Raw genomic sequence first — 141595 nt, 5'->3', positions numbered from 1 at the left:
TCTTTGTCTAATTGGCAGTTGTATCCTAGTGTGAATCACATAATTATATGAATCACATAATGATATGAATCATATAATTATATATATATATTATATGAATCATATAATTAATATATATAAAGGTAATTAAGAAGAAAAAACATCCCTATTAATATGATATGCTATTTAGTATTTTTATGTTTCATGTTACACAGCCTTGCCTGTTAAAATAAGATGCAAAAAATACTGTCACAGTACTGATATACAAATTGATTAGTAAAATGTATATGTTAAGTTGATTCCAAAAGACTGTACCAACCAGTCGCTTAATTATTTAATGGATCTTCATCAGGGTTAATTAAATAATTAAGGACCTGGCTGCAATGTGAGGTGAGTTTAAGTCTGATCCAAAAGGTTGTTTAAACAGTGTTTTAACAAAGGTACTTCCTTATTTCAGCAAATAAACCAAATTACTGTGCTCCAAAACCTGCACAAAGCTGTCTGAAGACTGACCATGTGTTAAACCCAACACCTCCAAAACGACAATGAGAAATAGGAAGACAAGCTGTGAAAACCATTTCAAAAGTGTGGAATGAGACTCTGTGTTGACATGAGTAATGCTGTATTGCCTGGGGTGAATGTAAAAGATTGGAGTCAGTGCAGCTTGTGTATGGCATGTGGATGCTTTACTGGCAATCAACGAGGGCAGTTCAGTAATGGGGTTTATCATGTGACATTGAACGACAGACACTGTCCGGCAAATTTATTAGGAAGTGTGGGCAGCGCTGCACCTCGTCGCAGCCTAGCACGTTGTCCTCAGCTGGCTTTGAAACACATTTGAGTATAAAATAGGTTATAATTTAACCAAGTGCACATGCCTAGGACCCGCAGAGCTATAAGCACTGATCTGAAACAACCTTTTATCTCTCGCTGCCTTGATAAGGATAATTAATTAGACTATGGAATGCTGTGCTTCAGTTAATTAATTAGTGATATGCAAAACAATGTTTTGTCTTGGAACCTTGTTATATGATTATAACCTGTAAGTCTTGGAAAAAGATAATCCTGTATTAAATATGTTTGCTAAAAGAATGTGGTGGACCCTAGGTATAGTTGCAATATTATTAGTGGGTAATTTTGTATCATTTAGATTTGTACTTATTTTCAAATAAAATACATACCAGTAGAAAGACTGACAGTTTAGTTATGAACTATGAGTTACAAGAGCCATAGTTTGTTATTGAAGATATCAAATTGACAGTATTTCATCCCCACCTCACCTTCTTCCCTTATAAAAATGTACCCCAAAGCTAATACTACTTAGTTCTGATATTATTTAGATGAAGACGGTAGCCAAATAGCTTGTACAGTATATTCAACTTCCTTACATTAACTTTGAAGAGTTTAAGTAATCCATTAGTGCTTGATACTGAAAACCACATCAAGCTGCACTTTCATTTTCTTTATCATTTCTGAACAGCAGCTGTACAGAATAAAGTTAGTGGCAGTTCACCACACTGCAGGAAGTGGCTTTTATTGCCTCTGGTACGGGTCTAGGGTGCAGGCGAGTAAGAAGCCACTACTTCCTCATACGCACAATGTGGTTCATGTTGAAGGAAGACCCCATATCTTGGTATAACAGGCTACTAATTAAGTGCATGTATTAAAATTCAGCCCTAGTTTGTAATTAAGTCATAAATGCACAGTACAGCTTGTCAAAAATGAAACCATGTTATTAGTCACTGAGCACCATAAAGACAGTTATAGTAAAATTAGCTTGATCTAATTAGATACTGTTAATTGTGAAATCAGTATTCCTTTCAAAACAAATGTTAGGGCTCAAATGAATACTCCATAAAGGGCATATTTCTAAAAATAAAAGGCATTGTTCACGATGTGCAGTAGGGTCCTTTCCAGGACTGGTTTTGTTTTGTGCTGAAAGGGTGGCTTTTATTCGTAGGTGGAGGATTAATGAGATTTAAATAGTAGTCCCTGAGGTAATTTATGAATACAACTTTAATAATATACAAAACGTATTTGCCCATCACAGATGCTTCAACTTCTTTTGTCCACCCCCTGCTGATTTTATATATTGAAAATAAATACCAGTTAAAAAAATAACAGGCAGAGCTGCACCTTGTGAAAGGGTCAAATAAGCTAGACCTGTCAACAGTTTTCTGTGGATTCACAGCACAAACTGTGAATTTGTTAATCAATATATCTGCCCCGCACTCCTCATCAAAGCCATACAGCCACTTTTAGTTAGAAGACCTGTAGAATTAATCAATTACAATATCAAAGGGTGACATCACAGAATTGTTTTAATCATGGGAAAAGCACGGATAACTGCAAAATCTCCGTGCAAGTTAATGGTGGTCAAGGGGCATGACCAACTGGACATTTAGAAACATCTGCAACTGATGTGAGGCGTCCCCTGAGGCTTCTTACCAGCAGCTCACAGTGAAACTCGGGTTGCCTGCAAAATCCTGCAAGCTTTATGACTCACTTCAGAGTGAGCCGTTGTTTTGTGACGCATTATGTTGCCAAGGTGATTTTCACTGTGAGTGGATGAATTCAGAAAGCTCAGCTACAGTAACATATCTAATAACAAATAGGATTGAACCAATAAGCCACAGCCACCACAGTTAGGCAGTCTGCATTTAAGTATTGTAATGATTCCGGGTCCTTTGGATCCATTGTAATGCCAAAGCTTTCTATAACTAGTTTTGTTGCAGAGGGGGCAAACCAGCACTTCCACCACGCCAATAAATAAATAAATAAATAAATAAATAAATAAATAAGAAGCTTCCCTTGGGAAGAGCTACCAGTGCAGCTTTGCAAATGACTTTTTCAGTCTAATGACAACAAATGAGTGTGTAGAATCTGCAGCAGCAAATGATACAGCACACACATAATACCATAGTAAACATAAAATGACATATCATGTACTTCTACAAAAGCAAAAACAATCCCTCTAAAACATATGATTCTCAGTAATTGTGGATCACATTTTACATTATCCCCTCAAAGGGGAACAGTGCACTGTATTGTGTTGTCTGTTAAAGGTAATGCTTTAAATGCCATTTCAATGTCTTTTTTATTCTATATTTGGTTGTTCTGTTTGCCTTCTCTTTTTTTATCCGAGTACTGTTACTTTAGCTTTCTGTCTCTCATCCTTTTAGTTATAACTGGCTTTGACATTGTTGGAGAATCATTTTTGCTAGGCTATTATCTGTGCTTCCTAATTAAAAAAAAAAAAAAAAAAATGACACTGTGAATCCACCCGTACTATGATGTAGTATACAGTGCCTTGCGTAAGTATTCACCCACCTTGGACTTTTCCACATTTTGTAGTGTTACAACCTGGAATTAAAATGGATTTAATTGGGATTTTTACCATTTGATTTACACAACATACTTAACACTTTGAAGGTGCAAAATATTTTTTGTTGTGAAACAAAAGTTAATTAAACAAAAAAAAAAGACATTTGTTGGTTGCATAAGTATTCACCCCCCTAAGTCAATACTTGGTAGAAGCACCTTTGGCAGAAATTACAGCTGTGAGTCTTTTTGGGTAAGTCTCTACCAGCTTTGCACATCTGGATCCTGCAATTTTTGCCCATTCTTCTTGGCAAAATTGCTCAAGCTCTGTCAAGTTGGATGGGGACCGTTGGTGAACAGCAATTTTCAAGTCTTGCCACAGATTCTCAATCGGATTGAGGTCTGGGCTTTGACTGAGCCATTCTAAGACATTCAGGTTCTTGTTTTTAAACCACTCCAGTGTAGCTTTGGCTGTGTGTTTAGGGTCATTGTCCTGCTGGAAGGTGAACCTCCGCCCCAGTCACAGGTCTCTTGCAGATTGAAACTGGTTTTCCTCTATAATATCCCTGTATTTGGCTCTATTTAGGTACGGGGATTGCATAATCACTTCACGTGCAGATAAAGTATGTCAAATAGTATGTGAGCACGGGATTGCATAAATTAGTTCACGTGCTGGGATTCAAGTGAATAATTAATTAGTAACTGAATCCCGGTACAACAGTATATATAGATGCACGTTTTACTCACTCAGGGTTGGGTGTTCAGGGGGCAAAAGAATGGGAGAGAGTGAGGAGGTAAAAACAATAATAATAATAATAATAAGCAACAATTGCTACATCAAGCTGGAGGTCCAGCACAGTACTTGTTATTATTATTTGTTTATTTAGCAGACACCTTTATCCAAGGCGACTTACAGAGACTAGGGTGTGTGAACTATGCATCAGCTGCAGAGTCACTTACAATTACATCTCACCCGAAAGATGGAGCACAAGGAGGTTAAGTGACTTGCTCAGGGTCACACAATGAGTCAGTGGATGAGGTGGGATTTGAACCAGGGACCTCCTGGTTATAAGCCTTTTTATTTAACCACTGGACCACACAGCCTCCATCACTTGTTTGTTTAGTGTTCGTCCGTGTTGGTTAGTGTCTGTTCGTTTTGTTTGTCTGTTGGCCAATGCGCCATTTTCTTTTACAATGTTTTTGTCTGTTTAAACTTTTTATTTCCAATAAACCGGCGCAAGCAAGCGCCTTCACCATTTCACTCGCAGTGCTGTGTGTGTTTCTTCTGGGTCTGAAGTCACCACTCAGGCCTGCTTGCCACAATATCCATTTACATTACCTTGAATCTGCAATGAAATTACACTCCTGAATGCTGTTAGCTGCCATTCAAATAATATTACTACAGCTTGACAGAGTATGTATAACTTCATTATGACATAATATGCATTGAGTATAGGTGATAGTATTAAGTTGCTTTTGCTTATCTAGATCTGGATGTTGCCCAGTTGTCTGTGATTACTGAACATGACAAGATCTGTTTTTTCTAGGTTGACTGATTTAAAAGAAAAAAACAAGATGAGACAATGTGTATATCTGCAATCTTCTTTCTGTATGGTTGGATTTAAATAGCTGTACATGCTTCAAGCTCATGGATACAGAGCTTGTGATTGGGGCACCACAGCTCTTGATTTCATCCAATCAGAGCAGGTTACCATGGTTGTTTCCACCAATGACTGGGCAAATACGTTTGCTGTAATTTCATTGTCACTAAGGGAGGGAAATACATACAGCCACAACAGCTGGCTCCTACATATTGCAATATGCTTGTTTTAAAGCCACAGCATGGTTTTGTGTCTGTCTGAGTACTTCTGCTTCAATAAAAACATAGTCAGAATGCAGCCTGTTAATCAGCAAGTGTATTCCTATTTAGTTCAATAGGATAACAAAAATGCTTCAGCTGTTCCATCCAACCTTGTCCACACACACCAGGTTAATCCGATTCAGACAGCATCATGCTTCAGGGTGGTGCCTCTCCCTAGCAACCACCACTTTGTCAACATTGACTTGACATTAGCCATCAGATTTAAAGAGTGCAGCTGGCATCTGGGTTATGGAGAATCTTTTAAAAAGCAGCGCACAGACAGATCTGTTATAGACCAAGCATTTCAATTATTTAAACCAAAATGAGGGGCTGCAAAGCAAGAGAAATAGGTTTCCTCCATAGAAGTCATATTTAATTGAGATATATATATATATATATATATATATATATATATATATATATATATATATATATGAGCGTAGCAGTTGCTTTCCTAAGCTAGTAGATATAATACTGTGCTGTATATCCCTTGGCCTCGGGTTAGACGTAGTTGTAAGTGACTCTGCAGCTGATGCATAGTTAACACACCCTAGTCTCTGTAAGTTGCCTTGGATAAAGGTGTCTGCTAAATAAACTAATAATACCCATTTATCATGGTATAATAATATAACTCATAATAAAAGTAATTTGCAAAACATAAGCAGTAGATGAATAAAAGTAAACCTTTTTTGTAGCTATCAACTCTTGCCAAATGGTTTTCAACATCAACACTTTGCAATGACTATGCAATTGTTCTGTACTAAGGGATAAGGACAGCACAAGGGCATCTACAGTGATATGAGCCAGGTTGAATGAGACCACAGTGAAAACAGAAATAGATGTAGCATGCAATGATTATAAAGCTACTATTCCTGAAAAAATTCCCTTGACCCTGTCCTTTTTTATTTTGACATGGGTTTCCAACAAACTTCTAAGTGCTGAGGCAGTGGGTGTCATGTAATGGTTTCAAGATTCAAGAATGATATTACAGGATGGTGAAATTATTTGTTAAATGTTTCCCTTAAGATTCCCTTATATCATACAATAGATTTGTTAATGTGCCATGCTAAAGTTGTGCCAATAGGGTACCGCTACTACTAATTCCATTGATGTTTATTTTTTAACTACATACTATTAATGTGTTTTGTTTTATGATTTCCACTCCTCACTCCGCAATAATAATATGTTAGCTTGTAATATGAACTTACAAAAAAAAAAACTAAATGTGTCTGGTAAATCATTTAAGATTCTTAACTCCAAATCAATTCAATATTCAAAAGGCTATAACTACTATAATTATTATAAGAGAAGTACTTTTGTATTAAAATAGTTTCCGACTGTAGGATTCGATGCTGTGATCTTAGAAACCGCAAGAAAAAGCTTTATTGATTGAGCTATACAAAGAGTTTGGCTTGCTGCTGAGATTTTTGTAGTAAATATCATTGACAGTCTGCAGGGCATGTACAGTTTGACTATATAACATATATGCCATTTTTATTTATAAATAAATTTACAAACAGATTAAAATGTTTTGAGATTACTCAGGGTAGTCTCTTGTGAAAAGACCAGATGACCAGGATGTGTCTCAGTACGAAGATAATTCTTAAATTTGTCCTTGGTATTTCATGCATTTTGACCCATTAAATGATGTTAATAGAGAAAGACTGGCACTGGCCTACCCCCTCCAGCCATTTCTCGCTCTTGTTCCAAAACTATAGTATCATACTATAGTTTTGGAACATAACTATAGTATGATGGCGATATGATTGCAACATAAATCTAGAAAAACTTCATGTCAGCATATGCTGGCAGCACCCATGTGTTACTGTACCAGGACCAATGAACAACATTTCTAATTCCATTGTGTTGCCAGGGGTTGCTTAGCTGCTGTGGTCTTCTAATGGTTTTTGCTAAGGTTACTCCAAGGTAATAATAGTATTATAATGACATCCCAATTATATTTTATCAAAATGATCTATAAGGGATGAATGAGTCAGAAAAGTGCTCATTTCAATTATTTTAAAACAAATCCAGTCAATAATGTATTTTATAGTTTGTTTGGCAAAATACCAGTGTTAAAAATAAATATTAGCCAAGCATTAGTCTCCAGTATGTATTGTTAGAGAGAGAATAGTAGAGAGAGTCTCTTAAGAGTAATATCTTTCTCAATGACGTGGATAAAAAGTAATAAAATTTAGATTGTGTTACCTGTAGTACTGAGCTGAGTAAAATAAAGATGCATCTGTCCTCTCCACAAACAGAGATGGCTCTTTCAGCACTAACAGTCTGAACATAGAGACGGGGGCTCAATTCTTTTGTTCTTTTGAAGATGCTTTTGTACTTTCCCACAAGTTTCTTACACATATTATCTATGGTGCCATTCCATCCATAATAAAACCACTGTCAGCTAAGTTAAAAAAAGAATGCATGTACAACACGATGAAGGCTAAACTATGATACTGGGTCTTTAAATTACCTATACAATGAGATGAATCACAATCTAATGGATTTGCACATTGCAAATAGTACCAAAATTCAGTGCTCTAAACCTGCTAGATATGCTACAGCATGTGTTGATTCTGACCCACAGGTTACAACAATGTATATACAGTACGTAATGCTGGTGTAACTTGCTTCCTCACACAGAATTTGCAAGGGTAAGTGGTGTACCCAGGGGAATGACCAGATGGCAATGGAAATGTTATGGCTAAAGGTAAGGTGAGCAGTCAGCAAACAACAAGCAAGGGCTTGAATAAATGCTCCTGTGAACGCTAATTAATAGTAATGTTTTACACTGCTCTGACAATATGACCAATAATTACCTAATATGCTGCAGAGGTTTTCCAACATTATGTCATCTGCCAACATATGGTTACACTAAATAACACAAACTACATAACTATATTGGCAGATTTTACAGACCCACCGATTAGCACTAAAAATGTACTAACTTACTTAAGGTAACATTAGGTAGGTCAAAGTTAGTGCTAATTGGGGCCTGTGAAAACAGATGTACTACAAAACCATGAAAATAACCTATTCCTTCAAGCAAAGTCAGTCAAGTTGGGACTTGCAAGTCACACACGTCTACACGTACGAGCCATTCCCGGTCATCACAAGGCCAGTTTTGGAAATACAGTACATCAATATCTCTTCCTGAATGTGAGATAATGAAGTGCTGAACATCTGGTGTAAATGCACTCATACTACAGTTCAGTAAGTAACTGTACAATGCAAAACTCATCATATGAATTGCATTTTTAAATGGTATCCCACACTGTTTTAAAAATAGTTTAACAGTAAGACCAAATAAAAAAAATATGTGTGGTTCGGGTTACCCAACTAACCCTATTTTTTCCACCCGATCCTAAATATTTTTTGCTGATAACAGCCTAAACTTTTTGCTATCAATCAGAAAAACTGACCACTGTACGCAGTCACGTTTTCACTCATGCGATTTTCCGGAAGCCGCGTAGCAAACAAGATCTTCAGTCCATATGAAATGTTAGGGTCTGAGCAGCACGGCTGCAGCATATCGCCAACCATTGTTTGTACTATTGTTTGAAAAAACATACCAGAAAAAATAATTATAACCAGTTAGACTCGGGGGTGAAACACTGTTTTTCACAGTCCATCTTCGTTGTTATTCATCTTGAATAGTAGCTTATTTTATTTCTCACCAATACTTCATCGTTTGATATTTCTGTTGCATTTTTTCCTTGTACTGTGTCTCTGGCTAAACAGTAGCTTACTGAAATTGACGTGGCAACTGCTTTTTAAAGGGCGATTGCATTTTAGTTTTTTAAAAGACTAATCACATAACATGCGTTGATTCAGTTATGACATCTCTAAAATAAATGTAAAAATTAATGTCACAAGTGACCAAGGTTAGTCTGGGCAGCAAAATGCTTTTTTTTTCTTTTGTAAGACAAATCTGTAATGCACTCTTCTTCTTCTTCTTCTTCTTCTTCTTCTTCTTCTTCTTCTTCTTCATATTACTGAAATGTTGTACACAATTGGTTTATTAAATTCTTTGCTTACCACTTGCCTTTTTCCCCCTTGTGTGTTTGTCATTTTCACCTGGATGTAAAGGGTTACCATGGACACCACCGGCATACCACTCAGCTGAATTCCATCAGGTTATTAACTTCATTATTCCTCCTATAAAAACCATGGCTCCATGGTACGGCGAGGCAGGCATACCATGGAAAGGAGTCTGGGAGACCGGTGAACTGGCACGGTGATCCAGGATGCTGTGGGACTTGCAGAACTGATCAACCCAGGCTGGAGAGTTTGGAAAGACGCTCGGCAAATCGCAGAAAGAAGCACCTACAAAAGAGGGGACCGGAGAAACTCTCATTACATGGGAAGTACTTGTTTCTTTTGAAAGTCGATAATAGCAACTACTGCTTGAAGAGCTACTGTTTGTATTAAAATTATGCTTGATTTATACAAACGGCCATTGTACTGGGAATTGCAAACTAAAATGTACCTTATTAATTGACTGCTTTACAAGGGGATTTCTGGTATTTGCACATAGTCGAGTATATAGTAACATAAAACCCTTTTTTCTATCAGAAAGGGGAGAATAGAGTTAAAAACGTGCTAAGATAGTGCTGGTCATTTCGATCAGTTTAGCCAGTTGATTAGTAATAGATTGTGACAATTTTCTGGCGCAGTTGGCAGGATTCTGTGTTTGTTACACTGATCTTATAGTGATGGACAACCAGGGCACATTTGCTGTTGGACAGCCAGGCCAGCAACCTTTGGGTGGCGGTGCGGGAGTGGCCCCAGGAGAAGTAGATTTGCTTCCGGGGAATGCACCAGCACCCCCAGCTATATTAGCAGCTGCTCCAGTGGAAGGGGCTGCATTGATTCCCACAACTGTGGTAGCCATGACATTTCCTTTGATGTTGGGGGCCCTGTGGGTTCCCAAGTTCGCTGGTCCAGGTGGGGCAGTGAGCTATCGGGGTTGGAAAGCACAGTTGAAGGCTATTATTAGGTCCCAGACCCTGACTGAGCTCCAGCAGATAGACATATTATTAAATGCACTGGGAGGGGTAGCAAAGCAGAATATTTTAATTGTCCCCGCTGTAGAACGTGCCACACCCATCAGGTTTTTGCAGCATTAGAAGAACTTTATGGGGATCATCTCCCATTGGCACAGTTGCGGACAAGGTTTTATAATTGCAGCCAGGCAGTTGGGGAGACAGTGGGGGCTTTTTCACTTTGTCTCCAAGAATTGTCTTTCAGGTTACAGTGGAGGGACCCAGCCAGTGATGTCATTCAAGATGTGATCCTTCGCGATCAGTGGATCACTGACCTTCTCCCTAGAGCCATCCGACAAGACCTACAGAGACAAGTGAGGAGTTTGCTGAGGTTCAGAAGGAGGTAAGGCTACTCAAGGAAGACAGTCAGGGACCTCTTATTGAAGTAACTAGCCAGGCTGTGATGTGTGCTCCCAGTCCCCCTAAGGATCCCCCATATTTGACATTGTGGAAGGTAGAGTTAAGGGCTGAACTGTTGGCTGAGGTCCACGGCCAAATGGTCAGTTTGTCCCGCTCGATCGCTAGCGATGTGCGGGCCCAATTACAGCAGTTCCAGTTATAGTGGATTTCATCATTGGTCCAAAGTGTTTGCTCAACAACCTCAGACTGCTGCACACATAAGAACATAAGAACATAAGAAAGTTTATAAACGAGAGGAGGCCATTCAGCCCATCTTCCTCGTTTGGTTGTTAGTAGCTTATTGATCCCAGAATCTCATCAAGCAGCTTCTTAAAGGATCCCAGGGTGTCAGCTTCAACAACATTACTGGGGAGTTGGTTCCAGACCCTCAGAATTCTCTGTGTAAAAAAGTGCCTCCTATTTTCTGTTCTGAATGCCCCTTTATCTAATCTCCACTTATGACCCCTGGTCCTTGTTTCTTTTTTCAGGTCAAAAAAGTCCCCTGGGTCGACATTGTCTATACCTTTTAGGATTTTGAATGTTTGAATCAGATCGCCGCATAGTCTTCTTTTTTCAAGACTGAATAGATTCAATTCTTTTAGCCTGTCTGCATATGACATGCCTTTTAAACCCGGGATAATTCTGGTCGCTCTTCTTTGCACTCTTTCTAGAGCAGCAATATCCTTTTTGTAACGAGGTGAACAGAACTGAACACAATATTCTAGGTGAAGTCTTACTAATGCATTGTAAAGTTTTAACATTACTTCCCTTGATTTAAATTCAACACTTCTCACAATATATCTGAGCATCTTGTTGGCCTTTTTTTATAGCTTCCCCACATTGTCTAGATGAAGACATTTCTGAGTCAACATAAACTCCTAGGTCTTTTTCATAGTTCCCTTCTTCAATTTCAATATCTCCCGTATGATATTTATAATGCACATTTTTATTGCCTGCATGCAATACTTTACACTTTTCTCTATTAAATTTCATTTGCCATGTGTCTGCCCCATTCTGAATGCTGTCTAGATCATTTTGAATGACCTTTGCTGCTCTTATTCTTGTGTTGTCTGCAAATTTAACAAGTTTGCTTACTATACCAGAATTTAAATCATTAATGTAGATTAGGAATAGCAGAGGACCTAATACTGATCCCTGTGGTACACCACTGGTTACCTCGCTCCATTTTGAGGTTTCTCCTCTAATCAGTACTTTCTGTTTTCTACATGTTAACCACTCCCTAATCCATGTGCATGCATTTCCTTGAATCCCTACTGCATTCAGTTTGAGAATTAATCTTTTATGCGGGACTTTGTCAAAAGTTTTCTGGAAATCTAAATAAACCATGTCATATGTTTTGCAATTATCCATTGTCAATGTTGCGTCCTCAAAAATGTCAAGCAGGTTAGTTAGACACGATCTCCCTTTCCTAAAACTATGCTGACTGTCTCCCAGGATATTGTTACCATATAGGTAATTTTCCATTTTAGATTTTATTATAGTTTCTATAAGTTACATGTAATAGAAGTCAGGCTTATTGGTCTGTAGTTACCTGGTTCGGTTTTGTCTCCCTTTTTGTGGATCGGTATTACGTTTGCTATTTTCCAGTCTGTCGGTACAACCCCTGTGTCAAGAGACTGTTGCATAATCTTGGTTAGCGGTTTGTAAATAACTTCTTTCATTTATTTGATTACTATTGGGAGGATCTCATCCGGCCCAGGGGATTTGTTTATTTTAAGAGCTCCTCGTCCCTTTAACACTTCTGCCTCTGTTATGCTAAAGTTATTTAAAATTGGATAGGAACAGGTTGACATGTGTGGCATGTTGTCCGTGTCCTCCTTTGTAAAAACCTGTGAAAAGTAATCATTTAATATATTTGCTATTTTTTTTCTTCATCTATGATTTTGCCATTTGTGTCTCTTAGACATTTAACCTCCTCTTTGAATGTTCTCTTGCTGTTTTCTGTGGATGTTTTCTCTATTTTACTCCAATCTACTTCTGTTAGTCTCTGTTTCATACCTTCATAGTTTGCTTTTCTAACATTGTAAACCTTAGCTTTAGTCATTACTTTTGGGGTTTTAAAAAATACTTCAAATGAGACCATGTTGTGGTCTGAGTTTGCCAAAGGCTCTCTGACCTCTGTTTTAGTTATTCTGTCTTCATTATTTGAAAAGACTAAATCAAGGCATGCCTCCCCTCTAGTCGGTGCCTTGACAAATTGCGTTAGGAAGCAGTCATTTGTCATTTCCACCATTTCAATTTCGTCCGTCGTGCTCCCCACCGGGTTCTCCCATTTTATACGGGAGAAGTTGAAGTCCCCCATTAGTATGGCTTCTCCTTTTCTACATGCATTTCGAATGTCATTGTATAACAGATTATTTTGCTCAGCGTCTGAATTTGGCGGTCTATAGCATGCTCCTATTATTATGCCCTTTGAATTTTTGTCCATTATTCTGACCCATATTGATTCTGCATTGTTTTCTTTGTCCTGATTTAACACCTGGGCTTCAAGACTATTTCTTATGTATAGCTCTAGCCCTCTGCCTCTTCTGTCCTGCCTGTCTTTCCTATACAGTGTGTACCCACTAATATTATATTCGTCTCCATCACTCTCAGACAACCAAGTTTCTGTAACACATCGTAGTTACTTGTTAGTGCAGTAGCTTCAAGTTCTAACATTTTGTTTCTGAGACTTCTAGCATTAAGATAAATACATTTAATAGTTGTCTTACCTGAGTTGTTGCCCTTGTTGATGTGGTCTCCCTTCTGTTTTTTGGTTTTCTCCCCCCTTCCTTTCTAGTTTAAATGCTTCTGGACCTCCTCAAGGATCCCTTCTCCGAGTAGATTGGTTCCCTTTCTGTTTAAGTGCAGTCCGTCCCACCTATATAGATAGTCCTTGTTGTAGAATGTGCTGCAATGTTCAAGAAAGGTGAAGCCTTCCTGTGTGCACCATGATTTCAGCCATGCATTTTGATTTTGTATTTCCAGCTGTCCATATGGCCCTTTGCAAGGGGCCAGGAGTATCCCAGAAAATACCACAGTTTTGGTCTTGTCTTTTAATTTCCTTCCTAGCTCTCTGAATTTGTTTTGCAGGGATCTTGGTCTGTCTCTTCCAATGTTGTTTGTACCGATGTGGATGACTACTACCGGGTCATCCCCTGTTCGTTCTAGGAGCCTGTCCACGTTCTCAGTGATGTGCTTGACAGAAGCTCCTGGAAGGCAGCACACTGTTGTAGTAAGGGGGTCCAAACTGCGAACTGAGCTTGCTGTGTTTCTCAATATTGAGTCCCCAACAATCATGACCTCCTTTCTTTCTGCTGCCTGGCCAGCACTGTTTATAGGGTCCTGGATGTTGTTCCCTTCATTCTCTTGATGTTGGTTTTGGTCATCAAAATGTTGAAGTGGCTCAAATTTGTTGGATGTTTGGATTTCTGGTGGTTGTGTTTGACAAAGTTTCTTTTTTTCCCTGCTTCTGCCTATCTGAACCCAGCTGTTTCGACTCTCTTCCATCTCCCTGGTGGCTTTCAGTCTGCTAGGGGTGCAGACTTCCATGAATTGTGAGTGTGTCAGCTCCTCAAGCTCCTGTTGCTGTCTCATTTCCTTCAGCTCCGTTTCTAACAGACTTACTAGTTTAAGGAAGTCCTGGATCGTGCGGCACTTTACACACACTTGGTTGAGCACTGTTGGGTGTTCTCGGATTTCCCACATCATGCAGTTGTCACAGATTACTGGCTTGAAGACCATGTTTTATTTATTTATTTATTTGGAAGTTCAGGTTAGCTTCTGTAGCTGTCAACCTGCTTTCAAACTGCTTCTAACTGCGCTGTACTTGTCCACTCGTACTTCTCCCACGCTGTCCCACACCTTCTCTTTCCAATTAGTGGCTAAGTTTAATTAAGTTTCAACCATATATATTTTCTCAATTAAACTTTAATACAGTGGTTTTACTCACTGTAATCCAGGCTTTTTATTTAATCTACGCTAAATTTTGAGTTCTTGCAACCTCCCTACTTCTCCAACTTGACAGCATTGTAAATCATGTTTAAAAATATGTCCAGAATGACTGAAGAAATGGTACTAGTGTATTCAAGAATAGTAACTTTGACTATATTAAGGCATTTTGTGCAAATGTTTTATTCTTGAATATGTTTTCTTAAACCGCTAGAGCCGTATTTTAATATGATTGGTGATTGTTTCCATTAATTATGTAAGGAGTGCTATCTGTCACAGTTGCAAACCAAGACTTTTTTAAGGATTAGGGACATGTTGGGATGCCGGGACAGTTGATAGGAAACGGCAACAGTCCAGGTGAAACTGGGACATCTGGTCACCCTACACAATCCAGCACTGAGCACCCAGTTACTTCAATGTAGTTATTTTTGCATACTATGCAGAGCTGAGCAGGGTCATGGTCAGGTGAGCCAATATTTGGCACGCTCTGGGCGTTGGTTTGATTAATAATCACACAGTTCCAAATGCACCTGTCAGGCTGTCATTTGAGCGCATTGCACTGAGGAGTTACATAACACTGAGCAAATTATTCAGAAGCTGGCTTAGTGACAGTCTTTTCAATGCTTTCTCTTTTGAAACAGCAGTGCTTTGAAAACCTTTTGTCAATTGAGCATTACGTCTTCTGCACACATTCGAGTGGTTATTGTTCAACAAAATTATCTTTGCCAGCACTGACGGAATCATAGACGTCTGCAGCTGTTTGTGTGTGTCAGTTTGTGTGTGTGTGCATGCCTGAATGTCTGTGTATTTGTATCTGTGTCTCTGTGTGGGTCTGTATGGGTATGTTGTTTATCTTGTCCATTTTAAACAGATCACTTAGAAGCAGTTAGATTTTGTCACATGGTTCAGACCCATGGTATCATGACGAAATTATTAGACCCCATTCACACTTGTGATTTAAGGTGGCCCAAGGCAGCCTTAGGGCCGCCTTTTCTCATAGGTGAATGCTCCAAAAAAGAAAAGGCAGCCCAGGGCCGGCCTAGATTCAGGCCACCGTTTCGATGTGGCCCAGGGTCTGCAATCCGGGACCAGGGCCGGCCTTTACATATATATGAACGCAAAGCAGACTTAGGGCTGGCTTTTCATATCACATTATCAACTTGATCATGTAGCTCAGTAGCAGGGATCCTAGGGATCTATTTGCTGTGGAATAACAAGGAAAACTGATTCTCTATGATAATACATAAATGTGATGTCAGATTTTATTGTTTTACATTTGGGGGAGGAGCAAAAAACATGCAAGGTTTTTTTGTTTGTTTAATAATAATAATAATAATAATAATAATAATAATAATAATAATAATAATAATAATAATAATAATAACCAAATCAGGCAACTTTGCTTTAAATTTATGTAAACATACCTGTCTAATAAAACTGCTTCTGGTGTTCAAGTTCAGTTTACTTCAGTATTCAGAGCTATTCAAAGATGCCGAAAACAATAAAAATCACCCCTAAAGATCGGATCAACAAGTTTGTCAAGGACGAATTTCACATCGATGGTAATGTGCTGTTTTGTATCTCATGCAGCAAGGCTGTAGATTACACTCGTAGAAAGACCACTGTAGAACACACGGGAAGCGCTAAACATAAATTGAATGAAAGGAAACGTAAGCAGCAGCAAATTTGGGATTCTTTTCTGAGCTCAATGCCAGCGTTTTACGCCAATCTGGCTGGAGAATACTGCAGCTCTATTTTACAATAGCCATCCAGATAACTAACTCTGTAAGTAAGCTTGTTTGTTTTATTGATTAGTGGCACTGGTGAGCTTGTAACTTGCTTAGCATTTGAAAGTGTAACAATTTGTACTTTCACTGTAATATTCCATTGCCTATTATTGTGATTATTATTGTTAATGTTATTCTACTGGTGATGGAGCAGTATACCACGTTTCCATGAGCCACATGCCCCCCCACACCTCCGTTTCCATGTTTTTAAATGACTCGAGTTAGCGCCCAATTCGGGCGGGAGCCCCAATTATCTGGTCCGATTTCACTCCTCGTGCTGGCCTGAATTCTAAACTCTGAATTCGGATTGGGAGGTAATTGCATCACTAAATGTCAATAAAAATGGTTAATTTCGGCAGATTTGCTACCTTGGGGGATTTTGCCGGTTTTTGAATGGACATTTTTCAATTGGCATGTTCATAAAGAAAAATGCAATACAGTTTTGCATTTATACTTTTAATTCCAAAAACTTTAAAATAAATGCTTACTTAATGAAATCTGTCTGCTAAAACAGTATCTAATGTAAAGTAACTCACTATAGCATCTACAATGTCCTTGGAGAAAAACAAAGGCGGCCTTCTAGTCAGTTACAGTATTTATCGTTCTTATATGGACCTTAATTTTAAGGTACTTTTATGATAAGCATTTTATATCTTTCAGTTTTAAAACTTAACTATGGTTCACAACATAACACAGTGGAATGATCAGTATGATGTGTGAAAACGTTACAATAAAGCCGAAATGAAAATGCTATAATTCAAATCATTTCAAACTGGTTAATAGACTAGCAAGCACTGGTAAAATCAGCTCAGTTTTATACGTTGCAGAACTCATTTATTAAAAATTTTTGTTTTGTTTTGTTTTGTTTATGGACTTTGCGATACCTGCACACGATGGGTACTGTCTTCAGTAACAGTCATTGTACAACGTATCGACAATAACAATCAAATATTTTGTTACAGACTTTCTAACAAGTCTAGCATAAACAGTTTTGGTTCGTTCTTAATTAAACCCTTGTAAAAAAATAAATAAAAAAAAGAAACACAAAAATGCTTAACATAAAAAAAGAACAGTCCTGTCAGTAGCAGGTACAGTTTACACTGCCTCTGGGTTTCTGATTGCATCATATCAATTCCAGATTTTAAATCCTTTGATGGAAAAGTACGGTCTAATTTTAGTGTTTTCAAGCAAATTGGCTCCATCACTGCCATTCTCATATCCACTTTCCCATGTCCAGCATTTCTTTCCCTGTTCTGCATAGTGTGCCATAAGTACAGGTAGTGGACAAAAAAATGGAAACACCAATGTAAAGTCACTTAATAGGGCGTTGGGCCACCATGGTATCCCGCTCTGTGGAGTTCTCAGTGGACCGTTTTTGATGAAACTGGCTGCTCGCGCCCCAGGTTGAAATTTGCAGTCACTCGCCTGTTTTGCCTTGCACTTCGAATTAATGCACTGATATCACGATCCTGGAGTATGCGCTTCTGCCCACTGTTTCCCTTTGATAATGATGTCTTTCCCTCGGAGTTCCATGCCGACATCACCTTAGACACTGTTGCTCGTGAAACATCAGCAAGTTGAGCTGTCTTGGTCACTGAAGCTCCTGTCAAACGCGCCCCAACAATTACCCCTCTTTCAAAGTCACTGAGGTCTCCTCTAGCAGCCATGCTAGGCAACCAGGCCTGTCCAGCATTTTTATACATGACCCTAGCATGCTGGGATGTTATTTGCTTAATTAATGCATGAGCCACACCTGTGTAGAAGCCCTGGCTTTCAATATAATTGGTGTCCCTCATTTACCCAGTTTACATTTTTTTTTTCCATTACCTGTATATGTATTGCATGAAACAAATGCAAAAGAATATCTAGATGGATTTATCTTTTAAATCGCTGACAATCTGACTGTAATACCGTATGCAGCGAGTTCATGTCTTGACCTTTAACTGGCAAGCATTTCTGGGGGAAATAGGTAGTATTTCCTGCCCAACTGGCATGATAACTCTGAAAAGCATGGAAACGTCACCTTTTTCACCAACTCAAGTTGTCCATCAACTCGAGTTCTGGGGGAATTCAGGCCAATTCGAGCGCACTCCAGTCGACTCCAGTTGGCTGTCCATAGAAACGAGGTTGTTTGTTTATTATGTATCGTTTCCTTAATGAGGTTGCCGTAGCTATACATGTGGGACAAGGGTTTTGTTATAGCCATATGTTCCAAGAGAAAGGGTAATGCTAATGTTCAGTCTTTACTGGTAGTGGTTAGGGACTATAGAATAATAATGACAGCGATAATAATAACGAGTAAACAATAGAATAGTTTAACGATCATGTTTGTAAAAGATGGTATTCATGCAGGTTAAACAAATACGTATAACTGTGAAGAAATATGTGTAATGTAAAATACATGAATGTTTATTGTAAATTGAATGAATGTTAAATAATAGAGTTTATTTTTATATAAAATGATTCCAGGTGTAACTGGTTATTGAATGATTAATTAATTTAATGCCGTATCTTTCCATGGGAGGGAGCAGTGGTATTAGGTGGTCAGTCGTGGTGAATGTCAGTCATTGTATGTACAACCTGTTAGTCACTTGCAATCGCAGTGAAGTATCCGTTATGAAAATAAATATCTATACCTGTGAACACTAGCAAGTTGCTGTTTCCTGCATTCTAAATACCTCTGTGTTCTTGAGCGAATAATGTGACTGTGTGTGGGGGGTAAGCTCAGGCTGTCACCCTGTTACACAACATAACAGTAAATCAAAATGTATATGTGTTTTTTTAATTTTTAACATATACCATAAAATTGCTACTGTGTTGCATTGAAAAATATATATATTAATAAGAAACATCTGCTACAAATCAAAGATTACTTTATATCCCGGTAGCTCTTCCATTCTGAGTGCAGGCTATTGTTCCATAAAAATAAAAAAAAACAAGCAATTTAGGGCGGATATACAGTAGTTTTAGTGTTTTTGTCATTACTTTCCTCCACAACTTTCAACATTCACGTTTAACAAAAACCTTTTGCAATAGATTATTTAAAAAATGTAGTAGAGTATTATTTGCACTGTAATGTTTATTTTGGCAACGCTTATTTTTTTGTTCTTCTAAACACAATTTAAATGAGCATTAAAAAATGGTTTATCTGTCGTAAAATGTACAGTATGGTGTGTACTAGGGTTTTTCGTCCAGTAAACATGACCTTAGAAATTGGAGAAACAGAACAACATTCAAAATGACTGAAAACATATAACAACAATTATAATAAATACAAATGTGCACTGTATACTCTTTGAAGGACAAGGAAAAGTGGCCTTTGGCAGCTCCTCCCCTTGACCTTACGGTGTCCAGAGGGAATAGCAACGTTTGCTCTCCACTTCCTGTTTACTATCTGAAGCACAAAGCCCAGATTGAAAGCGTTCAGTCCTATGGCTGATGACAGATTCCTGCCTTATGCAGAGATAGAATCCTTAAGACCTTCCAAAGAATATCCTGAGGTTAAGTGTGGCATACCTCACAAGCACTTGACTCATCCGTCACTTTCCCCTCTAACTTTCAAAGGGCATCTGATTTACCATTATAACGACTGGAGAAGGGAAGAAATGACAGCTACATAAATCACTCCAAGAAGCCCATGGCCATTCAATAAAGTGTAAGATTTATGGCATGGCCAAAAATTCCTAATGAAGTTTCATATTTCACTCAAGTGGAACCCCCCAAAAACTGTGCAATGTCGATCTTTGTAGAAACCAAGTTATAGTTCTGTATACAATTACTCAAGTATTGTGCTTTGTTTTGTTTTGCTTTTTGATATTTTCTATATTTTCAGCTTTAACCCAAGTTCAGAAGCTGCTCTTCAGTTCTCATTGCTTGCCATAGACACACAGGCGTAACATACTTGTAGGCTAGATCCATACTTGCCAACATTTGGAAACCATTCAGCGGGACGCTTGTCTCCTGGGGGGGTCATACGCAAAATAGACATAATGGAGCGTTGTTCCCTTTGTATAATTTAGTGATCAGCAGATGTGTCAGCCGCACAAAGAGCACAGCGTGTGGTTTTCACTAACTCTACTGTGCAGAATAATTTTTTTTTTTTCTATGGGTAAATATCGGGCTTTCTTCCTATGCATCGGGACGCGGGACATTAGCTAGGAAATCGGGACTGTCCCGAACATATAGGGACTGTTGACATGTATGAAGGTCCGGAAAAGTATTTTTTTAAATGCCAAACCAGTACACACCTGTGTATTGCCAGCAATGCAAATGGAACTAGTTGAGCACTAGATGTCGCTAGTTCTTACATCTATAAATACATTACGTTACCTACGAGTCATGACTATAGCAGGTTATTATAAGAACTAATATGCAGACCAGCTCTTGAACTTGGGTAAAAAGCACCTTAACATCAACAATTTAAAAAAACAAGTGACGAAAAAAAACACCACAGTATTTGAGAAATTTCAATAAGAACCTCACAGCATTATTGGGGCAGCAGTGTGGAGTAGTGGTTAGGGCTCTGGACTCCTGACCGGAGGATCGTGGGTTCAATCCCAGGTGGGGGATACTGCTGCTGTACCCTTGAGCAAGGTACTTTACCTAGATTGCTCCAGTAAAAACCCAACTGTATAAATGGGTAATTGTATGTAAAAAATAATGTAATTGTATGTAAAAATAATGTGATATCTTGTAACAATTGTAAGTCGCCTTGGCTAGGGGCATCTGCTAAGAAATAAATAATTATTGCCTTTAGAACAAACATGGTCTGTAAAGGATTATCTCCCTAATGCTTTGTCAACTGCCATGTTTGCCATCAATGTAGAGCAAAGGAAACTGAAGGTGTTTAGCATGATGGTGGGTGATTTATCCTGTACTGGAAGCAATTGCAGCATGACCTTTGAAAGTACAGGATTTAAAAACTCTGTTAACTATCTATTAACAGAGGTCATGGAGCTGTGGATAGAATCAGTCTTGCATATTGAAACAGAATTGAAGGAAGAGAGTGACTAGACCAATTTAGACCAATTTTAAAAGAGAGACACAGGTTATACCTTATCCTTGATTCTGTTGGATAATTGATGGTTTTGTAAGTTGGTAAAGTCCGTTTTTTTCTTACAAATTGTGGCAGATCATTCCACAACTTTGGGGCTCTGAAGCTTAACTCTGCCACCTGCCTTTTTTTCTGTATCCGTGGAATACTAAGTAAACCTTCGTCCTGTGGCCGAAGAGAGCGACTCGGGACACAGGGCCAGCAAATCTTTTAGATATGGGGGAGCAAGGTCATTTAAAACTTTAAGTTAGAAGCAGGACCTTAATCTGTCATAAACCGTATAGGAAGCCAATGTAAGGCTGCTAACACAGGGGTCATGTGTTTGTGCATCTTTGTTCTTGTTAAAACTGGCAGCAGCATTTTGCACAATCTGCAATCGAGATAAAACACAACTTGGTTAACATTATAGAATAGCTTAGAGAACCTAAAGAGTATTGTAGGCCTACATTTTGAATACATTGAATACAATGGCATTAAAAAGGCTATATTGTAAAGTATTGAGACCTTTTCACCAGGAGTGTTGCGTTTCAGACAGGTGTCTGTCCTTTTAAGTACACACGGTACACTGGAAGGACTTTAAATGCCTTAGCGTATTTTATTAGCAAAATCTTTACTAGCAAAACACAAAACAAACAAAACAACCAGAATTTCCAACCAGTGATTCATTATATATATATATATATATATATATATATATATATATATATATATATATATACACACACACACAGTGCCTTGCAAAAGTATTCAGACCCCTGACCAGTTCTCTCATATTACTTAATTACAAATGAACTTACGCTTGTCAAGTGACCCCAGAGATTGGTTTTGCCTCCATGATATGAGTTGCTTGCACAGTTTTTTTTGGTCGTCTGGGTATTTAACAAAAAAATCCCCAACAGCAGAGGGGTTTCAAGACATGTCTTTCAATACAGCTTACGCTATACAATGCTTTGCTGTCGAGATAGCGAATGAAGAAATTAAAGTTATGCTTCTGGATAACACGAACTGAAGGGAGGAGGGGCGGACGGTGCTCAGTTTTCGAAATTAAAATTTAGTGTTAGCGTATATTTTGTATGTTTCAAACATATTCTACTATAATACTTCTCTTACAAAATGTCTCGTACACTGATACAGTACGTATTTTACTGAAGCACTACAACCGCTATAGGCACCCACCCCACGAGTGCTTTGGCATAATATACTCTGTTCCATACACAGCAGCGGTGCTACAGAGTTGCTACGTATAATGATTTGCTAGTGGATTAATACAACTTTTTGTTTTAGTAATATGCATTATACAAATCAAAAGATCTAATTTTGCATGCGAGTGACATTTGATGTGTGATTTATAGTATTCACACATTATCAAACTTCAAAAACATTCTGTTATTTATTTATGTTAATTATGTATTTACTTATGCTGTATCAGCTATATTTAAACAAAATATATGTCAATATTTATTTACGCATTTACAGTATATAAAGTCATATTTACTATCCAACCTTGCCTTGCTTATTATTTTGACTGACTCGTATTAAATATGTACTGCAGACCGAGCTAATAGTGGAAAATTTAATGCCCCTTGGGAAGACTATTGTTGCCTCAAGGCAATTGATATTTTGCAGCATTCATTGATCCTTCATCAATACAGCGGTCACCAGTGTCTGAGTAAGAAAAGCAAGCCCATGCCATCACACTACCTCCACCATGTTTAACTCTGGGCTCGATGAACTTTGATGAACTCTTCCTCCAAACATATTGAAAAAAGTTATGTTTTGGATTCGTCTGATCACTTTATATTTTGCAATTTTCTAAAAATCAGTTTTGCAATACTGTACATATTTTCAATTTTTCAATTTTACTACAAAGAAATTCACGGTAACTTCATAATGTGACTGAATTGTTGTTACACTGTGTAATGTTGTGTATATATAATATATTGTATTTTAATGTTTGAAAAACACTACGTCACCTTGGATAAAGGCATCTGCCAAATAACAACCTAAATATATATATATATATATATATATATATATATATATATATATATATATATATATATATATATTACACATATACACACAGTTTTGGCCAAAAGTTTTGCATCCCTCCATAGAATTAACTAATTTTGCTTCATTAAGTCGTATGAAACCTGCTGAATAATGTTATGTTAACATATTAAATTACATACAGCTATGACAACTGAAATATGACATTTGAAATGTGAAATAAAATACTGTACTACTATTATGGCTTCCGGTAGACTTTTGCTATACTATTTTGTAGTTTCTTTGCTTATATGATTTAAAAAAAAAAAATAATAATAATTTCAATTATGTTCATAAAACTTTTTTTTTTTTTTTTTTTTTTTAATTATGTCTCAATCCTAAAATGCTAGGTAATGAATTTTTTTTTATATATATATATATATATATATATATATATATATATATATATATATATATATATATATATATAGGCAGAAACTGTTTTACTCACAATTCACCAAAACACAATGCTCACAGGTCTCACTCCTCAAACTCCCAAACCTGAATGAGGCTAGAGACTGCCTTATATATTCACACAGATAACAAGCTGCAGGTGCTAAGCATTATCCGATTGAGCAGCACCTGTCCTGCAGACCAAAGAATCTTGGGAAATGTAATTTTATTAATGTTCACCATTAAAACCATGTAGACTACATTTCCTTGTAACCTATAACCACATACATATTTCATAAAGGATAGGGGCTTCGCAGAATTTGTGCTCTGATGTACTGCCCATCCAAGACTTTACCCCACACCTTATCATAATATATATATATATATATATATATATATATATATATATATATATATATATATATATATATATATGCATTGCCACATAAAATCTATATCTATTCATTAATCAGATTAACTAGTAACACAGACAGCCAAATGGTTGATTGATTGTCTGAAACCTCAGTCTGTCAATACTTATGGAAGCCGCTGCATGTGGTCAATTGTTACCTTGTCACATATCATTGGATGTAATTGAAGGTTATTAGTGAAGTCTTGCTATGGAGTAGATACTGTACGGATAAGCCTATGTTTCTAGTATGGACTAGTGGGGCTCCCATAGTGACGTAACTGTAATAATAAAGGGAAGCCTCGCATGTTGCTCAAAGCTTAATTGTTACTACGGACTGACTTATTAAACGCAGTGCACATCATATACACACATAGACGTATAGAATCGTTACAGATACTGGATAGGTTGACTGTGCCTAGCCTGACCGGTCTTTCTGTAGCGTATGTAATAGGGCAGAGGCTGGGCATGAACTGGTGACCCTGCACACAACAAGCACGTGTTTTAACCACAACGCAAGAGAGGCGGCCATGGTTTTAGAGTTTTAACCTCGCCTCATCTCACCGACGGGACAGAATCAGAAACGCCAGTCCATCAAACAACACTGGTCCGTTACACATACTGTACCTCACTGAGATATAAACCTTGGGGCACCACAATCTCACGTGTATCAACCAGAATAAACATGAGCAGATGATCTTTGAATACAAGATTTTTGTTGAGAATATGTTCCAAAAAGTAACAAAAGATTAGACCATGACATCAATACAACCCCCACTTCCTTACCTGTTGTGCTTACTGGTTCTGTGTTAACAAGAGGTAGTGAGCTATTTCTATTGTAATCATCATTGTCAATAAAAATGCAATTGCAGTAGACCACCATTAAATATATACACACACACACACACACATATATATATATATATATATATATATATATATATATATATATATACAGTGTCCACCACTTACACCGTACAGGGTTATTTCAGGCATCCGTTTATATCGGACAAATAGCGTTTGCTGTTTGCCATTCTCATTGATTTCAATAACAAAGGCATCGCTTATACTGTGTTAAGCACACCGTATATTTTGGCAAACTCAGCTGTTTGCACCTCGTTGCTGAGCAATTACCCCTGTACTGTACCTTGGCTATTTAATCCCTGTATGCAGTGTCAGGTTTTTACAGTTTGAAAAAACAGCACTGACTGCAACAGCAAGCATGGCTGGAAAGGGGAAAGTGATGCACATCAACACGGAAATTCAGTGTAAATAAAATGTCTCTGTTAAATGCTGTGCGCTTGCTAAAGCATGCTTGGAACTCTGTCAGTCAGCAAACAATGCCACGTTGCTTCAAAAAGCTGGGGACAATGTGGGAATGGGCCTGATTATGGACTGGGGAAGGAGATGTGAGTACTCTGTAAATAATGTGTGTTTTTAAAGAGTGTTATTCTTGTTCAGATCTGTTAGCGTTCTCTGAGCATGTGTGGCTTAAGAGCTGAAAGACTGCCTGTGTGTGAGTGCGTCACTGAGGGGGCGGAAGCAGGTCTGACACGACCAATCAGATTGGGAGTGTTGGACCAATGAGTGAGGAAGGGGGAGGGACTTAGGTGTGTGTGGAGATGACAGTTTAAAAGAGAGAAGCAGGATATGGGAGAATTGCAAGAGAGAGGTTGAGTTTGCGAGTGAGAGGAGAGAAATGAGAGCCATTGTTCACTAAAAGCTAAAAAAAAAAAAAAAAAAATTCCAGCGGTTTCCTACTGCTTTGAACTGCAACTGTTCTATCTCATTATATCCCGGAAACCATGCAGCTCAGTGCTACAATACGTACATAAATCCTGTTCGCATGCGGAGCGTATCAACTCCAACCTCCGTCTTGATCTCCTGCCTGTCACTCAGTAGCAAATGCACGCACCCACGCGGCAGACGGCTACTCTGTCACAAGCATTAATACCCTGAACAAGGGATTTAGGGGAGCTCTCTAATAAAAGATGAATCTCAACACAGTAATTGTTACAGCTGTGTATAATGGTATTTAAAACATGAGAAATTTATCCGTCTTTTTACATATCCACCCTAACTCTGGTCCCATCGCAGTCAGATACATGGCGGATTACTGTACTTTTTATTACATTCATAGGTTTTAATACATCTTTTCTATTAGTGTATAAAAATCTGCATACACGCTTGTTTGTTTTGTTTACTGTACTAGTGATGGGGGACATTTTGAATGTCAGGTTATTGTGTGGGAGCTTATACTGTCCATCGCTCACTGAGGGTGACTGTATTTGATAATGCTATTTTTAAAGAAAAAATAGTAAAATTCCAAGAACCTAGAAATATGTATGCTAAGAATAATCCAATGTTTGTGTAGCACACCATTCATGTTTTGGCAACAATTACATATTATGAACTTCCTCAATGTATTCATTGACCTATGACTCCCAGGTACTCAACCATGAATATTCTTAACCAGATGACAATATTAATTTGCTGTTGTTTAATGTGCTATTGATTTTTATCAGTTACTGTGGATATAACCCATGAAGGTTCCCACAAGCACTTAATGTAACTGTGCTTAGGAATACTTATTAGCTGCATTTGTAGTTCACTTATTTTTCAGATGAGTGGTCTTCAAACTCCCACATAATGCTTTCAAACTACAATATAGTAGACATTCAACTAAGTGGGACCACTTCATAAGGGAGAGTAATGCTCTGTGACAGGGCAGCATCACGGCCCAGATGTTATCGGCACGGAAGAGAGACTCAACGCCACAGAAAGCTGCAGTGAAGCGCTATTGCACACGTCTAATAATAAACACAAACACTAAACAAAACACATTCAATAAAAAGGCACAAGGGCCATAACAAAAGGTCTATACAAAAACACACGCACTATACAAACAGGACACCAACACAGCAACACGAACATGAAACACAGAAAACAGCCCTCCACCTTTAACACAGCAACACCAACACATAACACAGCCCTCCACCTCCAACAAAGCAACACCAACACAGCAACACGAACATGAAACACGGAACACAGCCCTCCACCTCTAACACCAACACCAACACAGCAACACCAACATGAAACACGGAACACAGCCCTCCACCTCTAACACCAACACCAACACAGCAACACCAGCATGAAACATGGAACACAGCCCTCCACCTCTAACACCAACACCAACACAGCAACACCAGCATGAAACATGGAACACAGCCCTCCACCTCTAACACCAACACCAACACAGCAACACCAACATGAAACACGGAACACTGCCCTCCACCTCCAACACCAACACCAACACAGCAACACCAACATGAAACACGGAACACAGCCCTCCACCTCTAACACCAACACCAACACAGCAACACCAACATGAAACACGGAACACAGCCCTCCACCTCTAACACCAACACCAACACAGCAAAACCAACATGAAACACGGAACACAGCCCTCCACCTCCAACACAGCAACACGAACATGAAACACGGAACACAGCCCTCCACCTCCAACACAGCAACACAAACATGAAACACAGAACACAGCCCTCCACCTCCAACACAGCAACACCAACACAGCAACATGAACATGAAACACAGAACACAGCCCTCCACCTCTAACACCAACACAGCAACATGAACATGAAACACAGAACACAGCCCTCCACCTCTAACACCAACACCAACACAGCAACACAAACATGAAACACGGAACACAGCTCTCCACCTCTAACACCAACACCAACACAGCAACACAAACATGAAACACAGAACACAGCCCTCCACCTCCAACACCAACACAGCAACATGAACATGAAACACAGAACACAGCCCTCCAGCTCTAACACCAACACAAACATGAAACATGGAACACAGCCCTCCACCTCTAACACCAACACAGCAACACAAACATGAAACATGGAACACAGCCCTCCACCTCTAACACCAACACCAACACAGCAACACCAACATGAAACACGGAACACAGCGCTCCACCTCTAACACCAACACAGCAACACGAACATGAAACACGGAACACAGCCCTCCAGCTCTAACACAGCAACACAAACATGAAACACGGAACACAGCCCTCCACCTCCAACACCAACACCAACACAGCAACACCAACATGAAACACGGAACACAGCCCTCCACCTCTAACACCAACACCAACACAGCAACACCAACATGAAACACAGAACACAGCCCTCCACCTCTAACACCAACACCAACATAGCAACACCAACATGAAACACAGAACACAGCCCTCCACCTCCAACACCAACACAGCAACATGAACATGAAACACAGAACACAGCCCTCCACCTCTAACACCAACACCAACACAGCAACACCAACATGAAACACAGAACACAGCCCTCCACCTCCAACACCAACACAGCAACATGAACATGAAACACAGAACACAGCCCTCCACCTCCAACACCAACACAGCAACATGAACATGAAACACAGAACACAGCCCTCCACCTCCAACACCAACACAGCAACATGAACATGAAACACGGAACACAGCCCTCCACCTCCAACACCAACACAGCAACATGAACATGAAACACAGAACACAGCCCTCCACCTCTAACACCAACACAGCAACACGAACATGAAACACGGAACACAGCCCTCCACCTCCAACACCAACACCAACACAGCAACACAAACATGAAACACAGAACACAGCCCTCCACCTCCAACACCAACACAGCAACATGAACATGAAACACAGAACACAGCCCTCCAGCTCTAACACAGCAACACAAACATGAAACATGGAACACAGCCCTCCACCTCCAACACCAACACAGCAACACGAACATGAAACACGGAACACAGCCCTCCACCTCCAACACCAACACCAACACAGCAACACGAACATGAAACACAGAACACAGCCCTCCACCTCCAACACAGCAACACAAACATGAAACATGGAACACAGCCCTCCACCTCTAACACCAACACAGCAACACGAACATGAAACACAGCACTCCAACACCAACACCAACACCAACACCAACACCAACACCAATCCTTTCTTACCTGACTCCCGTGATCACCCTATTTATACACCTGTGGCTGGAGCCTTAATTATTTAATCAGTTATTCAATTCATGGCTCCAGCCACATTCCTACATATTTTGACAGGGAGAAATTTAACCCCCTCCCTGCCACCCCAATATTCCCCACACCCACACATACATACGTGCACTGGCAGGGTTTTCACCCTGCCACCCTGCCACCCTGCCACCCTGCCACACTGCCCCCCTACCACACTGCCACACTGCCACCCTGATACCATTCTTAAATCGAATAAAAAATAACTGAGTGTTTGGGTGATGCGTAATTTTATTGGATGCAGAGCTCCAGAAATAAGATGGGGGGAGGATACTAATACTATACAGGGCTTAGTGGTGATTGAAGTTATGTGCTGGTGATGATCGAAAGGAATAGAAAAAAGAAACATGCATGATAAAAATAGCCAAAAATAACTAAACCACCAAAGGCAACATTAACCCGAGATGCTTTCAAAACAAGCCAAATTTGGCTGGAAAAACACCAATCTGTTACCTCAAGTTCAATGTACAAATAAAACAGAAGTTTGTATAATTTGTTTTAGAAAAATCTATATTTTAATTGGCGTTCCAGTACTTTAAGATTTAGGACTACACCACTGGTACTGATTGGTAATGCCCTCATCACATTGTCCCTTTCAAACTCCCAGAAAGCTTTACTTCTATCACTTTACAAACTAACAGCTTCCTGTTCAAGGTCTTTTATACAACACAGTCAATTATTATTTTTTTATTATTTAACAGACGCCCTTATCCAGGGCGACTTACAATTGTTACAAGATATCACATTATTTTTACATACAATTACATTATTTTTTACATATTATTTTTACATACAATTACCCATTTATACAGTTGGGTTTTTACTGGAGCAATCTAGGTAAAGTACTTTGCTCAAGGGTACAGCAGCAGTGTCCCACACCTGGGATTGAACCCACGACCCTCCGGTCAAGAGTCCAGAGCCCTAACCACTACTCCACACTGCTGCCCTGAGCCACATTACTGAGTATTACTGTGGATTCAGAGAGCGGTGTCATCGGAAATGCTATACATTACTGAGGATTACTGTGGATTCAGAGAGCGATGTCATCAGAAATGCTATACATTAATAACTATTTTATTTTCTAAAGCCTATGCTTGGCAGTTTATTTTCAATCATTAAAAAACTGTTCTATTTATGCCGGCTTGCTGAATAACTGGTAGCGAACATGGTTTGAATCTCACCTGGCATTGTTGACAATACTTTTCTTCAGGATGCACACAGGCCTCTACTGTCTCAAGGAGGCAGTGACAGAAAGTGGTGAGAATGCTGGGCTGCGGTATAAGTAAAGGAATGTCCTCTAACCTGCAGCGCAAAGAGACTGTAATTGGCATGCAGCTGCCTGCTGTAACCATAAACATTCAATGCAAAGGTTAATTATTAACAGATCTTGTGACTAACATTATCTGACAAGGGCAACATACGGTCCCTGTATGCATTACACTTTTGTTTGCTTTTCATATTCGTTTAATCTCAAGCACATTCTGTGATGTATTTTAACTCCTGTCATATAAATGTAATATCTAGGGCGGCAGCTAAACCTAGTATACAGTAAATCAGGTTATAGATTTTGTTTTATAGGTGTAATTCACTATTATGCCAAAGTATGGAAATGCAACCTACTTGATTAATCCTTCAGCTAGTTAGTAATATATTCACTATTGATAACAAACTGAAATAAATGTCATACGTTTTTTCTACATGTTGCTATGAATTCTCAACATGAAAATGTTGTTGTGCCAAGTAGCTTAAGCAGAGTTTGGTTGACGTGAGGAATGAAGATTTGATATTTCAAATAGTGCCCAGATCCCAGATAACTGTATCTAAAATATAAAAACTTTCACAGGCTTGGCTGGTGGTTATTTGAAGAAACTTTGCCCCTGTATTTTCAATATCAAACAAATCTTCAAAGGCACATCATTTCCTGCTGCAGTACTTGTGACAGATGCACGATGGAACTTATGCCAGAACATGTTTCTCCAGAGATATGGCTGCAGTGCTGTACACAGAAGCTTTTTTTTTTTTGACTGATTCACAATGGCTCATTGTCTGCCAAACTTTTGATTACAACAAACACAATGGGTGTGACAGTTCGGCCATGTAGAGCATTGAAACCGAAAGGCAATTTCATCACAAGGGTTTAGTGCTGCAAACAATAACTCCTGTATTGTTCCATTGTACAGTAAATATTTTATATTTATTTTCACCATGATCTGTGTCGATAAGGCACTTAGGGAATGCTATAGTCAGTGCACATATCATGTTCTGTTAGAGCTACAACAGAATCCTTCAATGAACTGGCCATGAAAAAGGGAGATCGTCAAATTGACTGAGAGAGAAACCTCTTCATGGAGTTTATTAGTCCTGAGCTCTAGCGGCAGAACAGCGGGAGGCAGGAGGGGCTTGCACCCCCCCGACTGAAAAATGAAATCGCTGGGGGGGGGGGGGGGGGGGGGGGGGGGGCGGAAAATATGTTTTCACTTTGGGGAGGGGATATGTCTCTAAGGCATGTAAGAAGTATGTCTGTATATTAAAAAATGGACCAGAGATTCCCTTTAACCTGAAAAGTACATAAATACACTATTCTTTTATGTACAGTAATCCGTCGCAAATCCGCCCGTCACATATCCGCCCAAACCATATATCTGCCCAAACCGTTTATCCTCCATGATCAACCTCTTCAGCAACGTTAGTTTATTATTGAACAGAGAAGATTAGTTCAGAGATTGTAGATCCTACCAAAGTTTTCGTAACATTGCTGGTAGTGTCACATGAGCTGTTCAGTGTGTTGATATGTAAATAGATCCTGTTAGCCTGCAGGCCTTATCAACTTCAACCTCCATCTTGATCTCCTGCCTGTCACTCAGCAGCGAATGCATGCACCCACACGGCAGACGGCTACTCTGTCACAAGAATTGATACCCTGTACCTTTCTAAACAAGGGATTTAGGGGAGTTCCCTAATAAAAGCTGAATCTCAAAACAGTAATTGTGTGAATATAGCAATTGTTACATCTGTGGTATTTAAAACAGGATTCATTTATCCGCCATTTTACATATCCACCCTTACTCTGGTCCCACCGCAGTTGGATATGCAACGGAATACTGTATTTGACTTTTTTCTACGTGATGAAAGAAAATCTCTGTTCTAGTAATTCCTGCCCCCGGACAGGTGTGTGCTTTTGTTTTAGTAATAGTTAGCAAAACCAATTAAATTCCTTTAGCGACAGTTCACGCAATTCATACTCACATGTTCAGTAAAATCAATTAATTTGCAGTTAGAGAGGTGAGTTGAAAAACCTGACCTGTCTTAAAGTGTCCCGGAATTATGGAGCCAGTTGACAACCCTACCTCTGTTGTCTGTCGATGTCAGCGGCATTACAATATGCCCAATAGGAAGAGCAGCTAGTCTCCGGTTTGAATGACAAGTTGTAGAAATCAAACAACTGGATTCAGACATTACTTGAATAAACTGTGAACAAGTTACTCAACAAACAACATATATCAGCACTTACACATGTAGTCTACTAGATATTTGTAATTACTTTCGCTAATAGATTTGAGCACCTATTGGTAATTTAAATACTTATACAAATGCACAAACGTTTACAAACTCCTAATTAAAAAATAGTTACCAGTATTTTACGTTTGTTTTTGTTTTTTTGTTTGTTTTTTTGCAAGCGATTTACTGTAAAACATTTCAAAAGCTTTTCTGCACAGATAACGTTGTGTGCTAATAGAGGTAAGAACATTTATTTCTTTTAAGTTTTTTTTTTTTTTGCTGTGTGACTCATTCATTGCTGGGTATATGGCAGCTCACACTCATGGTATTTCTGTTATTTAAAGCTACAGTTATTGTATGGTGTACCATAGTAAATAAGGAATGTGCTGAAAGAAAATGGAAAACCAAAAAACAATACATTTGCTCTGTTAAAAATGTATTTTAAAAGCCCTTTTTCAGCCAGTCTAATTGTGGAAGATCATTATTTTTAATGATCAGGCTCCATTACCACGGAATGTCTGCCATCTATTTGATTAAACAAGTTGAAACAACAATTATACATTTATCCAAAAAGAAATTGATCTATTCATCACTTATCCAAATATTCTGTCAGTCCCATTTATTAAATGGAAATGAAGTTTAGATCCTAATACCATCAAGAATTACGTGACACATCTCGTTATCACTTGTAATTGTGAATGTATTACAATGTCGTAGGCAATAACTAAAATACCAGCGAACATTTTTTCAAGGTTATTATTAATTTGTTTACTACCAGAGCAATCTTTGTTTTATATATATAATATATAATTATATTATAATTGTATAATAATATCATTCAGTTATATAATAATATAATTCAGTCAGATTAGGTTAATAGATTAAAACTGATCAATTGATTAAACTCCTAATTTAAGCATTTAGCCTGCAGTGTTGGGTTATTATTGATTGCTGGCAGGGTTGTGCTAATATTCCCTTCAAAAAAGTAATAATATAAGGGGGTCCCGAGTGGCGCATCCAGTAAAAGCACTCGCGTAGAGTGCAGGATGCGCCCTATAGTCTGTTCCTTTGTTGACCAAGGACGGGAGCTCCCAGGGGGCGGCACACAATTGGCCGAGCACCGCCGGGGGGAGGGAGGGTTAGGTCGGCCAGGGTGTCCTCGGCTACTGCGCACCAGCAACCCCTGTGGTCTGGCCAGGCGCGTGCGGGCTTGTCTGTAAGCTGCCCAGAGCTCTGTTGTTCTCCGACACTGTAGCTCTGGGTGGCTGCATGGTGAGTCTGCAGTGTGTAAAAAAGCAGGTGGCTAACAGCACACGCCTCGGAGGACAGTGTGTGTTCGTCTTTGCCTCTCCCAAGTCAGCGCAGGGGTGGTGGTGGTGAGCTGAGCTAAACAAAATAATTGGGCACTACTAAATTGGGGAGAAAACAACAAAAAATGAATTGGCGACTACTAAATTAAAAAAAAAAAAGTAATAATATATTCATTTTCTGTTATACAATGATAGGTTACCCCATAGAGTTACATAACCTGCATTACTTACCATTGCTGTGACCTGCAACATCTTAAATGTTGCTCTGATATTTTATTCACATATCCTATGAAGACAGAGCTTGGGAAAAAAGCTGAACACATTGTAGCAGCCATTTTCACACTACAAAACATCAACTGAAGCGCACTACTAAAACAGAAAGCTCAAGTGCATGATCCTGACTGAACAGGTACTACTTTAGATACCATATCTGGTGATTTTCCCGCAGTACTGCATGTGAATTCAAATATTCACATAGTATTCACTCTCCACAGGTTACAGCAGTCCTCACAAGTCATGTGCACTGTTGTTTATGTATAAAAATAAAAACTGTTAACAGACACCTTAGCCAGATTCCGTACATGAACCTTCTGAGCTACTAATTTGAGGTTCCTTTCACAAAAAATGGTGCAAATTGTATTTTGACCACCAGGGCTTTGTTTCTTTGTAAGTGTGACAATTAACAGGTTTCTATTCCAGTCAACTCAAAACAACTTTAAGTGTTATGAAAATTCTCTCCGGTAGTTGAGTGAGTTGAGTCAACTGGCGCCTTGCTTTTCATAGCAGATGGCACATTAGTCTGGACCTGCAGAGCGGGTTTGATCTACAGACTAACTTTGTGAACACATACGGTAATCTAAGCATATGTTCAAGCTTTGCATGTCATTGTCCCGCCTTCCTGCTTTTGCCTTTGTGTTTTATTGTTTTGTTGAATTACTATAGTTTGGGCTTTTCTGTTCCAGCTTTTGTGCTCGCCTTGTCTTTTCCCTTCCTCGTTTCTCCCACTCTACTCCCCTGCTCCGCTCCCTCCACTGACTCCCTATCACCACTTGCATCCAATTCAAATCTCTTCTACTTGCCTATCGCTGTCTCAACCTTTCTGCTTCTTCCTATCTCCAGACTATTATTTCTCCCTACACCCCCTCTCATCCTCTCTGCTCCTCTGCCACCGGCAAATTAGCTGTACCTCCCTTCCACTCCCCCGCTTCCAGAGCCTGCTCCTTCTCCTCCCCTTACCACCTCCCTGACCACCTTCCGGCGCCTCCTCAAGACACACCTGTTCAGACAGCATCTGTAAACCTCACAACTCTCGACTATACTGGACTATATGGCAACCAGTTGTATCAGTATTTGCACTTAACTGCTCTACACTTTGCTGTATTCTACTACCTGCTCTCAATTATTATTATATTTTCTGTATGCTGTACTTGATTTTACTCCTAAAGGAAACCATATTCACGTTTTTTGTATTTGCTCTTGTTTGAAATCGTTCTTACCCATTTATTGTACTGACTACTTGCTCTTAATGGAATTTACTCTTATAAGCAAATATTGTTACTATAAGTTTAACTGCTCTTAGTCAAAATCGCTTTCAAACGTAATTCTGTACTGTATTTATATTCTCTTATTTGATTTTACTATTATTTACTACTGACTTTATTGTATTTTGTAACTGCTCTTATCTGTAATGTGATATTTTGTAATGTGATATTTTGTAACAACTGTAAGTCGCCCTGGATAAGGGTGTCTGCTAAGAAATAAATAATAATAATAATAATAATAATAATAATAATAATAATAATAATAATAATAATAATAATAATGGTTTACCATGGTTAACCAGGCCTTATATGGCACCCTAACACAACAATGTTCTGCTTATTCTCCCGACTGTACAGACACAGAGTCACTTTCACAGGGATTAAAATAGATTCCTAAAGATAGACAGAAACACAGAAAAAAAAACATATAGGTACATCAGTAGGAATTATTTTCTCATCTGTTTCCAGCGGAACAGAAAACAGTTGCATTTCTGAAGATCCCTTTTCTAATTTTTTTTTTCCAGTGGGTATTTTCACACTTCATCTTTTGTTTTAGGAAACTAATGCGGCACCAATTCCTAAACCAAGTCTGTTTTTACTCGTCTAAGAATATGCGCATTTCATGGTGCATGTTCCAATTAGGGCAAAATGTCCGAAATGTCCAAAAAGGAAACAAAAAGGAGCAAATGGGCAAATCCCAAAAGCAACACCCTTTTGCTTGGTGCTCCGGTGACAAGAAACCAGGACATTTCTCACATTTCTATTATATATATATATATATATATACAAAAATCTCACCCTTTCTATTTCAGGAGTGTATGCGTAAATCTCATTAACAAAGTGTTAGGCAGGCTGGAATGCCAAGGGTGGGAGGAATGGTGTTTCAGGGTGCGTCACTGCTTGAACCAATTAGAATTAAATGAGAGTTCAGCAGCACTTTCAACTCATGCTCTATTTCAGTCAAAGATAAATGCCATAAATGCACACACCTTGAAACAACATTTTAGAAAAAAAATGGTGCACAGGCTATTTTCTTGCTAGTTATCTTTTGGCTTATAAGCCTGTAAATTACATTGCTTCATTGAGGATATTAGAACAAATTTAATCAAATAATGTGTTTTACCAAGAGCACAAGTCAAATTGTCTCAGGATCTCAACATATTTCAAATTGTTATGAAAATTAAAATGTATATATAACAATTGGCATATTATATTAGTGACTTAATAAACAAAAATCGTGACCATTAAAAGCATTCCTGTATTTTGTTAAGTAACAATAGGATTATAGCTTCTTGAGCAGTATAATCTGGCTCTTGATATTTGTGAGGTAATTACTGCCAAGAAACCTGAGTTTTATGCCAAGAATGATGACTGAATTACATAATACACGATTCGAAGCAGAACGATATTTTAAACACAGTGTTTAAGTTCAGTTTTGTTCCAATGTATTTATACAGGATTGTTGTTAATTCCTTTGCACTATTCCTCTGCTTTTTCAAACCTACAGTGATGTCTCGATACAGTGTTAGCGGTCGAATCAGTGTGATTGAAATGCAAACAATGAACTAGGGCCATACAGTAGATCCGGCTAGATTTGACTGTGATGGCAAAGCAATTGCATATAAGCTAAGATCTTTAACAGCACAAAGGATCTGACATCAACTTGTGTGCTAGAAAGAAAGCTTATTACACAACTTCCCAGTGGAATAAATATATATATATTGTTTATACGTTAACATTAATACATTAACCATAATTTTATATTTTATTAATATATTTTACACATTATCCTGCCAGACTTAGAGAGCAGCCTTGAAACGGAAAGAGGGTAGACTTACAGAGACTTGGGGGTGAACTATGCATCAACAACTGCTGCTTCAGAGTCACTTACAATAGGACCTCGGTTTTATGTCTTATCCTAATTTATATGCCTTAATTCCCTGTGCATGTTCTTCTTAGCTGATAGATTAAAATATATGCCAGTTAATAAATGCCTTGCATGCCTTTTTTCGTGACTGTTCTACCCATCGCCCCTGCATGTCTTGGATGGTATCAACAAAGGTGTTTATTTTTATAGTTTATTTATTTGACTTATTACTGAAAAATAACTGCATTTTACAAATGCAATGTGCTTCGAGTGTATTGAACCGAATATTGGTTTGTTTTTTATCATAAGAATGCAGTACAGTATACTGTAGTTGTGCAAACATTTTAATATTCTGTATATTTTTCCTTTTTTGTAACGCATTTCATGCATCAATATTAGCACTATACTCTTGAACAATTACAGTATTTCTAACAACTGGTACTGTCTTTGGCTTTATGGTTTTTATTATGAATGAGTGCAATGGAAATATTGTTGTATATTTGTTTTGGTATTTTGCACTGACGGGCTGTCAACATGTTGATTAGGCTTCATACAATGAAGGAGGATCCTGAAAAGGTCAACAAGGAGGGTAATTTGATTTGGTGTCAAATTTTGCTAGGCAATATACCCACAAGACTTCCCTGATTAAAAAACGAATGGCATTTTGTCACACTAAATGACACTCTTATACCATTAGAGCCAGGGTCAACTGTACATGTTAACGTTGCTTATGTTTACATGCTAACATTCCTATGTAGAGTGAAGAGGTATGCTACAAACACTAGTTTATCTCCACACTTTATTATCTAGCTATAACCAACATGACATATCCATTGCTGAGTCCTTGGTATACACACAGGCAGCATGCATCTACACCTCATTTAATACAATTATTATATATTCTATTTATCTGTTTAAATGAGGGAACACAATCACATGTAAAAATATTAAAATAATGTAGATTCCCAAGCTTAAATCTGCACATTGTTTTAACGCAATGTTAAGGTCTGTAGTAACTTATGAACACAACTAATGGTTCTGAAATGTATATATTTAAAGCAAGCATACATCAATAGCCAATTCAATACTTTCTTGCTTCACATAGTACTGTAGACTATGCCACTATCAGTGTACATATTGAAAAACGAAAAATAACTGGTACATAAGCTGGTACATGCATTAAAAGACTTGAAATACAAACGTACCACTTTTTGACAGCGTGCTGTTTCCTGATCTTGCACTACCACATTCTAACGATGTACCACTTTCTGGCCCTACACTGGTAGGGTTTTGCAGATTGGTTAACTTCTGTTATCAGGAAAGTCCAGATAATTCTCTATCTTTAGTTTGTCTGGGATCACTTTTATAAAACAAGACCTCCCAAAACTGCAAGATGTTGAATAGGGATATTTGTTAAGCCAATACCATTTGATTACATTTTTTCTTCTATAGTGTCTATAAAATAGCTTTGAGGATAAATACGCACTGCAACGTCTTACAAAATACAGGAGAACCCAACCTGCGGAACTTCTGAGCAGGGAATCGGGAGGTCAACGTTCATAAAATAACGTGGATGAGGACGATGTTGAGGCCCTGGCCTGGATCTGAGCATCTGTTTACAAAGCAAGTGCATGTTTGTGTGTAGGCATGTTCAGAGTGTGGGCTGTCTAGAAGCTCCAGAGAAGAGCTCCAGTACATCCCAAAAGCATTCAAATCTAATCTGCTGTAATGGTGGGTTACCATGGAGGCCAGAGCAGAAAAGCTGGATTGTGAAGGCTGATTGGTTTTCAGGGCTGCATTGTTTGCAACAGATGTATTTATTGAATGCCTCATTGGTTCTCTTATTACCCATGTGTGCTTTCCAACCAGGCCCCATGTAATATTTGTGCTTTTCAGAGATAATTTGGGGTTCAGCACCCCATGAAAAAGAAACTCATTGAGAGTGCTTATGAGAGCTTGTATTACTTAGTTGTTTGGTACTAGTTTTTGTGAAAATTAACAAATGTTTTACCTGTTTCATAAAATAGTGGGTCAATTAGAGAATGTAATACATGCTTTGTAAATAAAATGCAATACTTCAAAAATAATAATCTCATTTAAGTCACAGATAATTGTATCTGCATAGCTAGTGTAGCTATGCTTTTATTTACAGTGTCAATAAACAGAGACTTGATATACGAAAATGGGATGAGTTGTCTGTACTTATTTATGACATGTCCGTATATGTGTCACTTCAATTACTGCACACAGAAAGGTAGAAAATAACAAATGGTACTGTACATGAACATAGTTCTGTAATTCAAAACCGTATCTGGGGACCTTACAATGCTGCTGGAAAACACTGTTCCAGGGTTACAAGCACTGCAGGACCTTAGTCAACACCTTAACTGCCCAATACACAGTGGGCACTCCTCACATCGAGCACGTTGAAATATTGTTGTTGTTTCTTCCAAAGTGACTTTGAAATCGTCCTGTGTCTCACCTGTTAACTTACCAATTGGATTCAACAGGTAATTGAAAGCCCTCAAGCACAAGATTTACCACAAGCAAGATATGAAATAAATGAGACTTACAAGGAGGAGGTGTAGAGCTTCACAGAGCTTTATTTACATGTGCACCATTTCTTATGCAAACTAGAATACAAAATGGAATACACAGGGAGATACCCACACACAAAGTAGAGACACAGTTACTACTGAAGTTCACAGGGGAAAAGGTTAGGAATCAAGTTTGTCTTGGTATCTGTTATTAAGGTAGTATATTATTCTCCTTTCCGGGAGCCTGTTTTGAAATAGACAGCTCTTGTCAGTTTTTTTTTTTTTTTTTTTTTAATAAACTTGATAATTAAGAGCACTGCTCTTAACACTTGCGTGAACATGAATCACAGAGCCCTGACGAAGCCTATAGTGCATTCATTTGAATAGCTTACGCACTGCATTAGTCCCTGATCCTGTAATGAGAATATGGAGAAAGGGGAGCGCTTGTATTACGTAATTTTTTTTTTCTTTTTTTACATATTTGTGGAAATAAGTCCTTTTCAATATAAAAAAGATGGCAACGTGTTTGGTACTCATGAGCCAGGCTGGGAACTCCCTCCTTCCCTTTCCTAATCTTGACTTTTACTTGGCCTTTATACTACCTTAATAACTGCAGAGAATGAAACTGATTAAAAAACAGAATGTCACAGTCGCATTAATTGTTGATCTGCTAGTATTCTACCCACACGTTAGCACAGAAAGTACACGTTCAGTGAAAGGCTTGATGAAAGTGATGAAACGCAGGAGGCTTGTATATATAAAAAGGAACAAGTATAAAAGGTTACAAGATTTCATAAGGAAAAGCCATCATGTCTTGAAGTGTTACTTCAATGCTAATTCTCTTGGGGTTTGTGACAGAGGTACAGAGGAGTGGGGGGGCAGGGAGAGGAGGGGAGGGGAGGGGAAGGGAGGGGGGGGGGGTGTTCAATATCACCTGGGTTCATCAGTGCAGAGGGTAGTCATGCATTACAATTTGGGATGCACTGCTAATGCATTTACCTACCAGTCATGCATAATGATCGGCCTCTGATTCATATTAAAATATAATACGCATTACATTGTCTTATAAAACAAGAAACCTCCACAATCTACTCCACAGAAGTACGCTCAAAACGATTGGAATTCTGCGCTGCACTATAACCCAAGCTTTGTTTGCGTTACTGGCAGCCATCGTTTTTTATCTATGTCTTTATCTGTCTCTTATCAGACACCAGAGTCTACTCTGAGCAATAAGCGAATGGCAGTTCTGGAAATATTCCTGGTAGATATATTAATGCAACACGAAAGGACAGAATAATGTCAAACAAACAATGGGAAATTTCGAAGATGATAAAGAGAAATGTCTGGCATTTCGATTTATGTTTAATTCTGTTTATTTTTGTAATACAGGAAGGCAGTTTTATTCCGTAAAACACGGGACGATTATGATTTTTGACTATCATTTCCTATTGTATTCTTATTCAGCTTTAAGGGAATTAAAAAAGAAAAAAGCTAAAAGCCTTAAAAGAAGGCTGACTGCTGCTGATGTTTACAGGTGAAACTCCTTGGGTGGTGGGAGTTGTTGCATATATGAAAGTCCCTCATTCACACACACACTAGTAAACTGTTTTTTTTTATAGGTTTTTTTTTTTTTTTTGGCTGCCAGCATCTCCTACATGTTCAAGTAATTTGGCAATATATAACATAGCTTATCATTATCTTAATAAAAACGGCTTCTAGATGGAAAACTATAATCTAACGCTATCATGTGACCTCTCTGATTTATTTTTAGTTAATCAGAATATCTACCTGGTCAGCTAGGACAGAACAGGCCTGAGACAGACTGGACGCTGCTTAGCACCTTCCAAGTGAAGCATCATATTCAATGCTGGATCAGGTTTTGGCTACATATTATATTGTACTGAGTCAGCAAAGCCTTATTACAGACAGTCCCCCCTTCCTAAGCACTGTATTAGACCAGACAGAATCTTGACAATACTGCTACAGTAACATACACACACATTTATAATGTGTCCTGAATCGTTGCTTTGCGAAAGATGTACCATTAGGGGATAAAATCAAAAAAAGAAAGAGAGAAAAAATATAAAACAGGGGTGCACCATTTTTGAAAAAAAAAAAAAATAGTCCTCAGTCAAAACCATTCTTGGGTCTTGCATCACTTCATTATAATAATCAAGGCGCCAGCTCTTGAAGGCTTGCAAGACATGTCAGTCCAATCAACTATATTGATTTCTCCTTTCTTCTGTCTATTTGTTTATTTATTTATTTTTATTACCAATGCACTCTTCTCTTAGTTGAGCAGAGTCCAAAGGTAATTGTTAAAATGTGGCTAATAAAAACATTACACATTAAACACACTAAAAAAAAGAATATGGGGAAAGTAACAACTAAAACACCCCAAAAACCACTGTATAAGATAATACCACTGTATAAGATAATACCACAGGACAGTTTTTTTTTTTTTTTTTAATTTTTTTTACAGAAATTACTGTACTATAAAAGGCTACATTATACTTGAAAGCATCTTTTTTTTAACAATATATCGCTCTACTGTAGGTGCACGTTTTTGTTTCCGGTTGTCTCAAAGATTGCATACGTTTGAAATAAATTGCTTTATGTATTTTTTGCTGGGAACTTCATTTAGGCTGAATTCAAGATCTTCTGTTGGCCGTGTCTCTTCGTTATGTAGGGACAATGATTTGATTCTCAGAAATGGTGTTCTGTAAACAGATTACTATCCACGTCGTGCTGACAGCTGATTTGGCAAAGGGTATTGTGGTGGGTCTTGCATCACATTACAGATCTATGAAAAAGAAAAAAAAAGAATTGCATTAAAATACTTCGTAATTAGAAGTCGAAGTTTATGACCACCACATGCCATTTTTCAAGGAGCAACTGTATAATCATACCCAAGTCCTGCTTTTACAAAACAAAAGAACGATGTATAATAAAATATGTGAAGTCGACCACTTCTGTGTTATAAGCACTTCTGTGTTATAAGCACTTCTGTGTTATAAGCACTTCTGTGCCTCAAGATTTGTGACAAAATGTCCCGAAGTGCTAACGAGAAGACATGGTCAGCTTGTAATGAACCTCAATTTATACTAAAGGGATCATTTATATCTTTTGGCCCGTCAAGCGTCAGCTGTCCTTCATTACAAAAGCTGAAATTGCTGATACACAAGACTATAAGGTCACCACTATTTACAGGGTATTTGCTTTCCCTAACTAGCGTTTTTTTTTTTTTTTTTTTTGGCAGCCTAATACAGGAACAAGTCAGCTGATTGGCCAAGCTTTAATTCTGATTAGCTATCATTTTGGCATGCGTCACAACTCCCCGCCCATTTGCTTAGTTTTAGTGCCTCATTGGTTCAGCAATGAGAGAAGGCTTTGTGCAATATGAAAACAGTGGTAGTAATATTATTTTCTTTAGTGCAGTGAAACTATGAATATTCTTACAAACACTGCTGCACATTAATTCGAAGCCAAAAATCCACATCTTTGTCTAAAATGGCAAGTGATGTGTAGGATTAACATAAAAAAAACTACAACAACAAAGTGATGCTTCAGATTTGGCAAGCGTGTCAGAATCAGTGGATACAGCTGCAGGTAATGCTTCACACTTTCCAGACACTGGCCAAACTAGCAAGGTAAATGTTTCGTATAGTGATGAATGTTTTGTTTTGTTGTGACCCTATTTTCTGACCCTATGTTTTTTTGTTTTTTTCTTTGTACAACGCCCTCTTTTCCACATATATTTTTTGAAGAGTTTATTTAAATGAAATTTATAATTAAAGTTCGGGAGGAGGGTCAGACACCAATCTCCGCGTCACCAAATTGAATCATTCAATTTACACATTGGCTAATTTAAATTGTTAGCACTATAAATACCCGCTTCACTTATCTCTCAGTTGTGTTTTGATTTAATCGTAACCCACCACCTCCCCATCTCCTCCTTTCTTAATAACAGTTTTTATGTTTTATCAAATGGGGGTCTCAGCCTCGTCCAGTTGGCCAGGCAGCGAACCCTCAAACCAAGTTAGGTTTGATGCCAAATGAATGTGTATATGCAGCATACTTTTCTGTTAAATCGCATACTCCGCATTCTCTACAATAAATATTTGTACTAAAACATTTTGTGATTGGTGTTTGTCCCGAACTACTGAAGTTAAATTGGACAGTTTTCACTTGCATGCACAGCTTAAAAAAATAAAGTAAACCCCAGTAATGCTATTACTTTAGGAAAATGTGTCATTTGCACTGTTTATTGTGAAGAAACTACAATGGCAGGGAAAAAAAAGAAATGAAAAAGAAAAAAGCGATGTCTACTTATGTACTGTTTCTTCCTGAAAAGTGTATAATTTTAAATTTGACATCCCCTGCTTTAGAGTTAATTCAGTGGAACAAAGTAAAGTCTTCACAACCTATTCTGGAATATTACAGTTTTACATATTTTAAGATAAATAGTATTGGAAATTGCTTTAATTTTGTAAGACTTAGCTGGGAATTGTGCAGCATGTGATTGGAACAGGAAAGTGAAAGTACTTTAGCTTAGGTATTGTATTAAGTTATATGATTGATTAACCTATTACGTTTGATCTGTTGTCAGAACAATAACATTTTTTTTTTTTTTTAATCTTCCAAAACACCAGATGTTTGTCTCCAGTTTATTGTAGAAAGTCCTGGGAAGTTGAGAGGGGCTGCTGTATGTTTTAAAATGAGAAACAGTTTTATTATAAAAAATACATGAAAAAACTTAAGTGCATATGCCTATTTCCTTTATTTTTCATATGATAAACTAAGTATTGTTAGGAAAATTAGCAATGCGGCCACCAGTAAGTGTTCAGTCACAGGAAATTGGCCGAAGAAACCAAGTCTATGAAAGATCTTTTATTTGGGCTTAAAAAAACTTGCTTGGCAACAGTAAGAAATGCACCTGCGGCACGCCTCTCAAAGATGGCACGTTGGATAGGCACTGAAGTTTATTTCCCCCTCTGTTTGCTGTCATACCTTGTATTTAATTGAGAAACTTTTCATTTACATTGAAACACATTGCAGCTAGAACATGCATATTTAGACCCCGTGCTACACTTTGAATCAGGCGCTTAATAAGATGCTTCTACAACATAAGTGCTTTCGTTAGTTAACTTGAATGCTTGCTGCGCAGTAATTGTCAGAAGATTTTCTAGTTTTAGTAAAATTAAAATGAATAACAAGCTGTTTTAATAGCATTACAGTGAGATTTGTATAGTTATTTGTTTGCAAGATGTCGTTTGAATATTGGTCAGGAAATTATATTTTCTTTCTATTTATTATTAATGGCGATCAAACATTGTATCATATTAAGTAGATATTTCTGAGCTGTATTAGCTGATTGGTGCAAGTGCGGTGTTGAAACGTTTTGTTACTGTATGTAAAGTGTGATTGAATAGTCAGATTTTCATGACCATTTAAAACAATCCCCCACCACTACGCACATCTTGAGGTTTGGACATTGCCTTATCTGGCCCACCTGAGAATGTAATTGAGTACCACTGATTTATATCATCAACATGTTCCTAATAATTCATTTCTGTCATGTATAATATCCTATTATGTGTGTTCTGTATGAGTCTGGCGAGATCATTATTCCCTTGCTTACTATTTCAACAAACATTGCTTCTGAAAAGACTGATTTGCAGGGAAAGGAGTTGGGAAGCATCACAATCTGGTATCCTTACAGTGGTATCTGGTACAGTGCGACATGCAGCATTTTCAGCTTGAGGAGCCTTTGCAGTACATGGTATAAAGTATCCCTTTTCATAACTACTGCATGTTATGCCAAGTATCTAGTTGCCTTTAGCAACCTGGAAGACAATATAAAGGAGACGTCAACAAAGCAAGAGTTTTGCATCTACAGCCCTGAACGACAGAGGCATTACTTGACCTTTGCCCTCAAAGAGGCCTCGCTCTCTATCGTATTGAACATACGAAACTGGCCTTTCTAGGATTAAACCCTCCAGACAGTTTGACACAAATCAATAAATTCAGCATCACTGTCAATCCCTAGCCTGTTGTTGTACGGGTTACTTAGTGCTCTCAATCTGTGCATTCTGAGACCACAAAGAGAATACGGACAGTATCGCTATGTATTTCTTAAGGGCATCTTGCAGAACAGCTGCTGAAATCAGTCTCCTCTATTTGCTTCCATTTCATGTAAGGAAAGAAGACACACATGAAATGCAACTGACGGATGCTGTCCACGCAGGCACAGTCGTGTGAAAATTACATTTTGTTTGGTGCGCTGGTTATGTATGTACTCCCTGACTGCTCTCTGGGACTATGTGTGCTGAACAAGCAAGTGCTGTAGATTACATCAGCAAGAGATGGATTTATCAGCAAAGTCCCTTGGAAATATTGTACTGCTCTGCAGTGGTGTGCATGTGTGGATGATGTGTGGTAAAGAAGACCACCTTTAAACGGCTCCACATTCACTGCACAACCAAATCCTTTTTTGGATAGAAGTTATTATGCCAAGAAAATTAATTCAATGGCTTGTATGCAAAAGTTGTATTTATATATTTTTTTCCACAGCAACTCCTATTACATTATCCAGATATTTACTGCTGATCCCCTTGGTTCTTTATTATTACACGTGGTATTTTGACTCATATTAAGAGCTGGGCCCCTTCTCTTCAATATCTACATGCTTCCCTTGGGTCACATTATCCACCAACACAGCCTCATGTTTCACTTCCTGCTGACGACACCCAGCTCTACTTAAAACTCGACCCTGGAAGTCCCTCTGCCATGGTCCAGCTCTCGGCTTGCATTCAAGAAATCGAGGCTTGGATGTCTGCACATTTTCTGCAGCTGAACACTAGCAAATCTGAACTCCTTCTAGTAGGATCGAAAACTCAATTTAAGAATCTAAATATAGCTGCCCTGAACCTCGGAAACTGTCTGCTGCTGCCTTCATCTTGATGCCACATCTCCTCCATGGTCAAATCTTCCTTCTACCATCTTCGAAACATCTCCAAAGTCTGTCCCTACCTTTCCCTCCCGGATACGGAGATACTTTGTCATGCATTTGTCTCCTCTCGACTCGACTACTGCAACTCTCTATATGGTGGTCTCCCAGCAGGTACCATAAACCGATTGCAGCTAGTTCAGAATGCCGCTGCCAGGAGTCTTACCAGATGTAAAAAAAGTGATCACATCACCCTCCGTCTTGCCCAGCTGCACTGGCTATCTGTAAAGTTCAGGATTCATTTCAAAACTCTCCTGCTCACCTACAATGCCCTTCATCACACAGGTCCCGAGTACTTCCTCAACTTGCTGACCCGCTATGTCCCTGCCCGCAAGCTGAGGTCCTCCGACTCTGGCCTGCTTGTTATCCCCAAGCAAAAAGTGCACCACACTTGGAAAACACTCGTTTAGCTTCATGGCTCCGACTCTTTGGAACTCTCTCCCAGTTTTGAACCTGGTCCAAATAGATGTGCTGTAATCAGGGTTCGCACAGGTCCTTAAAATCCTGGAATGTGCTTGAATTTCACCTAATGAAATTCAAGTACTGGAAAACCTGGAAAATCAACAGTTTACTGAGAAAAGTCCTTGAAAGTCCTTGAATTTTATTTACCATGTACTGCATGAACCTTGTGTAATCCAAATCGTTTCCAATGTGCTGTGCTGTGCAAGTACAGGACATGCAATCTTACAAGTGTACGGAAATGGTAATCACACAGGTCTTTCATGTGTCAAGAAATCAAAACTATCCAAACAGCATGTATAATATCTAGTATGATCCTTAACCTTGTAACTGCTGTACAGTGCACTGATGGCTTTATTTAAATATATACTTCTTTCACATCTACAGCTAGGGCCAAAAGTATAGCATCACCTAAAATTTTAGTATTGAGACATAATAAAAAAATAAAATAAATTAACATCATGTAATAAAAGAAACTACAAAATGATACCGCAAAAGTCTACTCGAAGCCATAATAGTAGTACAGTATTTCATGTTAGATTTAATGTTAAATTGTCAGTTTTTCGTTAAGTATATGGAAAACTACAAAGCGATATGCAATTCAATATGTTAACGCAACATTGTTCAGCAGGTTTCATTCGAGATTTGTTGATTCTATAGGGGGATGCAAACCGTGCCTTTGGCCTTGCACACGTTCATAATATCTACATTGTCATAATCATGAAGCATTTACCAGTGTGCTAAGTTAACATCTTTTTTTTTTTAAGAAATAAAATGTTGATTTTACAAAGCTTCAGATGAGCAACCGGGGAGTTCCATGTGTATCCAAATACAATACAGTATAACCATCTACAATGAACATTCATAAAGCTGTCATATGCTAACAGATAACAGTATCCTGGAGCTGTAAAAAGGAAAATCAGAAGCCATAATTGGCATAACTGCATAAAGGTTTATCATGGAAGATTTGCACAGTAATTGACCCCATGCTTTTCCTGTGTTTATAATATGCATTTAACTGTACCATGCTTTCACTGTGCTTTATTACACTTTGCTATGCTTTTTTAAAAGTTTGGGGAAACTTTTAAAAAAGTAGTACAGTACGCCAAGCCTCTGTGGAGATTCGATCCTAAGGTTTCTATTAAGAACCTGAATGCCTGTAAATATCACACCAAGAGTGCTCCTTCTCAACACAGTAAATGAAATTCATTTTCTCTTGGCACTCGTGATCACATGCCCACGTGACTGTTTCTTAGCTATGAAGTTCTGACAGAACTGTGTGAACTACTATTGCTCTTCCGAGATAATGCCTGTTGCAAATAACCAGTGAAATAAGGGGAATGGTGTTCAGGGTCCCAAGAAAAAAGTGTCCCATGGAACCAGGTGCACAAGCATTTTCCCCAAGTCTTCTCCTAACTTTTATCACAGACTCATAGCCTTCTACAAACCTTTCGGTTTCCATTAAGTTACAAGACAATCCTTCCTTGTGGTCCTGGGTTTTATTGCTTCAATACTGACATTATTGTTCTCAGATCTCTCTTTAGCTGGCCTTGTGCTTACCTGATAACCTGCTGCCCTGAACATACTTCCTCATTCAAATACAAAACATGTGGCCATGAGACCTTTTAATGATGCTGGCCCTACCTACTGACAGTTCAGTAACTCAATATGGGAGATTAACCTGGCAAGTCTAAAAATATAGATTTTTTTTTTTGGTAGCCAGTTCAGTGATGAGTGTTGAATTGTACTGAGATGCTTAACATTTAAGAGACTATTGGTCAGTTGTTGAATTAATAAATAACGTTAAACAAGTTTGTAGACTTTTATTTGCATTTTATCAACATACAGCACCAAAACGATCACATTGTTGAGAATTTTAAATACCGTTTTTTTCCCCAAACATCACTGACTTGATTTTTTTCCCCACCAATTTTCAATTAAGAATAAACACCTAAAAATGATCTGGAAAATCTGAAGAAAATCAAAACAAAAAACAGAGAACCCTATGTAGGCTATGGGAGTAGTTGAGAAGTACATCGGTAAAGGGAGCTATAAACACAGTATAAATAAAGACCAGCGATGCAGCTGAATGGATTCTTACATATATTTAGAGGATAAACAGTATGGTAATAAAAAGGTTCATTTCTGCTGAATACTTCTGGAATGGAACTCTATTGAAAGTATCATAAAATACAGCAGCATGAAGTCAATACCTCAAAGTGTAGGTCTTTATCATCTGCAAAGCAAAAAGTCACATGACCCTAATATGGCAGCCATCTTAGTGTTTGAGATATTAGAAGTTGTAGAAGCGTGGGCGGTGACTGATTTGCTCAAAGAATTGCAGTACAATGTAGTATTTCAGGCACTGCAGCATTAGTAGGGGCAGGTGCTAGCCAGATCTTTTGTAGGTTGAGTAATAAATAATAAATGTGTTCCAGTTGAACTGTATTGGGTTATGGGAGAAAGGGGTTAAAAGAACAAAGTGAAACAGAGCAAGATCAGAAAACTGATCTGCGATTGCTGAGATAACCAAAACAGTGACGCCACTGAGACAAGATAAGCAAATCTAAAAACAGAAAGGGTCACCTTTACATACACATTCTGTGCAAGGCTTTCTTCTTGTGGTATCAGTTATGTAAGAGGAACAAGAGAAAGAAATGACTAATCACTGTGATCGAGTTTGGTTATTACAGTATTTGACTAGTGCATGTATGCACAGACCCTCAGCCTGATATAGAGATAACACTGTTGGCAACAAACCAAGGACTGTCATCTCATTCCATGCTAGTAAAAAAAGCAACACTCCCAAATGCAATGTTGAGGATTTACACGTGGCTTGAAGGAAACAAGACATTAAACATTATTCGGACAGTTTAGATCTAAAGGACACATTGCTAAACTAATTAGTGTCAATAAATTGGTCAAGTTATTTAAGCTTCAGGGATAATTTTAAACTATAAGTTATTTTCTGAATACGTGTTGGTGCCACTGTACATACACTATAAAGAGAGAGCTCTGTATATGGTAGGAGTAAAATGTCTTTAGAAAGTCATGCAAATATAATCCTAAAAACAAAACATTCGTCATTCGGTCCAAATAAACTTGACCTTTAAATACCTGAAATCACCACAGCAGCCTTTAACCTTATATTTACCAAAAAAATGTGAATTGTGTTTTTTAATGTTTCTTTCCATTGGTATTGTATAACCCAAACAGTAGTTTCTGTCTCCACCACCACTATACCTTAAACTTATGGGGCATACTGTAAAGTCAAATAAAAACAAACACACATGGAATGTTGCCTGAATGTAACTTGAGGGAATATAGGGTTAAATGGAGCTCTACGAAATCTGCAGCTTGGTCTCTGCACTGTGGAAACTCTACATAAAATGCTGGTAATAAATGAGTAACAAGCAGTAACCATATTGTGCAAGCGATGGTATGAAACGATCTGCAATCTTTAAAAAAAAACAAAAAAAAAACGTATGCAGACAATGCAAAGTTTCTTTAGATGCAGACATGTTGTGACATGTCAGTACTTTCGTCTTGAGTGTGAACAAGCTGAGATATTCTTCAGTATGCTGGGCATCTGGCAGCATGCCTGCAAGACAGGGGCCTTTTAAATTGAAACTTTCTTCCAAGAGATAACCAGAGGTAATTATTATTGTTGAGCTGGATGAGAGGAAAAAAATTATGGTTTGCAAAATAAAGACCTTTAGGACTAGGATGGAGACTTGTGGTAGTAGGTATTGAAAATACTAATATGTAATGTTTGTTCAGAGGGGCTTTGGATAGCAGTGAATTGAGTTTTGGTGGTCTCAGTCACAAACACAATCTCAAAAAAGGTGGTAAAATGATCAATTGATACCTGAGCCATGGTTTCAGATGTGCACAGTGGAGGTTTTGTCTTTGAAGAACTGATGACACTTGCCAGCTTAGCCTGAATTAAGTTTGGATCAGTATCTAGACAACTGCCCAAAAAATCTTATGACATTTTAAGTATTTTAGCCAATTAGAAGTGAAGCAGGAATCATGCAACACCAAAGAGTCAGAACGTTAAAGCATGGTTACCATTTAAGAAATCCTATAATGTAAACACCTACACATTTCACAAGACACAAACCTTAACAAATATCTTGTAAGTAACAAATGGTTTATATTGGTGGTTCTAAACAATGAGATTGTGGACCACTGCCCTCTTCATTCTATTAGCCTTTACATGTTGCTCAGAAAATGAAAGCTCACCTGATTTGCCCATCTCCACTCTTTAAAGAGAGAGATGTGTTTCAACTGGGAACCCAGCTCTGGGATGAAGCCTGTTTAGCACCAACGAAGTTCCCCACGTTAAGGTTGGCATTCTGAGCAGAGATGAGCGAGTCAAAGTTGAAGTCCAAGCCGTCAGCGTCCATGAGCTCGCTGCGGATGATTGAGTCCATGTCACACTCCAGGCTGCCGTTGAACATGTCCAGGTCCAGGTCGGTGGGGAACTTGTCCTGGTTTATCTTAGGAAGGTTGATGCCACTGCCACTAATGCTGGAGTACAAGGAAGAGTCAGAGAGGCCGATTTGCATAGATTGGTTACCACCGCTGGGAGACTGAAGCTGGTATTTGATGGAAACCAGATTGTTGGTCTCGTTAGTTAGGCCAATGCCCCCGTTGACCGCTTGGGACAAGTTAGCCTGACTGCCCCCTAGCGACAAGCTTGGAGATTGGGGCTGGTGGAGTAGCAGGCTGCCAAGATTGACTGGGCTTCCCTGGTTGGATTGGGAAGCGGTGAAGGACATCATTGGGTCGCTGCGCAGCATAATGTTCCGGCGGGAGTTCTGGGACGTGACAGCAGAGCTGGCCTGAGACATGAGCGGGTCCGACTGGGTCATCATGACGTCGCTGTGGCTGAGTGAGTCGGAGCTGAGAAGGTCCTGCAGGGTCTGGTTGCCAAAATGGGAGATGCAGGAGAAGGTAGCCTGCTTGTTCTCCTGAATGGTCTGCATGGGTGCCTGGCGTAGTGCAGTGAGTGATGGAGGGCTGAAAATGGAGTTGCTGTAGCTGCCAGAAGGAGAGCCCAGAGCCGTGCCTTTGGTGCCGTAGGTGAAGCTGGAGCTCCTCTGCATGGCCCCATTGCTGCTGCTGCTGCTACTGCCACCCCCTGGGGAGGGCTGCTGGGTAGGAGTCAGGCTGATGTTGTCCAGAAGATCGTCCATGAGGTTATCAGAAAGCCCGTCATTGAGGTTAATTTCTGTGAGCCGTGGCAGCTCCACAGGGCAGGGCTTGCTGACGGAAGGAGACAGGATGGTAGGGCTGGAGTAAAGCATGGGGGAGAGCTGAGGGTCATCATCAGGCACCTCATCCAGTTCTGGGTTGGCAAGGATGGGTGAGAGGCGTCCACTGATGGTGCTGGCATTAGAGTTGGTGCGCGAGCGGAAGTCAGTCCAGGTGTCCAGCTCATCGCTGCTGCGGGATGTGGGGCTGCCAGGCCATTTGGAGAGCTGGTTGGAGGGGCTCTCAGCTCCCCCATCCTGGGCAGCCTGCAAAGCCGCCTTCTTTTTGGCGGCCCTGCCCCGGCTTTTGGTGTACTTGTTGCTGTTGTCCATGGAGACGGCCCGCCGCCGTGGAGCCTTGCCTCCTTTCCCTCCATCAGGGTTGATCATCCACCAGGAGCTCTTCCCCGTGCCCTCATTCTGCACCCGGACAAAGCGGCTGTGCAGAGACAAGTTGTGGCGGATCGAGTTCTGGGGAGAAAGAAAGGAGATTTCTAAATAAATGAATGCATTTCGTAAATGGTTTTGAAATTCTAAGTATTTATGTTTTGCGGGACATACAGGATGTGACGCTCCTAAAGAACGGTTATGGTTTATTTCTTTTAAAAGTAAAACTGTATTTTTACATTTGCTACAGTCAAAAGCTGAAGTACTACATTCTTTAAACAATGTGTGAGTCGGGGTTGCAGATAGGAGCAACAGATCCAACTGCAGATCTGCTGGTTAGCAGATACAAACTTGTGTGTTGGGGGATGGATCAAGTGTTTTGTTCCACACACCACAAAACTGACTTTTATTAAATCAAGTGTAGAAAATGACTACTGACAAATAGACAAAAATTGGATTTAAACATCCAAGCTTTTAATAATCAATCCTTATTTGTTTTTTTTTTAGCTGTACTAATATCTTAGTTAGAGTCTAGGGTTTTTGGCCTTGTCGTCATGGTTGTTTATCATAAAGAGCTATTATTAAAAATTGAAAAATGTTTCTTTTTCTCCAAGTACAGTATTTAATAACAAACAGAGAAAGTCTAAAATAAGATCCTTTCCTGTGCAATCCTGTGCTTAAAAACGGTCAATGCTTAATACAGCTATAGCAAAAAGTTTTGCATCATCCTAGATAATTAACTAATTTTGCATCACAAAGTCGAATGAAACCTGCTGAATAACATATTGAATTACATACCGCTTTGTAGTTTTCCATATACTTAATGAAAAACTGTGACTTTTGGCCATAGCTGTATATTGGATAGCAGTAAGCAGACCATATATTTCAGTGTTTCTCAAATATAAAACCATTCAAGAACAGTATTCAACAAAAGGGTTATCAGAGCAACTGGCAAATAAACTGAACTACATTATTTGAATATGATAAAGAGTTTTACACCACACGTTTACTTCTGTTTGTATCTCTTGTGTGATAAACGTTATTTTTATCACACACTTAATCACACAGTATCTGGCCTGCCATGTCAAACATGTGTTTTTTATGTGGTATTAGGCCATCCTCACTTACCACCTGCGTACTAAAAGTTATCACATACTAAACTGCCATTTCCCCAATAACTCTACTTCCTTACCTGTGTTAGAACTCCATAGAGGTATAAATGGTTTATAACACACTTCTGTAAATGCAACCTAGATTGCAGCAGTTGTTATGTTTGAAATCATAAAATACTGCAGGGTCGGCATTGAAGCACAAGCCAGCTTCAGTACATCAAGACTGTCAGGATCAGTCACTAATTTGGACTGTAGATAAATATGGGAGTTAGAACCGATAGGGATGACCTGGAGATTAGAAATGTCAAAGTTCTCTTGGAAGAAAGAGAATTGATTTGTGACTGTGCACCACAGCTGTGAGCAGGGTTTTCAATAGAAATGATCTTCAGCTCCAGTCCGACCAGCATCTGTTTTTAATAACATCTTGTGGCATCACCAAATTCCTTTCAGGGTACCGTGCATGTGTGTGTGTGTTTCTGGAAACAAAATGTGCTTCAAAAAAAGCTGTACTCCACCAAAGGTCTGCACTAACAGCTGTATAAAAGGACTGGCATAGTACCTATTAACTGAACTGGAGCCGATTTAAATATGAGATAAGAGTACAGTACAGTACTTTGCAATGAGTCTTATTTCCATCCCTGTCTCTGAACGCAAACCCGATCTGAATAGGCCAAAATATATTACAAGCCTTTAAAAGCATTTACTTTTTCGTGGGCCTCTGACTTCCTTGTGTGTACAATTAGCTGGCTGCTGTCTCTCATAATGCTTGCATGGTAATGCAATCAAAATGTAATAGAATTAATACCATGTCAACCTCATTATATTTTGGAATGAAAATGTCTGTTTAGCATGGTACAGTTGATAAGCATGTGGTTGTTAGCTGTGTAGCCTGGTGAGTAGGTTTTATTACAGTACATCGCTCAGTTCTTATCTAGAAGTAAATTACTTTAGAAATGCTAAGAAGTCTTAAACTCTAAATCTTGAACGGGGTGGGGGGTTGGGGGATGGGGAGATATAGTTCTAGCTGGCCAGACGGTTCTTCCTTTCTTTTTCTTTTAAAAATGTATTTTAACAAACATGTTATTGTTGTTTGCAAGCCATCAACGCAAATCATCTAAAGGAAATGAAATTATGCCTATGAGAGCATCTGTGCAGGTGCAATCTGATATTGAAATGCTCTAATTAACAATGATGAAAGTCCATACAGCCAGCTTGGGCTGTCTGAACAACACAAGCCTTAGTTCCATATTGTATCTCCGTAAGAGTGATACAGTCAGCCTTGGGTAACGTCCGAGTGAAGACTGGATTGTGGACTGCAGATGGAACCGGCAGCAGCCCTCCGTTTCTTATCGGAACAAGATGAGATAGTTTTACAGAAACAGTTTGATGGTGTTGATGGAAACAAGGCAAAAGTTGAGCCCAATTGTGGTCCTTCTGTGGCTTAAAATTGTAGATAGTGTCATACCTTTAGTACAACTGTATAATATTAATATAAGCAAGCAACAAAGCCTAAAAAGTATGCAATTGCATACATTTCAAGTCTGTGAAAGAGACAACAAATTTAGCAAACTGACTTTTACACGTGTGTACAAACATAGTGCTCATGAAAACCTTCAGCACCTAACAAAGACCATATAAAGTTCCAGTGGTGGCTGTAGATCAAACCTGAACTTTGCCAAGCTATGTGCTGCCATATGTATGCATGTAATTTTAAGAAAAGGCTGGGAGTGTTTTAATTCTTGATGTTCAAGAGGCTTAAATTATCAGCATTAGCCCTGAATGAATTTCCTCAAAGCATGTTCTTTTAGATCATTAGTAGCTACTCATCGTAAGTGTTGAATGCTTTTAATGCTATTAATATAAACGCTAAGTGATGGGCTTAAATTGCGGCAACTTCCTCCATGACATCATCTCAAGCAGCTGCCTGTTGAGCAGTATCAGACAGACTAAAAGAAAGCTGCTGACTTCACAAGCACTATCAGAGCACCTGCAAGGCAGCGCATTTATTAAAGGATTGCTCAAATATATCTCAGACACTGCTTTCCTGTCTCTGGGTAATAGCAAGAGGTGTTTCCTTGTAAAAATTATTGTATAATAAATAGCTTGAAGTCCATTATAAGACAGTCATATAAAAGGACATGGTTTCAGAGTCATAAACCTCAAGACCGAAGCTTGATGATTCATTTAATGAACGGAGATGACATTTAAAACCCCATATAAGGTGGTTTGCTACAGTTGTTATCCCATAAACAATAATAGAAAACAAAACAGATTTTTCCTGATATTTGCTGCCTATTTTTCATTAAAATATATTAAAGAATGTCAAAAAGCGATATTTCATATTTTATTTTAAAAATCAATTAATTTTTATGCCTTGGACCAGCATAAAAAAAAATATTAAAAAATCCCCAATAGTTAACATGGGTACCCCCATTTTTTATTTTCTACTGACTTTATGGATTTTCATTTGTTTTTAAAAAAATTAACATATATCGTTTGAGCAGGTCAAAACTGTGACTCTATTCAATAAGAAATGTTTACTAAAATCTATAAATTACGAACACATGGGATCTTTTGCAAACAGTCCTGTTATTCAATAAGCCACTTCCTTGTGTAGTACCAAGTTCAGCCAAAGGGACGATACGGTACTAAGTTGCAGGAGCACTATCAGGTCATGTGACTAGGTCTCATGCATTGGATGAAAGCCCCAAAACACTGAAGCATTCTGGAGCGTTACTGTAATACAACCTGAGGAGTTCACACTGCTCTCTTTCTAATGTGCTTAATGTGTTCAACTCTAGTTCATGTACCTCAAAGGGTTAAACACTTTGGGTTACCACTGAGTTGCCATGCACAGTAGTCAATTTCATTCAAAACATTGTTTACTGGTCTTCTAGATCACTTGAGATTAGGCTAAGGAGTTTATGCGGAAGCCTTGCTTTACTGAAAGGGAGTGTTGCTATAATAAAACTACAGCATGCGGCGTGACTGAAACATGTTTACTACACTCGCTCGGCTTGGGCAATCCCAAAAACCATTAAGAAAATCTGTGCAAGAAGCGGAGCAATTCATAAAACTGTCTCAGTTTCCATGTCCTTCGCGAAGGTATTTGAATGCCTCTCCAACGATAAAAACCTGTTTCCGCCGAAATTATCTTGTTCTTCTGTTTTTTTTTTCTTTTTCTCTTTACCTTGCCTGCTTGGGACACTTCCAAGCTGTGTTTACCTTGCAGAGTCTGACCATTAACTCAGACACCAGCTGCAAGGACTTGCACTGGAATACAGAGGTCTTTTTGTCTGAAAGCAACATGTGGTATCAATTTATCACCGTCAGTAATCCACTCACTTTTTTTTTTAACTTTTACATTTTTTTTTTTTTTTTTTTTAAGTGTTTGGGAGGGTTGTGTAACAAGAGTCTTTAATCCTGGGCAGGCACTGCAACTCTGCTGTCCCTTTTCTGGATGTTCTGGTGCATCCTGGTCCTAAACAAGGAAGGTATGAATTTCAAGCTGCTGTTTCTGAAAGGAACTTGAAATTAATTCATTTTTTAAAACACTGTAGCATTTTGGCCCTGCTTTATTTGAAGCCATGGTTGCCATGATTACAGTTGTGGAGGAAGTTGGCTGGTCTGTAACCCATGTCCTTGCTCTGCAAACTCATACTGTTTTTTGAAAGCCTGTTTTGATCAATTAAATGCAAGATTTCCCCTACTTTTTTATGATGAGTAGTTGTGAGTTTTCTGACACCACTCTTGAGTTATTACCATTTTTCTCTACATCTGTCTTTAACTGGCTGTCCACTGCACTGAAAAGACCTATGTCCTTTTAGACAGGGCTTCTCCCTCTCTTTCTAGTTATGCCTCAACTACATTTAATTGTTTTGCGTCTCAGTACTGTATTTCCTGCTTTAACTTAGTTTGATACAAGAAAAAGTGCCATTGAGTACATAGTGTTTTCCAGGTCATCCAGTTCAATTTCAAAAGAATCCAATGAACAAAATAAATGAAATATTGTCGCTCTAACCAAAGCAACAAGGGAGAGCTCGTCTTTTCTCCTTCACACATATGCTCTCGTTTCATCTTGTTAAAGCGATGCAAGCTCAAAGTTCACCGTTTTCCTCTCTTTCTGATGTTCATACAGTCTATGCCTTTTAACAGGTAAAAATCCAACTGGCATCGACTGGGGTCTGAGGAAACAACACAGGTTGTGGGGTCTGGTGGTTAAAGAAAAGGGCTTGTAAGCAGGAGGTCCCTGGTTCAAATCCTGACTCACTCACTGACTCACTGTGTGTGACCTTGAGCAAGTCACATAACCTGCTTGTGCTCCATTGTTTGGGTGAGACGTTGTTGTAAGTGACTCTGCAGTTGATGCATTGTTCACACACCCTAGTCTCTGTAAGTCGCCTCAGATAAAGGCGTCTACTAAATAAACAAATAACAATAATTGCTGCAGTCATGTGTATGTCAAACTATACACTGACCAGCCAAAGAATGAGGGCGCACTGCTGCCAAAGCTTTCCAGTGGTGGTTTTCAGCAAACATTGTCATTCTTGGAACATGTTGGAAACAGTCTTGAGAGACATAGTCTGCACTGCCACTGCTTTGAGTGACGAACTAATGCTACCAGTTACACACAGCATTCACAGAGTATGTTCTTCTAGTGGACCCCATGGCATCTTGTGGACGAGGGGATACACGCACACACACACACTGATATTGTGAGGACATCCTCCAGTGACACGAGTAGCACAGAATTCCCAGTGGTATATGGGGAATGCGTTCATGACATATAACAAATATGAAAAATGAGTGCTTGTTATAAAAGCGGAAGTACATTTGTATAGATGAAATATGTATCGTTAATAGGAGGTTGAGATCTTTACCAGTATGAAGTCTGCATCTGAAATAGTTTCTCAGAGACCAACGGAGGCCAAAGACAAGGGTATTGATACAATTTGTCGAGGAGTTTCCACAACACTGAAAGTCTTAATCTCGTACGATTTTTGATATATGAGTGTCACAAGGCTGGCTGAGTGGTGACACGTCAGACCCGGAAGAAACAGACAGACACAGTGAGGTTGGTGAAGCTGAGCACTTGGTTGTGCTCAGCATTTAATAAACAAAATAAGCGAACACAAAAACAGGACACGGCACTCTACGCCAAAATAAATAGACAAACAAAACGCACTAACACACAAAACAAGCGGACAAACGTTTAAACAAGTACCGTGCTGGCACTTCCAGCACGCTGTAGCAATTGTTATTCTTTATTTCTCTTCAGTTCTCCTCCTCTCTACACCCGTTCTCCACTCACGAACACCCAACCCCGAGTGAATGAAACGTACACCTATTTATACTGTTGTGCTGGGATTCAATTACTAATTAATTATTCACTTGAATCCCAGCACGTGAATTAATTATGTGCAACCTCGTGCGCGCATATTACTTTAAATGCACATGCAGTGATGTGCAATCCCGTGCCTAAATACAATTATACATTTTTAAATACACGTGAAACACAGACCCGTTTATATCCCGTGTACCAATGACTATACACCAACATTAACACATGCACCATACAACACATAACACACAAATGCACACAGGGGCGGGGCACATTGCCACAATGAGCCATTAAAAAAAAAAACAGTGGCGACGGAAGATTTACAAAAACATATAAAGCTCTTCTTATAAGGATACTTAATTAAAGCCAGAGATGTTTAAAGCATTCACAATGTATTTTCCACAACACTGAGAATGTGAATGTTTGTATCTAAAGATGGTTAATGAGATTTGAGCAGTTGGAAAAAGGGGTGACAGCAGATTGACCATTTTGGACAACCATAACGCAAATTACTGTATTATTAATAATATTATTATTGATACCATTTTTTTGGTGGTGCTTGTTTTCAGTTTCCGTTGTTGCTTAAGTTGTAAAATCTATACTGCACACACAAACCACAGACATACACATGAACTTACTTCTGAGGTCTGAAATCCATGCCAGAAAAGAAGAACACAATGTACAGCAATGATGCTATTTATATAAAACACCAGCTTAAATAAATAAAAACAAGAATGAATGAGACATTCCTTATTCTTTATGTTCAGATGCTTCTAATTTGCAATACTTAAACACATACTGTGAGCAAACAATGGAAGGGGGTGAATTGAGAGCCTTGAAGTGAAGGGGGCAACTGCCAGGAAAGAATTTAAGACTTCCTGAAATTGTCTTCTGTCGTCTGCTTTGTCATTGTATTTTGTGTAAATACTGCATTTGGTGTCTATTTACAGTACAGTTCTGTAGCAGCAGCCTGAGTGTTTCTACGTGTAGGGAGCTTGAAGCACCTCAATGAAGTCACTTGTTTATGTCCAAATGTACTGAAACCTTGGATCTCGTAACACAGCATAGTTTACCATTACAACAGCATGCATTCAGAAAGTGATGTAGTTTATTTATTTACTGATTTAAAAAAAAAAGTGGAAAGGGGAAAGAAAAATTGGCTTATGAGTATGTTTACACACTCCTATTATCACTGCCAAAAGAACTGGAAATGTGTAACTGTACAGTACATTCTATATTCAGATAACACAGTACTCCTGTATGCTGAAGCTGATAAACACAACACACTGCACATACTGTATCTCTGAAGGAAGGTTGTCAGCTATCTCTTTCAGCAATGTAAACAGGTACAGTATTACCTCTGCTTGATTTTTTTGGAGCTCCTGATGTTGCGACATTCTTAAACAGCTATCCATGTAACAATGACTCATTCTACTAATTCCTGGGTGAGTACAGGCACACTAAAGCAATTTATGGCTGTTGGCTACTGTCCAGAGAAAGAGCAGACACTGAGCAAAAGACACCTGTCAATGATCTGTGCCATTAAAAGGTGAGCGACACAGACAATAATGCAGACGATTTGAGCAATAAGGCGTGCGCGCCGCTGAACAATAAAAATGTCACAGGAGAAAATAAAGTGTTTAGTAATGACTGCTATTCAGATCCTCCCTTGCATTATGATAAGCTTTCTTCAAACTTCAATTAGAAGGATAAATTAACATTAAATGTTAGGCCTTTAAGACCATTTTTGCATAAACTTTGGATCCCAGGTATATTAAATACACTATAATACCAGTGTAACTGATATTTCCCTATAAAGCCCTATACTTAATTCTATGATTACAGGCTACTACTGACGACAGTACTATACTGTAATCCCTATTGTGACGACAGTACTATACTGTAATCCCTATTGTGATGACAGTACTATCCTGTAATCCCTATTATGACGACATGTCGCGCTCATATTGCTGATTACAGCCGCGATCTGACGTAAATGGAATGAACATTTTTTTTAAACTTTTAAAAATTATCTGACAGTTTCAAAGTGCTTAAAAGTTCAAGTAGACAATTTTCAAATAGAAAGCTTATTTGTTTAAAAAAAAAAAAAATGTCCTCATGATTTTCCGTTGTGTCAGAGGCTGAAAGGCAGAACTTTGTAGCACAGCGGCCATTCACACGAAACTCCAGAGCATTTTCTGGGCATAACTGCATTTTTAACAACTCAAAAGTCTGCGTGAAATTTTATGAATCTGATGTTAGCCAAAAGAAAAAGCCAAGATACTATAGATTTGTTTAATTGTATCTGTGTGTCTTTTTTCTTTTTGTGCTGGTATTATACTAAATAAAATACAAGCTACTGTACATAAATCAGATAGTAAAAAGCCACCTGGGAGTTCCGTGACATCACAAGAGGACTCGTCCTTTGTGATGTCACATAACTCCTTGGTGGCTTTTTACTACAGTACAGTAGCCTATACCTTGTTCTCTACGTAATTACAATTTGCCCTACAACATGATTGTAAAACCATTTTAATTGCATGGTACATGTTATCAGCACTCTCTGTACTTACCACTTCATTATTCACATCAAAGCTTTATTTTGATACCTTTTTGGACCAATAATACGCTTGCACAACCGTTCAAGCTTGCAAAGTTCTCATTAAAAGTCGACCCCTTCCTTCAGTCGACCCTTTCCTCTGTTCTATTATGCACAGTACATTCAGATCAGAACAAATGCTTGACCTTTTACTGCATTATCACATTGGGACATGCTGTACTGTACGTTGATCTCGTTCACAGAGTGCATGGACAGAGTACAGGCAACAGTACATGTACATAAAATAATAAACACACTCAAATTAAAGCGTGGTTTTAAAATTCATTTTATTACCGTTCATTATCCCCTACTGTGGAAGCACATCCCAGCCAGAGGGATGTAGGTGTGTGCATGTGGAGTGCTGTACCCTGCTGCCTTCAGTAACTGCTTTGATTGAGTTACTACCCATACAGTACAGCACTGGTATCAGTGAGGAAACATACCACAGCAGGAGTTATTCCTTTATATCACAAGTTCATTATATTTTACAGTACCTGTCTAGTAATTGGGGTATACCAAGGTAATCCTGTTGTGTCTCACAAAATAAGTGCTCGGTCTGACCGTCTCAGATTTTGCTAGAAAAATTCACCTGGGGGTTTTCAGGCCCACCGAGTTCAGAAATGCTAATATTTATTTATTTATTTTTTATATCCCCTTTGAGCTGTGACCTGGCAAAGGTCATCCTAAAGTGAAAAAGTGATCCTGACCAGATACTGTAAATCACCCTGGGCTCAACTTAGACTCTACCATCATGTGTAGCACCTCGTTCGACTTGTAATGAATAGGGCTTCGAGAAAAAAAAAAAAACTCACTTTTGGCAAGTTGCGAGATGATGGGTAAGTGATGAGTTTTATTCAGCCCAACCCTTTACCCTGTAGGGGATGCAGGTCCTAAAATGTTAGTATTATTATTTGTTTATTTAGCAGACGCCTTTATCCAAGGCGACTTACAGAGTCACTTACAACTACATCTCACCCGAAAGACAGAGCACAAGGAGGTTAAATAACTTGCTCAGGGTCACACAATGAGTCAGGGGCTGAGGTGGGATTTGAACCGGGGACCTTCTGGTTACAAGCCCTTTTCTTTAACCACTGGACCACACAGCCTCCTAGTATTGCTATAAGAACCTTAGGGACCACTCTTCCAAATTTTGTGAAACACACACAAGCCCCCCCACTGGTCATTAACCCTCTGAAATTTGAATTGTTGGTATTTCTACCAAGTTTAGGCTAAAATAACTCACATGGGGGGTGGCTCCAAAAAATCACCCAAAGATATTTTTGGATAGGTGTTGATAAGATCTACAAGAATCAAGCAAAACATTTTGGTATCTGCTGATTTTTTAAGTTGAATTTGTCATGCATTCGAGCATTGCTTATGGACACTTTGGAGAGGCTAAGGCACCACATAGTCCTAACCGAACTGACCGAACTAGCGTTATTCTTCAGTTTTGCATTGTCTGAGGTTAGATCTAGAGGAAAAAGTGACAGGATGTGCTTCCTGTGGCACTAGCTTGGAGCTGAGGGGTTACAGTGGCACATTTGAAACTACCAAAACCTCACTTAAATGTGTTTTAAAAACTATAAACTGATAGAAAACACAAAAAATTGATAATCTTGGCAAACTTTAGGTGCTTGAGGGGTTAACCATTTCATGCTCTTTATGACATGCTTTCCGTACCATATGTGGTTTCCAATCTCAAATTTTCCTTTGGCTGTGAGGTCTGGTGTTGAAAAAATTATGGAAAATGCACTGCTTTTCAAAAAAAAAAAAAAAAAACGTCCCCATTTACCCCACCGTTTACAGACGCATGCCTTCTGCCATCTTGAAAATGCAGCGTGGTTGCCATTATTATTATTTATTTCTTAGCAGATGCCCTTATCCAGGGCGACTTACAATTGTTACAAGATATCTCATTATTTTTACATACAATTACATTATTTTTTACACATTATTTTTACATACAATTACCCATTTATACAATTGGGTTTTTACTGGAGCAATCTAGGTAAAGTACCTTGCTCAAGGGTACAGCATCAGTGTCCCCCACCTGGGATTGAACCCAGGACTTTCCGGTCAAGAGTCCAGAGCCCTAACCACTACTTCACACTGCCATGTGGTTTTGAACGTGCTCCGTGCGGCGCTCCAGTGTCCTGGCGCCATGCATACTGGCAACTGGCACATCCTGAAGAAACAGGACTTGGTCTATTGTGGCTAGGTAGAGATTCCCTGCCACTGAAGACTTTCAGGTGTGCCTGCCCAGGAGGTTTAACTGACTGATCAGCCAGCATGAGAATGCAGCAAATGGCTTTCTCATGAATCAGTAAATTATCCCCCTAGGTAGGCACCACACCCTATAAAACAAGAGCTTTCTTTTGTTGGCGAGAAATCACAAGGAAAGAGAACACTGTGAATAAAATCTTGCTCCCCGTTCCAGTTCATGCCCACAATAATTTAAAACTTGATGATTACTGAACTTTGTGATGTGTGGTTTCTATAGCAGTTGTTAACCAACCACATTCTGCATGCAACTTTTAAAATGTTTAATATACTTTCCTTTTTGCGTAGTTATATTCTTGTCATAAGAACACGTTTTTAAAACGCACCTAATTGAGGTTTTGGTACTTTCAAATGTGTCAGTGTATCAAAGAAATCTAAGTTCCACACGCAAGTTCATAACCCCTCAGCTCCATGCTAGTGCCACAGGAAGCACATCCTGTCACTTTTTACTCTAGCTCTAACCCCAGACATTCCAAAGAATAGAAAGAATGGAAGAATAATGCCAGTTTGGTTAGGACTACGTGGTACTTTAGCCTCACCAAAGTCGCCATAAGCAATGCTCAAATGCATGACAAATGCAACTTCAAAAATCTGCCAAAAATCCAAAATCCCTGGATACCAAAATGTTTTGCTTGATTCTTGTAGATCTCATCAACATCTATCCAAAAATATCTTTGGGTGATTTTGTTGTGTTATTTCAGCCTAAACTTGGTAGAAATACAAAAAATTCAAATTTCAGAGGGGGTTAATGACCAGTGGGGTTATGTGACAGACAGCAAATGATTCTTGGTGTTAGATCTCCCTCCCAACCTGCGAGGGCGCTGTGTAAAGGGAACAGAGTACCCTCGACTGGATGGCCCAACAGTTCATTCCCAGGGTTAGGTGGAAGTCGGCCATCTAGAAAGGGGGAAAAGCTACAGTACACTAAATCATCGACCTGGAAGGGAAACGATGTGGCATCCGCGGATTGGAGGAGCAGGTGCACTCGTTAGCCAAGGGGTCATGGTTGACGGTGTTTAAGGAGTCGTAGTAATGTGATCTGGTCCTTTGTGAATGGTTAAAATTGCATGACCAAAAGGAGAACCTGTGTTGTGAAAACGTGAGTGTTTTGTTTGTTTTGTTTGTCTTTAATGATACTGTTTGTTGTTATTTAGACGGCTAACACGATCCGGAGTTGTCGCCAAAGGCCATCACTAAACTTGGACCAACATCACAGCACTTTCAATAAAGAACTGTATTCACCACGAGCACTACAGCACACACTGTGGACGGGTGTTTGTGTTTGTGTATGTGTTACGTGTGGGTGAACTGAAAACAGGACTGTTATTATTATGTTACGGAACTGTTATTATTATTTCTTTCTTGAAAGCCCTATTCATTACGAGTCGAACGAGGTGCTACACGCGATGATAGCGTCTAAGTTGAGCCCAGGGTGATTTTTCTGGTCAGGGTCACTTTTTCACTTTAGGTTGACCTTTGCCATGTCACAGCTCGATGGGGAAATGTAAAAAAAAAAAAAAGATTAGCATTTCTGAACTCAGCGGGTGAATTTTTCTAGCAAAATCTGAGATAGTCGGGCAACGGCTCTGGTTAAGTTGGTATGGAATGACCCTACATTTATTAAGATATAACTGTCACACAGTTTTGTTAATGTATCTAAACACTGTCACTCTACATTTTAACAGCACTCTGTGCGTTTTTAAAGACAAAGGAATCCCAAGCAAGCTTTTCCCATTACCGTGTGTTTGTTTGTTGAAAGACAGTATTTTTAGGTTTATCCACAAAGGAAATAAACCCTGTATTTTTCCAGGCTTGCTGGTGGATTACTGTTAGTGCTAATGCTTTAATGACAGTCCCTTAAGCTCTGCTTGAAACAATATCACCTCCAGATACAACGATGACTGGGTTTAATGCTACCCAGTCACTGGATAAAAGACACAGTATTTCAGCCTCTACACAGGTGTATGGTGTAGCCATGCTCCCTCAATATTTTACCCTGTTCAGCACATTTGAGTTAATTGTATACTACTGTGTGGTAAGCTCTACCTTACTCGAGCTTGCAAGCTTTGAAAAAAAAAAATTGGACAATGCAAATAATTTCTAATTTTCCACAACCAGCTCACACAGGCTCATGGGCAGCCAGTCCTCTATGAGACTAATGCATTGCTGGCATTGATGTAATGAAATAGTATGTGAAATAGCAATACAGCACATGATTAGTATTGATTCAAGCAAAACTAATAGGAAATGCGTAAATGTGGGGGGGGGGGGGGGGGGGGGGAAATATCACAGATCTCGTTCTTGTTTAGATTCACTGTGTACTGTACATTATTTTCTTTTTCAGTCCTCACATCCTGAAGATTATTTCTTAAAAGTGTAAAGCACCCCTGTGGTCTCAGAGCTTTCAAACAAGCCTTATCTCACGTATAACCATTAATGGACCAAAATAAATTAATTAACAAAGTTTAAACAAAGGGGCAGATTCTCCATGCTATTCACCTCAGCATCATGTACTGCATACTGTCCTGCATTGTATTCAATAAGCTTGTCAACAAATACAGATTATCTCCAGAAATTAGTGCAACAGCCCTTGAGAAATGCATCCCACATTTCCCAACACCAATTGAAAGGAATCTCATATGGATGCAAAGGGGACTGTGAGACGTGATTCAAGAGAACATTTGTAATCTGGGTTACAGTGACAAAATAATATGACAGAAAATGAAAGGTTTATGTGTAACACTTCTGTGATAAGCATGTCAACAAGGGAACTGTGGAAACACAACTGTAGGTTCATTTATTTATGAAGTCACTACTGTTTCATTGGTGAATCAAATGAATAAACAACAAACAGATAATATTTACTACTGTACAGAAATGTGTTAATGTGATCTGTAAAAGTTTAATGGGCCACTCCCAAAGAAATAAAAATCTCTTTTAGTAACTGCATGCACTGTCCTAGCTTATTACATAACTTGCTTTTGTTTTCAAAAAACTGAAAAACTAACAAATTGAACATCAACCCTAATATTATCTCTCTTCGTTTTCCAATCCTACACAGTTTCCAAACACAAGAGGCCCTGCTCGGAAATTAGAGACTGACATTGGAAGTGATTGATGCTGAGAAGCATGGCAATTACCTTAGTTAGAGGCTGTAGCTGGTGATGCATATGTTTTAGTTTCTTCGTAACCACATTATGTCAGGTTCTGTATCAGACTTATTACTATGTGGGATTTTGTTTTCTTAAATACAAGTAGGTTATAGCTTACTACAGGATTGACAGGAAAGCCTGTCAAAAGGTATATTTACTCGCCTTTCAAAAAGTATTTAAGTCTTTAATTCAGTTGTGGTGCCACCTTCTGCCTACACAACCGCTACAGTAGTTTTTGCGGTGCCCTGCGGGTTTCCGGTACCAGGTGTGTAAGGGAACAGATCAGTGTTGTAGGAGGAGTTTTCTTTACTATCTAATTGTATTTACTGTGCTGTGTTGTAAATCTAGAAAAAAGCACACTCTCATCTGTCATTTATTATTATTATTATTATTATTATTATTATTATTATTATTATTACTATTATTATTATTATTATTATTATTTAGTCATTTTAGCAGACGCTTTTATCCAAAGCGACTTACAGAGACTAGGGGGTGGACTATGCATCACAGCTGCTGCTGCAGAGTCACTTACAATAGGACCTCGGTTTTACGTCTCATTTGAAAGATGTTCATACCTGCCTCCTTACAACCTCAGTTTCAATGGTACAGAAAGCTGGATACGATTTGTGTTTTTTTGTTTTTTAAATTACCTCACTTCTGAAATTCAGTTTTTAGAAGCAGTTGAAAAATATCATTTTCAGGTAAAAATAAATAAATAATAATAATTATTCATATACGCATAATATACAAACAGCAAATAAATGAATATTATGAAAACGTATATGATATAAAAGTATCCTTTTAAGTGCTGTGGTTGGGGCACTGCTGTTCCCTGGAGTGAGATTCAACCGGATCTTATCTTAGTTCCTGATCCCTTGGTTTCTTTCTATTTTAATACTGAAATAAAGTGGGCAGGATCGCTGGGTTGTCTGCAATCTGCCTCTGCATCTCTGTATACGAACTGTAAGCTGCTTCGAAATCTGCCGCTGTGGCACTCCTCCCTAGAAACAAGAAGGGTTCAATTCTGGGTAAAGGGTTTATAGAAAGAAATGCACGTCATACATTTAAAAGCGTGTCTTTGCCTCCAGAGGGAGCCTTGTGATCCCTGATTTGAAATACGTTTTTAAAACCCACCACCAGACTTTGACGATGGGATTTTGAGATTACACCCACACCACGCATTAAGCTGTTTTTCAAATGGTATAACACTTTAATAGAAATATATTAGAAATAAAAGTATACACAAGCTTCTTACAATGCCATTTCGTGAATGTAAAGGGTAAAGGACAGGGAGTATGGGAGACACAGACCTCCAGCTTAGATCCAGAGAGGTACAGATAAGACTGTTTTATATATATATACTCCATTCTACTTGCCTTTTTAAAAATATCTAGTTACTGATAGCCATGGTGGAAGTTATTAGTATTACTACCATAGAATAGCTGTTTTTTTGGGGGTTTTTTTTGTTGTAGTGCTTTGGACAGCTCATGAAGAGTTTCAGACACTGCACTGGACAGTCAGGCTCAGGGCAAGCTGGCATGCTGAAAGATTCTCCTGACCTCCGAACCCCTCACTACCCAGTCCTAATCCTCCCTCAAAGCACAGCCCAGCCCAGCCAACAGAGAACTGAACAGCGTGGTCCACTGGGTGTTTAGTCCCAAATGCATTTCACTTTTCACTGAGCTTTAAACTGCCAGTGTTTCTCTCCTTTGCAAGATTGTTTACCATGGTTATTTTGTAGTTCCCCGTGTTTTTCCCTACTCTAGGGATACTTACGTTACTGTAAAACCACAAGGTACAAAGACAAAAACAAACTTAGTAAAACTCTTAGATAAAAGTTTTGACTAAATGTCTTTTTCAAGGTCTTTACATTTTACTAAGTTTCTTTTTGTTCTCTACATATTTTTCCATCGAGTTGAGTGGATATGATACAAAGATGTAATTTCCTCCCAGATCATTTTACCCATATTAAATAAACAAACCAGCAGAAGGTCTGGAAAGCTGGTCTTTCCTCTACTGTGTTTAACAGATATCTTTCATTACATGGTAAGCCACAAACAATGTTGATTCTAAAGACATGATGACGTATTTGTTTTACTGAAAATTGAATAAAGTGTGGCTGCCCTCTTGAGTGCTGTTTATACAGTTTTATACAAGCACAAAAACAAAAGATTCCGCAACTCAGGGGACTACGTTTATCCAAGTATCCATGGACTCCTGTAGCAGACTCTGCTTTCTTTCAGTAGACATTCTGTAATTCCTAGCACCCCCCCCCCCCCCTTCCCCCTCTCATACTCCAGCCCTTACTGAGTCTTTGAATATTTACAGACAGACTGCTGACATTTGTCCCTGGCCTTGCCTGCCATCCAAGCACACACACCCACTGCCATCTGCGTGCCTTGGTTCCATGGGATAACCGGATTGCTTCACTCCATGTCGGGGGCTCTGCCAAACAGAAGCTGCTGTCCACAACAGCAGACAAAGGAGGCAGTATTTTTTAACACTGAGAACATAATGTCCTGGGTGGGGACTCAGGGCCTCTGCAGCTAGCTAAAACACGCTATCTCTATCACGTGGCCCAGAGAAACATTCATAGGCTTTAATTGCTCTAGGATTTAAAGACGGACAGAGAGAGAGAGAGAGAGAAAGAGAAAGAGAAAGAGAGAGAGAGAGAGAGAGAGAGAGAGAGAGAGAGAGAGAGAGAATGGCAAGTGCAAGCTTTGCAACAGTGTAGAAAGCTAAGCATGTTTGTAATGGTAGTAATTGGGCATGTCTTCTACTTCCAAGCTTGTAAACTGGATAGACAATACTCCCTAAAGCAGTGAGTCTACCTAGAACCCATTGGTATTACAGTAGGCAGGTTTACATTCACCTATTTGAATATACCCAAGTATCGCTGAAAACAATGAAACACAATTCCAGACCGTGGAATAAGATACATGACCGTCTGTATAGATGCAGGTGTGTTCAGTAAAGGTTAGGTGCTTAAACAGAAACATGTGCATGTTATAGGCCCACTGATTTGATGTTGTACTTTTCATTTTGCATTAAAACTTTAATTATTCAATTCAGTTGAAAACTACAATCTTATGGCCACTCACTGACATTCAACACTTAAGTACCTTAAAGGTTTCATGTGTGCCGCAAGACTGGATTTTACCAGCCCCACTGATCTGTTTAGAAAGCAACACAATAACAACACATGCAGAGCCCCCAGGGAAGGTTGCACTTAGTATGCAAGGGCTCAGCAGTACATAAGCAACCTGAATTAATACTGTCAATGTAAAGTTAACTTTAGATCACTTACATGACATTTAGAAAGGTGGGTGTAAACTTAGTCTTAAATTTTACCTAATCTTTAAAAAAAAAAAAAATTTAAATGCTTTATTTTTTTCTGTTATTGTATACAGCTTTATAGTTCAGTAGATATTTGGTCTACAGTAAGCTACAATGGCCTAGTGTAACCCATTTAGACTGTTAATACATTCTCTTGCTTAAATAAAGCTCAGGAATTAAAAACACACCCACCATCTCTTAGGCCAAAGATGCCTTGGTCTGTGTTTTGTTCACATGGCTAAATTCAATTTTCCTTATTGTTGCTTAAACGTATTTGAAGTCGTAATGACATGGAACAAACAAAATGCCACATAATAAAAACCAAACAAATAGAAGTACTGATTATTATTATTATTATTATTATTATTATTACATCAGCTATTTTATTGACAGGCAAACGCTGGCCTGGTAAATAATCTGCTCGATACACATGCATTCATTCCTGGACAGTTTACAAAGTCATTGAAAAAGGACACTGACTGAGTCTGCTGCTTGAGGATCTAACGTCACAAATCTGTCCCTTAATACTGTACAAACCAATACGGAAAATATAGTTTGGGTCATTATATCTATTACACTTATGGTACTGTGGCAGGATGGCTTGCAGTGGCGAGGTCACAGACCAGGAAGTAACAGAACCAAAACAGTGGATGGGCGGGTGAAGGCTGAAACTCTACGGCGTTCAGCTTCTTTTATTTAATAATAAACAAAAACAAAAGATTTAAACAAAACGAAACACTACAAAACAAAAGGGCACGTTGGCCAAACAAATAAACAAAAACAAGTATATTTACATATAGCAATTGTTCTTAACTGTTTTCTCTCTCCTCGCTCTCTCTGCTCCCAGTACTCTCCTCTGTACACCCTTCTCGCAGCACGGACAGCTGCAGGTTCTTATACTCTGGCCGAGGGGTTAAATAGCTGTTAATTATCTTATTACCCCTCGGCCACAGTCTGCACGCATTTAGTAAGGATGTGTGACTGTCAGCTAGTTAAATAATCAGTAGCTGATCAGCCACAACAAATACTTTAAGCTTCTTTCATGTCCAACACAATATAGATGACACATTCTGTAGTTCAATCTACTGTTCAATCAGGCTGTCTAACTGATCTCTCTTCAGCCTAATATTTATGAAAATGAAAAACCCATGTTCTTCCAAATACTAAATCCTGCAGTTTCTCCCCAATCACTTTAAATGAATGAATGAACGAATGGATATTCAGGATAGGATCCAATAATCAGTCATGTGTGCAGTAGATGCTAAAGTAGGGGATACCACAAACCAACAAACAATAAGCACACCAGTCAATTCAAAGGACTGCCATCCACGAATTGCTCTGCAACTGCTTCATGAATACAGACCCAAGACAAGCTTGTTCTTATACAACAGTTGTTAAACCCAACAGCTGTGTGTGTGACGTTTAAGTTAAAATAATGGGTCTCTTCCTTCCCTGCCTGGATGCAGGCCATCCAGCACAGTGCCTAATCTAACTTCAGGGCACACACTGTGCTGATTAGGCTGCAAATCAGGGATATTCCACACAAAGCTGCCTACTCAGCTGTGTTTTTCAAACTAACGCATGGGCTGTGATGTGATGAGCAGCAGTACCTTAGCCAGCCTACTCAGTTCTAAATGATGCAGGGGAGGGGAGTGTGATCCACCAGGAGGCTCTCTATGTCTCCCAAGGCCTTGTCTGCTGCCCCTTCCATCATAAGTATTTTTCCACAGTGCAGCTATACTCAGGAGCATTAAATACTGACAGAGCCTGTGATTTCCCATGAATAAGTAAAGCGGGTGGATTTCATGCAAAAAGCCTATCTGCTATTCCTCTGACTGGGACAGCCTATGAAGCTGAAAACAGCTCTCTATAGTGTTTCCTTGTAGGCTTATGATAATTATATTTTTCAATTGTGAGGTTATGGAAGTATTTATGAAAACAAATACCTGTCTTACATAGAAACAAGTCATACAAAAATGATATTGAGGCATTCCCATGACCGTTATTTTTCCTGGACCTCTTTAGAGGTCTGCATGGTTGAAAAAGTTAAATTAAATAATTAGAAAATAATATATAGGAAAGGGTATCGAGTTTGCCATGTCGTGTTAGGCTTTAAAACGGTGTGTGCCGGATTACAAAAACATACCAAATACCATGAAATCTTGCGTTCTATCAGTTTTTATTTCACAAACCCAGAATGACCAATTAAATTCCTGAGATGGTAGATTAGGCCTATGCGAGGTTGTTCCTTATGGGCGGGGAACAAATTGATAGATTTTCTTATTATTAATTATTAACATATTATTTTATAACAGACTAATGAGTATTGCTTCCTGATTTCTAGCAAGACGGATTTAGTATCTTGTAAACTATACTTCGGTATGTAACCAGGCGAGAGGAACAGTCGGAACAGCAGCGAAGGAAGATCAGATTCATGAAGATGAAACTACAGTGCAATTGTATTAAGAAATAAATCAAAGCAGGAAACAAGTAGCTGAAAGAGGATTATATTATACAAAAGTCTTGGCCAGTCAGGTAACGTCTTAAAGTCTAACAGCGGAACAAAATAAAGGAGAATTAAAAGATTCCTTTTGTGAGAGAGAGGGAGAGGGAGAGGGAGAGGGAGAGAGAGAGAGAGAGAGAGAGAGAGAGAGAGAGAGAGAGAGAGAGAGAGAGAGAGAGGCCTGCTAACACGCTACCTGCTCAGAAACACTGCCCCAACCAGTGGAGAGGCTTCCCCTTTTGTACACCTTAGCTCCGCCCCCTACCCATTACCTGGGACTGGAGCCAGATGCACATCATTCCCCTCCACCAGCCTCCTAGCAAGCCGACTCTTACGGAATGTTAACCCCGTAGCCTGCAGGAGGGACAGGTTCCTCCTGTTCCCTCTGCTGATGGAAGGTAAACTTTTCAGTGCAGTGAATTCATCTACCCTGCGACACCTAGCATGAATTATCAACCCCCTTGACCCTCCCTCCTCACGCCCACACTGAACTGCCTGGGAACATCAGATAACTGAGTAACCTCCTGCTCAAGCCAATTACTGGATTTAAACTAATAGCTATATTTTTGGGACTCTAGAAGGACTCAGATGTATAATGCTGCTTATTGTGGCTTTTGATTTCCAGCATCTATGAAGTTATATTTTGGAGAAGGTTTACGCCCCCTAAAACAAATGTTTGATGAAAACCAGGTGAAATCTCTGGCAGTATAAACTGCTTTAAAATGATCAGTGGAAAAACGTGTCTAAGGAACTATTTTAGATATGCATTTTAGACAAAGGTAATGGCTGTGCACTCTAACCAGGATTCCTTTGAAAAGAAAACCTCCTAGATACCAATACAATTACCTCAAGAATATGTGCCAAGAAATGACTCCAACACGTTTCTTTACAATAGGGTGAGTGGTTCTCAAAATATAGGTGAATATATATATACAATATGGAGGCCTGAGGAAGCATAGGAGGCAGGAGATTGCAGCTTAAAGAGCTTCTCACGCACTTCTATTAAATAAACAAAGGATTTAAACAAAATATTTAAACAAACAAAACAAAACATCCAAAATGAAGTAATTAAGCACCCGCCCGAAGGCTACCTCGGTGCAGGACAGAGAGACCAACCTCTTTTTATATTGTGTGGCCAGGGCTAATTGATAATCAATTAGATTAGCTGGGATGGGAGTCTAACTTTTTTTTGTTTTACACGAGGCACTGTTATTTCAATAAATGCACTCAGCACTCTATCAAAGTTGAGCCAATAGCAGTTTGTCATGCATTATGCTAATGCTGCTTCAATTGTGCTGCTTCCTTTATTATTCTCATTTAATGATTAGACCCCATGTACAAAGCAGTGTTACATTATTCATTAGAAAAATCACTGGCCAGTGTTTTTTTTCTTTTTTTAAAGCTATTCTGCTCTTTCAAAAAGGCCCTTATTCAGTGAGATCAGATGACAATGGGTTTGCAGTATATATCGTGCAAGCTCAGCTGGACTCAGTCCAAGTTCTACACAACACTGCCATTACTCCCACAAAAGCAAGCCTATTTGGGCAGCCAGAGTTCATCTTATTTTGGCGCTGGTGAATGGGGAGTGCACACAAACCCAGGACACAATAAACCAAGAAACGAGTTACAAATCTCCACTGTCAACTGCATACAAAAAGAGAGCTGAGATGTATTGCGATGGAACCATTTGCTGAGTGTCCCATCTCCATTAAAAAGCCCATGTTTGTTATGCTGGTGCCTCTTGTGTGTAAACAGAAATGCCTTCTGTTAGTCACTGGCAAGCAATTAGCATTGAGCAAAAGAGGCACAAATGTCTTATAATGTTTCAACGCGTTGAGATAAAGGTGTAACATAGGCGTCACATTACAAAATGTTTGTGTGTGTGTGTGTGTGTGTGTGTGTGTGTGTGTGTGTGTGTGTGTGTGTGTGTAACATGGATCTTCTCTAAAAATCATAGATCGGGCTAAACAAGATGTCCAGACATCAACTATGAAAGTTTTATTTCCCCTGCCCCTCCATCAACCACGCATGTTGTACACAAACCTACAGGTGAAATGTATATCCCCTAAGCTCTCACTAGATGGCGCCATCATGGATCCCCAAAGGAAAATCTGAATTTGCCAGGGAGTAAGTTCCTGGCCCTCATGACCCGATATTATTTACATTATACATACAAGTTAGAGGCTGCAGTTGAACAAGTAACATACCTATTATAAAAATAAAAACACATCTAAAATAAGCAATGAAAACTATGCAAATGAAATAATAAGATATACTTATCCTCTGACAAAGGGCTAGTCAATGCTTCTTTCAAAAACTGCATATGTGAGACCTACATGGTGAATGGAATAAAGAACTGCATGAAAGTTTTGTAATTATTTCCTTATCTGGAACCAGCGCTCCAGAGAAGCTGCGTAGTGGGTGTTTTACACAGTGAAAGATTATGAGTTATGCATGATCTTTCAATTTAATGCATAAAGAATATGCAGAGCAATTTTGCGGCACAACTAGAATTTCTTTGGTTCCGGGCGTCTCAATGGTCAGTTGGTAATAAACTGCAAGCTGTAGCTAAAGAAATGACGGGACAGCTTGTAGCCTGTCTGGGAATGGACAGAAACACATGACCAATAAGTCTGGGTATTCAGAAAAGTACGGTTAAATCCACTAAAAAACAATGCGTGTTTGTGACTGGTGAATTAGCGACTGGATTCTTGATTTTGGATTCTTGATTTTGGATTCTGGATTTCTTGGTGCCGTCTTAGTCCCCCTCAAACTAACCTATCAATTTACCTATCTGTCAACCGAATTTTTGGAAGGTAAATCTATATAATAAATACAATACTCTGTGTTTAGAGAGAGCAGGGATGCTTCATATTGCTATAGCAAGGCGACCAATATACAATATTATCGTTTCTTTATTTGCATGTTTTTATTTTTAGGGAGCATGTCTGTTGACTTGGAAAAGGAACTGTCAAGGCTCAAAAAGGAAGATTTGCAGAAAACCAATATAAAAACGAACAGCCTAGTACTAGTGGGAGGAGACTCGGTGAACGAAGTAGCTAACGTCGTCGAGAGCAGCAATTACTCTATAATATTATTAATAGTATTAAGGCAGAGCTAAATAATTGCAAGACTAAATGAACTGGCATCATAAAATATTTACTTGTTTAAAAATTGAATTGGGTATCCTCAGTTAGAACAGTGCTATGACAGTCATCCTGTAACCCTACAATTATTGAAGCACTTATTAAAACAAAAGAAGTCAAAATAAATACTGTAATTCCATCTGCTAAACAGGCTCCCTAGGTGACTTGAGTAAGTAAGGGAAGCAAAACCAGTGACAAGTACAAGCTCTATAAGCAAAGAGGGACCATGAGCAAGAAAGCCTGCAATCTGAAACCCTGCCAAACCAGCGCTCCGGGCTTTATTCTGTATGTTACTGCCAAAGCGTGTCAAAGAATTTGGATTTGGCTTTACATACCACACCAGTGTAGTAGTTTTGAAAACCATTACACCCAGACGTATACCAGAAGGCATCCTCAACCAATCATTTTTGATAAACGTTTTCAAGCATTAAAATAATAATAAAAATATAATAAATAAAGTTCTGTGAACACATCAGTGTGAACCGATCCTGTCTGCAAGTACTGTGGGCAGGCCACAACCATGGCTGTAGAGCACAGCATAATGAATAGAAACTTCCACAGGCTTCAGCAAAAGCTGAAAGGTCCTTTGACCCTCAGGGCAGAATATAGTTATGTGCTGTTGCTATGGGAGACAGGTGACATCATTTTGTGTCAGCTGATAGGGGATACTGTACAAAGTAAAACACAGCAGCAGAGTGGAGATAATACTAATAATAATAATAATACAGAAGTGGATGATATTGTGAGAGGTTGAAATTAATTCAATGACCTTAAAAGTAAGACCAAATGCCCAAAGCCTTTGATCTCATTTAGCATCATACTACTTTTCCAGCATCGATGTTTTCCTTTGTTAAATGTGATTTCATTTATGTTATTTTATTTTATCTCTTAAAAATGCATTGTGTTCCTTTACAATTTAACATAGTTTAATATAGTATAGGTACTATGCACTGTATAGTAACGATACTATATATATATATATAGGGTTTCAAGTTTTTGGTTTTTATTTTCCATCTCCCCCCCTCTCTTTAAACCTTAATTAAAAGTTGTTAAGCCTTAACTGAATACCAGATTGTTTAAATTAGAGACACACTACCAGAAACTAACGCAGTGGAAATGAATAAACTGAATTCAGCGATTAGAGCCAGAACGAAATGCAGGTTCAAATAGAATCAGGTGAGATCAATGCACGTCGCTTGTTAACACAATCAAGATAAGAGGGTAAAAAGAAACAACTTCATTTGGTAATTAGTGTTTGATTAGGAAAGCAAATCGGCTCAAAATATGTTTAAAGGGACATCATGTGATCAAAAATAAAACCCGAAAACTAGAAGCTCTCTCTCTCTATATATATATATATATATATATATATATATATTGTAGATTTCCTATTAATATATTCCTAAAACTGAAAAAAGCACAGTTCAATCAGTTGTTTGCAAAACCAAAGCCTTTTTAAGCAACCCAGTGCTTTTTAGTAACAAATATTTCCAAAAGACCATGAAACAGACTGGCCATTTTAGGAAATATACAGTACACTAAGGGTTTTTGAAAGACAGATCTGCACACTACTGTAATAGGCAGAAGGGAATGAATGAAAATAGCCAGCATAATTTAGGATTGGTTACAGTCAGTTGTTTATGTTCTTTTATCAGAACTTAGTCAACATAATCTTTTGCAATAATAAAAAAAACCCTGGGCCCCCACTAGCCTACCATCCCAGAAAGTCCATTTCAGTTCAATGAACGAAGCACAACTAGCAAGCTTAATAGAATTGACTGACAAGTTATTTAATCTGGGACAGTGCACCTTTAATGTAAGCAGTTAGACTGTCAACTTTGCCCTTCCCTCCCCCACTCCCATCACATTGCAGTTTATTTTGGAGTATTTAACAGGAGCTGGATTGCTGCCAGTTTACACAAAGCCTGTTCAGGGAGTAGAAACAGCCAGCTACTTTCACATTGCTACACACTGACCTACATAAACTTCCAGTCACCTGATTGATTCTTCTACCAGAGCCGGCAGCCAATGGGGCAAGGGGGTGGAGAGCACAACAGCCAATGGCAGCAGCTCTGATGAAGGCAAGCTCATGGTTTCCATACAGTTTTCAACAATCACTAGACACAGTCAAATAAGTGCAAAAGCTCTATAGCTCCGACTAGGGCTAATCTAAATTGATAGTTCTCTTTACCTTATACAACACTGCTGGAAATGGATTGCTAAATGCTGCTAGCTATCAAAAGTTAGACCTAGTCTGTTTATTTTACTGATGTTACTGTCCTTACAGTAACATCAGTAAACCATACATTAGTTAATCAAGCATTCACAGTTTTTAATAGACAATTACAACTGTGCTTCGATAATCGCTTTTTAAACTATATATGGTCAATAACATTCTGTATTTGATCATTATTAAAACAAGGTCCTGTTTCACAAAGCACTTAGCAAGCTGCTAGCTATATACGGAATATACTGTCACAGCGATATTACAAATTATACATTAGTTAGCTTTATCTTTAACTGCAGGAAAGTGGACGTTCCACACAAGGCAATTATTTACTTTTTAAACTTAATAAAAGACTATATGGACTGCATACATTTTCTACATTCTTTGAAGGAATTGAAGTTGGAATTGATTAAAAGGGAACGGCAATTGGAATTGGGAGTTGATTTTAAAAAGGAATTGGAGTTGAAAAAAGGGAATTGTCCTCAACCCTGTTCCTGTTTAAGTTTAAACTGATTGTGTTATTCTGATTTAGCACTGATATTAAGACTGAGATGCAGTATCCCGGTTTTCAATGGCAATGTTCTTGTACCTAGTATTACAGCTGGTGCGTCTGAGAAATAAATCCTGCTCTAGTGCCCAAACCAGCCCAAGGTCACACATTACAGTAGGCCGGGCAATGGCTAATGTTGTGCCCAATACAGCTTTAAAATAAGATTTACCACATTTAAGAAAGTTACCTTTATAAACCCATGATAAAAATATAAACTGTTCAACATCTCTTTAATTATATATAAATATATATATATATATATCTCCTTCAAAAAAGAAACTCATAGCAGATATTTCTTATTCAATCTCTTAAAAATTGCAACAAAACTTTTATTTAAACACTGACATAGTTTTGCTGACAGAGTTTCACATTGTCAGGATCAAAAACGCATGACGTACGCCAAAATGACAAAACACATGAATATTCCCAAAATTAACACCATTTGCTTAAGGCTTGCAATATTTGACAGGTTGACAGATTCGGTGGTGGGAGTGTCATGGTGTGGGCGGCAATCTCAGACAGTGACAGAACCAACCTTGTTCATGTTCAAGGCAACCTGACAGCTCAGCGCTATTGTCATGAGATCATACGGCCTCATGTGATCCCATTCATGAACCATCGTAACGTCATTTTCCAGCATGACAATGCACGACCGCACACAGTCCGGGTCACCACAGCTTTCCTCACTCAGAACAATGTTCACGTGCTTCCTGGCCGTCTTGATCACCAGATCTGAACCCCATTGTGCATCTGTGGGATGAGCTTGATCGACGTGTGCGACGACGTCACCCCGAGCCACAGACGTTACAAGGACATTTCCAGGCACTTGAGCAAGAGTGGGTTGCCGTTCACCGGCATGTTATCCGGGCTCTGATTCGATCCATGGGCAGGAGATATCAGGCCGTCATCGATGCCAATGGTGGGCATACCCGTTACTGATTTCTGCTGACCTTGAACTTTGTTTGACCTTTGAAAATGTCAATGATTTCTGTATAGGTTAAGGTTCTTTGTAACTGTGTATTTTACTATGCAAACTGCCATATTAATGCTAATAAATGTACATTCAAAACACCTCTGTGTTTCTTTTTTTGAAGAGTGTATATATATATATATATATATATATAAATTCTGCTAGGATATTCTTTTTTTTTCTTTCAAGACCATACACCGACAACAGGTGAGCGCTTTTGATTACTAATTTTCAAATTCTAAATATTTAAATTATTTAATATGTCTTTAATTCTATGTTCTAAAATATTTAACCCGGTTAGGTGCCTTGGAGAAGAAAAACTATACAGCCATACATCAAACACTATGTAATTCTTCCTCTAATCTGCTTCAATTACAAGAGATTACTGTGCTGCAGTAATCTCTACATTAGCATTTTAATCTAAAAATGATCAATAACAGGCTGTATTTGATGTTCATTATTTTCAAAAAAACACTTCAAAGCACTTAGCAGGTTGCTAGCTAGCAAATAATCTTAGCAGTATTCTTTCTACCAGTTTTACAAAGCAGTGTTTCAATATCTGTAGTCTTAATGAATAAAAGAGCAAACATTTTCTTTTTTAAAATTAAAGTGGATTTAGCATACTGCTACCTACTATCGGTGTGCCAAGAAAGATGTACAGATATTGAGAAATTCTTTTCAAATATTTTCAGATGTGTTGTAGTGTATACTTGTTGTTCAGTGTTTCAGTGATGTCATTCAGTGATGCTATAAGCGGACTGGGCATCAATATCCAAATCCATGACAGTCCTGAGGGACTGGAGCTTGCAATTAATTATGCAACAGCTTACTGAGGTGCTGGTATGAATATGCATCTCCCCCTCCCTTTGTCTTCTAGTAAAAAAAAAGAGAAAAAGAAAAAAAGGGAGATTACCTTTTACCTTCGACACTGGACTTCGGTTTGTAAACACAAATAATTGGCGTGCCAGTATATGCTATTAATGTCTTCTGGCAGAATACAGGAAATGCTTGCTGAATATTGCCCTTAGCATCTGTAAGCAGTTTATTACCAGCAGTCTAATCTTAGAATTCAACCCTTCCCGGGCCAGCTTAATCAACCTGGCAAGCAAGTTCATTTTTCTTTTGAGGATTACTCCTCTGAATTAGTTCGCTATTTGCTTCAATTTCCCCTTGAGCAGCTATTCTGGATGATTGTTATCATCGTTATTTTTATAATAATAATAATAATAATAATAATAATAATAATAATAATAATAATAATAATAATAATAATAATATTTGACGCCTTCCTCCCTCTCCATTTGTACAGAGACATGTTTTTACTATACACATTTTGTTTCTTTTAGCGTCACACTAACAGCCTATCCTGATCTCCTAGTCGTCTGTAAACAGTTACAAGAGATTAAAAACCTATTTCCCGGTTTTTAGATTATTTCCCTCCAAAGCCTTGGTTTTCATTAGACATGGCGTTCCAGCAGATAAATTAGTTCTCCAAGCCAAACTAATCCAGTGTTCAAAAATACTTGCATTAAGATGGTTCATGTTTTGCTTTTAGCCACTAATGCACTGTGCCATGCAGCACACACAGTGAGTCTATGAATAACTGAAGAAAAATAATTGTGATTGTAAAGAAAATGTGCACTTACTTTAATGAACCCAATACAAGAATGTACTTCTTTAGATAAAGTAAATCAAGACAGTTACAGTTACAGTGTTCATTAAACTATATATAAGCCTGGAAGTGGAAAACCAATTTCAGGAGGTGTCTGTCTTACTGCAAGGTACAAAAGAGTACAGCTTCTCTACTCTTGATCCACAGAGGAATTTACACAGCCTGATTGCTTTAGAATGTGGCTTGCTCATTTTCAAGCTAAAGCCAAGTGATTTTTCCAGATTTGGGATTCGTGGCGGTTTCTCTCTGGGTAGTACATGCACTGTGCACAACTGTTTATCAACCTCCGTCTTAAAGGAGACCCTTCTTTCTTAAACCTCACATAAACTGAACCCACAGCAATGTTCAGCCAACATGGAAGGACCTTAGAGACCTAACAGAACCCAGAACCAAGCCCTGACCTACAGGCCTTTTGTGATTAACAGGTCTTAAACAAGCAGATTGCTTTAGGCTTGTAGACATCCAGAATGTTGCTCCCCATTATCAGCCGTCATGTGTTAAGTTCAGCAGCAATTCTCACAGTCACAGTCACCCTATTTACGATATAAAACCCAGTGAAACCTGTCTGACAGCCCATTGCTTTCTCCAGGCACAGTATGCACAACAATTAAAATGTTAGTGTACATAGCAGTGAATGCCCACAAGTAAAACCGACAAAAATGCTTGCTTTATTTTGCTTTTATAATAGAGAGGAATAAAAAAGAAGCTTATTTAGCAAAAACAGGCAAGAGGCTAGACAACCCTACCTCAAGTAAGGGGCTCCCGAGTGGCGCATCCGGTAGAGGCGCTCCGCGTGAAGTGCAGGGTGTGCCCTTTAGCCTGGACGTCGCTGGTTCGAGTCCAGACTATTCCACTGCCCATCGTGGATGTGTGCTCCCAGGGGGCAGCGCACAATTGGCCGAGTGCCCGTCGGGGGGGGGGGGCTTAGGTCAGCCAGCGTGTCCTCGGCTCACCGTGCACCAGCGACCACTGTAGACTGGCCGGGCACCTATGGGCTTGCCTGTAAGCTGCCCAGAGCTGCATTTCAGTGATGCTGTAGCTCTGGGCTGACAGAGAGGGCCGTACCATATTCAGTACAAAGACAGAAGGTACTTCTCAGTCTCCTTAATATTCAAAGCTGGGCTCTCTTGAATGAGCTCCCAGAGGAAAGATGCATTGAAAACCATCCCTTCGACCCCAAAACAAATTCTCAGAATATACAGTAGAATTTATGTAATCTCAGAATTTATTACTGTATAAAAGTACTTAAAAAGACACACATTTTAGATGTCTTCTAACTACTTTGAAATACGTGTCTTATGATCAAGAGTTGAAAGTCAGAAGGACTGTACTTTCAATTGGAAAAGATGTCATTTCTAAAGCAGTACAGCTGAACTTGCCCAACTGCTGATCCCAAAGCGCACTTTACTGTAGGAAAAAAAGTTCCATGAGAATAAAAGAGGTTAAAAAGTACAATAAAAGAAGGCTCTGGAAACATTGCGAGCCAGGTGGTCAGAGCGATATATTGTAGGAAACTGAAACCTTCTCCTGTAATAGAATTCATTTTTTTCTGAGACCTTGAAAAAATGTTAATTTCCCATTTCATCCCACTTGGCCCAATTGCGTACTGTGTCATCATCTCTTCAAATAAATACAAATGATTTTAAAAAGAAAGCACTCTCACAAGTGGTGTTACCCACATTTTTTTTTTATACAGACACATTTGAAGGGGGACGATTGTCTACTCAGGGATACCAAAATATTTAGTAAGAAAGTGGTCCAAATGAGGTAACACGGGTAAAATTACCCACTCCCAAGCATCAAAAAATCAGAAGAGGCGGTACATTTTTTTAGTCACTTATTTAAAAGAACAGAGGTGAAACTGTACCTACAATACATATTGCATAATCAAAGGTGTGTCAATTGTGGGGTAAAAAAAGCCTGTTTTAAAAAGAGAGAAAAAAAGGCTAAGGGAAGACTGCTGTTATTAAAGCTATTTCTATAAAACCAGACAATTTATTTTTTGCAAGGAATTGCTGTTCAACAAGAAAAGCAGCTTGCTTTCTACTAGCAATAGAACCAGATCCAAAATGAAATAGATTGTGCTGTAAGATATCTGGGTTAGTAACTGAGACATGGCAAAGTCAGGACACCAGCTTAAACTAATATAGCAGAGTACTGAGTTAACGTTTAGAGTAGACACAGCAGGCCAGGAAGAGGTGGAAAGGGGGTGGGGGAACCAAGGACAGTGTGGTCAATAGTATTGCAATACAGAGTGGAAAGGGGTTAAGGTATTTTGGAGCTACTGCAGACAATTCATTAGAAGTAAGTAGTACTGTATTTCATATCATTTATTTTAGGTAACTGAAGTAAACTGTCTTTCATCATTATCACTACTTCCAACTAAAGTTACGTTTTGATGAACTGGCACATTTTCATAATCTGCATGATTCTACCTTTTGTTCAGCAAGCTACAGTACACAAAACGCTACTTCAACTTGCCAAAGTCACTGATGTCTTGGAGATGCGGCTACTACATAAAGAAGCAGGATTAGCAATGAAAGCCTGGTTTCTAAAACTCTCCCTTCTCGCTCTCCCTTAAACAATGATAGCAACAAATAGCTTCTGTGATGCAGCTCCGAGTGAGCCAGCTTCATGCAGGGGAAACACTGGCACACGCACACACACCAATCGGGCTATTATTAGCAAAAGGAACAGCGTGTACCGAATTGCCTTTTCTAATCCTGTGTTTTGGGTTACAAAACATGTGCTCCACTTGCTTCCACGTCATTGGCTTACTAGAAGTAATCAGTAATCACAGTGACAGATGTGTGGGGCCACCGCTGAGTTGAGGATCGAGTCCTCTAGGTGTTTAAAATTATTTTAGTGGGATACCTTGGCACTCTTTAAGGATTAGTGCCTCCATTTCCTTCAGGGAGTGGAAATGACAGCTGTTCTCCAGTGTGACCCATAGTCACCACGTGTAGTGGGAGTGTGCATGTATGTGAAATAAGCTAATTGGCATTTTGAAAAGGGCTGAAGAGAAAGCAAAAAGTCTATTAAAAATCCACCTGCAAGGCTTTACTGTGGTCTTTATCAGCGTTACTGTCACAACTTACTATGCCGATGAATAGTAACCCATCTGAGCCCCAACACCTGACATTTACACTTGTTTTCAACCATGGTGGAGCAGTGGTTAGGGCTCTGGACTCTTGACTGGAGGGTCGTGGGTTCAATCCCAGGTGGGGGACATTGCTGCTATACCCTTGAGCAAGGTACTTTACCTAGATTGCTCTAGTAAAAACCCAACTGTATAAATGGGTAATTGTATGTAAAAATAATGTCATCTCTTGTAACAATTGTAAGTCGCCCTGGATAAGGCCATCTGCTAAGAAATTAATAATAATAATAATAATAATAATAATAATAATAATAATAATAATAATAATAATAATAATTACTTAAAGGAGTAAGTGCATTTGCACAACGAGTTGGACTGTCTTTGATATGGAATCTATCAGGCCTCAAGTCTGCCCGTCAAAACTGAAACTAAGAAGCAACAGGGAGAGGCAGGTATTTTAAATTCCTGGTCAAACCCCTGCAGCTTGCTAATGACAGAGACACATTTCAGTTTTCAAAAGCTGGCAATGCTGACATGCTTGCTGGGAATGTGAACTTGGGAGCTTTGAAAACTGCTGTGGCGCAACAGCCTGTCTATAGAATTGGAGATAGACAAAGACTGTTGACTCTTATCTAGCTTGTACTGCAACATGAACTGCCTCAAAGCCTCATATCTCCCAATGCAAAAGGTAATCCTATCCGTATACACAAAACTAAAAGAGAGACACAAGATTTTGACACTCAATATGCATATTTTAATAGTATGTCAAAGGTTATAAAGGTTACTATAATGTCCCTTAAGTTAAAACTGCTGCTGATGTTTCCTTGTCTGTATGGTGGAAAGCACAGTTCTGTTGTCATAACAGGGGAATAAAGGCAACAACTGCTTAATACAGTTACATCTACATTAGTGTAACCACAAGGGGGTATTCAAATTAAAGCAACGTCTCACAGCCCTTCAATCGGATGTTCAAACAGAATTCATTGGAGTTTGTTTACTGCATTTTTCCAAATGTGGTTTAGGCTTTGGGGAGATAAGAATCCTCCTCCTTTGAAATCTGTTTGCCACAACATCAATCTTTAGACCAGTAAGGCATGTTCCTGCTACTGTTTGCAGCAGTAGGAGATTGTGAATAACACTGCACCATTTCCTGGCAAATTCAATTGTCAATGTTGCAAAGTTAGTCACTAAAGCTCAGAGGTTTACTTAGGTCAAAAAAGGTGAATGCAAGTAGCTTGTTACTAACTATTTTACCTTCACTAACAATGGTGCTAATTGCAAATACTTTGGTGTTACAAAGCAGAATAAGCGCAAGAACTGTTAAAAACAACATGCGGACAGAACAGTAAAACCAATGTTCTATTGCAGCAATATACTGTATATACACCACCTCCTCGCCCCAATAGTTAGGACTGCAGTGGTTTACCATAAATTATGTTAAAGCCTTTTTAATTTGGCTAATTAGGAAGCTGTTACTTCTTACACGCAACAGACACACACGCACACGTAACTGAAAGGATTGCCAAGCCCATGTCTTCGAGGTTATCTGACCTCGCCCTGCCTATGTCAGCCACAAAGATGAACATACAAGGTCCTGTTTTATCAGACAGCACGCACATGGCTTCAGGGCTAGGGCTCAGCCTTTTCATATTAGGAACGCATATTAAAGAGCACATAGCTTTTTTATTTTACTGTTACCTTTACCTTATGATATGTATGCTGATTCTGAATGTTGTTTATTGCAAATACACAGAGCATGTCTTTTTGAAGTTTTTGATAGGTTTGTTAAGGTGCTTTCATTTGAGTTGAGGAGCCGTTCTTCAGTTCTAGTTGCTTGCCACATATGTAACATATGCTAGATCAGCTACTTTGGATAGAGTTTCCTTTTGTATTACTGGCAATACACAGCTGTTAAATAGATGGCTCTGGCATTTGTTGATATGAAGACACTGGCTGACATAGCCTTCACCACATACGGCAGGCAACTGAAACCAAACAGCAGGTCCTGAACTCAGCCAAAGGACTTTAATAATGACATACCAAAAATAAATAAAGATAACAGTATTTGAGTCATTTAATGAGAACCCCTGATACAACAATGACGATTTAAAGCTACATACTTTAAATACACCAGTGGTGAACTGTAAAGGAAGGTGTATATTTTAGAGTAGTGTTTTTAGGGGCTGTCTTTCTAGATTATTAAAACAGACCATTGTGGCACAGAGGGATGTTCTCTGTAGGACGATCGTCAGCTATGTTCTGTCTCATAAAGACACCCTCCTGTACATCGTCACTTAGTTTGAACCACCTGTTAAATGAAGAGCCAGACATATTTATTGTCTAACAAATGTTACTTTCATTGCCGCGATTATCGTTTACTATGATATTTTCGATATTGTATTGCTACATTACTACTTATCCTATTGATTTTAAAATAGCACAGAATATGATAAAAATCAAACCATTTGATAATCACGATAATGGGAAATTATCTAGTCACATTGCCATCAATAGCACCCTGTTTAATTTAAGACCTTGTGTGATTTCAATTGAAACAGGGTTAAACTTTATTTTATTTGCCATTTTGTGGTTTTATTACTGTGCAACCGAACAAAAGGGTTTTAGGCAGCAGTCTGCGTTGAAATGCAAAGCACGTTGAAAATAAGGGAAGGGGGATTAACCAGCAGTGTATTTTTTTTTTTTTAACGATGGATCAATCTGAGGTGGAAAGTGAGCGTGTGCCAGAGGTAGCACTTCCACTGACACCGTTTATACAGGATAAAGGAACTGGATTTGCACCTAAATTAAAAAGACGGTGATCCCAAGCTAGGGAATTGAAGATGGTATGCCTATTTGTATGGCTTGTGATAAACCAATTTATTTTCACATCTACACCACCCAGAAAGTTATGCAGCTGCAAAAGAAGAACAGAAAAGACAGCAAGAATCAAGCAAGAACATAAGAACATAAGAACATAAGAAAGTTTACAAACGTTTGGTTGTTAGTAGCTTATTGATCCCAGAATCTTGTCAAGCAGCTTCTTGAAGGATCCCAGGGTGTCAGCTTCAACAACATTACTGGGGAGTTGGTTCCAGACTCCCACAATTCTCTGTGTAAAAAAGTGCCTCCTATTTTCTGTTCTGAATGCCCCTTTATCTAATCTCCATTTGTGACCCCCTGGTCCTTGTTTCTTTTTTCAGGTCATGAAAACAATTTACAAACTTTTCAGGAAAGTAAAATATATTTAATTAATATTAGAGTGGGAGGAACAGGCGAGATTATGTTATCCCCAGTATGAGGACAGAGTGTGTGAATCGTGAATGCAGCAGTTTTGAAACCGATGTAAGATTATCCCACTAATCATCAACTGCAAAATAACACAAACTGCTGTAAAATAAATAAACAACGAAATTCCAAACTCAAAAATTACATGATTGGTTGATGCTATGGGTCCGTAAGACATACCTCTTTGAATTCTTGTCCCACCAGGTGGGGTTTGTAAAACATGTGGGTTGGATTAAGTGACACGCATTCAGTTTTTACAGGTGTACCAACATACTTATGGGATATGCCTGCCTTAGGTAGGTATTCACTGAGCTCTTTATATCAGAGCTGCCGATAGGCCCCTCCTGGGGTGATGTCCTCGGTCCCGCCTACCGAGGGATTAAACAGTCAACCCACGGAAGTCAGTCAAGAGGGAGAAGTCGCGAGGGAAAAGGAATGGCAGCAGATGAGGGACGCATCAGAACCGCATAACCCAAGGTTAGAGGTGTGAGCTTGCAATCTCAAGGACCCTCGTGCCTAATGAAGGCAAGGAAGGATCTATCACATTAAGGCGATAGAACCTGGAGAAAGTATGCGGTGTAGCCCAGCTAGTCGCAGTACAAATATAGGACAGCTAGGCCCCTTTGAAGAGGGCCCAAGATGTAACCAACCCTCTGGTAGAGTGCGTGGCTACCCTCCCAGGTGGGGGCAAGCCGGCATTGTCATACGCAGTCGAGACTGTGTCCACAATCCAGTGCAACAGTCGCTGTTTTGAGAGGGGCTGTCCTAGGGTCCGTATACCGTGACAGAGCTGGTCAGAATGACGCAGAGCTCTTTTCCTATCCACGTAACACCTCAATGCCCGCACCGGGCAGAGGAAGTTCAATCTCCTGTCCTCCTCCGAAGAAAACGGATGTGGATGGAAAGACTCCAGTTCCACCGACTGGTTCATGTGGAAGGCTGTGATCACCTTAGGGAGGAAAGCAGGGTTTTGTGGAGGTCATAGCCAAGATGACAGATACTTCAACTCTATGGAGTGTATGGGCTCAAACGGGGCCTTCGTGAGATCCTCCAGTACAATAGCAAGGCTCCATTCAGGGAGAACGACCCTCTTTGGAGGGCGTAATCGCAGAGTACCCTTGAGAAAACGGGTTGCCAAGAAATGCGCACCCCGAGATACAGAATCAATGGAAGCATGGCATGCAGAAATGGCCGCTAAATACACCTTCAATGTAGAAGGTGACCTACCAGCATCCTGCAGTTCTTGCAGAAACTGCAAGATAACTGGCACAGGGCAAGAGACTGGGTCGTGACCCTTAGTCAGACATCAGTTGTAGGGGTATATCGACCTAGTGGAGCCTGCCCTAGCGTTCTAGGGCTGACCAGCGGTCCCATTCAGGGGCCAGGCACATAATTGGAACCTGCCTGGTTCTGGATGCCAGAGAGTGCCTTTTGCCTGAGGAGATCCAGGCAAAGCGGGATCTCCCAGGGCTGGCCTTGTAAGAGTTGGCACAGGGTCGAAAACCAGATTCTCCTGGGCCACCGGGGGGCCACTTGGATAACTGTCGCCTTCTCTAATTGGACCTTCTCGAGGAAGGCTGGGAGCAGGAGTATTGGCGGGAACGTGTAAAGGAGCATCCTGGGCCACTCGCTTCCGTCGTCACCACCTGACGGTTTACCACTACTCCCAACCGCACGCCTTCGCACAGGTGAGAAGTCTGCCTTCACCAATGCAGGGCTGCCGAACACGATCGAGACGGTGTCTGTCGCGCTTCGGATGTAAGTGGAATGCATTGAGCCACGCTTGCAGCGGGCTCGATGGTTGATACGGCTGCAGAAATCAAACCCACTAATTTTTGACACAACTTCAAGGTAACGTCCATTCCCTGTCGAAACAGGGAAAGGCAACCTCGAATAGCTGCTACCCTGTCGTCAGTCAGGTATGTGCGCATCGCACTGGAGTCCAGCCCAAGTACGTTGTGCACTGCACCGGTGTAAGCCGACTCTTCGCATTGTTGATGGTGAGGCCCAGTCTCGCCAGATGCTCTGTCACAATCACCGCGTGGGCCACTGGTCCCTCTCGCAACTGGGAACAAATCAACCGAGGTCGTCGAGTTAGTTCAATACTCTGATCCCCTGCAACCGCAAGGGGGCCAGGATAGTGTCCATGCTCTTTGAAAACATACGAGGAGCGAATGAGAGGCTGAACAGCAGCACGGAAAACTCGTAAACACTCCCCTGAAGGCAAAATGGAGGTACTTCCTGTGCGCGGGATGAATGGGAACGTGGAAGTACGTGTCTCGTAAGTCCACGGTGGTAAACCAGTCGCCCGGCCGGACGGACTGTAGGATGTGACGGTGAGTCAGCATTTGAAACCTCCTTTTCTTCAAAAACTCGTTGAGGAGTCTCAGGTCAAGGACAGGGTGAAAGCTGGCATCCTTCTTGGGTACCAGGAAATATCTCTAGTAGATCCCCTCTCCGTGGGAGGTGGGGTCTACAAGATGAATGGCTCGCTTGCGCAGCGCTGTATTTGTGACCCCTCAGAAGGGAGGAGGCCCCATGCATTGACGGTGGTGAGCACCCAGGTGTCCGAGGTGCAAGCGCGCCAATATTGCAGCTGGTGTGTCGTAAAAGGATGGGTCTGAGGCAGCAAGCCTTCAGGGCCCCTACTGGGGCTGCTGAGGCTGGGGCAGCGCACGTTGAGTTGGATGCCTAGGGCGACAGCCCTGGAACTGCCTCCTAGAACGCTGCTGCGTGGACGCACCATGCCCTGCATTCTCCCTGCCTTACGGGAGGGCCCGGTTGCCTGTAGGCGATGCTTCAGGTCACCTAGCGGAGCCGTGGGGACCAGGACCGTTCTGGTAACCATTCTGGTGAGGTTGCCAACGGCTCAACCTGCCCCGAGCCGAAGCACGGGGAGGGAGTAGCGCGGCCACTTACCGAGACGCTTTGCATTCTCGGTGGGAGCGCTGCAGTATCTCCTCCACAGCTGGCCCAAAGGTATGCCCCAGGGATATCGGCGTGTATAACAGTGCCGCCTTATCTGCGTGGGGGACCCTCGTCTGTGACAGCCATAGCTGTCTGCGAGCTACCACCAAGCTTGCCAGGCTCCAGCCTAGTGCTTGCCCTTGAAGGCCGGAAATCTGGAGCAGAATGCCACTGGCTAAACATTTTTAGTTGATTACTTTAGGTAATATTCTTGATTTAGACATAGGGTAATTTTGTGTAATTTTTTTATGCAACTATTTTAGTATTTTTTTGGCTCCTGATAAAAAACAAATACACAACAAAAAAAGTACTTTAGGCCTGTATCACTAACTGTTTACTGGTTTGGTATTAATTAACTTTTCTCCACTGTTATTGAAAAGGGTTTGTAATTTCTTTCCTCATGTAAACTATAACCTTGCTTGCTGGAGAAAGTCAACTAATGTAAAATAAGTTACTTTGTGAATATTGTAGGTTCCATTTTGCAAAAGTGCTTTAAAGGGCAGTCAGTGTAAGCCAGTTTTCAAAAATCTTAACCCAAAATATGTCCTTCCAGGTCGTGCCTACTTAATTGAGACAGAATTTCCTCATTTATAATCATTAAAAAAGAAAAAAAATCAAAGAACGGTTGTCTCACAGCATTTTCTATGTGGCAACTTCAGATCTTTGGACAAGCCAGGGTGGTGGTGGAGAATCATACATGTTTATATGTGCGACTGGCTAAACATTTTTTTCACCAGAAAACCTGCGACAGCAATTTTCATCACAGATCCTAATAGAACACACAATGGCGCTCATACTACTAGTCAAATCCTCTTGATGCATATACAGACTCAGAATTAATATCAAAGTCCCGATTGCTAATCTCAGTGTGTTCAAATGTATTTGATATTTAAACAGAAACAAAACTAAATTGATTTCTTATTAATCAGTTTTAACCTAACAAAGATATTTAAAACAAAAACTTAAAAAAAAAAAAAAAAAAAAAAAACATTTTTTAAACCATTAAAGCCTTTAAATGTGCAAAAATCAGCTCATTATTAACCCGGAAGTCCATCTTGGACTTGGACATTTAAAATATAAATAAACATTTTACTTTCAATAGTAAAAAAAAAAAAAGAATTTGGCACAGGTAGAAAATTAGGAACCCGGTACCTGCTGTGAAAAGTACCAGGATCTCTAGGTCTTTTTCAGGTAATAATTGAATATATATATATATATATATATATATATATATATATATATATATATATATATACATAAAAATAAATGTTTTAAGTGCATGATACATATTTAAATACTATATAGTACACATACATTTAGTTCCTTCAGATCTGTAGACTTGTGTAGCATTTTTAAGTACTGGAAACATCGAAATAAGAAGAAGAAGAAGAAGAAGAAGAAGAAGAAGAAGAAGAAGAAGAAGAATCTCAGTTTGAATACAGTTATTCATGTTAAATGCGCTTCATGCTGCAGGATTCTTTGGACATCTGTTGTTGTTGTTGTTGTTTTAAAACATGGCATCCAAGCTGGAGAAAACTGAATTTGCAAACTCTGCCAAGGAAATATTTCATTCAAAGGAAGAGGCACAAGTGCTTTGCTAAAACATTTTCAAAACAAACATCCCATCCAACTAAGCTATGTTAAAATAAGTATGTTTGTAATTTATTCATTCGTTGATTTATAAGTTTCATTTAAAGCATGGTTAATATAGATGTGGGAAATTATTTTTCTTTTTCACAGCAGTTTAGCTTATACTGCAGTGTGTTAATCTACATGATTAGTATGAGAAAGACATTACTAGCACACTTACTTAACGTGCTCCACAAATATTTTGTATTTAACCCAAAACAAAATAGGTCAACGTTTCGTCGGTCACTGGGCTTTAAAGTGGATTACCGAGTTACTGTTTTTTTTTTTTCAGCGCAGATTGCAAAACAATGATTGCAAGCGACGGTACTTGCGAAGTTATGAAACGTACACAATGGCAACCTCTGCCTCCTCACAACCTCATCGCAATCGCAGGACCTTTATGAAACAGGCCCCAAGCCCTTAAAATCAGTGACGTGCAAGATGCTGTAAAGACCGGTAGATACCTTGTATCTGCATTCAATAGAAGTTGAAAAAAGAAGAGCGAGCTCTTTAAGAAGCAGGAGCATGGTGCTGCGGAGCATAGGCTAACTGGAGAACTCACTGGGGGTCCACCTCTGAAATGATAGCACGCTTTTTTAGAGCAGTAGGAGTCCGTTTGCGTATTGCTGGCAATGGATCGGGCATCATGAAATTTAATGCCAAATCAAGACACTATTGCTGTCTCAAGTTAGTTTCAGCGATCAGACCAATTCTAGACATCTTTAAAAACTTTTAAATGTAACTGATGCACCACAAGATTTGCTATGCTCAAAATGTTAAAGTATAAAAATAAGACAACTTATAATATAAACAGTATACAGTTGTTAAAATAATGATGATCTACCAAAATGATCCCACCAGCCAACTTTGGACCTGCATTTTGATTTAAAACCTTTGTGACTTGTGATTCAGAATTTTAAATTTAAGACTTAATCTTAAGCTGCTGGGGCTAGGTTAAAATGACCAGAGTCATGTACTGGAAGCAGTTTAGTCTTTAATTCATAATTCATAAAAAGACAAGAAGTCAAAAACTAGTAAGAAACAGTACTTCTACATGATGAAAGTAAATATGTAAGCAATTTAGGATGGGAAATTGTTAGCTTGGCTGTAGAAATGTGATTGGTACTGTTAAAAGCTAAGTGTATAACAAAGGTAAATGTTTTTCAATCAGATTTTATCAGTCATTCACTGGCACATCAGAAAGTTTCTATCTAAATACATAAGACCATTTAAAACACATTTAAACCAAGTGAGTTTTATCTGTGAAGTTGAATTTATAGTAAATTGTTTCAAACCAGTTACAAAAATAGAAAAAAATGACTGCCATTTGTAATGCTAAAAATATTGTAGAGATCGAAATTTCAATAATCTTAGAATAATAATGATTCAGTAATCGAAAACTGTAATTTTGATATCGTGGCAACCCTACTTTCATCCCTCCGTTGAAAAAATGTTTTTTTGCTTGTAGAAGCTGAGTGTTGAGCTCTCTTGGTGTTTCATGTAAATTGTCTTGCACATATGGAAAAAATAATGACAAAATTATAATTATAATTGACAGAGATGTGCTTAACGATTTATAATATTAAAGCTAATAATAATAATAATAATAATAATAATAATAATAATAATAATAATAATAATAATAATAATAATAATAATAAAGTATTTTGGGCTCCAGAATTGCTAATAATTAGGCGTTGCTGTTTTGGTTCAATTACAATTTTTCCAGCCAACATTTTGTACATATATGCTATGCTAACAAAAGTGATTTGGACTAAAATCCACACATTTTGCTCAAACTGAAAACCCACTCTTCTCCTAGTACACAAAAGAGTCTTTATTAAGTTTCCCACTGCCTGTTGTGATTGCTGTGCCTTGAAGACATACTCAAAGGCAGTACTGAAGCTAAGAAATGTATTTCAGCATCAGATTAAAGGACTTTCCTTTTCGTATGTATGTTACTTATTTATCTGTTTGTTTGTTTTTTTCATTCAGTCATTAATTTATTCCCAGCACAGGCATTTAAAGGTTTCCCTCAGGCAGGTCTTTAATTGTATTTGATGCGAAGCAAAACTATGCTCCCCTTATGAAAGGTACAAAGTTTCCTACAATTCAATGTAGTAAATCAGGTTTACCTCTGTTTCCCATGTGTTACTATGTGTTACTACGCAAACAGGAAAACTAAACCCCATGTTCCTTCTTCTACTTGCAGAAGCAGGTGGTTATAAAAGGGAGCTCCACGCGCTGATGTAGTTGAAAACAAAAAATGTAACAATATCTGCCCTTTTTTCTTAAGTGGTGTTTTTGCTTATATTGATAACAATTTACATGAAACACCAAGAGAGCTCAGCACTGGTTTATAACAGCAACAACAAAGGTATTTTTACAAAAACATATGGTGTGTGCCACCTTTTAATCAAAGTAATCCTTCACAATGGGACTGGTGCTGAAGATTTTACATACCACAGAAAACCACTGAGGTGAATTTTGTGACAGATTTACAGAGCTTGATTCCTATGGTATGGTTCACATTTTCCTTTTAAGGCATAAGTGATCTTAAAATAACCACTAGGTCAGAGAAACAGATTGCGAAAGGTTAGGTTTTTTGGATTAGGGGCTTGTCATAAAAACCATTAAGAAGAAGCTTGATGTGATAAAACATAATGATAATAAGTGAAAGCAGCTGCACAAAGAGACAGCAGGTTATGTCACTGTATCACACAGCCAGCATGTACTGTACCAGACTTCCATACACTCTCTTGAATGCCACAGGCACAATACTGTCTCAAGTGTTCAAGAGCTGGCACCATTATGTTTGTTTATCTCAATGTATTGTAGTATCTAATGGCTGAATGCAAGTTTCAAACCAAAAGTTCAAATCTTTCTTTGTTTTGTTTTTTTTTTTTGGTCTCTTACTTTTTTTGGGTCATTGTACACCACAAGGTTTTCATTTGAGGATAGATGTACGGGCTTCCGAGTGGCGCATCCAGTAAAGGCACTCTGCGTGGAGTGCAGGATGTGCCCTATAGCCTGGAGATCACCGGTTCGGGTCCAGGCTATTCCACTGCTGGCTGTGGACAGGAGTTCCCAGGGGGCGGCACACAATTGGCAGAGCGCCACCTGGGGTGGGAAGAGCTTAGGTCAGCCAGGGTATCCTTGGCTCACCGTACACCAGCGACCCCTGTAGACTGGCCAGGCACCTGTGGGCCTGCCTGCAAACGGCCCGGACCTGCGTGGTCCTCCAACATTGTAGCTCTGAAGGAAAGTTGCATGGCGGGCCTGCAGAGTGAAAAGAAGTGGACGGCTGACGGCATACGTTTCAGAGGATGCGTGTGCTCGTCGTCTCTCCCGCGTCAGCGCGGGGGTTGCAGCGATGAGCCAGGCTTAAAACTGGACATTTCAAATTGGGGAAAAAATGGGGTAAAAAAACAATTGGCAATTCCAAATTTAAAAAAAAGGACTGGTGTACGAAAGCTCTTGTTTTACCTAAAACGTTTTAAATATAAAATGTAAAGTGCTGTATAGCAGTGCAATAGTAGAGCTTATGTATCCATACTGTATATCCCCAGATTGTGATAGTCTCAATACGTTGTGGTAATGAACATCATAATAGGATAAGCCATTCTTTTGATATGGGAAAAAATGCAAAGATGACATATGCATGTAGGTAAAGATAGACAGACAGGTATCTTCTTATATTAAACATTTCTGCTAGTGGATGATCATATCCTTATATCTTCAGACTATGATATACACATTAACTTGCAGTATGTTAAAGAATGTCATATTTAAAGTTTAATGTACAAAACAACTGAATGCTCCAGACAATATATAGGCAATTCAATTTGGAGTCAAGATAAACCTTACTCTACTGCTTAATAAAATCATAATGAAACTGTTATATGAATAGCATGGTCTTATACTATAGTTATTTCCATGCCGGTTAATAACTGGTAGGAACCCTAATCAAGACTTCAACACAAGCCGTGAAACCAAATTCTTGTACCACATGAAGGACTAGCAACGACATCAATGAGCTTCATACATTAAATTTGTGCATAGTTGTGCTGGTCCACTACATGGAGCCTTGATACTGCCATCTAGTGAAAACTGAGGGAACTGTATCAACTGTGTTGCATGGCAGGGTTAATTGTGGCAAGGTGTTTGTATTTCTGTAATAGTCTTGCTGTCTTATTAAACCAGTATAATATTTAAAACAGGTTACAAAAGGCAATTGTGAATTATAAGGTTTGTTTTGTATTTATTTACAGTATGTGTGATCCTCCTACTTGCTTAGTGTCAAAATGTAAATAAGTCTATTTGAAACACTGCTGGGGGTGCATGATGACACTCTGCACATCACTGATCACCATAATTAGTTTAATTTACTGCATACTGCTTTTAATGATGTAGAAAGAGCAATGACATCCCCACAGTTCTTCTTTATAATGACATGCAACCCCGTCAGCGATGCCCTTCAGTCCTAAAACATGCAGAATATGGAGGAGTGTACTGGTCTACTTTTGACCAAGAAAGACAAAGTACTCCGCAAATTCTGGTCTCCTTAATCGTATTGGCAAGGCAAAGCCATAAAAGACCAGTTGCTGCAATACTTATTATTTCGTGTAGATTACTCTCCTGGTTATGTCAACATAACAAAAATAACTATATGGAACAGTGCATAAGGTTTGTGTTTGAAAAGCGACATCGGATATTGCAAAAGTCAATTTGTTTTAACAAAGAATTGGGTGAAATGCATGACTTACTGTAACTGTTCTACAATGACAGTTTAATTCACAACCATTTACTAACTACTGAATCACAACCTTTGCTCGCTTGCCCACGCCTTCAGATATCCATTGCATGCCCAGTAATGTATATTAATTGAATTCATGACTTATGTATGAAGGCTGCAGTAACATTCTTTTTAACCCACGTTTGCGTCCAGGGCATTTAAGCCAGTTATTTCCGAGAACATTGAAATTCCGGTAAAATTCGACAAATAATAATTGTAGAATGATGTGTTACTTGACATTCTGAAAATAATATTTTTAAAATAAAATAAAAACATAATTCATAAAGACAAAGCCTCCGCAGCTTTTTGCAGCACTGTACTAACGTTACATTTCATTAGGTCATGCCTCAATTTGTAACAATGGACCTTTTTAGGAAACCTAAAATGTTAAGTTGTATGACTAAACAATGTAACACATGCGTTAAAAGTACGATCGAGCATTGTTTTATTAGCACTGTATTGTGTTTTACTTGCTACATTGGTGTCAGTCTGGCTGCTCCCAGAACAGTAAAATGCAGAAACTACAGAGAGCGAGGGAGACCCAATGCCATGTGTTTTTTTGTTTTTGTTTTGATGAGCGACGCCTCAGAGTCGTCTTACCTTCCACCCAGCGGAGCTGTTGCTGTCGCCTTTATCCTTGAAGTAAGGAACACATCTGACCATCCAGTCATAGATTTGAGACAAGGTCAGTCTTTTATCTGGCGTGCTGTCTATGGCTTTGGTAATCAGGTCAGCGTAAGAGAGATTTCCCCAGGCATTCCGGCGAGAAGATGTCTTTCTCTGCTGCTGGGACCCCCCTGCAACACTGGCACCGTTTCCAACTGCGTTGGGTGAATGGGACGAAAGCGGGGAACCCGAGTTCTCTGGGCCAGACGACGCTGCGCCCATTTCTTCCACAAGGAGAACATTGGGGCTGTGTTGGTCTTCCCCGTTGATGCTGGTGTTGCTAAGGATGCCGTTGGTATTGATGGTCATGGAATTGGCGGTATCATCTTCGTCATCTTCCTCCTCCGGGATGATGGCATTGTCTGTGGATTCGGGTTTGCCCACATTGGACTCTGGTCTAGGTAAGGGCCAGGTGCAAGACCTCGGCCTGCTCTGAGGCTCAAAATCGGGGTCTATTTCAACATCTAGGGAGTCGAGAGGGTCAGTGGGAGGTGGTTCTGCCATCTTCGTTTTCAATCACTGGTCTGTTCTCTGCTGCAAAACTGATCTGTCAATTAATTACTATGAGATTCCTATCAAAGTCACTTTCCATGAATGCGCTTCCAAAAGTAAATTTTAAAAAAAATCTTGAAAAAACAAAAATCTAATTTTTGTCCACCACAAATTTGTTTTATTTTGTTAAAGAAAACAAGCGTGACATTACGCATTTATCAACATGAATGTAAATATACACACATTTTAACACGCGCGTCACGTATGTTTCACTGTTGTAAAGTCGATTGTGCCCAGTCCAATTGGAAATCAAACGTATATTCCACTGTGACAGTTATGGCAGTCTTTCTTTGTGTTTATATTCTGTCAGCCACAATACTTTTTTCTGTTGTAAATATCACTACTTTGTAACCACCAGTCCAATCCGAGTTGTAAATCATTGAAAATCCTATGCCGCACTGATGCAATGCAACTACAAATCTAAAGAGCAGTGCAGAGCGTCAGCATCCAGAAATATGGGCTCTGGGCTGGATAGAAACAGTTGCTAATTGCAGCTCTCCGGTGGTTCGGGTTTATCCAACGATATGAAATAATGGCTTCCACGTTGCCTAAAGATTGCAAATTGTTCAGGAAAAAAAAAAATTTGGCAAAGCAGAACGATTACAGCCAGCACATTATCATTTCTCTTGCTGCTGCTGCTGCTGCCATCTTGACAATTTCTCCCTTTCACTCAAGTCGTTTTAATAATCAGATACGAGAAGGACACAAGTTCCCACAGTACATATACAAGAAAACGAGGGTCTGATCGGTCTCCAGGTTTGCATTTAACGTACGCTCACTGTACAGCTCGAAAAAGACACGATGTCACTGAGACAGTATATCGCTCTACTTATACAAATACACTCCTGATTTCCTATTCAACATTCCTCCTCCTGTCTGCCCGGAGCAGCAACACAAACTTATACAGTAGATATAGTGAAACTCATCAGAACCCGTTGAAAAAGCCCTGCCCCCTGGAATACATAGAGCGCATCGCCTTTTAAAGAGACAACATCCCTATGCACCGAACAGGTATACAGTTTCATGGTCAAGTAAAAAAAAAAAAAAAAAAAGGTATGTCTCGGGGATAAACAAATTAATAACTAATGTAATACAGTAGTGGCATTATTCACAACAAATTTACCATTTGCCAACGAAAAAAGAGCGTTTTGTTTGTTTTCTAAATTAGAAATAAACTTTAAGAGCATGCTACGGCCCATGCTGTTAGTGTCTAAAATCGTGTAAATTCAACAATATTTATAGATTTCATAACGGTTTTTAATATTTTAAAGCGAAACACAAACACATACAACCTCGGTAGTTGTTGCGTAGGCCTAGACTTTAATTTAGGAATGCAATTGGTTTTTAACAAGTACTCTAGTTCAAACTCTTAGTTGTTGAACCTCCCCAACATGTTTAAGAGATCTCGGGTACAAAAATAATTTTTCAAAGAAGGCTTCTTGTATTTAAGAGGACTCAATGCTGCGTTTAAGTACCGGAATATTTCACAGACTAAACAACCTGAAGCTACTTTAAGATAAACAAATATCTTTAGAGAGGATCAAATCAAATGTATTTACGCAAATAAATACATTACATATTTAGATATAAACCAGTCTGCATACTGTGCTTTAAGCATTTTCTTACTCATTAAAAACAAACAAAAAAAACGTTACCAACTGTATCCTTATGAATACATTTTAACATACACTTTACATGTCTAACTTTAAGACTACGCAAATGTGCACGCCCTTTGAGTCTGCCTTGGATGTCGATCAAATTCGTCACTGTAGCAACAACAAACGCCCCCTTGAAGCAATTTCGACTGCCTCAAACACATGACGTAATTGTATTTATTAATAAGAGATCGCAGAATCCAGCCTCGTAGTGTATTGGATGCTATTTCGTAAGTTAAACCCCTAAAAGCTGACGTTTTGATACACCCTCCCCTACCTGTGTTTAAAAAAAAAAAAAAACTGCAGCTCTTTTGTTACAGAATGGTTTATTTGCGAACGTTTGGTCACGTCCAAAAGAATGGTTTATTTGCGCACGACTTAAGTCTTATGTGTTGTGCGATGTTACCGTAATGGAATGCGTGTATTAGAGCACGTTACTTTGAATGAAGAATGCAATTCCATTAGCCTGTGCAAGGCGCGGGGGTGCATCACGTGCAGCAAGAGTGTCTTAACTGCAATACCATCTTCATTCTGCTATGACACATCATGTTAAAGCTGCAGTGTCGTCCAAACCTTGTTCAATTCTAGTTAGCATGAGCTGTGCAGCAGGACACATTTCACTCTGGGATCCAAACTCTTTCAGCCTGTAAATGACACCTGATATTTTATTCAAAACGGGAATAATAAATAATCTTATATGGAGAGCTAATATTTTTTATTTTAAACCATTACAAAGCAAACAAAAGACCTGAATCTATACAGAAATTCATGGAGTCAGGTGGTGCAGAAAAACTCAGTACAAGGTCTTGCCTCGGGAGGCTTGGGTTTGAATCTGACTCCTGTTTCAGCTGACATTAGTCTTGTAATCTTAATTTTGCCCCAGATCGCCTTACTTAGATAAAAACACACAGAAGCAAGTTACTGACAACACATTACTGTACAAATAGTAAATGTCTACAATCTGCTGTTTCATTTAGGAAAAAAGACTGGAGAGTAAATCTAATCTAACATGAATTACCATATTATTTTAGGTTTCGCATGAAAAAGGCACATATTACAGTAAAGGTGAATTAGATTGTTTTTTTTTTTCAAAGAAAATGTTTTGATTGCTCCTTATAAATATTTAAATGCTACACTTCTTGAAGTTTTGATCAACGGTATCATTTAGTAAGGAGTGTAACTGGTAATTAGGGAAACGTTTTAGTGTTCCATAGGGCAGCAGTGTGGAGTAGTGGTTAGAGCTCTGGACTCTTGACCGGAGGGTCGTGGGTTCAGTCCCAGGTGGGGGGCACTGCTGCTGTACCCTTGAGCAAGGTACTTTACCTAGATTGCTCCAGTAAAACCCAACTGTATATATGGGTAATTGTATGTAAAATAATGTGATATCTGTATAATGTGAAATAATGTATAATGTGATATCTTGTAACAATTGTAAGTCGCCCTGGATAAGGGCGTCTGCTAAGAAATAAATAATAATAATATGCAAGTTCATCGCTAGAGCATTTGCCAGCTTCTTTTCAAGCCGATGAACATTCTTAATGACAGACATTCCATTATAATTCCAGTTCATTCCATTTGTAAAGACAGCTGCTTCATTAAAAAAGTCCTTTTGAACACTTGCCGGCAGCCCCTAGGGCATGAAATGAAACACTATTGTTTATTTACTGTAATGGATCAATATGATTCTGTGTTCATTACCACTGGCCTGTATGTCCTATAACTCACAGTTACATTTTCATTTTCAAGACATAGTTAAGCTGATAACCTACACCCTAAAATGTTGTCTGATACCCCATCCCCTACTGGTCGATGAAGCCAGCACAGCTGGTTTCACGGGTACCTTCTATAATGCACCTTGAAAAGTCAGTGACAAATTTCTGTTCCCCTTTTTGTTGCTGAATAGTTGCACAAAACTGTAACACAGCTTGAGTCATACCTTTTTTCCCGACTGTTGTTAACACAATAGAAAAACATGAAAAATATGTTTGTAACTCCAGCTGAAACCTAAAAAGATTTCAACCACAGTTTGCTTTTACCCAATTATGCTCTGTTTATCTTGTCTTTCGGAATAGACTCCAACCAGAAACCATGGCAGTACAGTAAATCATATCTTTACTCGCATTACATCAGAACTGATCAGGTGTGTGTTTCAGTTATCAAGGAACATACTGTACCTGTCTCATGATGAGCCACACCTAAACATGCTTGTCAATCTATCTTGTGTTTTCTCATGCAGAGATTACATGGGCTCAAGGCTCCTTATAAAACACTAAAAGAGTGGGATTTGCTGCTTTCAACCCATAATGAACAACCATTTATTTTAAGAACATAAATCTGGTAAAGCTTATAATGTCAAGTAGACAAAAATAACATGTTTTGATGGTATTGATTTCTTAAGCAACATAGAAAGTCACAGATTGTAGATCTTGAATCGTAGACTTCTGAAGTTTGCAATCTCAGATTTCAGCAGAACATTTCAAGAAGTGTTTACATCTACACCTATATGGACCCTGGTCACAAAGCCTTGACTCATGAGGTTTTTTTTGTTTTTGTTTTTTTTTTCTTTCAAAGAATGATTCTATGAATATTACAGTTTGGGTTCTTTAAGAAACGTCAAGGGAAGTTCAAAGTATCAGTGTTATTTTATACATAAAAACAGACTAAACAAAAAATTAAAGCTTTGTGAAAAGGGTTCTGTATTTCTCCAGTCACCATAAAGTCAATACTTTCGGTGTCCCATCATCCCTATGAGTGTTATTATATACTAGGTGTAACTACTTGTATGGCTAAGGAGGGAATGTGTGTGTAGTTGTGATAACATTGCAGGTCACAGAATAAAGATTAATTTGGGGTTGTGAGCACATTGCTGTTTACTCATTTACGCAATATCATGTTTGTCAAAGAAAATACTAGCTGTGAAGAAGCTATATGTAAACATAGATCTTTATTACATCATTTTGTCTGTACGTTGACTACATTTTTTTTTACTTGATTTTTTCACCAATTGACTAAAAATGTTGCCAAATCACATAAATTGAGGTTTATACTCATTCATTCATGCTCAACATGAACTCTGCCAGTCCCACCTATGCTTTGTCTATATATGTGTAGAGTAGGTGGGGCTGTATGAGCTGAATGGTCAGTTTGTCACGTGATTTAAATGGTGTGAGAAAGGCTGTTCATTACAGACACCTGGGACTCTCCCAACAAGCTGAAATCTGCATGATAAAGCACATTTAGAGAAAAATGAAAATAGTTCAATATTGGAGCGACAGAGCCAGAACCACTCATGATAGTGGAGATTAAAAAGAGTAATAAATAACACTTGAAGCTATTCAATCCTTACAATTCTGATATAAAAAATTCAAGTGAAATGCAGGATACAAGACATGTACCATACATTTAGGTAAAAGCTGGGATGTGCCACATCTGGATTTTTTTCTAGCATTTTACAGCACCAGAAAATCCACCTGGATTACATCAACACATATTTTTAGGGATAATCTTGGGATAAATAATGACAGGTGGTGGATACAACTCAGTGTGTAAATCGACGAAGACGCCATCCGAAACTTAAACGAAAGACTTGAAACTATAATCACAATCTCAAGTTAAAGGCCCCACCTATTGTCATGTTTACACAATCCTTATGATTCGAAACTTTCAACGAAAGACCCGAAACTGTATAATCACAATCTCAAATTAAAGGCCCCACCTATTGTCATGTTTACACAATCCTTATGATTCGAAACTTAAACGAAAGACCCGAAACTGTATGATCACAATCTCAAGTTAAAGGCCCCACCTATTGTCATGTTTACACAATCCTTATGATTCGAGTGAAAAAGACAACCAGTTCTTCACAAAAATAATTTATTTGAACAAATTATTTCCATTATTCTTATTTTTTATTTTAGCTTTTCTCTTCACATATTTTTTAGAAAACAAAAAAGCACAAACAAAATCTCATCGCGTTTCAACAAAGAGTCTTAATCATGAGTAGACTTATAATCCTTATAATGCATGGTACAGTACCTTTGTAACCTGTTTGCAATAGTTTTCTTGTATAACATCACACCACAAAGCAACCCCCGCCCCCGCCCCCGCCCCCCCCCCCCCTCCACCAGACTGCTTAACATTCTTGAGTTATAAATCATCCTGTCTGTGGCACCACTGTGATCAACAGTGACATTAACCCTGCTTATTTATTCATTTTAAACAACACAAACAGCACATGAAGTGGCACTGGAAGACAGGATGAGCTTCTGTCTGTGGCAGTTTCACAGTCAGGGTTAGTAGGAAGTCATGCCGACCTTTAAACACACAACCAAAGTGACTAATTACTGAGTTCACTTAAAGAACAAGTCTTAGTCTTCTTGGTATTTTTTTTTTCCACAGAAGGAATGTCAAAACTACCTTTATAATCCCTTGTACCAGTTGAATCAAACATCAAGACAGTATCCCAAAAACTAGTATTGGATTCACTGCCCTAAAATCTGTATGTAAAGTTAACTAAACAGATGTTATATAGAAGCCAACAAAAGAGTAGACTAGTTTTATGAATATTAAACTATTTATTTTTACTCATAAAAACAGACTTTGTTACAAAATAATTTGAGGTGAATTACTTGAGCATGGCTCAGTACTGAATCTACAGTCTTCAATGCTAGAATGTTTGTGGCGTTCTTGTATATATGCAACACAACACACTTATCAATGAAGTAAGTATACTATTGTACTTGGCAGGATGCAGATATCTAGATATTCTAAAGAGAAAGTTTCACCCAGTAATACAAGCTTCCCGGCTGCAAACTCTGCCTCTCCCTAAACTTCGGGGCTGTCACTGATACACACCCACACAAACACCCACCCACCCCCTAGCGCGGCATTGCTCCAGCTCGTCTGTTATTGGTAGAAGAAAATTGATTTGAAACAGCTGATTTCCTGTTTACATACACAATCCCCATGTGCTCCTTCAGTAGTAAAGAATCAGCACTTTGGAAGAATAAGATGTTAAGCGCCCACGGTAAAGTAATCCCCTGCTGCCCTCTTGTGGTGTTTTTTTTATTTGTACTTTTTTTTTTTAAAGTCTGCAGAGTATTTTAGGTCCCAATCAAATTAATTTATAGCTGGGAAAACGCATTTGAGGAAAATATAAACTCAATCAGTAAATATATCGACTTATCAACGTGGAGTCTTTTTTTTCCTGATTCGATCAACATGTCACTGGTTAATCAGAATACAAATAGATTCACATATGCTATGTTCATTGCTTGATTTTGAACCTGAATCCATGTAATTAACTGTAGGTTACATTGTGGCATTTCAAAATTGCTTATTTGTTTTTAGAGTGCAACAGTTGTATCCTATATTTCTATAATACAGAAATAGTTTCAAGACATCCATAACTTCAAAAACACTCAATCACAAATGAAACATGAAAAAAACCCCTGTAGTATCATTTACACAACATTAATGTCTTTCTTATGATACTGAATCATTTTCTGATGTACAACATATTAGGTAATCTACAATACAATACAGAATTAATGTACTGTATTGCAGTAAGGCAAGTGCAGTGTAATGTACCAATCATTTACATTTTACAATATTTTATTTCACCTGGTGCTTTGCATTGCATCAGCAGATAGTGGAGCCAGCCCCCAGTTATCAGTGCAATACACACCATGTAACTCATTTCTTATATTCATTCTGAAATCGCTTTTATATTTATGAACATAACATGGAATTTGTCTCTCTTATTAGTTATTAACATTATTACTGGTCACCCTTTTATGAAGTGAATTTTTTGTATAAATTACATTAAAACAAATGAACACAAAAACTATGGTGTATTTCATGAGAATGAAAATATCCAGTGTAGTATCCAGGCACATTTTAAATGGTTTGTTTTATCAATTTTCTTTTCAGAGTGGTTTGCAGCGAGGTCTACATTCATGCAGCTCTTCTGTGTTTAGATGGCTTTGTACAGTTCTTTCGTGCACTGGTATGGCTGATGTTTCCAATTCTTTCTTTAAGTCCGTGGCTGTTAATCTTGGATTATGTATTTATTTATTCATTTTTTTGCTGCTCGGGTGATTCTTCTACCTGCTGTACCTGTAATTTTCTTTGGATGTCCACTTCCTTCAAGCGTTTCAGTTAAATATGTTGTGTGATACTTCTTGATTATTGCTCTGATTGTGAGTTTTAGTGTTCCAGATTTCTTTGATAGTGTTCTGTAGCTATTTCCTTTGCTGTAGTTTGCTACGAGTGCTTTTCTCAAATATGAATCCAACTCCTTTGTCTTGACCATCATCTGCTGTGTTGCCAAAACATTCTTCCTCAACAGATGGAAATATTGGCTGGCTATTGCTTTTATAATTCTGCATAACTACTGTGTAATGGTTTTCAATAAATGAATATATATTTGAATTAGTTCTATTGCATTTTTACAGACTTTGAACAAATATCTGATTTTTTAAAAAATTTTTTTTATAAAGATTGTTGGTTAAAGTACCAGAAATTATGTATTTTGGTCTTTGTCATATTAACTAGAAGCTAATGTTGTAAATGGTTGTATTTAACATGGCTTCTTGAATGACCTCATGTTAGTATAGGGTGCCAATCTTTGGCACACCATGTATACACACACACAATAGAGTATTACAATCAAACTACTTGTTGGGGGTAACTGGGGGCTAAAGCAGGAAAACATGGAATGTACATGTGTGAGATAGACACATGCACAGACATGTGGGCGCCAAGTAGAAACAACAGCATTCTGGGGATGTCATTTAAAAAAAAATACAGCACTGCGTTGACAAAGAAAATGTTGTGCTTGTTGACAGCTAAATTGAATGAAATACCAAATTGAAATACACGTTGCAGCAATTGCTAGGTTGATGTGCTAGGAAGCCTGGTCTAATAGAGCTGTTTTTGAATATTTGGTTGTCATTTTAATTGGTGGACCGTGTTACCACTTGTTGGTGAATGTTGTCAGTGAGAACACTGTACTGTCAAATAAAAAAAACAGAGATCAACAATGAATGGATTGTTCATCGCTTTCATCTTACAAGCTTCAATGAACCATTCTTTAAATCAATCTGGAGCATCACATACATGTTATATTACTAGCACATGCATTGAAGACTTTTGTGAAGAGTTTTTGGTTATTTTGATTTTGAATACTAAATTTGTCACACACTGTTTTTATAGTACAATATTATATGTTTAGTACATAACATTGCTGTATCTGCCTTTCTAAATGCTTTCACTAGAGGGCAGCAGTTACCCTACAGACAAGCCAAGTATACTTGGTAATGAGACAGCACCTAACATAAAACCCTTTTCCATTCCCTACAGTAGCGAGTACCATTTCACTGCTATCCTTACCATACTACAATTTCTTTCTTTTTAATTCAGCTTTTATAACTGGTTGATTTTGCTGGCTTTTTTTTAGTAATCAGGGTGAATGATGCAGACACAACAATTGGGAATGCTACAGAACACGTATGAGAAGATAAAAGGAGGTTTGAAATCCACAAAATTGAATTATTCCTTTTGAGGCCCATGGAGCACATAACAACTTTCAGCCAACTTCTTCTGGCAACTTGAGTAAACATAACCTTTTCTTAAGCAGTTCTGGTGAAAAGTGCTTGAAAATGTCACGTAGCGTACAACTGGCTGCTTTAATAGTTGGCTTGAAAGTTCATGTGCTTAAGACTCGCAGTGCTCATCTGCTTTATTGAGACTGAGAGGCTTATATATAGCTGTCTTTTAAAACAAGTATGTTAGTAACCAGCAGACTTGTAGTCGAGTCCTCAAACCTCGAGAACGACTCGAATCCTACAAGTCTGGTAACCAGCCATAGTAGATACAAAATCAGTGGCAGTGTTTGTATCCGCAAGAAGTCCCTTAAAAATATACATTAGCTGTTAGATTTCAGTTACTTTCTTTTGTTGCAGTAATAGAACACGACACAACATACAGAGTTTGATAAAGAAAAATAGTTCTCAAAATCACAGAGCAAAATAAACTCAAGGCTTTGTGTCTCATTGGTTATGCAGCCGTTCCATACCAAGTAGGGTGTGCTGGGCGCCCTCTCAACAGATATGTACAACTCTAAACTGTGACTTAATCACAAAAGCAGAGACGGACAGACAGGCACCAGATTCAAATGTTCTTGAGCATGTGTTGAAGAAGATCAGCCCAGTGCAAACTAGGTGTTCATCAGTGATCCGTATAATGTGTGACACCAAACTTAAAATAACATTTAAAAAAACATCCAGACTTGCTGGATCTGAGGCAGAGACATGGGGAAGGATCATACAGAAGGACCAAACTGATGTCTAAAACAATATCATAGTCCAACATAATATTTAATTGTAGAACAAAACCAATCTGTACACCTGGGAGATTAATGCTGCAATGGATAAAGTGCAACGATGACAGAATGTATTATTATTATTATTTATTTCTTAGCAGACGCCCTTATCCAGGGCGACTTACAATTGTTACAAGATATCACATTATTTTTACATACAATTACCCATTTATACAGTTGGGTTTTTACTGGAGCAATCTAGGTAAAGTACCTTGCTCAAGGGCACAGCAGCAGTGTCCCCACTGGGGATTGAACCCACGACCCTCCGGTCAAGAGTCCACAGCCCTAACCACTACTCCACACTGCACTCCACTGAAATAAATATATCGCATTGTCTAAAATCAGAACAATTTGGTTTCCCCATTGCTTGGTAGGTTCTGATAGGCCATTGATCCTCAGTGTCTGGTTATTTCTTGCTCCGGTCCCCATCATTCCAATACTGCTCTGTCTTCATTTTAGTGAGGGGGGACACTGCGCTGAAATGCAAAGATTTCTTATTCTCCAGTAAAAAACGGAAAGACCGCTGGCAGAACCCTGGAAAACACAATCACACAGAGAGAGGGTCTATGCTTAGTATGTAGAAAGACTACAGTAAAAACTGCCAAATTCCACTGTTTGACAGGTTAGCAACACCAACCAGTGGGGTACCTCCACTCTCCATGATGCTGTAATTAGAGCACGGCTTATTTCATTTAGTAAGGTTAGACTGTCATTTTAAAATCACACTTTCTGTAATCAGAAGTATTAACTATTATTCTTAAAGTATAGTCATAACCAAACATTTTCTTACCGATAATAAACAATTTAGCAAGCCCATTATTTCTATGTAGATAAATAACATGGGAGTGGAAAGAAAGTGTTTTGTTGTTTGAGCTATGAAAACCAGGATCGTATAGTACCCATGTCTCTCAGCACAAGCCATCTTTGTTAATATCTCTTCTTTCAACTATGCATCTCACACAGCTAGCCCCAAAGACCTGAGACAGGCTTACATTGAACAAGCTGCATCTATATACCTGCTCACCCTCACAATAAGTATTCAACCTCACCTACATGCCCACATTTATAATTAGTTAGTTACCTGACTTTTAATAACTGAAAGTTAAATGGATTAACAGTTAAACAAGATTAAAATAAGCAATTTTTGCAGAACACACTGTGGTGTTAAAACCCGATTGCTAACACCTACACTGTATTGCTACATCTACAGTATAACAAATTGGTTGTTAACGAACACATGTCCAGCCTTTGACTTACAACAATTCATTCTCTGCATACAATTTAGCATACAAACAATTTCTAAAAATGTTCTTTGGCAAATGGCACCGTGCTTCTCTAAAGGCTACAGAAACTTGCAACCTGATTTAGAAAGTCAGTTTTAAATCATCACCTACATGACACAGTCCAAGGCCGTCCATAAGTATTCTGCGAGATTTCTCGTCACTGCCTTGGCGATCATGAACAAATATACTATCCAAATGTCCTTTCGCAAGACAAACAACTCACACCTAGAGAGGGCAAGAGAAAGATAGGAGGGTTCCAGACCATCTCCAGAGTGAAACAATGTTTTCATTAAAAGAAAAAAGCTCTATCCGATTTTAATAATGTCTGTTGTTGATTAAACAAAAAATAGATTACATGTTAAATAAAACATACCTCCACATTTTATAAATAACCTTTCTTCAAATTATCTCAACAGCACTGTGTCTCATATCATCCTAGGCATTAAGTGTTAAGAGATTACTTTCTATCCCAAGAACCAAAACTCAAAATATCTTTTTCATTTGTTTGTTCTTCCTTCAGATATTAACATCACATTTTAACTGGTTTAAACCTGTTTGAATTTTACAAATGGTTTGTTCAAACGTGTTCATTCAATTGTTTTTGGTACAATTGCTCAATCTCTATTTGTTGGGGTTTTTTTTGTTTTGTTTTGGGGTTTTTTTGTCATAGGTTGTCTGGAGTTGCTGTAATGTGCTGTCTCTTGCCCCATTAATTATTCCACGTTGTAAATAAAATTGAAATAAAATCGAAATGTAAATGTTGCCGTTCCCATGTTTTAGCTGCTGGGACAGCTTGATAAGAAAATGCTGCAATTCCAGCACTATCCTGGTAAGTTTTACATCTTAAATAAATAACACATTTTACAACAGTTATAAAACACTGACACAGTAAGGTTTTCCTTATCTCAACCAACAGTATTTTCTTGATAATTTGCACTTTTGTGAATCATATAAGCCTGGTAAATTCTTGTAGCCATCTTCAAATCTTTGTTCAGAGATAAGTTATCTATAATAAAATACGTTTCCTTTGATTTTTTTTTTTCAAATAGGTTAATATGCTTTAACCTGCATTGATCCTACTTGAAATAATCAAACGGTTGTAAGTGAAAAGGATGAGATTGTACTTTGTTGTCATAAAAGGCGTCGATGAAGATGATGAAGCGCCTGATCTGGATCTTTTTTGTCAAATTCAGAAGAGGTATATTGCGGATAAACTCTATGTCAAAAACTGTGGACATCATCAAGTAGTCACTGGCACCCAAGGCTGCAACACAAAACTATTTAAATGAATTTGAAAAAATAATTTCTAATGCCTATTAGGCTAAATGGCACTCCATGCTTGCATTTCCTGTCATTTACACAAACTCTACGACACAACAGTTATAAGTTCAGAAACAGAAGAAATGCTAAAATTTCAATATGGATGAATTACTATTCAGATAATACTGCAGATCCTATTACCTATATCACCTGAACTCTTTACACATGCACCAGTTGTCAAAGATAACCATACCATGCCTAATTAAAGAAAGACTTGGAATACCAGTAATGCATGATCTACTCTAAAGCATAATGAAATGATGATATGCCGTTGTGGCAAAGTGGTTAACAGTGTGCAGGTGCAGGTGATCAATAATCAGACAGGCAACGATAATCCAGGTGCAATGGTGTTTTTTAATGGTTTGTAATCCAATTGCCTGATGGCGTAACAGCAGTAAATAATAAACAATGTTAACAGGCAATACAGCGGCATGTATTGCTCCGTTTAAATCCACGGTTGGTTCCCAAATAATAAACAGTCCCGTTCTTATTCGCCCACACGTAACACAGACACAAACACAAACACAAGTCCACAGGCGTGTTTGAGTGCTCGTAGTGAATATACAGTCCTTTGTGATACAAAGTGCCGTGATGTTGATCCAGGTTTAGTGTTGGCCTTCGGCGACAGCTCCAGATCGTGTTAGCCGTCTAAAGAACAACAAACAGTATTAATAACGACAAAACAAACACTCACGATTATCACAGATCACCTCACTACATCCCCTTAAATACCATCACCCATGACCCCTTGGTCAACAAGCGCATCTGCTCCTCCAATCCGCAGATGCCACGCCGTTTCCCATCCGGGTCATTGGTTTCGTGTACCATAGCTCTGCCCCCTTTCTAGATGTCTGACTTCCACCTAACCCTGGGAATGAACTGTCGTGCCATCCAGTCCAGGGTATTCTGTTCCCTTTACACAGCGCCCTCGCAGGTCGGGAGGGAGATCTAACACCAAGAGTCATTTGATCTCTGTCACAGCCGTGTATATTTCACAACCTTTTTACTAATGTTAAAACTGTCACGTCATAAGAAAAAAAAAAAAAGTTTCCATTATGCTACATCCATAGTGTTGTATTGTATTCATGCACACCAATGGTGTATACGGTAAGCAAAATTATGCATGTCCTTGTTAAATTGCCATAAATGTATTGCTGGTAAAGTGATTTTACATCTTACAGAAATCTAGATGCATAAAGTCTTTCATAGGCAGCATAATCCAGCATCTGAATATACCACCTGTTTTAGCTAACCATATTCTATTAAAAGCCCAACTCCATTTAGACAGCATATTGCCAATTGCTTCATGCCACCAACTATGTGCACCACTTAAGTCTGCAAAGAAGCACAGCATTCAAACATTTCAAGAGAACCGGCCCACATTGTATGTAGCTTAATGGTTTATGGAAGATTCACCTAAAAAGGAATTTGAAAGCGATACAGGGCTTCTAACTACTAGCACAGTATTAACTCAATCCCTCCACCATGTTGATGGTGGAAACAAGATGTTTTGATCTGTTTAGGGTGTTTAGCAGACACTTATTTTATGCCGTGCAAATTTGTTTTCCATAGATGTTCCAGGTTGAGGGCCCTTCGTGCAAATTAATATATAAAAAGTACTCTGACTGTAGATGCTTTTAAATAAATGACATAAATGACAGTGAATAGTTAAGATACTGACAAAATCTATTGAATGGAGTTTTTAAAGGGTTTGAAGATTGAACACTACCAGGGTTGCAGGGCTGTATTGGAAAAGCTCATTGGGAGTAGGCTTGATCTATCAGTTACTGTTAATAACGTAATGCTAAATGTTGTAAAATAATTGAAACCTGTTATAAAATAATGGAAACCTGTGCATCATCTAAAATTATAGAAACTTTACACTGAAACAGCATGAATGTGTTTGTAGGAATAATAGACATCTAAAAACAGGAATTCTTGTGGTCTCTGGCCAATAACTGTACTACTAGACAGCTGTGTACATTTAAAAACAATCTATCTCAACAAACTTGAGAACTAACATGGCTACTAGACAGACCTACCCTAGAAGACATCGTTGGGTCTGGATTGGAAAGCCTGTGTCTGGCTTGTATGTTTTAAATGGAGGCCATTGGTCTCTGGTGAGGTGATGCCAAGTGCCAACCCAGTAACAGATATAGGCTGTATAGACCAGTTTAACCTGGTACATTTCATTAGTTCATGACAAAATACTTTTTCCATGTTCCAATGTCAGCATGCACTGCTATCATGAAGGCATTTGTATTTGTATTTTTTTAACTTCTGATGATGAATATTTTTATTAGGACTGTATGGAAGTGGCAAATATAAAAGTTTAGATGTTCACTAACTTCGGTCTCTTGCATATGATGGCAGGTCATTTAAAATAGCTATTTGAATTGATTTAGCTTTTGACTAAAAAGACTGCAGATGTTAAATGACATGTTGATCAAACATATTCATTTAATTAAAGATCACAGAACTCCTGCAGTTTCACCTTGCTCGTATTTTCAGAAGACTGCAGTCATATTGCTATGCTGTTTGGCGTTATTAGTATCTGAGACATAATTCAAAACAGCAGGCCAGTAAACTAATCATATATTCCAAGATCTATATTTGCACATTTTTATTTTTTGACTGTATTCAACACTATTTTACTAGTTTTTCTGTAAAGTTCATTAGTGCTGAAAATGAATGAGGAATCAATACGACAATGAAATGGACAATTGGATATCAGAACACTATGTGTTGTTAGCAGTTACATTATTTTGTAGCAGTTACAAATGTATTTACCTAACACTGGAACAGTGCAAAAAATGGTTTATAGGAATAATTGACATCTAAACAGTTCTGGTGGTCCAATTCCTACTGTCCTACTAGACAGTTTAACACATTTAAAAGCATTCTCTGGCAGCAACGTGTATTTCTTGTTTATCTTAATTTCTGATAGGGTTAGTAAAACTGTAATAGTAACACAAGCAATAAAAAGTGTAGTATTTAAATGAAAAACATCCAGGGTGGCATGTATACAAAAGATATAGACTGGCACCTAACTGATGGCATGTACTTACCCCATCGCACAGCTCTTCAAAAGTCTGCTATGGTCCCACAAGTTTTGTTCAGTCTCAGTTCTCTGCCTTGCACTTTCAAAACTCCTTGGCTGAGTTACTATGGAAACATTAACAAAGACTTTGTCTTGTCCAGATAATTACTATTTAAAAAAAAAAAATTATCACTATTTAAAAGAAAATAAAAAATGATCATCTCTCCGAGCTAGGAAAGGCCTGGCTGGATGAATAATAGCACATGATTCAACATAAATTAGACAAAATACTGATACAATGACAACCACTTGAGTGTGCAGCATCAACCCATGTACACCAATGGAACTTATTCAATGGTCAGTGGAGATTGGGCATTGTGTTCTAAATGTGCTCTCTTTTTTAACTTACGCGCTATCATTTTGTTTTTGAGCCAGCTCATCAAACTGCTTATCCATGATGGCCTCTGCGTCAGCTTCACTTGTGCTACAGTGAAAAGAATAATAGAATATGAAATTAATAACACTTGAAGCCAACATCAAACAGCTGCTGGAGCCCGCTTAGCTTTTTGCCCATCAAAAAAAAGGAGAAAAAAAAAGAACAGGATGTTATACTCTAAATACAAGCATTAGATTTAAATACACATTAATGCAGGGAATATTAACTCAGGTAGATGATTCTGCCTTATTTGCATACACTGAATAGCATCCATACTTGAAAGCTTTAGCCATTAATGAGGCAATAGAGGCAAAGCAAATCCATTAATGCTATGTGTACACAATGAGAAGAAAGGATCCAGCTTTTCTCTTGCATGCAAAATAAGAGCAAATAGGCAAAACAGTCAAGCATCCAAAGCAGCCAGCTTTTAAAAAAGAACTGAAATGATGTGCTGGTTATGTCTGCATGTGAAACTAACTACTAACCTAATACTAGTAAAAAGGATTAACTTTGTAAAACAAACTTCGAAAACAGTGATAGGATTTTTTTTTTATTAAAAGAGGTGCAGCTCAAACATATATAATTGTATTACACTTGCATTTGCTAATTAATTAAGAACATTATACACTATTTATTTTCAAATAAAAGCACATACAGTAGTTTTTTATTATTATTATTATTATTATTATTATTTTTATTATTATTATTACTGTTAAATTCCCAGCTGTTTCCAAATAATTGTATTTTGGGAAGTGATCATAACTGGATGGTTTGGAGCTTTTATTTATTTTGCGTTTTGATGGTTTCCATCATGACATCATGTTTTATTCTTTTTTTATGGTTTTACTGTGTCTTAAGATTATTTATGATATTATTAGTATAGATATTTCTAATTGAGTGAGAAGACAAAGTCATTTAAATTATTTTTTTTTTTTTATTAAAAAAATGTGGATAGATTAAAAGTTTCATTTTCTGTTTTAAAAAGTGATTTGAAAGATTTCAGCTTGAAACTTGGACTGTATGCTCCAATAGGCATTTCTCTATTATGTCACTACATATATGGAATACTGGTCAGAAGGACACAGAGTTCCTGTCCTATCCACGTAACACCTCAATGTCCGGACCGGGCAGAGGAAGTTCAATCTCCTATCCTCCTCCGAAGAAAACCAAGGAAAGACTCCAGTTTTTGCAGGGTTTGTATGTAGCGACACCCTTGGAAGGCATAACCACCAAGCATGGGTCGCTAGTATATGAGCACCCACGAGGCTGAGTCAATGGGGACATGGCATGCAGATATGGCTGCTAGGTACATTTTCAATGTAGAGGTGGATCGACCCGCCTCTAACAGAACTTGCAGAAACTGCAAAATAGTTGCTATAGGGCAATAATTGGGGTCATGACCTCTGACCAAGCACCAGTTTTGAAAATACTTACACTTATAGGCATGCAACGCTCCTGTGGAGGAGGCCCTAGTGTTCTGCAGTGTACTGACAACTGCGTCTGAGAACCCTAAGGCGGACAGATGGTCCCGTTCAGGGGCCAGACCCACAGCTGGAGTTTGCCCAGTTCTGGGTGACAGAGGGTGCCTTGCGCCTGACTGAGGAGATCCTTGTGCAGTGGGATCTCTCAGGGCTGGCCTTGCAACATTTTGCAGAGGTTTGAAAACCAGAATCTCCTGGGCCATCTGGGGGCCACCAGGAGAACTGTCGCCTTGTCTCTCCTGACCTTCTGGAGGAAGGCAGGGAGCAGCGTTATCGGCAGGAAAGCACACAAAAGCGCGTCTCTGCCGTGGCAAAGAGATCGACTTGGGCTTCCCTAAAGATGCTCCCCTGAAAGGCGAAGCCGAGATACTTCCTGTGTGCTGGACGAATAGGGACGTGGAATACACGTCCTTTCGGTCCACTGTTATAAACCAGTCGCTCGACCGGACAGACTGGCAAGTACAGCAGACGGTTCAGTGGAGGAACACAAGTCTCTTTTTTTCCCCCAACTGCAATAGCTGAGGAAAACACAAAACAGCAAGCGCTGTAAGGTTAGAATAGCAGACTGCAATTGCAAAGCGATGTATGCTGTTGAAAAGAAAAAGAGTAAACACAGCGCAGTTGTGCAGCGTTTATAGCGGAATTTACAGAAGCAGAGTTCCCTTTGAATTCGAAGATGACCGCCAAATTGAATACTTTTGGGATATGCCTGCTGAGCATTTTATATCAAAGCTGTTGATTGGCCCCTCTGCGGAGTGACGTCTTTGGTCCCCCCCTCACCGAGACATCTCTTTCGCCTTTCAAAGAGAGGTAGGTAAGGTGGTGAGTATTACTCTAATCTCTTTTTCCAGTTGTGATTGACTCTTTAGAGCTCCTTAGTCGAGTTCCCTTGCAATTAATTGCTGGAAGTAGGCTTGCCACTTCAGCAGAATCAAAAACTCGGCAACTGAAGGCTGAGCTAACGCTACGCAACTGCGTTTCATTTAAAAAAAAAACAAAAAAAAACACTTTCTTCATCAGCCTACATCACTCGGCGATTGTAGCCTGCTTTGTAACCTCTGCAGCTTACTGCACGTTCCTTTCTGTAGTTTCCTCTGCTCTTTGCAGCTGTAAAAAAAAAATAGAAAGGAGACACGGCCCTCCAGTGAGTCCAGCCTTGTTCTTCAACCGCTGTTGACTCGAGGGCTTTGGGCGGCCTCAGTACCCCCAACTCGGTTTGCACGGCCTAGCGCCCCTACAGGCCGCTGATTACTATTGATTTTACTGTCACTGTCGAGTGTCTCTTTTCTACTGCATTGCAGTTTTAAAAAATAAATAAATAAATAACCGTGGTTCCAGATGGTCACACATCACCACATCCTATAGTCTGTCCGGTTTACAACAGTGGACCTGAAGGATGCGTATTTTCACGTTCCTATCCGTCCAGCGCACACAGGAAATATCTCAACTTTGCCTTTCAGGGGAGTGTATTCGAGTTCTCTGTGCTGCCATTTGGCCTCTCCTTAGCCTTCCGCATATTTTCAAAGTGCATGGATGCCGTCCTAGCTCCCTTGTGGCTGCAAGGGATCAGGGTGATGAATTACCTGGATGACTGCTTGATCCCAGTCCGAAGAAGGAGCAGTGGCCCTGTGGCGGAGTGTCCCGCCCCTATTTATTATTATTTGTATTTGTTTGCGGTGCGGATAAAAGCGCTGCGTCTTTTGGTATTGTTTTATATATTTATATTTAAAAACCTGTGAGGATGCGTGGCTGATCAGCTACTGATTATTTAACTAGCTGACAGTCACGCATCCTTACCAAACGTGTGCAGACTGTGGCCGAGGGGTAATAAGATAATTAACAGCTAGTTAACGCCTCGGCCAGAGTATAAGAACCTGCAGCTGTCCGTGCTGCAGGGTTGGGTGTACAGAGAGGAGGTACGGGGAGTTAGAGAGGAGACTTTAAAATAACAATTGCTAAAACGTGTTGGATTAGCCAGCACGACACTTACTTGTTTCTGTTTTTTCGTTTGGCCCTCGTGCCCTTTGGTTTCTGTTTTGTTGTTTTGTTTAAATCTTTTGTTTTGTTTATTTATTTATTAAACACACTGAGCGCCGTAGCATTCAGCTTCACCCGCCCATCCATTGTTTTGGTTCAGTTACTTCCTGGTCCGTGACGTCACCACACCTCACCACTGCAAGCCAGCCTGCCACAGGCCCACACAGCGATTGTGACAGAGCATCTGTCGAGGCTGGGTCTCGCCCTCAACGATGCAAAAAGCCAATTAACACCGGTGCAGAGTACAGTCTATTTGGGTCTCCAGCTGGATTCCCTTGCAATACGAGCCTACCTGTCGGACGACAGGGCAGCTGCTATTCCCAACTGCCTGGCACTGTTTTAGCCAGGGTCCACAGTGCAATTAGTGTTGTGTCAGAAACTACTGGGTCTGATGGCCGCAGTGTCTTCAGCCATTCAACTGGGGTTACTTCACATGTGCCCGCTTCAAGTGTGCCTCAATGCCTTTCGGCTACACCCCAAGCACGACAGACACCGTAGGCTGACAGTGTCTCATCTGTGCAGGAAAGCTCTACGCTGGTGGAGGCAAGCCCGTCATCTGATCAAAGGCGTAAGGATGGGAGTCATTTACAACCGTCAACTGGTGACGACAGATGCATCCAACTCCGGTTGAGGGGTGGTCTGGGCAGGAAGAGGAGTCCGTGGATCCTGGTCGGGCCACTGGACATCCCTGCACATAAACGCGCTAGAGCTGAGATTAGTCCACCTCGCGTTAGAACATTTTCTCCCTGTGCTCCGCAACAAACATGTCCTTGTCCGCACGGACAACATGTCAGTGGTTGTGTACATGAACCACCAGGGAGGGCTTCGGTCCCCGGGGTTATACCGCATAGCCTTTCGGCTACTGATCTGGGCACAGAGGCACTTCCTGTCCCTGCGGGTTGTACATCTCCCAGGAATGGTGAATGAGGCGACGGACCTCCTCTCGAGGGAGGGTCCTCGCCCGTCAGAAAGGCGACTGAACCCTCAGGTGGTGCAGCGCATGTGGGGAAGCTTTGGGGAAGTCCAGGTCAACCTCTCTGCCATGGCAGAAACGACCATTTGCCCCCTGTGGTTCTCCCTCCGCAGAATCTCCTGGTGGCCCCCAAATGGCCCAGGAGATTCTGGTTTTCAAACATCTGCCAGCTGCTGCAGGGCCAACCCTGGGAGATCCTGCTGCACATGGATCTCCTCAGTCAGGCGAGAGTCACCCTCTGGCACCCAGAACCGGGCAGACTCCAACTGTGGGTCTGGCCCCTGAACGGGAACGTCTGTCCGCCCTAGGGCTCTAAGTGGAAATATTTTCAAAACTGGTGCATGGCCAGAGGCCATGATCCCGTGTATTCCCCTATAGCAGTTATTTTACGGTTTTTGCAAGATCTACTTGAGGCAGGTAAATCCTCCTCTACATTGAAAGTGTACCTAGCAGCCATATCTGCTTGCCATGTTCCCATCGACTCAGTATCCCCGGGTGCCCGGGTGCGACCTGTTTTCTAAAGGGTATTAAGCGGTTACGACCTCCTATAAAAGGACATCCTCCCCGAATAGCGTCTAGATGCAGTACTGTAGGCTCTCATGAAGGCCCCATTTGAGCCCATAGATACCATAGAGCTGAAATATCTCTATGAAGACAGCCTTTCTGTTAGCTATCACCTCCGCTAAGCAGGTCAGTGAGCTACAGGCACTGTCCCTGCACAGTTCCTGTATGCGCGTTTGGGACGATGGAAATGGTATCATTGTGCACGAAGCCTGCTTTCCTCCCTAAGGTGATTACAGCGTTTCACTTGAATCAGTCAGTGGAACTAGAGGCTTTCCAACCCCCTCCCTTCGCAGAGGAGTTGGATAGGAGATTAAATTCCCTCTGCCCAATTTGGGCATCGAGATGCTATGTTAATAGAACGAGAGCGCTGCGTCAGTCTGACCAGCTCTTCGTTTGTCATGGTGAACGGACCCATGGTCAAGCCCTCTATAAGCAGCGATTGTCCCATTGGATTGTGGACACGGTTTCGACTGTGTATACTAATGCCAGCCTACCCCCACCTGGGAGGGTGGCCGCTCACTCAACCAAGGATGTGGCTAAATCATGGGCCCTCTTCAGAGGTGCCTCATTGACCAATATATGTACTGTGGCTAGCTGGACTACCCCGCATACGTTTACCAGGTTCTACCGACAATGTTGTAGATCCCTCTATGCTTTTAATAGGCACTAGGGTCTTTGAGGTTGCCCGCTCACACCACCAACACTAGATGGCGGTAGAGAGATGTCCCTCAGATGCTGTCCGCTCATTCTCCCTCACGACGGCTCTGGTATACTTTCCAAAAAGTATTCAATTTGGCGTCATCTTCGAATTGAAAGAGAACAATAGGTTACGGACGTAACCCCGGTTCCCTGAAAGAGAAGATGACCGCAAACCTTGTAAAGTCAAATCACTCGCATTCGTGGGTTCAATGCAAAAGAGACTGATGTCTCCGCGTAATGACTATTTATTACCTCGGTGAGGCAGGACCGAGGATGTCACTCCGCGGAGGGGCCTATCGGCAGCTTTGATAGAAAATGCTCAGCGAATACCTGACAAGCAGGCACATCCAAAATGTATTCAATTTGGTGGTCATCTTCTCGTTCAGGGATTCCGTAACCTATCGTTTCTGATTCCAGGGAAGTGGCAAGCCGGCTTTCAGCAATGAAATTGCAGGGGAACTCCAGAAAACTCGAGAGAGAGAGGTGTTTCACACAGTCTTAATCACAGCAACTGGACAAGGGTGCCTAGCCTGGACTATGTGCAGTCACACAACCGGGGCAGCGCGTCGCCTACAGCGGAGTGGAGCACTGTCTACGGCCAGAGGGCATCGAGGCACCGCGTGCACAGAGCAACCGAAGATGCTATGCGCACCAAGGTACTAGACACCTGCGTACCGAGCACCATGCGCACTGCGCTTGCACCAAGCACTACGTGTACCGAGCACCACTTACACCAGGCACTGCATACCATGCGCACCGCCTGCATCGAGTACCGAAGTATTGTGCGCACCAGGTACTGTTTGCACCGCGTGCACTACGTGCACCAAGTACCATGCAGCACTGTATGCACGTGCACTGAGCACTGTGAGCACTACATGCACTAAGGCGCTGTGTCACCGAGGCACCAAGCACACTGAGTGCACTGAGCATCGTGTGCAATGAGCACCTTGCGCACCAAGGTACCGAAGTACCAGGGGCTGAGCGTGCACTGAGGTACCGAAGCACTGGGGGGCAGCTAATGCAGTGGTGCCTACCCGGACCGTGTGTAGTTAAACACCTGGTCAGCATGCAGCATATACCAGTGGGACACACAGGCTGAAGCCGCGGTGGGTGAAGAAACACAACAGAGAAAAACAGGGGTAAAAACACACTTTTTTTTCTTTATAGGCCCGACACACTGGGGTGGGCAGGCCGAGGTAGTCGGCGAGGTCTACTTAACAGCGGGGCAGGTCAGAACGCTGCCCCGGTGGAGGAATAACACGACTGACTGGCTGTGTTTTATTTATTTATTTTTTTTTATATACTGCACTGCAGCTAATTTTCACAGCACAGCACAGGCAAAGAGGGGTTGTGTGACAGGGTCAATAGACACGCAACAGCAGTATAATAATTTAATATATATTTCGCTCAGCTGCGCACACAGCAGTCGGCGAATCACTCGATGACGGGGTTACAGCAGAGCCTGGCCCCGGCAGAGGAACTGTGTTCTCCCCAAGAGTGTAGGCTGAAAAGACAACACACAAACACACTTTTAAATAATACTGCACAGGCAGTCGCACACAAACGACAGACAGTAAACAGTAAAGACAGCCTGCAACACAAGCGAGGCAGGCTGTGAAAAAAGGCACAGAAAACACAAGAAGAGCTAGAATGGAGCCGCTGATTCCAGGAAAGCGGCAAGCCAGCTTGCAGCACGAACGCTGGGGAACTACAGTCGACTCGGAAAAGCTCTTTCAAAATACGCTCAGTTGTAAACACATATATCTTACCTTACCATCTTGAGAGGCAAAAAGAGAAATGGCTTCTGTCGGCTGACTATTTTGATCCCTCGGTAGGCGGGACCGAGGACGTCACCCCAGGAAGGGGCCTATCAGCAGCTCTGATATAAAGAGCTCAGTAAATACCTACCAATAGGCAGGCATATCCCATAAGTATGTTGTTGGTCGTCTTCGAATTAAAAGGGAACGGAAATCAGCTCAGGGCTCATAAATGAGGTTTAAAATGTACAATATCAATATAAAATGTCAAGTGCGATACCTTTTCTGAAATGCAAATCATGTCACTCGACGGGTGGAGTGATTGAAGGAAGTCTTTTCACAGCCACTAACCACATACAGGTAAGTAAATTACGTTGAATTAATATTATAAGGTAAAATGTCCTTGTTTTCAAGAGCATCACATAGAGGAGACTTTAGTGAGAGTAGCAAGAACAGAGTGTACATACTCATTATAAAATATACAGGTAGCAACAAAGAGAAGCATGAGTCCTTGGATTAAAGCACTTCAGGCAATTGAGTGCTAATGGAGTACAGGTTAATGGTTTGCTTAATAGAGACACAAAACCTGCTCCGATCTTGGGAGCTTGTTTGAAGAACCAGAACCCTTCTTACAGGTTTTTTTTTTTTTTTTTTTAAGCAGCAGAAGCTCTCTGAAGTCTCAATGCTGACATGTCTTTCTGAAGACTGTATCTCATCTAGAACACACAAGCATGCATATTTAATTGTATAGGAGAAGGTACAGAGCCTTATGATGTTACAGAACACCCTGCACAAAGTTTACAAGAAACACAATACATTACCTTTGCTGTTCCAACAATATGCCACTCATTTCAATCAGAACACCAGCTTTTGTTGCAGGAGGGAGCAATATCAGGGCACACTGAAATGTATTTATTTATTTATTTAATTGTGATATGGACAACATGGAATACAGAAAAAAGTTACTTCATCTCTTTCTTGTAAACACTGCAGGGGGTTCTGCAACGCTTTAAGGAAACATTTCAATTGTCACAGTGCTAACCTCAAGGCAATGACAGATTAAACAGTGAAAAAGATGTCAGATTCCAATGATGTCAGATTCTATAATGTGAACACAAATTGCAGGAATTAAGTTCAATACGTCTTAGAATGTAACATGTGTATGTAGCAGTTCAGCTATATCGATTAGGCAAGAGAAACATGAAGTGATAGATGCAATATTTTTTATTGTGTGTGTGTGTGTGTGTGTGTGTATATATACATATGCATATATATATATATATATATATATATATATATATATATATATATATATATATATATGAAGTATCAAATGTCTGTTTTTTTAATTATTATTATTGACATTGTAATGTGTGGTAGGGTATGACAGTTGTCTCCTGGGACCCCTTTGCAAACAATATGGTCTGAATAGATTATAGTCTGTATATAGTAATAGGTTTTCAGTAGGCAAATTGACCATTCATGCAAAACACTACCTCCCCATTTGATTTGGTTCCAATCTATCTTATTTTCACTTGGGTCTTTAAAGAGTAAGTAGCAGGATAGACAAATCTATCCCCACATGTTGCTACAACTGTTTAAATAACATACCTGTCTTTTCATTGTTAACATCCTGCCAGCTTTTTACACTGATAACTTTAAAGTCTGTTTCAAAGCTCTTTTCAAAATGTCCGCTCTAGTGCACGGATAGTGGAAGGATTATTGCTCACATTGTCAAACAGGTAACACAGCAATAACGATCCATGATGTGGTATTGACAAGAAAAGCCAGAGCACTTGTTATATTTTATTTATTTATTTTTTATCGCTCTTCCTGCAGTGATTTAGAGGGCAGATATCAAACCCCAGTGCACTAGAGCGGCCGTTTTGAAATGAGCTTTGAAACAGACTTTAACGTTATAAGTGTAAAAAGTTGTCAGGATGTTAACAATGTAAAGAAAATGTACAGGTAAGTTATTTAAACAGTTGTAGCAGCAAGCGGGGATGTATAATACTATATTTTTCAGAACCCCACTACTTACTCTTGAAGGCATTCTTAAAATTTGTTTATTTTTCTAACATGAATTAAATCATTGTAAATTAAATATGTACATATTCTTTACAAATGAAGATATAAAAAAGGTCTCTATAACCTTGGGTTGTCATGTAATTCCAATTTTCTATGTATATTGAAGTGTAAAAAAAAGTTTACTGTTGTAAAAGCATAGTGTTAACATGGTAAGTAACAATAGTCAAGTATGGTAAAGTACAGGTCAGTATTGTAAAGCAGAGTAGAAGACATGAATTACCATGGCAACGCACAACAAATGCTTATTGTAGCAGTAGGGAAGGCAAACTTACAAGTACGTGGAAAATTACTGTGCAAATGTACTAAGGTGCATCACAAAAAGAAACATCTGGTAACATAACAAAATGTCAGCAGGACAAGTCAAAGGCTGCAAACTACACACAACTATCTGAAATCATTCCAAATCTTATGTGTTTTCAGATCATGGACTGGTATTTTATTCCAATTGTATATTACAACACAGTGACTAGAATGTGGCTTTAAAAAAAGTTAGGTTAACCCACATTTGTCATCTTCAGATTCAGCCAATTGTCTGAACAGATGCCTTGAATTAAAACAAAACAAAAAAAAGAAATAATTGAGAGGCATTGAGCTCTAAACAAAGATATCTAACTCGTTTGGTCTGCATAATTTCTAACAGCAGAAAACATTTGATGTTTCTTTTTTGTTCAGAGTGAATTGACTAGCTCAAAGCACTCGGGGTGGGGGGGGTGCTGTAAAAGAGAAGGGGCAGTGGAAGGGGGGGGGGGGTCGTCGTCCATTCAACTATGTAGAAGAAGAAAAAAAAATGCTTAAAAAACACTGCCTTTATGCTGCCAATCCTGTACGACTTCTTGGATCAAAGGTTTTTCACTTCTCGGGCTTTCTCTTCTAAATTTATTCTGGCTGAAGACCGTGAGACAACAATGCATACACTAATTATACCTAATTATCTACTCCCTTTAAGTGTGACCAGCTTCGGCCAGGACTGTTTGTTACATGGGTTTCTCACAACCTCCCCTTGCCCTGTCCAGTCCTCTAAAAGAAATGTCCTTTGAATACTGTTATTGGCTTTACTCACCCCCCCACCCCCCCCCCCCCCCCCATGCTCCACAAGAGGAGGTTCACCTGTATTATACACTTATTCCATTCTTAACTGTGACAGATATACATGTAAAATATGGGGACCTCCTGGTTAATTTGGCGATTCCTGCTTGCTCAGGAGCCCTGAAAACAAACAGTCTCCTGTGGGTCTTGTCCTCTTGATTTATTTTATGATCTAAATGAGACATTTATTGGATTATGGTTCTTCTCTACAGACCTCCGAGGTGGCCTGGGCAAAAAGCTTAAAAATACCTTGTGGCTGTACTAATTGCCTTGGGATTGTCAGAGAAACAACAATTGGTTTCCCATTACATATCATCAGAGGAATGATAATGGGACTTGTAATCAAATTAATGTTGCTTTGTTTTTACATTTACAAGTGCTCAGTTCAACTATTTTTGCTATTATTATTATTATTATGAAACAGAAAACCATCACCAAGTAACTGTTGTCCAGCTAATGTGAGCCTCTTCATTACTTCCTATCATATTTTCATTCAAAGATTTGTTACTACCATGTAGCATTTTAAATGCAATAATAGAAGAACAGACTCCAGCTATAAAAGTGCATGCAGTTAATAGCTATAAAAAACATTCAATCAAAAATCACAAGCTTTCTTTCAAATAAATAATGTCCAGCCAATCAATGGTTAAACAACTCCTCTCTACTTTGCATTGCTTTATTCCTGGTTCATTCCCCATTAGCCTTTCTGCCTCTCCCTGTACATCACTAATCACCAGGATTTACCACAAGACTACTTCATTTGGACTGAAATGGGTTTCTGCCCAATTGGAACACCTCTCCAAACACCCCTTCAGAACAAACCCTTTGCAGGAGCAGCATTGTAAAGAGCTGCTGTTTCCCCTGCAATCTCGCTAATACAAAGTCAATTGATAAGTAAAGACATCACTGGAGAATCAACCGTGGCACTCCAGCTCAGGTGACAGCTGATCTGAGGTCATAAGGTCCTGGCTCTGCACCTCCAGGCCTGGTCTCAGCTCATTCACATCTTATAAAAGCTGAGCAAATTAGACTGGGCTCTGCTAGAATAACCTTGTGTTACTAAAGACAGATGGCATGACAAAAGCTACATGGAAACATTAAAAAAAAGAAGTACAATACTACATTGGTTATCATTTATAAAGTGGAGTAGGCGACTAGGTGACTAATCTACAGTATATAAATTAGATTTTGATATTGTCAACCGAAAACAAAAAGAAGTAACTTCAGTTAACATAAAATAAACATTTTATTTAACGCTGACTTGAATGAATTCCTGGAATAATGTTTTTACTCAACATAACTTTGAAGTAGAGCCAGCTGCCCTTAACAGCTAATCAAAATTGCCCAAATTCACCACTGAACTCATTATTAATGCAAACAATATTTAAAACCTGTTGCTTAATGTAAGAATGCAGTGTTACTAAAGATTTTGTTCATAAGCTCATTTTAACTTTATATAATTTGAATATCTACAAAATTGCAAGGCTTATATTCATGAACTGGTGGAGATAGCACGTCACGAAGAACGTATTTATTTATTTCAAATGTGTAAATTCAAGGTAGCAATTTTCTGGTATCTAATTTGTACAAAAGACTAACAATATAAACAATGAGCTGAAAAAGTTGCAACAACTGGCAAGCAAAACACTTTAATCTCCAGTTTTTATTACATATGTAGGAAAATATGATTGTAGTGGCAGTACTCTGTATAATGCCAATATTGGCTTGCATGAATACAATTAAATTGCAAAGCTGTGAAATCCGTTCTGTTTCTCGCGTGAACTCTAACTTTGAAATGTAAGCAGTCTATTACTTCTCATGATTAGCTGACTCATTAGCCTACACCCTCTTAATTATGATCAGGAATGTATCCTTAGTACATCAGTGAGGATCAAAGAAATACTACTCCAACCTTTATCAGTATCACAGTCAGGCTGAAAACACATTAAAAAAAAAAAAAAACATGACTTTCTTTACCTTCAGTACTGCAATGAATGGGACAAAGTTAGCCCTCTGAAGACCATTTTTATAGAGGTGTGAAAGAGAAAATTGGAATTAGCTTTGCTATTTATCCTTAATAATGCAATTTATTCCCTCCCAGATTGACAAATAAAGCCGCTATTGATAAAAGGCACATATAACAAAAGGGATGAACAAGAGTAGAAATTGATTTCTCTAAGAGCGACACATGAAATTCATTACATTCTTGAACAAGGATTGCCAAAGAAAAGCTGCACTGCAGAGAACACATCTAAAGGCTGCCAATGAAAAGAGATCTTAACTGGGCTTGTGAAACACACTGCATTTCAAATAGAGCAGTATACAGTGATAACAAAACCCCCACTCAAGCGGTTTACATCCACTGGTGCAAATATGAACTACTTTTTAATGGAGTAGCTAGAATCCCTCATTAAAATGAGCTGAAAAGCAAAACACAATCTGAATAGAAAAAAACAACATTATCATCATCCGTCATTATTAATAAAATAAAAACACATGCAGTTCTGAGAAATGAGTCGAACCAGGAACTTGCATAATTAATAGGCCAGCTAAGTCACAAGAGAGTGTTCACGTACCTTCACATTTAGGACTACACCACTGGCCCCCGTTTGGGATTATGAGCTGTGCAGCTTACTTGAGATGAAAACAAGTACCACTGACACTAATGGTTAAATTAGCTTTTAATTAAAGAATACATTGTCATAGTATTGAAGCAATCAGTCTAAGCACATCTCTTGTTAGTACTTTAGGTAAGCAGTCATTATGGGACTACATAAACCGATTAAAATAACTCTGAATCGTCTATATATATATATATATATTTGTATTGAGCCGATGAAGGACTTGTAGTCTGACACGTCCTGATAATTGATTTGTAATCAATTATTCTACCTTTAAGTACCTGAAATATCCTTTTCTCTTTTTTCTTTTTTCTTATTGATCATTTTGGTACACAGCAGTTTTCCTTTTTTCTCAAACTATATATATATATATATATATATATATATATATATATATATATATATATTCATTTAACAGAGGAGAACTTATCGTGGTATACATACGCATCTGTACATAAATCTGTCATGATATAAAATACATGCCAAGAACACTGCCAATAGAGTGCAGGTCCACCAGTAATGAAAATATTGCTTTATTAACGCAAAGAGTCAAAATGATGTGATAATGCATAGAGAATAACTGTCTAGACATTGAATGGTATTTGTATTGTTTTATTTCTGATGTCAGTTAACATAGTGGCTCCTAAACTGTAGCTGTAAGATGGTTTCAGGAGGGCCGCCGCACATGCTCACTCCTGTGTGACCTGAGACTTGACGGGGCAAATTCCCCATGCCAGGGTATCAGTTTAATTACTGTAAATGTAAAAAATGGTATGTTATTTTTCCAAAAATATCTGTATATTATTATTAAAAATGATAATGACGATATATTTTAACTATCATTAGCATTATTGTTAATATGAGTTGTCTCTCTGTATCTTGTGAAATGTCTTTAAGCAAACAGCAACAGTTTCAGTCTAAGGAGCGTTTGATATAAACTTGCAAAACAAGACCCATCATATAGAACACATTCTGGTCATACATAGGCCTAACTGATACACAATAACCTCAACCTTATAAGGAATTAAACTAAACTAAGGGATTAAAGAAAAGTACTTGGCATAACAGCACATCTAAGGACTGTTCATCGTTCAAGTGTGACCATGTAATCCACTTGCACTTGTCAATTTCTGCTAGCAAATAAGTGTTCGGCTGGAATTTTGGAGCCTTTCATGTAATGTGTACCTTGTTATGAAGTTGTAATGCATTTATGCATAATTTACCTAATTATCCAAAAAGCTCTTTATTAAGTTCTCATAGTCTTTCTATTCACAAAGCGATGTCAGGGAAGCTTCTCTGAATTACACCGAGTCTGTATCACAGACAGGGCACTTGAATGACAGAATATTTGCATTCTCTAAGAAGATGCAATAACATTATCCCACTGTCTCTCTTAAATATGCATAACAGCATTCACTCATGACAAGAGGATATGATAATTAACTAGTGCAGGTTTTCAACCTTGAGTAGGTCTGTAAAGTGTACATTCAAGGTTGCCCATCTGTTGAGACCATGTTCTGAAATTACAACTGAAAATAAACTGAATGTAAAATTCAGCGTGTAGCATGTGTCGTTTTAAAAAGTTGGAAAGCTTTTTTTTTAAGCCTAATTTGTTTCCTGGTTTAACATGATTTATTTCTCCTTAAAAAAAAGAAGAGTTAATTAAAGACTGGAGAAGTTGTTTTGAAAATATGACCAACGGTGTGGAAATACAGTAGCAACATACATGTGTCCCCAATCACCTCTTATTTTCTTTAATGATGGTTACATGACTCAATAAACACTGGAGAATTTTTACCTTTTTTTTTATCTCGCCTTCTGGAGGCCTATTGGATGTTGCCACAACAACCACTCTGTTTAGAAACAGGTTTTCAAAGAGCTGCTTTAAAATGATGGCATCTGCAATGTCAGTGACCTGTGGAAAAACAACCAGAAAAACACATGCATCCTTGCTTGTCTCACTTTGCATTTTATCTCCTGCAAAATTATTTGTAACTTGAAATTAAAGCGGCAATAAATCAGCAACGAGAGAGGACTAATGAATTAAAACCCAACATGAAGAACAGTATGCTGGCTGGATAGGGACCCTTGTTTCGGTGCTGATTGCAAATGGTCACGTAGCTGTTTTCCAGCAAAACAAGGACAAGTAGCCAATATACGGGGGCTGGGATAATCAACTGCTTTTGAAAATGGATTGATATGAAATGGAAACAATTGCACAATGGCAGACAAAACAGCTCAACAGATGGCCCAACACAAAAATAAACGGCTTCATTATTTTTTAAGTGCCTTGTATTACTGTCCATGAATAATGAGGGACAGCACAGTTTTTTTTTGTCTGCACAAAAATACACATCTACAAAAGCAGTTTCAGTCAAAATCGTATTGTAGTGATCCTAGATCATCTAGGCAGATGCAATTTGAACTATATTATAATAGTACCATCTATATACATAACACCTGCAGTATAAAGTAAACTCAGTGTAAAGTGGCCTTTTAAATATGATGTTTGTGCTAAGACAGTAAAAGGATTTAGTACATAACACTCCAAATGTAATTAGTTTTTTTTTCCTTTTACTAATAGGTTTACCTAAAGGGTTACACTTTAAAATAAGTGTTTGTAACTAATAAAATATAAACTGTAATTATGCATGGACTATCATATTTCCTATCCATATGAAGTTAGCATACATTATGCATACATTCAATGCTTAACAATAAAAATGAACCACAATACGTTTAGTAAAGAAAAGGTACCATTTACAAGAACTTTGCAAAAATCACTGGGGTATCTTTTGCCACTCTTCTCAATATCTCATTATTATGTAAGACTGTCTTCTTTAACTCGACCCAGCGTAGCTCATTTGGATTAGGAACTGGATATGCAAATTACAATTTCTAGGTTTACAAATGTGTTATCTTTTTTAAAGAAAAATGCACCAAAATAAATTTACGAAAGGAAAACAATATTTAATTTAGCAGTTTGTAAGCAATGTTTCTACTATTTTAAAATCAGTTCTAGAATGTGTAGTCCTTTTTTTCTTTTTGAGTTCAATTTGGAGTTTAAAAAGCTTTGAGGAGGTAGCGTATTGTGAAGAGCCTTGTAATTGCAATTGCACTGTAAATGAATATTAGGGTTACACTAAATGAAGCACATGTTTTATATCACTCTTTCCCAATTGCAATGTAATGTTATATTGGTAACAAAAAAAAACAAGTCAAATGGCCTGCTCAAAAACAACAAATTTAAATCGGTGGATTTTAAGATTTGAAATCAAGTATCTATGTCTTTCAGTCCTCACTACGAGGATTCAACACCTACTTAGTGCAGATCCCAGTTTTTGACTAATTGTGTGATAATGAAAGAAATGGTACTGATAGCAATAGCAAGTGGTGTCTTCTGTTCTCTGTAAGCCAACTGATGAACAGATGGAAATACCTTTCCCACACTAATCCTAATGCATCCCCCCACCAAGGTCTAAAATTCACTACATTGAATAGACAAGGACTATATGACACCACCAAGTTAACCCAAAGGACCCATTTAAAATCCAAAGCGACCTGTTATCCTACAGTAATATTTTCAACATCAGGACAATTCATGAGGTTTTCTATCATGTGCAATACACTATCACGGACCATGGACTTTCAGCAAGTAATTCCTTACATTGCTATGTCGCTTACAATTTCACATCTGAAACACACACATCACTGCTGTAAAAACTAAATTTGAACTATCTGTATCATGACCTTCATATAGTTCATTTGCTCTGTGCCTACCAATACAGCTAGTAAACTCCTTGTTGTTTTTGAAGCATCCTGAACACTTCAACAGCAAACTTTACTTTCAGAATCCCACCAGGGAGATGTTACTCTCATACTAACCAGCCTATTTCTAACAGCATACTTCTCAAACATCATGTAATTATGTGCTAACGTGACAGCTGTTCGTGTCTAAAGTGCTTTTTGTGAGTCTTTATCGTATTTTATTCATGTGCACTCCCCAATCGCAATAACTTGTGCTAATAGATATCGTTACAATTGCATAAGTGGTTCTCTAGACATATGTACAAAAAAAAATGTGTGTGACATACGGGCACCTCTACTATTTGAAACATTCATACAAGTAGCTTACACCAGTAACAAACATCCCTCGCCACAGCTGCAAATGAGCTATCAGTATGATAAACAGTTGATGACAGCAACATATATCAACTGTATGTACAGAATAGTATAGAAGAAGAAGAAGAAGAAGAAGAAGAAGAAGAAGAAGAAGCAATGAAATGTTATGTACATACAACCATCTCCCCTATACCACTTTAGCAGGGGATAATAAATATCACAGTTTCAACTGTTTGAAATTCAGTTCCTTTGCTGAAGATTCATAAACGTCTTAAAAAGTGACAGACAGACAAACAGTGATATTTTACACTTAAACAAGCAGCATTTTATGTGTGCAGGAATGGGACTAGTATCATATTCATGATTAATATAATGCACGATTAATACTCTTACATTAAACTTATTAGGGAACCGATCTTTAAGTAAAACCTGACGTGGCTTAAATTGCAAAACTAATTTGTTGGTTGAAAATAAAACATTTAAAAATGATATATATATTATTTAAAGCAGCACACTAAGTTTAACAATGGCTACAATATGGAATTTGCAAAGGAAACTGCACTGCCGATATTACTTAACTGGAAAATATCTTATATTCCCATAAGCTTTCCAAACTCTGAGAAGTTTTAAAAAAGGTAGAATAATATTTAACGTGAGACTTCAAAGATTTTTTTTTCTTTTGGCGGGTTGAAGCTTGCCATAGTCACACCTGTGTTACAAAATAATAAAGGAACATTTTAAACAGCACCCAATTAAGAAAACAAGAGCCACTTTGTTTAGACGGGTGCTAATTTACTTTCTTTTGATGTTAAGCCTTTACTTACACAGCTCAAGAGAAGAAGAATTGTACAGGCTAACTAAGCAGATAACAATAGCTGAAGCATTTTCTTAACCTGGGCTCTTTCAATACCTAGAATGAATTACAAATTGAGACAAAAGAGAAGGCTACAAATTGCGGATAATGGTAGCCTGCTAATGAAGAGAATGGAGAAATGTCATTAGCATTAGCAAGACAAAAAGATTTTTTATGACCTATAGTAGCTTTCCATTATGACTCACTTAAGAAGAAAAGAGAAAATACATGAATAAGTGCTTGGAGCTCAGTAGTCGTTTCATTGGTATAAACACATGTGTTTTCAGTAATAGTATTAGCACAAAAATAAGAGCCAGGTGGTAATTTAGACTTTTAAAATCACAATAATCTTAGATTGGAACAACAAAATGTGAATAAAAGCTTGCAATTCAAAGTTTCACTGTGCATTTATGAAGATGCCTTTGATAATCTGGACATTGCTCTGAGAGAAAGAATTGAGCTATATTTACCAATGTTGGTAAAGAGATTGCTTTCTGCTCTGATACAGCTTCTACTTTGCAAACCTGTAAAACTGCCATTTATTACATTTCTTTATGAGTAAAAGTACAATTAGAGGAATGACTGCAGTATTCAACCGGCTCTTAGTGAATGGTTCTTAGGGGACCATAAGTGTCCCCCAACAGAAGCTATTGAGAACCACTGAAGTACCTTAAGTTGACAGAAGCGTCAATGGCAGCCTGAAAAATATTGACAAACTGGCTGGGAGGCCACCAACTACACTCTCTCATTCTTCACATTGTACCGAACAACTCCCAGGGAGCATGGTTGAGTCACTGAGTCAGCGAGCGATTGCAACACAGTACAAAAACAAAACGGGAGAAAAATGATACAGACTAGTCAGCTGCTCAACATTAGTTTATAGTTTATGAATTTTCTAGACGTGTATTAGTTGTACACTAAACTAGGTGGCAGCCTACATTGTGAAAAATGAATGCTGCTGTCATATGTCTCTACATTAGGAAATCGGTTCCTCTTCCATCCCTCTCTTGCTAAATTTAAATGATGAACCATTCTGTATGCAAAGGCAAGCGGATCGACCCAGAAGGCAAATTCAGGATTCCCATGATCCTGCGCTGAAATTCAAGCTACTTATTTATAATTGAGCTGCCTGTAGCTTTAAGAGAGTGATGTTATGTGCAGCAGTGCTTGCAGGGACATGGAGGCATTATTTTTTTTATTATTATTATTTTTTTTTAGCAGACACCTTTATCCAAGGCAACTTACAGAGACTAGGGTGTGTGAACTATGCATCAGCTGCAGAGTCACTTACAACTACGTCTCACCTGAAAGACGGAGCACAAGGAGGTGAAGTGACATGCTCAGGGTCACACAATGAGTCAGTGGCTGAGGTAGGATTTGAACCGGGGACATAAGAACATAAGAACATAAGAAAGTTTACAAACGAGAGGAGGCCATTCAGCCCATCTTGCTTGTTTGGTTGTTAGTAGCTTATTGATCACAGAATCTCATCAAGCAGCTTCTTGAAGGATCCCAGGGTGTCAGCTTCAACAACATTACTGGGGAGTTGGTTCCAGACCCTCACAATTCTCTGTGTAAAAAAGTGCCTCCTATTTTCTGTTCTGAATGCCCCTTTATCTAATCTCCATTTGTGACCCCTGGTCCTTGTTTCTTTTTTCAGGTCGAAAAAGTCCCCTGGGTCGAAATTGTCAATACCTTTTAGAATTTGGAATGCTTGAATCAGATCACCGCATAGTCTTCTTTGTTCAAGACTGAATAGATTCAATTCTTTTAGCCTGTCTGCATACGACATGCCTTTTAAACCCGGGATAATTCTGATTGCTCTTCTTTGCACTCTTTCTAGAGCCGCAATATTTTGTAACGAGGTGACCAGAACTGAACACAATATTCTAGATGAGGTCTTACTAATGCATTGTAAAGTTTTAACATTACTTCCCTTGATTTAAATTCAACACTTCTCACAACATATCCGAGCATCTTGTTGGTCTTTTTTATAGCTTCCCCACATTGTCTAGATGAAGACATTTCTGAGTCAACATAAACTCCTAGGTCTTTTTCATAGTTCCCTTCTTCAATTTCAGTATCTCCCATATGATATTTATAATGCACATTTTTATTGCCTGCATGCAATACTTTACATTTTTCTCTATTAAATTTCATTTGCCATGTGTCTACCCAGTTCTGAATGCTGTCTAGATCATTTTGAATGACCTTTGCTGCTGCAACAGTGTTTGCCACTCCTCCTATTTTTGTGTCGTCTGCAAATTTAACGAGTTTGCATACTATACCAGAATCTAAATCATTAATGTAGATTAGGAATAGCAGAGGACCTAATACTAATCCCTGTGGTACTCCACTGGTTATCTCGCTCCATTTTGAGGTTTCTCCTCTAATCAGTACTTTCTATTTTCTACCTGTTAACCACTCCCTAATCCATGTGCATGCATTTCCTTGAATCCCTACTGCATTCAGTTTGAGAATTAATCTTTTATGTGGGACTTTGTCAAAAGCTTTCTGGAAATCTAAATAAACCATGTCATATGCTTTGCAATTATCCATTTTCAGTGTTGCATCCTCAAAAAAGTCAAGTAGGTTAGTTAGACACGATCTCCCTTTCCTAAAACCATGCTGACTGTCTCCCAGGATATTGTTACCATATAGGTAATTTTCCATTTTGGATCTTATTATAGTTTCCATAAGTTTACATTAGGTTACAAGCCCTTTTCTTTAACCACTGGACCACACAGTGTCCTATGAGGACATGGTTGCAGTACAAGCATGAGAATGCATTACTTTGGCAGCTTCAAACATGCAAGAATATCAGTTCATCTTCCTGTTTGTATAATCGAAAAGGCATAGTTACTGTATATCCTGGAGACACGAGAATAAACGTTACCTGGATTGGTATCACAAACATCTGTCTTTCACTGATTGGCCGGCTACAATAGCATTATGTTAATGCTTTGCATTACCTGCACTTGTAATTGTCTTTCCATACCATTTTATATAACTAGCAAACAGGTGTGATTAAATCGATTAATAGATCGGATGATTAATCAATCAATAAAAAATGTAACGATTAAACAATACCAGCAGAACTATAGTACTGTTTATGCATACCACCCATCGATGGTTTAAAAGAACAGGGTACATGAAGGGAAGAATGAAGCAACCTCCCACTGTGAAAGGTTCACCCACACAAAAGAAACAGCTGCACATGGCCCCTTTGTAGCAAAACAGCATGTAGGCATTTAGTTCACTTTAGGAGTTATCTATCATACAGACCCACTTAATTATCAATTTCAGATTATTAGTGCTAGTTTTTTTTTTTTTTTTTTTTTTTTAAAGCATCTTTAAAACACACAATCATAAAATGTGTTTAAAACTAAAAGCATCCTCATGTAATACTCAAATACACAGTAGAAAGAAACCTTTTTAGGTTAAAAATGAGGACCCTTGTGTGCTGGTCTTGCCTTGATTGGTAACTGCTCTGCTTTTGCACTAATGTTCACCAGACTTTAAGCTAGCCTCCTATAGATGGCTATAATCCAATACACTCCACAGCACATTACATGATAATAATAATAAATCTTTATTTTATATAGCACCTTTCATAGTGGACCACCATCACAAAGCGCTTTACAAGATACAAGACTATGGTGTGTGAACTATGCATCAGTCGCAGAGTCACTTACAACTACGTCTCACCCAAAAGACAGAGCACAAGCAGGTTAAGTGACTTGCTCAGGGTCACACAATGAGTTAGTGGCTGAGCTGGGATTTGAACTGGGGACCTCCTGGTTACAAGCCTGTTTCTTTAACCACTGGACCACACAGCCTCCTACCAAGTAGAGGCAGCATCACATTTCTTAAATGTGATAGCTATCTTTTCCAGGCTGTTTGTCAGTAAATCATCTCAAATTTTCTCAGATTTTTCACAAGGTTGAGTATTTTTTATGCTTATTCAAATAAAACATTTCTAGATTAGATTAAATGAAATATACCATCCAAAACGGGGGTTTAAACCGACACCTTAAAACGGGTTGCTAATATAGGTGTATATTTAGTTTCATTATTTTCACATAGGCAAAATGTATATGTAAAGGTTGTAAAATTGAAATTAACTTACTTTTATGTACATCTAACATAAAACCATGAAAATTGACCCTCTTTCTTTTCTCAACTTCTACGTGAGAATAAAACATGTCCACTCCCACAGTCTTCCCTGTACCTGAAATATACAGACACACAATTATTACAAATAAAGAAACAAACCTCTTTAGGAAACCAAAAAAACAAATTATTACATCATTTTACATCTCTGGTGAATCACCCTCGATCACATCAAGCACCTATCTGTAGTTTTCCCAGGATTGCCTGCGAATAGCTGGTTGATGCAATCCAGGTGTATTCCCTTATGCTGTAAAATGCTCTTAAAAAAAGAAAAAAATTAGCTGTAGCTTATCCCGCCCCACCTTTAAAATATTGAACCCCAAATTGTTTGAGCTTAGCAAACTATACACAGACCTAACGCTTACAGTACATCATTTCTCTCCACATTTCACACAGAAAACACTAGACCAGTAATAGAGATAATTTAACAGTCTTGCTTCTGGTGTCCCACAATCATGTTTACTTTCAAATATCATTATTTAATCAGGATAGCCAGTTTACCTTCTCCAGCTATATTTGTGTCTGCTTTAGGGACACAAACTTCTTCCTCTACTGAAAACCTGCTTGGTACCCTGTCACTCTGTCAAGATAGATAGCGACAGTACTTACTTGTAACATGAAGTGCTAAATTACAGGTACATATTCAAGTTCTCTTACTAATGCAAATGTTTGTGTTTATTATTTTAAAAAGCAGAGAAACAGGTTGTTGCTGCTAGCTATTACATTCTTCATATGCCTTGTTTGTGCAGTGGTAGACCATACAAGAAGCCGCCAGTGGAATTTCCTTTTTACTAACTGCGGATCAACATTGTTATAGCAACAGAACAGGTTTTCCCTGGGAAATAAACATTCTAGTATATTTTTGGAACCGTCTATCTGCCAGTGACTTGCCTTTGTCTTCCAGGATAAAAGGTCTATATATTGTGATCTCAAGGAGCCCATTAACCTCCCTTTATAGAGGCGCTATGTTCAAGCTTTCAGGCAAGCAATCTTGAAGATTTTGCCTGTGGATGAATCTGCTGCAATTAGAGTCACTTTCTTGGGGAACCGGCTCCACCCTGGTATTCAGTATTGTTAAAGAGAAACTCAATGGCTTGGATTGATTCAATGAATAAGTGTAGTCTGGCAATGAAGATGTGCAGATTTGTGGCCAATTGTATACCAATCATGCAATTTAAATACAGAAATGGTTTTGCAGTGAATAACTTACCAACATCACCATGGACATAGAAGCCTTTAGGCTTGGATGTGGCAAAAAGCTGCAAAATAGAAGAAAATAGATTAAATTGATTGTTACTTTGGCAATTGGATATGGTTTTTGCTCTTTGCTCTTTTGTTACCCTTCAAACAGTTAAAATGTTTGAACAATGGTTAAAGGAAAGTAATGCAAAAACTATATGACACGTGAAATGCTAAACTGAATTCGCAAGCCCTTTTCTAAGTGTTACGTTTGAAAAGTGGTAATACTATAATGAACAAGTTGAAATGATTGATGTATGATTAAATGGCATTCGCTTTTCTGTTGAATTGTTCTGACTGTGGATTTGTTAATCAACAATATATCTGCCCTGCACTCCCCTTCTCTTCAAAGCCACACAGCCACTTTTAGTTAGAAGATTCGTAGAATGAATCAATCACAGAAATATTTTAAATGGCACAAAAGTACATGGCCATTTTTCTGTTGCATTGCAGCTGAAACATAAGGTAATATGATTACCAATTCTATCCAAAAAAGAAAAATGTTTGAAATAAAAATCCCCACCGACTTTCCTCTCAGTTTTAACAAAAATGCTGTGCAACCGTGCCCGATGATGTGTGACTTTATGTGCCTTTGGAAATTTGTTATTGTTCTTCATGCCAGTGAGCAGGCGATGATAGAATGCACAAAACTATTAGGACTCATTAGACATCGTCTGCTAAACGAGAGTGACTTCTGATGACAGCCAACCTTGGCTGCAATGACACGAGTCCCCACCACCACCAAATATTTTTTCCTTCAATCAAGTATGCTAAAGCAGGGTTTCCCAATCCTGGTCCTGGGGGACCCCTGTGTCTGCTGGTTTTCATTCCAACTGAATTACTTAATCAAACCCTTGATTGAACTAATAATGTGTTAATTAGACCTGTTTAATTGTTCTCAGCTACTAAAAAGTTGCCGATTTCAAGTTACTTATAAAATTGTAGAATTAACTTGAAATCTCCAACTGTTGAAAAGCTGAAAACAATTAAAAGGGTCTCATTAAGCTAATGAATAGTTCAATTAAGGGTTCAATGAAGCAATTGAGAACTCAGTTGCAATGAAAACCAGCAGACACAGGGGTCCCCCAGGAGCAGGAGTGGGGGACCCTGTGCTAAAGGGCCTTTCAAGTCTGCAAACTAAAAGGTGCAAATTAGACACTTTAGTTTTAAATAGTCCACAATACTAGAACTATTCAAAGATAAGTACAATAGTATGGCTTCTAAATAGAGACAGCAAACTTCACAGCTATATATATATATTGTAAAAAAGCGTGTGGAACTGTGATTAATAATGTGTATGTCAGCCTGAGGTTTAAAAGAGCTGTTTCATGAAAATTGCAGTCAGGAAATAACTGCAATTTATTACTTAACCTCTGAGTGTCACTGTTTTGCCAAATTGAAGGGAGGGAGGGAGATTTTGGTTGATTTCCAAGTACTTGTGAGGTATTGGCTACTGTGTGTAATCCCTGCATACTCGCATGGCATTTTTGTTCTGTTGTTGGAAAACAGCTTAGCTGTTCCAACCCGTTAGTTAGGGCCTTGTTGTGTTTAGTAGAACTCCAAGTGAAGTTTGGCTTTCTTTTGTTGATTTTCTTTTGTCTGTGCTAACACACTGTAAGCAAATAAAGTCACTCCTGAGTTTTGGAACTTCATCAATGCCTCCCGCAACTTTATTCACCCTGCACCCACACCGGCCACTCTTGGGGAGGCCTTCATCCAGCAATGGATTGAAAAAGGCTGAAGATGGTGATGATGATGATGATGATATATATATATCAACATCATCATATCATGAGTGAACACTCATTCGTCTTACCAAGTGGTAGTTAAAACATCTGGTGAATTAACTGAGGCACAGGATACCAATATTTATGAATGAACTCCATTGACTTTCATAGAGTTGGAGTCATAAATATTGGTACCCTTTGCCTTTACTCAGTTAATTCACCAGATTACCACCAGACAACACTTTCATATTTCTAGTATGGTTATTTAAGTATAATTATTTAAGTTGTATTGGTTAATCGCACGTGTGATTGATATGTAAAATAAATATTCCAGACAGACCTCGGCAACGGTCAAGTTCTGTCTTTAGAAAAAGCACTACCTTTTTTTTTTTTTTTTTTCCAGATTTTTCCTGTTTTTTTTACACCAGCCTGCTTAAACACAGGCAGGTGTCCCTCGTTACATTATAGATTAATAAAACAATCAGTCAATAAGCAATTAAACTACATGGCAGTGTAAAAGCAGCCACAAAATACAGGGCCTCTGCCCTGTCACAAGTATTACTATATTAAATCAAAATCATTTCATAGTTAACTTAATTTCTACCCAAGGATATGGGAAATTAAGATATGTTTTAATGACATTTTCTTTTTCTTTTTTTTTTTAAATGGAAAATAAGTTTGTATGTTGTTAGTCTGCATTCAATTAAATATGAATTCTACATTTGATTATATAAAACAATGTCACTTGTTCCTACAACTGGCTTTTATTTTTTCTTAAAAAGGGAAGTGATAACTGTTTACAGATTTATTGCTGTGAAACTGACAAAGCCAAAACCAGAAATGCTTCCTGTGTTCAGATTGCATAGTGGAACTGAGAATACTGTGTGTGTTCAGCACACACCTCCCTAT

At 38.8% G+C, this 141595-nt stretch overlaps 1 protein-coding gene across 1 annotated transcript; it reads right to left on the bottom strand.

Annotated features, from left to right (window-relative positions):
• Positions 1 to 40423: 40423 nt before the first annotated feature.
• On the bottom strand, positions 40424 to 100065 carry LOC117402974 (forkhead box protein O3). Its single transcript, XM_034004732.3, has 3 exons — positions 98532 to 100065; positions 51865 to 53348; positions 40424 to 42954 (listed from the first exon to the last, which is right to left on the bottom strand). Exons 1-2 carry the CDS (start codon positions 99099 to 99101, stop codon positions 51906 to 51908), a joined length of 2013 nt encoding a protein of 670 aa, XP_033860623.3. The 5' UTR covers positions 99102 to 100065; the 3' UTR covers positions 40424 to 42954; positions 51865 to 51905.
• Positions 100066 to 141595: the final 41530 nt, after the last annotated feature.

The sequence above is a fragment of the Acipenser ruthenus genome, chromosome 5 (assembly GCF_902713425.1).
Source record: "Acipenser ruthenus chromosome 5, fAciRut3.2 maternal haplotype, whole genome shotgun sequence".
Taxonomy (NCBI): Eukaryota; Metazoa; Chordata; class Actinopteri; order Acipenseriformes; family Acipenseridae; genus Acipenser; species Acipenser ruthenus.
Note: the sequence above shows the minus strand (reverse complement) of the source record. Positions and strands in the feature narration are given on the sequence as shown.

Bases quoted from the DNA above. Each gene is read 5' to 3' on its own strand.
- LOC117402974 (XM_034004732.3), bottom strand. From the start codon at position 99,101: ATGGCAGAACCACCTCCCACTGACCCTCTCGACTCCCTAGATGTTGAA. The intron at 53,349-98,531 runs GTAAGACGACTC...CTTTCTCCCCAG, and splicing joins ACAGCTCCGCTGGGTGGAAG to AACTCGATCCGCCACAACTT.